The sequence below is a fragment of the Marmota monax genome, unplaced genomic scaffold (genome assembly GCF_021218885.2).
Source record: "Marmota monax isolate L192 unplaced genomic scaffold, Marmota_monax_Labrador192_F-V1.1 WCK01_AAM20220418_F8-fsc00006, whole genome shotgun sequence".
Classification (NCBI taxonomy): Eukaryota; Metazoa; Chordata; class Mammalia; order Rodentia; family Sciuridae; genus Marmota; species Marmota monax.
Genome location: NW_026693712.1, coordinates 5144466 through 5276942, shown reverse-complemented (window position 1 = coordinate 5276942; position 132477 = coordinate 5144466). Strand labels below are relative to the sequence as shown.

The following is a 132477-nucleotide window of genomic DNA, read 5'->3' as shown; positions in this document are numbered from 1 at the left end:
CTACTGCTGACAGTTTCTACCTGAGGTTTCTGCCTCCTCCTCCTCCTCCTCCTCCTCCTCCTCCTCCTCTTCTCTTTCTCCTTCTCCTTCCTCTTCTCCTTCTAGAAAACAGAAACCATTATATTCTGACTTCAGAACTGAACACTACAGAAAATTGATTTTATTTATCACACCTCAGGCTTATGAGTATTAATTGCATAACCAACTGTGTTACTTTTAATTTCATTCACAACATATGATTTCAAAGTTAATATTCAGACACGAGGAATACAAAATTATACTAAAATTACTGAGATGCATATAAAGTAGGAATTTTGCTGCATGAATGTAAAACAGATTGCATTAACAACTCTTATGCCTTTAAAATCAAAGTTAGATATATATTTTATTTTAAATGCTCATAAAAGTTCCTGTCTGATAATATTAGAATAGTCTTGTCCAAATTGTTTATTTCCAAGCAAATATAAGGATTAGGAAAAAAATGTTTTCTAGACAAACCAAATAGACTACAGAATTGCCCATAACAAATAATATTTTCTTTAGGATAAGCTACAAAAGATACCAGCTAAGAAATAGATCTTTCAAATCTGATATTAGGATTTGGGACATAAAGATAAAACAGGAATTACTTTGTCATAGGGGAAATGCAAGTTCTCTACAAAGGCAATTAATTCAGGTAGAATAAATACTTCTGATCTTTCCTAGTCACGTGAAAATAAAACATAAAATAATTTTCCCCTAAACAAACAAAAAATGACTTTGAAATTCATTAGTAACTTGTGTAAACAGAAGTAAAGGAAATTATTTTCATTTCAGTAATTTCCATTAGTTATCATTATTTTATCCGTCAAATCCCAATACAAAAACTAAGAAGGGAAAACTTTAATAAATTGTAAAGTCTACCCTTGACCATAGTGTTCAAATTGTCTTAAGGGAGACTGTGTATCAAAATTAACTGAGAAGAAAATATGCCCCTGCTGGACAGGGTGGGGCCACATTCTACTTACTAAGAGTCACTATCCCTATTGAGACCACCAGATGTCCTTCTGATGTGCTGAGGCAGAAAAAGTAATGTATCTCAGCAATGACATTCTCAGAGACAATTCTCAACACTGGTATTATTCTAAATACATATTCTAAACAACTGACCATAGTTAATATATAAACTTACATTATGTATGTAAAATGCTTAATATATATTATGTATATATGTAATACATGTAATATAAATAGTATATATTAATATACATAATATTAACATGTATTTTGTATATTGCATATATACAAAAACATATTTTATATACATACATATATGTATGTGTGTATATATTTATACACACATATATATATTTTTAATATATTATATATTTATATATTATATATTTATATATATTAAATATATTTATATATTAAATATATTTATATATTATATATTTATATATATAATATATTTATATATTAAATATATTTATATATTATATATTTATATATATAATATATTTATATATTAAATATATTTATATATTATATATTTATATATATATTAAATATATTTATATATATTATATACATATATATTGCCTCTGATGCACTCCCCACTTCCATGATGCATAATTATCGTGACTTCTTAAAGTGGTAGCTAATACATTGCCAGGAGGACATCCAATCCCCAGTAATAGAAATATCAAATGGAGTCTGAATGATTGTATATGCAGGAGGTTTACTCTTACTCAGGAAGAATTGTGGTCTTTTCTTCATTCTTGCCTATTTGAACCAGAGGATCTTACCAAGATTTTGATTAAAAGACAGACACCACTCTTTCATATAGCCTCATTTTTTAAAATATCTCCCTTTTAAAATGTCTCCTTATTTATTCTCAGTCATACACCGTCAAGTTAATCTCATCAACAATGCAATGGTTTCAGGGACTTCACAAAGCCTCTTCTTCACCCTGGAGGAAGGCTGGCAACAGAGAAAGGGCCATGCCCTCTCCTTGGCCACAAATTTTCCAGCACACACTGTGGACTATTTTTCCTACCTGATCCATGCAGAGCAGTCTTTGGGGAGTCTGTCCCAGAGATTCTTTTGCCTCTCCTTTGTGTTGGACTGCTTCTTTCCTGGGTCCTATGTGTTTGTCTTCCTTGATTTGGTCCCTCAGTTTGGTGGATCATGTCTTCCAGTGGTGTTCTGAGAAAGAACATCCTGTGTGTTTACTGAGACCTGCCTTCTATCCTCCCCTTGATTGACAGTTTAGCTCTGTATTGAATTTTACATAGGAAATAATACTTTTTCTAACTTTTAGAACTCTCCATTCCTCTAGTTCACAGAGTTAATTTGATTTTTAATTCTTTGTATGTGACTTGTTCTTCCATCTGGAAGCTTTGAGAATCTTCCCTTTGTGCCTGGTTTTGAAATTTCATGATGAGGTGCCGTCCGCCAGTCTATTTTTATTCATTGTTTAGGCATTCTGTGGGCCCTTTCAATCTAGAAATTCATGACCTTCACTCTTGGGGAAATGTCTTCAATTATTTTCTTGATGATTTCTTATCCTCTATTTTCTCTGTTCTTTTTCTTTTTGACTTCAATTATTGTATATTAGATTTTCTGGACTGTTTTGTAAGTTTCTTCTCTGACCTATTTTCATTCTTTTTGATCTACTTTCATCCTTTTTGTTTTCTAAATGTCTTTTTTGTAGCCTCTTGGTCTCAGTATGGATACAGCATCTCCTTAAACTCTCTACAATATTCATACTAGGCTTTGGAAGACTTCTTCTATGATCATTTCTTTTTCTGACGAGTTGATGTTTTTCTTGTCTGTTCTGGTTTTTCTCTTGCATCTTGAAGGTTTTTCCCGGATACAAGCTCTGAACCTGTGTATGAGGCTGGTTAACTTTGAAGTTCTCATAGTGTGGCATGGGGTGGGCCATTTGTTGGGTATCAGTGAGTGTGGGTCTTTTCCCTTAGGCTGCTCAGATTCCCCAGAGGAGAATCTTATCATCTCCTACATGAGCAATGTTATTTTATTGGGACATCCAAATACTCGGTATTCAACAAGCATAAATCCTGAATCTGTTGTTAGTATGTTAGCATAATCTTTTTTAAGGCTTTTATGACTGCATTATAGTTATACATAATAGTTGGGTTCATACATGCATAGAATTTAATTTGCTCCATTTCTGTCCCTGGTGCCTCCTCTTTCCCTTCCATCTCCTTCCCCCAGTTCCCCTTCCTCAACTCTACTGATCTTCCTTCTATTTCTTTTTTAAAATGGTGCTTTATAGATATAATGATGGAATTCACTATAGGATATTTATACGTGTATAGAGTATAATCTTGTGAAATTCATTTCTTTCCTTCCCTTTCCAATCCCTCCTCCCTCTCCCTCAGTCTTCTCCTTGTACTTCACTGACCTTCCCTATATATTTATGAAATCCACACTACCTTTTTCCCCCTTACATTTCTCTAGCTTCCACATATGAGAGAAAACATTTGACCCTTGGTTTTCTGAGCCTGGCTTATTTTACTTAGCATGATGTTCTCCATTTCCATCCAATTACCAGCAAATGCCATAATTTCATTCTTCTTTATGGCTGAGTAATACTCCATTGTGTACATATACCACATTTTCTTAATCCTTTCATCTGTTGACTAAAACCTCAGCTGGTTCCATAATTTGCTATCGTAAATTGTGCTGCTCTAAACATTAATGTGGCTGTATCACTACAGTTTGTTGGTTTTAGTTCTTTTGTATAAATACCAAGGAGTAGTATAATTGGGTCATGTGGTAATTCTATTTCTAGTCTTTTGAGGAATCTCCATACTACTTTACAAAGTAGTTGTATTAATTTGCAGTTCTACCAACAATGTATGAGTGTGCCTCCTTCCCCCACGTTCTAACCAGCATTTATTACTTTTGTATTCAGGATGGCTGCCATTCTAAATGCAATGAGATGAAATCTTAGTGTAGCTTTGATTTGCATTTTCCTGATTGCCAGGGATATTGAACATTTTTTTCATATTTGTTTTTCTTCTTTTGATAAATGTCTGTTCAGCTCTTTAGCTAATTTATTGATTGGGTTATTTGCTTTTTTTTGGTGTTAAGCTTTTTGAGTTTTTCATATTCTGAATATTAATCCCCTATCAGAGGGGTAGAAGGCAAAGTTTTCTTTCATTCTATAGACTCTCTCTTCACCCTCTTTGTCCTTTGCTGTGCAGAAGTTTTTTTTCATTTGATGCCATCCCACTTATTAAATCTTGGTTTTATTTTTTCAGCTTTAGGGGTCTTATTAAGGAAGTCAATGCCTACATCAATATGGTGGAGGTTGACCTCATGTTTTCTTCTAGCAGTTGCAAAGTTTCTGGTCTAATTCCTAAATCTTTGAACTGCTTTGATTTGATTTTTGTGCAGTGTGAGTTTCATTCTTCTACATATGGATATCCAGCTTCCCCAGTACCACTTTTTAACAAATATATTTTGACATATATGTACATGGCACCTTTGTCAAGTATCAGATGACTGTATGTGGGTCTGTCTCTGTATTCTGTCCCACTGGTTGTCACGTCTGTTTTAATGGCAATACCATGCTGTTTTGCTACTGTAGCTCTGTAGTATTGTGATCTCTCCAGGATCATTCTTTTTGCTCAGGATTGCTTTGGCTATTCTGGGGCTTTTATTCTTCCAAAGGAATTTTACAACAGTTTTTTTCTAGTGCTGTGAAGAATGTCAATGATATTTTGATGGGAACTGCATTTCTGTGTAATTGTTAGAAAAATCTTCTTCTGGGTTTGAACTCTCATCTCTTCCCCTTTCTGGCTTCTTCCCTGTACCATGAAATCCATTTGAAACTTGCTGCCTTAAAGTATTAAGTATGAGGGGGTAATTTTGATCTCATGGCCAGATGCAGTCATGGACTCATTGCTAAGATGTGATGGAAGGACTCATGTTATTTCTACACACAGATGAAAATTCAGAGTCTCATGAATGGAACAATATACATGGGGACCCTGATTATCAACTTACTGCTCAGTGTGCTACCCCCTTTCAAGTTTTCAAGTTCCAATGTGCAGGAAGTGAAACGAGGAAACTGAAATTAAGACTGTGTTTATAAATAGTAAGCACGTAGCAAAATCCTGACTCAATAGAAAACCAAAGGTCTAGGGAGATGTAGCTCAATGATAAACACTCCTGGGTATAAGCCCCAGTGATAGTGTGTGTGTGTGTGTGTGTGTGTGTGAGAGAGAGAGAGAGAGAGAGAGAGAGAGAGAGAGAGAGAGAAATAATAAGCATACAGGTTTATGATTAAAAGTTTAAGATACTCACAAGTTAAACACTCTAAACATTCATTTCCTTTTAGTATTGTTAATTAACAATAGCTTTCTTTTCCTTAAAGAAATTAGCTGAGAGAAACAGGATGAAATCTAAGTACTGGTGGGAGTCATTAGAAAGTCTCATGAGGCTTTGCCCTTGATGCATTTATGTGCTCATTTTTCACAGCAAACAAATGCTCATTTTCCTTATGGATTGCCCTATTCTCCATATTTTCATTTATTATGATTTTTCTCTTCTATTTATTATTTTCTGTTAAGTGTTTTTCACTTTCCTTTTGCCTTCTTTTTCAACTCATTTTTTACAAGTTTCTATCCCCATCTACACAGTAAGTTCTGATCAAAAACATCCAGCCAACTAAACTTTATAGTTACCAATGACACAACCAAAAAATGATTTTTTAGGTAGTGTGTGTATGTTGAAAGGATGGATAAATCCAGGAACTAAAGCTTGAGAAATATAAAAAGCCACCTTCATGAATATTCTACAGTTGCCATATTTTCCCATGCAAAGTGCTCATGCTAAATGTGCATAAAATGTAACATAAAATGTGAAATATGCATCCTTGATTAAATTCCCTCCATCTGGTGATTTGCCCCAGTATTAACATTGTTAGGGATGATTAGCTTCCCATGACACCCAAGTCCACAGTGTCATTTGGTTGTCTGAGTGCTTGTCTGGCTAAAAGAACATCATTTTAATCCTATTAATATCATTAACAGATAACATGCTGGATAGATTTGGGTTTGAACTTCTGCCTTTTATCTGTCAGATTTCCATTTTAAGTGTAATCAGAATAGATGGACTTTTAATACTGAAAGCAGCTCAGCAATAGTTGACATTTATTGAGCATTCACTACAAGCCATGCAATGTACAGAGGACATCCATTATCATATTTCATCCCTTCAAATCTCTGTGAGATACTAGTGATTACTCTGCATATTTTACAAAAGGGAAAACTGGATCTTCGATTAATAATGTGCCCAAGGTCACATAGCTGAAAAATTACAGAATCTAGGTTTCATAGTTTCAATGTCCACTCTCTTAACTATGATATTTTGGATTGAAAATACTAATCCATTATAAATGTAAGGTAATAGTTATCTGAGATCCTCAATGTTATTTTATTAGCAAAAGGTGATAGAAAATGAGAAGTAGAGAAGTAATTCAATGTTACGGATCCTGAAGTATTATTAACACCACAAAACTGAGTAAGCATTATAATCACTACCTCAGTTAAGAACATGTTAGTTATATATTGTTGCATAACAAATTACCTCAAAACTCAATGACTTATACCAATAATAGTCATATTTTCTCATAGGTCCAGTGAATTGGGAGTTCAGTAGTGATGACTGAGTGGTGTGGCTCTGGGTTTCTAATGAGTTACTGTCCAATGTCAGTCAAGACAACAGTCATCTGAAGCTTAACTTGGACTGCAGGATCTGCTTCAAGATAGCTCAGTCACATAACCAGTGGTGTGGGCACCAGCAATAGGCAGGAGACCTCAGTTCCTCTCAGAGCTACTAGAGTATCCTCTCTGGCATGGCTTTCCCTAAATTGATTAATCCAAGGACCAAGGTAGAATCTGAAAGGCTTCTCATGACCTATTTTTGAATGTCACTCACTGTCCCTCCACCATATTCTCTTGGTCACACAGGTTAGTTATGACTCATTGTCCGTAGAGATTCCACAAGTGTGAATACCAATTTCCAAGAATCATTGGACTCAATCCTGAGTCTGGTTTTTATAAAGAAAAAAAATTTTTTTAGTGACTACATGGAAAGTCCTGATTTGTAGGAAGTGAACCATGTCCCTCCACCTCAAGGTGTCTTCCAGGTCATAGTCATCAGAGGCAGAATTGACAAGAAGGGATGCTTCCCATGGGAGGTGGAGTCCCCTGTCATAGACCTGTTTTGTTTTGTTCTTTTTTTCCCCTGGGATTGGAATAAGCTAGCTCAGAGTGAGAACAACATTAATCCAGAAAGTGGAAGGGATTGAGAAGAGAGGAGGGAATGAAGAGTGGAAAGATGAGGCAAATAGGGAAAAGCCATTAAATCTGAAGTATTTAATGGGGAGCTTTATGAATTCTGGGATTTTTTTAAGTGAATGATATTAATTCATTTCCCCCATTCCCATTAGTTTTTGTTAATACCTATAATAAGCATAATGTGCTGTAGAATTGCATTTGTTCTTTGGTATGCAAAAAATGCTGAATTATGTTTCAAAGTCCACTTAGACTGAAAAACAAAGCAAAACAAAAAAAAAAAAAAAAAAAAAAAAAAAAACCCTATCCAGGTCCTGCAGCATCTGGGGAGTACAACTCCATCTTCCCTCTAACACTGGAGAGTACCTCTCCTTGGAGAAAATATCTTACAATTTTTTTTCAATCATGCACTTGTTGTATTCACAATGTAATCAAAGAGATTTAAATAAAGCATTAATTTAAAAACTTAGGTCATGAGATAGTTGAATGGCTGATTTTGAAGGTCATGGAATCTCATTGGAATTTTTTTTGCAATTAGCTGTGAAAACAATATAAGCCGGTGTTCATTTCATCATCCTTTGCTCCCATTACCACCTCTCTCTGTTCAACTGTAACTTAAATTCCCACTCTTCACTCTGAGAGGAGTTGGATCAGGTCACCCTGAGTCTCCATCAGTTTTTCATTCCTACACTTTTCTAGGTGATAGCAGATAGGGAAATATATAAAGCAGTGTGAAGAGGCAAATCATGAGTATAATAAAAATTTGTCTGCCAGGGAGTGATATATGCAAGAAAAATTAATTATATGTAGATACTGACTGAAACTGGACGCTTTTCTTCTTTTACTGTCTTGTTTCACGTTTCTCCACGATTTAGGTCTTCCATCATATTCAAAAAGTATTTTTCAATGAAGCTTTTATTTTTTAAAACTAAGAACATTGTCTTTCTGAAGCTGTACATTCACCATGCTCAATTATTTTCCTTCGGGTTTGAAAATCACAGGTAGAGTCCTATTCCTCCATCACAGCAGTCTTGACAATGAATTTTTTGGAGATTCTCAAGTACATTTACCTCCAATTTGCTACAGATTCTTGGCAAGTTTTCCAGATTGACTTTGCATCTTTATGTTAACCAACCAGCCATTACAAATTGTGATTACAAACATGACTCTGCAGCATAATATATTAGTGTGGAAATTAACAAAAATCATCTCCTGAAATGGATCTGGGGACTAAAAAATAAAGGAAAGGAGAAGAAAACAAAAGAAAGAAAAAAGCTGTAAGCTTAATGCATGGTATAGGTATCATCCTTCTTTCTTGTATACTTATCTAAGACCCTACTCCAGGGAAATAGAGTCTCAAGATTTCTCCACCAGAAGTTTCTTGAAGCAGGGACAAATATTGCAGTTAACCCTGTATGCAAAAATAAATGATTATTTAGTTACCCAAACAAAGTTCTGGCCAAGCACCTATTTGCCAGTTCTCCCACTCACTTTTCTCTCACACAGGACTTCTAGAAAGAAAATTAAATAAAACATTTATCAAGGAAAAATCTAGCTTATTAGAAAGGATATGAAATTATATATGAACAAAATTTGGGATAAAGGATATGGTTTCCAGATAAAATGCAAGATATTCTACTTGATTTAAATTTTAGATAAATAAAGAAACATTTTTAGCACAAATATGTCCTAAATATTTACTGAATATTCTGTATTTTTTGTTTGTTTGTTTATGAAAACTGGCAACCTTGCAAAGGAATTTTGAGGACCCTTTATTTTCCTCCTCCTGGTTCTAATGATCATGCACTGACCTAAATAAGAGTCACAAGGGCTTTTGGTCTGGAGGACAACCTATGTTTTTCAGAAGAGAGAAAATGTCTACCTTCTAACTATTAATATGGGAAAGGGTAGGGGGGTATGGCAGAATAGATAGGACCAGGAATGCTAATAGCATGGGTGAAGTCTTACACAAAGGTATGATAATGATCTTGAAAGACCACAACTCTAACTTAGAACAAAACCCTACCTGCTTCTGAGCTTGGTAACTGCAGACATGAAATGATCTAAGTTTCAGTTTTGTCATCTGTAAAATGGGAGCCCTGACACTTACTTGCAGGTTTGTATTGAAGATAAAGTAAAATGGCATGTATTTATTAAGTCCCTTGGCAGATGGCAGTCACCCAGAGAGCATAGACTTTCTTTCTCTTCCATGTAAATGGAAGAGGCTGAGCATCCAAGAACTGGGGGAAGGAGTGTTACTTGTTTTCAAGCACCTTAAATCACCTGACCTGCTCTAGTTTGCAGGCATAGGAGGGAGGTCTTGCTGGTAAAGCTATGTCTGCAGTAATCACTGTTTCTAAATAAAAAAGATGAAATTTCTCTCTGCTCCCCGAATGCACAGACAATGTTGTTTTGATTATCAGCTGATTCTACATGTATTTTATTATTTTCGGTTGGCCTTTAATATTTTCTTCCTAAGACAATAGTTGATTCTTTGAAGGAATATTCTTCAGGATCTTGTATTTTCCACCACGTACAGTTACCAATTAAACAAAAAACCAGGACACTCAGCCTTACAAAGAGTGTTTAGAATTTATTAATTTATATCAGAAGCATGGTCACATTATACTAAGTTAATTGCATTTATTATATTTTAATTGATTGACTTCATTTTTTAAAAACAAAATCTGTACAAACTAGACTGTCCCACATATGTCCCACATAATGAGTGGTGGTGGCATTTCTAACTTCCTATGGTCCTGAGCATGCTGTGCCTCTTGCTTTTACCCAGATAACATTGCATGTGAAGCTAAGAGGGGATTTCTAGGCTTGGTACCTATAAAATACGTGATGGAAAACATTGATTTTCACCACATGCTTAATTTCAACTCAAAGAGTAATCTAATAGCAATTGCATGTCTCCTCTTTTTTTCTAACCCCAACACTCTCATCTGAAGATGAGCACTGCAGAGCAAAAAGATGCTCAGAACTGTGAGAGGCTGTCCTCCACTGTCAATACCTCATCGTCAGAGCACCAGAGGAAGACCCTCGCCATGACAGAAAGCCCAATAAGCTTGATGGTTTTCCAGTGAATGGACTTAAATGTCTCAAACTTGATAAGCAAGGAGCAATGGACTACAAGGAACAAGAAGCACTGGGGAGAGAGTCACATATTGACTGTATTGGTTCAGAACTATCCAAGGAAGAGGACTCCCAGGAGCAAAAAGGACTGCATCACTAGAGCCATTTTCCTGAGAAGACTCTGAATCCAGTTATGTTGAGGCAGGAAAAAAAAAAAAGGTAAATCTTCTGTTTTGATTTCCATCTACCCCCCAATTACAGATTTGACTTCATAGAGAATATTATCTATAACATCCACCAAGACATAATTTTCCTATGTACATATATGAATACACCACAGTGAATCTCACCATTGGGTCCATCCACAATAAATTAATTAAAAAAAATAACTCTGGTAAATGGCAGAAAGATCAATGAAGGGAAGAGAGCCGGGAGTGGGGAAAGGGAAGGGGGGGAAATGCAGCAATGTATTTTAGAATTATAATAATAACAATAATAATAATAATAAATACTTCAACAACCAAAAGCAAAATCAGACCACATTATGGTACTATGATGAAATAATTGCATAAAATAATTTATAAAAAGTAAAAAAAAAATGAAATTAAAAGAAAAACTCGCTGGGCACAGTGGTGCACTCCTGTAATCCCAGCATCTCAGGAGGCTGAGACAAGAGGATATTGATTTCAAAGACAGCTCAGGAGAAAGTGAGGCACCAAGCAACTCAGTGAGACCCTGTCTCTAAATAAAATACAAAATATGGCTGGGGATGTGGCTCAGTGATTGAGTGCCCCTGAATTTAATATCCGGTACAAATAAAAAGAAAAAGAAAAACTTTTCTCAATGATTCAAAGAAAGAAAGAAAAATTGGAATTAAGAGAATATTGCTTTCAAAATTTCAAGATGTTCTAGTAGTTCAAGTAGAAAAATTAATAGAGCAGAGACCAGAAGCAAAAACAGGTATACATTAGAATTCAGTAATTGTTAAAGATGACTTTTTGGCAGCTTTGGCACCTTTTCAAGGCCCTGAGCAACTTAGCAAGACCCTTTCTCAAAATGAAAAATAAAAAGGGCTGGGGATGTGGCTCAGTGGTTAAGCACCCCTGGATTCAATCACCAGTACACTCCCCACCCACCCCCCAAAACAGATGGGCATTTGAGTCAATGGGAAGGAATACATAATTCCATATGATTAACCACTTGGAACAAAAAACGAAACTATAGTTCCTTTTCATTCTATATGCAGAAATAAAATTTATTTGGATTAAAAAATCTTATTTTTAACTATAACATTGAAAAGAAATTAAGGAGACATATTTTATAATATTATGAAGGAGATAGCTTTTTTAAGGAAAGCTACAAATTCCTGAAGTCATAAAGAAAAAGTTTGACTATATAAAAATGTTAAACTCCAACATGAGTAATAGGAGTCAGCGAGAAACTACTGTTTTCAATATATAACAGAAAATAGGATCCTATTTAGGTCATGCAGAGTCCCTATAAATAAATAATTACCTGTGGTGAGAGCCTGAATGTATAGCCTAAATGATTAGACCATATATAAAAATAGAACCCTGACCCATAACCCATAGCAACCGGCCCAAGAAGCCAACAACCCTCCTATAGGAATTGTCCCCAAACAGCCATTACTTGATTTTTAACTGACAGCCACTTTAAGTTTTGCCCCCAATGGCAACTTAGGGCCAACATGAACCTCCAGTCAATCACAAAGGATGCCCTGATTCTTGTCAGCCCATCCACACTTACTCCAACAGTGCCAATCAGCCACAGCTGAAGCCTCCTTTTTACCCACTATACAGCTTTCCCACAATCTACCTTCAAGTCTCTGCCAAAACTAAATGGTGCTGACTTCCTCACTATACCAAGCTCTGGATAAATAGCCTTTGCTGGTTATTGTTTGAGTGGTCTTTTGTTTCCATAATGGTAACTCTATTCACTAGTTTTCTATGTATGCGAATTTATAGAGCAAAGATTAAAAAGGCTTATTCCTGATTGCATACCCCAATTAGGTTTGGGAAGGAGGTAGTCACAGAGATCAAGAGGGTTTTCCTTTTCTTTCTTAAACACATGCATATTATTTGAAAAATCGTACCAGTCCTTGTGTTGTGTCCCACTTTTCCCATTTCCTTTGATACTAATAGTGGAGTTCTAGTGACATTCCAAAGAATCCTTTCAGGAATATTATGAAAGTTAAAATCATCTGTGTTAGTCCATTCTGCATTACTAAAATGAAATACATGAGGCAGGCAACTTTATAAAAAACAAATGTTTATTTTAGCTCATGGTTTTTGAGGTGCATGGCTAAGGGTCCACATCTGGTGATGGCCATCTTGCTGGCAGATTCCTGAAGGGCATCACAAGGTTAAAAAAGGGAGTACATGTGGGTATGCTGGGGATTGAACCCAGGGCCTTGTGCATGTGAGGCAAGCACTCTACCAAGTGAGCTATATCCCCAGCCCTGGCCTCTCTGTCTTAAGAAAACATCAATCAATGATGGGGGGGGGGGGTCTATCCTGATGAGTTTATCTAATCCTAATCAATTTTCAAAGGCCCCACCTTTTTTTTATTAGTAGTTGTTCAAAACATTACAAAGCTCTTGACATATCATATTTCATACATTTGATTCAAATGGGTTATGAACTCCCATTTTTACCCCGAATACAGATTGCAGAATCATATCGGTTACACATCCACGTTTTTACATACTGTCATACTAGTGTCTGTTGTATTCTGCTACCTTTCCTATCCTCTACTATCCCCCCTCCCCTCCCCTCCCCTCCCATCTTCTCTCCCTACCCCATCTACTGTAATTCATTTCTCTCTCTTGTTTTTTTTTCCCCTTTCCTCTCACTTCCTCTTATATGTAATTTTGTATAACAGTGAGGGTCTCCTTCCATTTCCATGCAATTTCCCTTCTCTCTCCCTTTCCCTCCCACCTCTCATCCCTGTTTAATGTTAATCTTCTTCTCATGCTCTTCCTCCCTGCTCTGTTCTTAGTTGCTCTCCTTATATCAAAGAAGACATTTGGCATTTGTTTTTTAGGGATTGGCTAGCTTCACTTAGCATAATCTAAAGGCCCCACTTTTAACTGCCATTGTCAGAGTAAGATTCTACCCTCAAAATATACAATGTGGATTAAATTTCAACATATAAACCTTTGAAGGACAGACATACTCAAATCAAATCCAAAGCATAGCATAATCCAAAAATGGTTTAGGCCCTATGACAAGATCTGAGTTTCTCTCTCTGTTATCCAGGAGCAGAAGCCCACCAGACAGCATTTGTGTGGTCCAGGGCACTCCCTTTGCCTTATTACATTGGCTAAAAGAAGCATTCCTCTGAAACAGCCTGCTGCCAACACAAGGTAGCTGAGGAAGAGCTGATGGCAGTGGAGCCACAGGGTTGTATTGAACCTATGGTTCTGTTTTGTTTTTGTTTTTGTGTGTTTTCAAAAAGTACAGGTTACAGCCCTCACTGGTTGGAGCATCCCAGGTACACTAAAACCATCTGGAGACAGAAATCCTGAATGATTCTCCCTTTCCGGTGACTGAGGACAAAGAAGCCTAGTCAGGGCCATAGGAGAGACAGAAATCAGCCCAGAGGAAGCTCCATTCTTCCTGAACCATTCTTTGGGGAATGCCATGCATACCTGTACAGTGATTCCACAACACAGGAGGATGACATTTCAATGGGGATGTTTTAAGTCCTCTGAATCTGCAAGGATGCTTAGAGGTCTAGAGAGACACAGGCCACTGGCCACTCTGTTTGTCAAAAAAGGAAGAAATGCCAAATAAAATCCTGCCTGTGTACTTCTGCAAGTGTCTGAATATCCTTTTTGGAGGTAATATTTGTGAAAGAAGGTGAGTCCAAGCAGAGAATAGAGGCAAAGCCTCTTAATTGGTCCATCCAATTAAGAACAGGGCATGGCATTTGCCTATATGTATGAGTTATTCCTTTTTAACATTTTGTTCTAACGGGGACAGATTTTCTTATTATTAAGGGTGATTAACCTTACTTCCCTGGTGAGGTTCAAGTGAAATCAGCACTGACATTTTGTATAATTTTTGTTTCATTATGCAGTACCTATGATTTTTTAGTCCATTATCCTCAAATGATATCACCTTCTAGTCTACCCTTATCTAAACACCCTGGTGTCATTCTCCTAAGCAACCCAGGGCAACTAGAATGTTCCATCCAACTCCCCCTCCAATCTCAAACTTTAACATTTCTTTTAAAGCAAGTTGCTTCAACTTCTATTCCAGACTAACATCTTTAAGAAAATATTACTTGGTTCAGCTCATTTATTCTGAGAAGTAGAAATGTTAATGTATTGTAATTCCAAAAAATTATCACAGATGTCAGTGACAGAAATTACTAAGAAATGACTATAAATTCTTGGAAGGCAAACTCAAGAATAATTTGTTTCCCGGTAGAATCTCTGTGAGTTTCACTTAGTAATTTATGAAGATGCTTTCCTGCACCAGGACACTGTACTTTGGTGAATAATAACCAAGTAGCAAAAATATTGAAAACCAGATTACAAAATTGTGCAGAGAAAACCTTCTAGGGTCTTTTCAAGTAAAAGTGACTTGGGGAAGGTAAGGAATCATCCCATGAAACCCAGAAAATTTATTTTTCTCTTTTTAATGTAGTTAGGACTGTATATTTAATGAATTAATTGCAATAATTTATAAGTCTTGACTCATATTTTAATATATAATTAACAGCTATATTGAAAAAAAGAAATTTCTTTGGCATTCTCTAACTGAAAGGATATTGATAGAGTTTGAGGTATGTTTTCCCCTGGTAGATCTTGCTAGGTTTGCTTTAATCCACTCTTATTAGTTGTCAGAGAATGGCTTCTCTGAGGCAAATTGATGCTAATTTTAAAACACAATCTGCCCTATTTTCCTCTTGCCCTGAGAAAGCCCAAATTATTGCTACAAACTCATATTCAGGAGCCCCCCCATCTTCCAAGCTTCCCAAAGAAGACAAGGCTTTTTTTCCTAGGAACAGATCCAAGGACTGTGGTCTCTTATTAAATATCATTCCATTTAAATCATCCACATAAATATTCTCCGAATAAAGGAGAAATAGTAACTACTGGGTATCATCATCACATCATTTCTTTATGAAGCCATGAGTTCTCTCAGACTGTAAATGCTTCCTCTCAAACACGGAGTAAGTTGATACCATGAAAAGAGGTCACTGAGATGAATTTTGTTTTCCCCAAATTCATGTTTTAAGGCCTAATCCTACTACTGGAGAGTGGATTTAGGAAAAAGCTCTTTAGAGTTCATTCAGTTAAAATGAGGTCATTAGGGTGGATCCTAATCCAAAATGACCAGTGAAACATGGAGAAGAGGGAAAGCTCTGCAGACGCAGGGAGATGACAGCCATCCTCAAGCCCGGGAGAGAGGCCTCTGAGGAAACCAGCACCGCCAACACCTTGATCTTGAACTTGTAGTCCCCAGAGCTGTAAGAAAGTACACTTCGTTCTTTCAGTCACCCCGTGGTACTTATGGCATCTGTAGAAAACTAACATACAGAATAGGGCCTAGATTCATGGCCCAGCTCTGAAATTTGCTGGTCACTTCTCAGTGACTTGAGCCCTCAGAATTTCAGGTTGTATACCTCCAAGGTGGAGCTGATGCTTTCACTGAAAACCCTTTTCAGTCTAACAGTTTTAAATCCTGTGCGGTGGCCAGCTCTTAGTATCTGACTCCTATCCTTTGCCTGAACTCTACATTCTTGACCAGCTACCTACCCCTTCACATCTCTACCAAGAGGTCTAAAGCTCCTCTCATATTTAATAAGGCCAAACCAGAACACCTAGAATTTCGTAACACTCAGTTCTCATCAGTAAATAACATTCTCACGACTAGGGTGAAAATTCTTAGAATTGTCCTCATGCCTCCCATTATGTTAATCACCAACACTTGTCAACACTCCCTTCCAAAAATATCCAGATTCACTGGTAGATACAGCAATGCCATTGGATAGAAAGTATTGAAACTGACCCGCTTTGTATAAAAGTACTCAACAAAGGTGTTATCTTGGGGCTGGGGCTGGGCTCAGTGGCAGAGTGCCCACCTCGCACATGTGAGGCCCTGGGTTCAATCCTCAGTGCCACATAAAAATAAATAAACAAAATAAAGATATTGTGTTCATCTATAATTTTAAAAAAAAATTTTTTTAAAAAAAGGTTGTATCTCAAGCCACTGAGGCAAAGATTAAAATAAATAAATAAATAATAAATGCCGTTAGTACATTTGAAGAGCCATTTGGGGAAAAAAATAAGTAAATCAGAAGTCCTAAGTCTAAGTGGAAAAAAATGAAGCAATGAAGTACTAGAAGAAAACATGGGTGCCTCTTTTCACATTAGTATGGGGAAGGCCTTCTAACCATGACTCAAAATCCAGAACAATAAAGGAAATGATAATTATGACTACATGAAAAGAAATATTTTGCACAGTAAAAAAGCATTATCAACAAAAAGAAAGGAAAATTGACAAACTTTGAGATGATTTCTGCAACATATATTTCACATGAGTGGTTAATATCCCTAACATACAATGAACTTTTTTAATTGAAAGGAAAAAATCCTATTGAAAAACAAGCAAGAGACATGAACTCATGATTCACAAGAAAAGGATAAAAATATCTAAACATATGAAAAGATCCCATCTCATAGTAAACAGAATGCAAATTGAAACTATACTGAAGCACCTTTTTCATCCCTTAAATTGGAAAAAATTCAAAAGCCTGACAATATAATCCCTTGGTGTGGCACTGGGAATACAGGCAAGCTCACATATTTCTGATATCACTTCTTTGGTAGTATAATTTGTTAATATTTAACAAAATTATATACAAATTAACTATTGGCCCAGCAGTCCTACTTCTAGGAAATTATCCTAAAATATCAATTAATGCAGAAATACACATGCAAAAAGTTATTCTTTTGTAGCATTAATTGTAAGTGGGCAACACTGGAAACTTCCTACATGTTCAAGCACAGAAGATTAATTTGGTAAACTATTGTGCTGTGGAATATGATATAGCTTTTAAAAAGAGTGAGAAAGATTGCTAAGTACTCCAACTGATGTGGAGTAAATAACAGGAGATATTTTAAAGTGAAAAAAAGAATAGTATAAAAGAACATACTTTAAATATCAAAACTGCACGGTAAAAAAGAGAAAAATTTAAAATATGCATGTTTTATTATAATTACAAAAGAAAAAAAACAAAGTAAAACACAGAAGAACCACAGACCCAGATAATGATGAAGCTAGACAATGAGTTCAGTGGTATAGAAAGGGACACAGGAGGGAGTGACACTCCCTGTATCATTTTTGTATGGTTTTGACTTTTAAAAACATGATGATATCCTACATATCAAAAAATTAACTTAGTAAGAATAAGAGAGAAAAGCTAAAACTAAAACCAAGCTGAAACAAATGAATCTAATTGTCAAATGAATACAACCACACAGAAGGAGGGGAAGAGAGGAATTGAAAGAAGAAAGAAATCAAGTTACCAGATACAGTAAAAACAAAAAGGGCATCAATAAAACTTTAATTTCAAATGAACAACAAAATTTTTGAACTATATCCCATGCAAAACTTCCCCGCCCACAACACATCTCCTTGCATCTTCCTGGTCTCATCTTGCAGGACCCTCACTCAGCTCCAGGCACATGGACCTTCCTGCAGTTCCTTAGAGGTGCCAAGATGCTCCCACCTCACATGCTCCAGGGCTCTTCCCCCAGCTTCTTTAGGAATCTGTTCAGAAGTCACCACACTTGAGAGGTCTTGCCCATCACATTCGTTTTTCCTTTAAGGCTGATGTATCGTTGGCCCTCCAACTCTGTGGGTTCCATGTGGGTGGATTCAATTAACCTCAGATAGAAAATATTCTAAAAAAAAAAAAATTGTGTCTCTACTGAATGTGTACAAATATTTTTCTGTTCATGACTTCCTAAACAATACACTATAACACCTATTTACAAAGCTTTTGAATTATATTGGGTATTCTAATTAACAAAAGATGGTTTAAAGTATACGAGAGGATGTATGTAAGTTACATGCAAATATTTAGGCATTTTATGTGAGGGATTTTGTTATCCGTGATTGGGGGGCTGGGGCTGGAGCCAATCCACCATGGACACTGGAGGTCAACCATAAACACATACATATAAAATATATTGTTATTATATGTGTGTGTGATTGGGTACATGTGGGAGCATGTCACAGTAAATATTCAATAACTATTTGGTGAATGAAAGAATGGTATTGGTTGTACCAGTCAAATGAGCACAGATACAAAGCCACTGGCACCCAGTAAATGTCATTTTCCCATTCTGCACTCACCCTTCTTTGTATAAAGGGACTTCCTTCTTAAAGCCTAGAACCTAAAAACCAGTTAAGAAATTCTGCAAAATCGTGCAGAGAGGTGCTTTGCCTCTAGCTCTTTGTGACTAATCAACTCTGTTTCAAAGTCTTTGAGGAGCTATTTTTCTTCCAGCTACAGCTCTTCCATTTAAAATGGTAATCCCAGGTCTCATTTTGTATTTTCTCCTGTACAAGGACGTGAAGGTCACCCACTTAGCAAACTCTTCAGTTCGTGTGAAATGCATTTAGAAGCAGCGACTAAGGCAATATAAAAGTGAAGATGAATTGAAGTTATATTCAGTAAAAATGTGTTAGAAGAGTAAGGTAAGAAAAATGTATCTCTACAGCAGAAATGCTTTATACATGGTTAAGGAATGCCCACGGGCCACCGTCTGCCAACCAAGATCACAGCCTCGCTTCTCCCCCAAAGCAACTGGATCAGGCAATGTGCAGACCAAGGATGGAAGGATAACAAGGGCATGGCTAGGGCACTGCCAAAACAAAAGCATCAAAGTAGCTGAGGAAAAACTTGAACCCAATGTTCTCTGTACATGATCAATGGAAAATAAGAATTCAGTTAGCTTGTTATGCTCATTTTACAGCCTAGGCTTCCTTAAACTTGGATTATGGAATTAAGGAACATTTGAGTTTAGATTCCTGGCAGTGGCCTCCTGACTCTTTTCTAAATGGCATTCAGCTCATATACAAATGTAAACTTCAACTTTCATGGATCAAAACCTTATCTTGCCTGGTAATGATTTTTATTATGACCCAACAGAGTGAGTACCTTACTTGGTGTTGCTTCCAACCAGCTGGAGATGCTGTTGATATTACTCCAAAATAAAATACTCAAAAGAGTTGCCCTTGCAACTCACCTCCTCCACCCACCCGACAAAGTCACAAGTGACACAGAAAAGTGCTAATGTTCGATTTCCTGGGATGCATGCATTTAGCTTGTGTTTATACCCTTGATGTAAATCTGAACTGCTGAAATTAAACATAGGTATTTCTAGGCAGGGCAACAGATTCCAGGGAAATTGCATCCACAGTGCAGGGTTAAAGCACCTCAGCATCGTTTTTAAAGACATAATTTTTATTGATAGTGTGGGTAAGCCCAAATCTTGAGTTCAAAAGTCATCATAAATCTACCAAAAAAAAACAGTTTAATACAAACTTGAACTCTAATCTTTATGATTGAAGGATTTAACTTTTTAATCTCTTTATAATTGAATATGTTCAGGCAATTAATTTGAATCGCCTACATATTCTCTTTCTGACTTGAAATAAAATAAGTTTTTGTATCATTTAATAGCAATGCTTTTTACACTGCTGGTCATGAAATTAATAAAGTGGGTCATAACAAGCATTTTCTTAATGAACTACAATATAATAGAGAAAAGAGTTTAACTATAGGAGGGAAAAGTATCTTTCATAAAACTTTTGTTTCAAAGTATGTGAATCTGTACCGTGTGTGTGTGTGTGTGTGTGTGTGTGTGTTAGGATGCACTGTAAAATGTACTTCCTAATGTGTTAGTCATCCTTCCATCACTGTGATAAATACCTGAGATACACCAAGTTAAAGGGAGGAAAGATTAACTTTGGCTCATGGTTTCAGAGCTTTCAGACCATGGTTGCTCAACTCCATTGCTTTGGGGCCTGTGACAAGGGAGACAATCATGGTAAGGAGCATGTGACACAGCAAAGATGCTCACTTCACAATGTCCAGGAAGCAAAGATAGAGGAAGGAAGGAGCCAGGATCCCACTCTCTCCTTCAGGGGCAGACCTGTGTGGCCTAACGTCCCTCCACCAGGCCCATATCCTAAAGGTTCCATCACACACTGTGATAACAGCAAACAGTGGGAAAGCCACCCACTGAGTATTTGAATTTTCATAGGTAATTAGCAGATACCCATAAGAACAGATAAAATCCTAGTCTTAGGTTTACTAAAATGGAAACACATCTATCATCTATCCATCTGCACTGATATCAAGGTAGACATTCAAAAATATTAAAGTTTCTCAAGAAAAAAATATGTATTTTACTATAAAGAAAATCTACTTCTGATTTCTTGAAAATCAAATCCCTAGCTTGTTTTATAAGCTGAAGGATAAAAAAAATTTAAAAAAACTTAGTTATGTTAAATAAGCTTTTGAATTAGAATTCAGTATGACTGGGCTTTGTTAACAATTTAATGACTAATTTGAAAATGTTTTATAAGAACAAAATATTGACATATTTATTGGAATTTTAAAATCTTAAAAGAGGCCTTTCCAGGGCTAGAAATGATTCATTGTGATGGCAACCACGATGAACCGTCAGCGGGGAGAATGACTTCTTTGGCATCTTAATGAACCATACTGAAGATAAATACTGGTGAACTCTGTCCTGGTCTCTACCCTTGTTCTGGAAACTTCTGTGGCTGCCTGTGTTATGATTCCTCAAGGACTTAGGCTGTGGTGAGATTGCAGCTCAAATGTCCTATGCAAGTTGATAATGCAGAATGAAATCCAGTCTGGGGGTGCTCTGGGATTGAAGGAGAACCCAGGAAGTTGTACAGGTAGATTCACCCCTGGGTCTTTTGTGGGTAGTGATGGCTGATGGGTCTTGAGACCTTCTGAAAATTATCCCCAGGTATCTAAACAACCTTGTACATTGTGGGGCAGTGGTCTGGGACATAGAGTGATCCCGATGCAGCCATCCAGCCTATTTTGCCCTTTGCTAACTGATGTGCCATTAGTTGCTACTTTTCCCTCCTAGCTCACCTCCAAAGAACCCTTTTATTAAATGCCTCCCTTTTTTGGTATGGAAAATCAGCATAGAAATGTGGCATTTAAGAATTGAACTGTCTTCATCTTGATTTAATGCTTTTGAAAAAGTCTTGTGTAAAAATTAATCCAGTCCATCCATAAGAATATTTGAAAATTCATTGACCAACCCTGAGAAACCTTGACGAGTCATTTTCAAAATGGCACAGACTATAAATGGAAAATGTTGTTTTTTGCTGGGAAGAAGTCCAAAAAAGTAAAACACTCCTAAAATTTATACCAGAGCATCTAGACATTTCTGCCCTCATTTTCTCTTGCAAACAGTGGTATAAGTTTAAAAGCTAAGTTCCCAGGTCCACCCTTCATAAATAAACCTTCACTAGAAAGACCCCTGTGAGACAGGGTGGTATAAATATTAGAATTATACCAGCAGTTCCAACTTAAACTTCTGCACTATCCTCTCATACCTCTTTCCTCAGAGAGAACAGAATCTGCTAATTCTAGGGCATCCTGCTGTTCTGATATTCAAAAGAAAGCCTAGCTAGAAAAAAAAATTTAAGGGGTGTCAATTATTTGTTTACTATGGAATAGAGGACTACTCTCCAAAGATGCCCACATCCTCATCTTCAGAACCTGAGAACATGTAACTTTATATGTGAAAAAGGTCTGCAGATGTGATCTCAAGGACCTGGAGATGGGGAGATTTCACGATGGCCCTTCTAGCAGAGACATAACAGGAATCCAAGTGGGAGAAAGATCTAAAGGCTGAAGCAGGGGTGAGAGAAAAGAGCAGTGGTCTACTACTGGCTCTGACGATGAGCTCTGGAAAAGGCAAGAAAAGGGAGTCTTCCTCAGAGCCTGCAGAAGGAAGCCACTGGGTTCATACCTGACCACTGAATCCTGACCATTTAGAGGTGAGAACTATCTTGTGCTGTTTTAGCCGTGCTTGTGGTGATTTACCACAGCAGCAATAGGGAACTAATATGTTCACCAGACTCTTCCCCTTGGTATCACTTTTTCTTGAGGGTGAATGGTTCTTAGAATAACTTCAGGGTCCCACCCTCATCTCAACCCAAACAGGCCTTAGCTTGAGCACTTAGGTCTCTTCAAATTCATCATTTAGTCTGCATCCATTTGGTTTTACTACCAAATGGATGCAGACTAATTTTATAACTTTCCCATGTAACCTGAAAATTTCCATGATGGAAAAATTTTTGATATAACATTCTCAAAAAAAAAAAAACAAGAAGTAAGAATATTCTTAACTAGTGGGATAAATACAAGTATTATACTTCCTGGAGTACGTGTCAACTACTGAAGTCTTATAAATATGTCAGGCTTCCATGAATACTGTCTTAAATTTCAGGATTCCTCAGACTTAACTTTCGTTTGCCTTAGTTGGTATAGACATTTCTAAAACAGCAAAAGAAGAGAAACAGATTTATTTAGCTCCTGTCTCTTCCTGTTGACACCTCTATTATATTGCCAGATTATTTTTCATGTTGGATATACATTTCTCTATTTACTTTAGACTGAATCGGGTACTCAACTGAAATCCAAAATAGATGGCATGTCAGCAAATAAGTTTATTTATTTTAAATTGAAACTTGATAAAGTTTGGTATTTCTGCAATCATTTCAATGAAGTAGATATATTTCTTCAGGTTGGGTAAAACTGCTTATAAATATAAAGAGAAATCTTAAAAAGTCAAATTTGCGTAAGGCTTGAAATATGAAAATCAGAGTCATAGAATGTAAAAGATTGCAAGAAAACCTGAGAAGTTATTATTTCATCTTATCCTAGCTGTAAGTTTCTCTTTCACCAGCGAGCACTTGGCCCCAGAGTAAAATACTGCCTGAGGTACAGAAAGCTCACACAAGAAAGTACTCACCCTAAAAACTTGCAAATAAAAAAGGGCCACACACTAAGCTGGCAGTGAAATGAGAAACAACCTCTCAGAGAAAGGTCAAGAGATGGTGTGGAGTGAAAAATCTCCAGGGAACTGTCATTGTCGGAAAGAGAAAATGACAAAAGTGACAAATTTCAGAGGAGAACAAAAGAGGGGGGCTGGAAAACAGAATAGAATCACAGCCATCTTCCTTTGAGAACCCATACTCAAGGTCACTTCCCAGGAGTCCCTTAGGCATTGTCTCTGTAAAGGAAAAAGCAGGGAAATTTGGCCCCAGGTCATTGCTAACCAGGGGGAAGTGTCTCTCAGAAGAAGGTGTGAATCTGAAAGGGCAGAGAGCTGGATTCTCTCCGCTGGTGGCTCCTGGTTCCACTCTTATCACCCCTCCTCCTTGAGAATTTTTTTCCTTCAATATTAAAAATAAACATGCATAGAATGTGTTATAACAACCTGCTTCATAATGATCACCTGAGACATAATGACCAAGCTTAAAGTCACACTCCACACAGATACAGATACACTCACATACACCATACAGAGTTACAAAGTCATTCCCGTTTGGTGGCAATTTGCCATGTCCTTAGAGGGACCTCTAGCTCTTCCCTTGCTGGGGATCATGAGAACCATTCCTGTGACACAGTGGTATACAGGATCCCTGCAGGGCTGACACTCCACTTTAACACTCATGAATAGAAAGATGACATAAGGCTTGGAGTTCATTTTAAATTTCCAAACAGCCACATTAAAAAGAAAATAAGTGAATAATACATTTTATTTAACCCAATTTATCCAGAAATATTATCATTTTGACATAATTATCAAAATGTGGTATATGTTTTATTGATATACACACATCTCCATTTGGCTAGCCACATTTATGTGCCCAATAACCTCATGAGGCTAATGTCTCCAGTACTGGATGAAACAGCTCTAAGTGAGGAAGAGGCACTATAGGTTCGGTAGAGACAGTAACAAACTTAAGTTTTACTCCAGATGAATATGCTGATGGCCATGAACAGTGACTGCAGAGCAAGAGTGGATGGAGAAGTCCCAACGAGAAGCAGTTGTAATAGTGCATGTGAGAGATATTGAGGATCTGAGTTATAGCAACGGCCATAAGGACCATCTTGAGAAATGTCCAAAAGATGAAATCAACAGACTGTAGTTAGATGCGGTAAAGTGAAAGGAAACAGTTTAAGATGACTCCCAGATTCCTAGCTAGGATGGCCAAGTAAATAATAGTGCAATTTGTTGAGACCAGGGAACCTGGAAATAAAACTAGTCATGGACAAGATGAGATGGGTATCAGGGATAATCTATTTCTGGACATGCTGAATTTGAGTTGCCCGCAGAGCAGTCACATAGAGATGTCCAGCAAGCTTTCAGCTTGGGAAAAAAGAAGCCCAAACATTGGGGAAAAGTTGGGTTTAGAGATTTGAGTTTGTAGATTTAGAAGTCTTCCATAAACATCATGAGACCCCCAGAAAAGCAATAAACCAAATAATGAATGTAAGAAGAATAGTCTATGAAGAAAACTAAGAAGGAGTAGAAAGGAGGATAAAAGAAAAACCAGGGCATGTATTGTCAGAAAAGTTAGAAGAAAAGAAAGTTTCAAGGAGGAGAAGGTCAACTGTGCCAAATAGAGCCAGAGAATACAGAGTCCCCTGAAATTCATGCCATTGTGACTCTGCAAACATATATTTTTTTTAAATGGCAGAAGTGGAAATCAGAATACCAAAGGTTAAGTCCTAATATGGAATGGGGAATTGGAGACTATTCACTCAAAAGGCATAGTTCAGAGGGGAAGTTGGGGAATCCAGGAGAAGAGGGGATTGGTTTTTAAATAATGAGACAGACCTGACTACACTTACAAGCTAAGACAAAATAGTCAATAGATATAGTGACACTGAGAAAAACAGAGAGAAAAGGAACAGTTTTAGAGAAAAGCCCTGAAGGAGACAAGCAAGAATGGGATTAGAGTCTTAGGAAGGGATCTCCAACTACAGAGGGGCCCTAACATCTTTCAAAAGATAGGAATGGATACAGATGGGGACTTTTTGTAGAAAGAATGGAAATAATAATAATCCTGAAAGGGTGAAGTCAGGGTCCAGTGGACATGAAGAGGGAGCTGACATTTTGAGATCATCATTGAGAAGAATGGGAGAAAAATCAGGTCCAGGACAAATAAAGAGATCATTGAGGAATTTTGAGAATCCACATGGGGGCAACAATATTGTACATTTAGGTGATTTTCTCCAGCTTCCTCAAAGGTGAATGAAAGGAAACAGAGAATATGGAGCTTAATCGATCTACACTTTGGTACTTCTAAGGGACAGGCAAGTACATTAGTTAGCTTCTCGTTACTGTGATAAAAATACCCAACAAAAACAACTTAGAGAAGGAAAAGTTGATTTGGGGCCACAGTTTCAGAGGTTTAGTCTATATGGGTTGACGCCATTGCTCTAGGTCCAAGGTGAGGCAGAACACCATGGCAGAAGGGCTCTGTGGAGGAGCACTGCTCCACCCTACTCATGGCAGCCAGTAAGGGGCCACAAGGAAGACACATCCCCAAGTGACCCACCTCCTCCACCCACACCCCACCTGCCTACAGTTACCACCCAGTCAGTCCATTCAAACTAGGATACACTGGTTAGGTTATAGCTTTCATGATCTAGTCATTTCTCCTCTAAACATTTCTGCATTTACACAGGAGCTTTTGGGTGACACCTCTTATCCAAACCATACTAGCTTGCAAAGTAGGTAATAGCATTTATAAGAGTGACTTTGATGATCCACATGATAGCCAGGGTCCATAAGGAAAGAATAAAGACCAGGAGGAAGCGGACAGCCCCACTGGAAATGGAGGGTACCAACAAGAGGACAGCTCAATAATGATAGAAAATAGATACTAGAATAAGCAAGATAGAGTTGCAGGCTAGAAATTATGTTTAGAAAACCAGACCCTAGAGTTCTGGTTGTGGAGAGTGGTGATTTAAATCCTGGCCTCTGACTCTCTCATGTCTCTGCTGTATTGGGAGCTGCCTGTGCAAAAGTGCAGGTCAACATGGCCCAGTTGCTATGGTGATGATGGCCTATGGAGGCTATGTGCAAAGGCACACAGCAGTCATCATTCAAGGCCTTAATTTCAGACACCAACTCCCAGGGATAGAGGGTTCTGAGCAAAATAAGATGACCTAATATTTTGCCAGTCCTGCATCCTGTAGATTGCCTGTTTTGCTGAAACTTTCCCATAAATAACTTTTTAGTGAAAACCTATATCATAAATGTGCTGAGCTAGCTCTGGATCAGTCAAACTCCATCAGAGCTTGGCTGTCCCACCTGGCCCCACCTTTTTCTCTGTCTGTCTGTTTGTCTGTTCTTCATTTCCCATAACCCCTCATCTGGCATCTCCTTAACAGGTGAGGCTGAGAGCAGAGATGAGAGGGTTACAGCACTGGGTAATTCAAAATCCAAAATTATAGTCATCGGAAGCAGTAACTGATGAGAAGCAGAGGTGAAGGGTCAGTGGGATTGGGAAGGACAAAGAACCAACAGACAGATCTTGACTTTGTTGACCTTATAGCACTCATATCTGCCAGGCCAATGAAGTACATGAGCAAAAGGAAGGCTATGACTCCAATTCTAACTTTTGTTTTTTTAGTCAATATAGAGAATGACAAGATGATATGGGAATGAAAACAAGAAGAGGTAGAACACAGCAGAGCATGGACTTCACACAAGATAGAGAAATAAACATTTAGTAATGGTGACAAAGAGGGGCTGAGTTACTGCCACTCCTTGTCCACCACACAAAAGGCAGGTCAGAGAATCCCCTTTCCTAGAACACAAGCAGTATACAAGGCAAGGAGTCAGCAGAGGCATTCCTGAGGTTGGAGGAAAGTGTGTTTAACATACTGTGGAGCTCCAGATACCATGGGAAATGGGACAGAGAACAGAAAAGGAAGGAAAAATTGATAAGAGGGAGAAAACCCCATAAGTAAAGAGTGGTGGACACAAGACAGAGGCATCGGAAGGACCTGCATTTGGTGATAACAGGGGACGTGTTTTAGTCAGCTTTTTCACTGGTTTGACCCCCTGGAACAACTGTAAAGAAGGAAATGTTTATTTAGGGGCTCACGGTTTCAGAGATCTCGATCCATAAAAGGCTGACCATCATGGTGGAAGAGTGAGGCAGAGGGAAGCAGTTTACATGATGATCAGGAAGGAGAGAGAGAGAGAGGAAAAGAAGGAGAGAGGGAGAGAAGTGGGGAGAGAGGGAGAGAAGTGGGGAGAGAGGGAGAGAGAGACTCCACTTGTCAGATACAAAATCTATACCCTATAGCCACACCCCCAATAAACCACTTCCTCTAGCCACAACCCACCTGCCTCCAGTCACCAACCAGTTAATCCCATCAGGGATTGGTTCAGTGATTAAGTTAAGGTTATAACCCTATCCTTTCTCCTCCAAACCTTCTTGCATTGTCTCACACATGAGCTTTTTGGAGGATATCTCACATCCAAACCATAACAGGACACGAGTAGAGTGTGAGGTTCTAATGGCACTTAGATGTCTCTGGGCATCGCTGGCAGGAATACTTATCTTCTTTCTTTCTTATCCCTTTTTTTTGTCCTTTTGTGTTTTCCTTCCTAATCCAGGCTTTAAAGGTACCATATCGAGCATCAAAATGTGTATTAACGCTACCAATAATATTTAGCTATCTAAAAGGTTCCCAAGGCTTACCCTTATTTTGCTTTTAAACAGTGTAAGAAACAATGTGCCAACTCACCTTTAGTTGGGGTCATAAGGACACTGAACTGAGAATGGTTCTGAAGATGCTCAAATAAATATACAAGCCTCTCTCCCCACCAGTCACTCTAGCCTCAATAAGATAATGAGTTGAAAAGCATCTTCTGAGTGAAAAATATGCAATATTTGTCCAACAATAAAAAATTCTTTGCTTTTAAAATCTTCAAGTCTGGAATACAGTTTAAAATATACAGATATCCATCATTTAACCACTTTAAGATAATGTTGTATCTTTGAGGTTTTAATCACTTCTTTTAAAAGATATTTTTAAAGCCGTTAACTTTTGATGAAAGCATTAGAATACAATGTCACTCTGTAGCAGCAGTTTTCCATCAAATGCTTTTTACTTGAAGTTGTGAAGACAACATTGATTATACTGCCAAGCACTGCTAAAAAGTGTTCTGCATCATAAAAGGATTTGAAGCCGCATTTGTTATCTTCTAAATTGTATACCGTACATTTGATAGGAACATATTGTAAACCAAATAGCATTTCCTATCTAAATCGAAAGATATTATAATAAAACAATTCCGACACTCTTTTGATAAACATGATTTGGTGGATTCCTAATCGAAAACATCTTTTTTGTTCCCCTGGAACAAATGCTGATTGTGGGCTTGCCTGCATGGCTTTGTTCAAGGTGTTTGGTAATCTCCATCACTGAGAATGGCATTGAAAGAGATTAGACCAAATGACAAGATGCTAAAAGTGTCTGAATTTCATCACCACAGAGCAAAACCCCGAGACTTAATGTCTGGTTTTAGTTCCCAACATTTCGTGACATGGAGTTCGTGTTTTCCTCCTGGGAAACATCAAATGAACTTCAGAGACACAAACCTATTAGTCTTGACTGAACTAATCCACGGATCTGTCCTACTCAGAGCTAACATAATTTGCCTCATATCAAAATTAATGCCACTTTTGAAACTGAATTTGAGGCCCAAATTCCCTGGTTGGTGACCACATTTTTTCAGCTGATTAAGAATAGAGAAGCTGGGCTGGGGTTGTAGCTCAGTGGTAGACCACTTGCCTAGCATCTATGAAGTACTGGGTTTGATTCTCAGCACCACATATAAAAAGCTAAATTAATAAATATTCACTGACAACTGAAAAAAAAAAAGAATGGAGAAGCCAACAGAATTCTGTGGCCCAAATTTGAGGTTCAAAATTTTGAAAATAAATGTACTGATTCCATTGCTTCCTAACAATGCTGCAGAACAGGATTGACTTGAGTTCTGTACATTCTGGAATGTATCAGCTGACAATGAACAACACTAATGTAGAATTCATTCATCTGGCTTTTGTATCACAGGAATAACTTGCTTAGCAGTGTCTGCTATACTCTCATATAGGGAACTTAACAGAAGGTCGTAATGCTGGTTTTAATATTTATATTAGCTCCCTAAAACTGATGAAATATTCTGGACCGAACTTATAAACTGGTAAGTGTAGCACTATAAATTGATAGTATTGTTATAGTTTGGATCTTCAATTTCCCCAAAGCCTCATGTGTTAAAGCCTTGGTCCCCAGGCCATAGGAGGTGGTGGAACCTTTAAGAGATGAGGCCTAATGGAGGAAAGTTAGGCCATTGGGGTGTCCCCTTTCAGGGGGTATTGGCACCCTGTCCCCTTCCTGTCTCTGAATAGCCGTCCTCCACCATACACTTCTGTCATGATGTACTGTGCTACCATGGCCCCAAAGCAATAGAACCAAGACACCATGGACTGAAATCATGAGCTAAAACAAACCTTTCCTTTTATTAAGTTGATTTTGTAAGGTGTTTTGTCACAGTAATGGAAACAGACGTGTGTGTCTATGTGTGATGAAAAGAATCAAAGGATTTTAATCATGCCATTATTTTTAACTTTTTCCCCCATTAGATTTAACACCATTGGAAAATATAAGCTTTAGCCTTTGTATTGTTAAAAATATATCATCCTACTTGTTCTTACAGCTTTGTCATTCCTTGTCAAGAGGTAGAATCCGTGTCTCTTTTCTTTGAAACTGAGTGGGTCCTTGATAGAATGTGGGAGGCATGAGGCTACATTATTTCTGAGGCTAGGTTAGAAAATGCCACAATATTTTTCCAGTCTTCCTAGAGCACACACCTGTAGGACCCTGAGCCTCCATGAAGTGCTAGTCCACCAGACTGTGAGGAAAGATCAACAGGAAACACAAAGAGACCACCTGTGGAGACCCCAAGGCAGCATGAAGAGAGTGCCTGGCGAGTCCCATGCTTGAGTCACTGTCCAACTCCACTCACACAGGAGCAAAGCCTTCCATAGCTTATGGACTCTGACCCATAGAAACCAGGAGTAACAATGAATCATTTTCATTGTTTTAAGTCACTAAACTTTGGGGGTGGCATGTAATACAGTGTTAAATAACAGGAGCAAACCTCTACCTTCTGCCTTAATAAGGGCTCTTGTAGTGGATCTGTGGAGTACTGCCTAGGTTCTCCTTCCATCTTAAATGTTGAAAGCCATCCATGGACTGTATGTGGACTACACCAGCATCACAGCCAGTGAATAGGGGAATCTGGTGTCTGCGAACCTCCAGTGGAAATTTCCTCTGGCCAAGACTGCCCAGATACATGTGACCCTATGCAAGCTCTGCCCGAGGTCCCCCACAACACCAGAGATGGGCTGACCTGCTGTAGCCCTGCAGCATCTCAGAGATGGGTGTGACCTGCCAAGGAGAGCCTAATTCAATGACCAATCAACCTGCTGACTGCAAGACATCAGGAAGCAAGCCTCCACTCCTGAAACCTTATCCTTGCCTTTTGTTAGAGTCTGTAAACAAGTCAGGATGGCGCCTGGCATTTTGCAGAGGGAGTGGTTTGTGAAGTAATGCCAGAGAGCCATTAAGTGTGGAGATTCCTGATTGGTTGACTGCTGTATCTAGTTTATGTTAATTAAGATAAGCTGTGTGGAATGTATATATACCCCTCCTGTCCTACAATAAACGGCTCCCACTCCTGCTGTATCAATCTGCACAAGTTGCTTGACACACACACACACACACACACACACACACACACACCGGTTATTTTGCTGCAGCGGGACTGCGGCAGCCTTTGATGTACCCCTTAAATAAACCACAGGAGCCATCTTTTAATTGTCCAGCTCCAGCTCCTGGGTGGGCTGGATCTGTCAGATGCTTTGCTTCAAAACTATCTTTCTGACTCTGAGTCTTTTGTTCTTCACTAATTATATCTGACTTATTTTCTCCAGCAGCTTATACCCTCCTCCAAAGGAAAGAGAGCCCCCTAACGAGGCGCTGTCAGCCTCCTCATTCTTAAAGGAACTCATTCCCCAGGTGAGAAGAATGCAGGCTGTTGAAAGCTCACAGCTGTGTCCCTTCCAGGAACTGTCCTCAGCTTAGAGGCGGTTTCTTGCCCAAGTAACACCCTTCCCCAAGGAGAGCCTAATTCAGTGACTGGTGGACACAGGCCTCTTTGTTCAAATTCAGACTGCACAGAAAGGCCCTCGCTGATCCAGCCTTGGTCATTTCCAAGACAGTTTCCCAATAACCTGAACTAAGACCTGCCTCAATCAAATGCTAATTACCAAAGGAAGAAATGGTAAAGTCAGGCCCAGATATATTATTATATTTCTGTAACAATTAGCATTTGATGATGATGATGATAATAATAATAATAATAATAACAACAACAACTAAAGATATATTGATTCTTGCAATGACATGAACAAAGTGCACCTGATTATCACCTGTAGGCTGAGATGATTTCCCTGTCAGTCTTTTTAAGTTGTTTTGAGACTTGCTGGGTATGATCCAATTTGCCTCACCAAAACTTATTTTGGCCTTGGGCACATTTTGGTTATATAATGTTAAGAAGAGAGTGTTAAAAACTTTTGTTTTACAGATCTTTTATGAATCTGTGTCAGTCATCAAGCACTTGAAACAAGACCCCAGACTACTTCTAAAACTTGGTCTTGGGTATGTGGGCAGAATTCAAGTGAATATCTGTAAAACCATTTCAAGAAGAAGACTTTCATAATAAAGTTTTTGAAGTCAGAAGGTGCTGAGTTCTATTTCTTTTTCCTGGAAGTAACTGCTTCATCCCTCATTTTACTTACCAATCATTTCCCAGAAGTGATTCATTATTTCAGAAGGACGGCGAAAAGAAAGGCAGAGTTCAGAGATCATTGCTAGAGGCTGATAGCATGGGGGCAGCTTGATGACTTAAACCACAGGACATTTTTCTTCTTCAATCCGGGTCCTGTCTTCTACTTCAGGCGTTTTATAATTAATTCATGAAGATGAGCTGCAAGTTCTTTCCCCCCACTTGTCTATTCTGTGTCTGCGGGCTCTTCCATAGCTTCACAGGAGCACAGCTACCAGCTGGGACTACTGATTCCTCAGAATTTTCAAAGTCTTCTTGAGCCTATTACACCAACACTGCAGATGATCAGAAGTGAGTGGGAACAAACATTCATTGGCCCCCCCAAGTAATGTGCTCACTGGAATATAGAATTGTTCCATCCTTCTTTACCAGCTTGAGAAGCAAAATAAGAACCAGTCTTTCCAATATTAATTTACTACAAGCCGTCAACCCACCTGTGAAGGGAAGTATTTCTTGTTCCCAAAAGAAGTCTAAAAACTCAGAGATACTTACTCAGAGGGGTCAGTTTTGATGATGGGCCCTTCCAAGAGAGGAAATAGAGCATCCTCCTGGGTCAGCCCGGCAGCTCATGCTCTTCTGCTCTAGTAGGTGTCACAGCCATGGTGCCAGAATAGCCCTTCCTGTCTGCACAGCAGCTCTGCCATGCTCCCCTGATAGGCATATCCCATTGCCATGCAGGGGAGACCAGCAGCAGTGTGTCATTCAAATAGGATTGCTCTACTGCAAATATGTACATTATTACCCGTTAATCAAAATAAATTTTAAATGCTTGAGATGGAAATGTTCATTACCCTGATTTGTTCATTAGACACTGTATACATGTACCAACTGTCACACTATACCCTACAATTTTGTACAATTAAAATAATAATTTTAAAGATGAATGCATTTAAATTAAAATCTTTATAAAAAGATTGTTCTCTGTCCTCTAGAGACATAACTGCCTAACCTATACACAAATTCAGTCTCCATCCCAAACCACTCATGATGCTAAGGACGTTATGTCAGCCATGTCCGATCATCTAGCTCACGTTCTCTCAGAATTGCATTCCCCTGCCCCAGCCCCATGTACAGTCATGGCTGATTTAGGGAACTCTCCTTGGAAAATGAGTCTCCAGCACTGCTCCTCTAGTGGCACAGGGATAGACTAGAGAATTGGTGGTACAGCTGACAGCCCAGCCAAGGGAAAGTCAAGTCCAGCACTGGCTCACTCCAGCCCTAGGGCCCACCTGTCTCGCTTCTCAGGAGCACTCCAATTGTCTCATTCCAACACACAAAGTCTTGATTTCCCGTAACAGGTCAACTAGAGTAGCAAAAGTCTTAAAATAATGTTAATATGCAGAATTTCTCTGATTTAGCCTCCACCAGGAAGGGGGGACTCTAGCTTCTCCCTTGGAAGTATTGCTTAATAATTCTGGGAATTCTCAAAAAGGTTCTGCCCAGCTCCAGGAAACACTCCTCTCAGTACTCACAGTATTCATAGTTATTAGAACTGCTCATGGTGGAACTGCCTCTTGTCATGGTCACCCCCAAAGCTTCCATTTGTAATCCACAGTCATCCCATCATTGACAAAATGGCATGGTGAACACATATGAGGGTGCTGCCACGGTGGCTCCTAGAGCCCTCCATGTGACAAGGCCATTGGAGGTTACCAACAATGCCACATTAAGCCAACAACTTCCCACACTGAAAAAGCAGTCTCTCATCGATGCACCTCCAGAGGCCTGCATGGCTAGCGCTTCCTGTCCAGGAGCTCTCCACCTTACCCCCATTTCACTTCAACCCCCTCCCTTGGCTGCAGCCCAACAACCTTAGAGGCAATTACAGATCCACACTCGGCTTTCCCAGCGCTCTGTGCAATTTGTGCAGCATGATTCACTTTGTTTTCAGGGCATCTTCTTGCCTAGCAGGTGCCTTAGTCATCCATGGAAACTGAGCCTGGCAGGCCCACCCACTGATCCTCTGGACATGCTGGTACATGCCTGAATCCTGGGGCAAGCACAGCTCAGCCTCCTGCCAATGACCTCTGCTCTCAGCATGAGGCCTCGCTCACCTATGGATTAAGGGATGGCAGATGGCTGTAGGCTCTTTTCCTCTGGTGGAGGTGCTAAGGTTTCTTTAGCAGGATCAAATTATGCTCTGAGGACTGGGGTTGTGGCCCAATGGTAGAGCACTTGCCTAGTATTTGTGAGGCACTGGGTTCGATCCTCAGCTCCACATAAAAATAAATAAACAAAATAAAGGTATAGCATCCATCTACAATGAAAAAAAAAATCACGCATCGAAGTTCAATGTGATGAGATAAAAAGCCACCAGGAAATTTCCTGAAGGAGTCTTTAGGCTGCAACTCAATGGTAATATTTTTATCTATCTCCTGTTTCATCACCAGATAACCCTTGTCTATCCTCTAGGGCCTACATTTTCCTGCAAGAATGAATAACATTGTGTTTGGGTGTGAAGACAGAGGCCTTCCAAGAGAATAAGACATCTATTTTATAATGGCCTGCTTCATAGCCAAGGGATTTAGAGAACTGCAAGGTTCTTGACGGAAAATATTTAAACTTTCTAAAATCCATGGAAAGGAAACTGTCAGCTTTCTTCCTAAGGAGTCAATTAATTAAAGTTAAGTCCCCACAAACACTGCCAAATGCCAACTCCAGATTAAAGGACGTGAATGCACATTTCTCTTTGACCCCTTGTCACCAGTTTTAGTACCTGGAAGATTTGTGGAAAGTAGTCTGTGTGCTGATTGAACAGAAATGGGTATTAACTAGCAAGCCTGGAAGATGAAGGGTTCAAGGACGATCTTGAGCATTTGAAGTTCACGACTTCTCTTTTCATTTTGACTCCCCACAGCTCCACGTGTTCATCTTTTAGTTTCTCATCTTTCCTTTTTATCTTTTACTTTTCACCCACACATGTATTTCTCGAATGGCTTCAATACCTTTTTCTCGTAGGGGTGTGTCTGGGATGAGCAGCTACTTTGAAGCTTGTCTGGTGTGGGTTTGACTGAAGATACCTTCTCTTTCAACATGTTTAAGGAACACTCAGTGTGATTCTGTCTCAAAGTTCCCAGTTTAGGGTCAGGAACAGAGGAGCACAGAGCAGGTGCCATTCAGAATCTGGGCTCACTCCCCTGCTTACTGGCTTCAGAGTCAGATGCCCACACTTAGGGTATTAAGTATGGTCCTTCAGCCCTAAGCCTCTCCCACAGTCTGGCTGGACAGGAGAGGTCATATAGTGGCACCCCCTTTCTCCCCATAAAAGTCTTAACTGGGCTTCTCCAGAAATCTTCACCATGGCTGATTTGGGGACTGTCAGCAAAAGAGTCACTGCAAAAGAGTTCAATGTAGATAAACTTCCTATTTTCATATTGCCCTGTTTTACTTGGCCATTGGCCGGGAAGATATCATCACTCCAGGTGCTGGACACCCCCTTACTAGTTTTTCACAAACGTATCAAGTATAGTAGTTTGTAGAAATGTGCAAACAAGGCCTCTGGCCTTGAGCTGGGCTTCACAGAGATGTCTACATTTTTAAGAGAAGTTACCAATTAGGCTCCATGGTAACAGCAAGGGGAGGAAAGATAGGGGAGAAGAAGCTCTCCCTTTCTCAGGCATTGTCCTTGAAGGGTTAACTTGCCCAAAACAGTGAAAGAAAAAGCTGCTTTTATGTGAACTTCTGCAGACTGTGAACTTCTGAGCCCCTCCCCTTACATTCTGGATATAAAGTTCTGAAACTCCCTGAACTCGGGGTTCAGGGGATTGATTGATTACAGCAAAAGCTGTGCCCTCTGAACCTGGCTGCAGACAAATAAAACTGTTTCCTGCTATCTTCGGTGCCTTGCCTCATCTGTCCCTACAACAGAGTCCTTCTCTGCTTTCTATCTTCCTAATTCCTCTGTTAAAAGGTGATCTCCAGTCTAAGTGAGTTTCATGTATTTCTACCTTATTAGAAATTCATTTATTAAACTACTTTGGCACATAAGTAAAAGAAATAGGGCACAGAGGAGGAAAGTTTAAAAAAAATGCCACACTCTCACACAGGGATTTTAAGAATTGAGAGAAAAATACTGTTAGGTGAGCTGGGAAGAAGGAAACAAATGAATTGAATTTCCATGATGTACCACAGCGATCTAATTAAGTAGGCATTAAACACCCACAATGAGTGCATGGTATTTTTGGATTTTTAAACATGAGAAAAACTGAAGTTCAGAGAGATTAATAATCTGACTCAAGATGGAGTATAGAGTCAAGGTTCTAAGTCAAGACAACAGGATCATTCTGTCATAGCACCTCCTGCAGCCTGACCCATCATGTTCATCAAGTTTTCCCAGGGAAGCCTCAGCTGGTAGAGAACTCTGCCACCTTTTAGCCTGGGAGGGATGATGTCAGAGCTCCCTCTACAGAGGCTGGAACTAGGAAGGAATTGCTAAGAGTCTAATCGTATACATCTGAAAGCAAGAACCTTATACTAATTATTAAAGGAAATTATTATAACAACACTATTATTCGTTGAGGTTTCTTCTGCACCAGACACTATGCTAAGCACTTTGCAGACACGGTCTCAAACAGAATGCAACATAAGCAGGAGCTGCCCCTTGTCATTGCATTCCACCTCTTCCTTAGAATCCCAAAGTCATATAGTCTCACTGTGCATTCAGGTCAGAGAAGGAGCTTATTAACCCACCTAGAAACCAATTTTACTTTGTTTTTCTTTATTAAACTCCTTCACCTTATCTCAGGGAGCTCTATGCTTTCTAATAATAAAATTTTTCTTGTCACCTTCAACCATGATTACATATAATCCAGTAGAATATCACCGTCTGGCCTAGTCAGGAGATTTACAAAACTCCAAACTCAAAATTAAAGCAAGCCTCTTTGTCCCACTCTTTTGCTGGCTTCCAAGGAAACACTCTGCCTTTGCTCTGCCAGCTCCAGGCTGATGAAATCACAGAGGCTAGCTTGACACAGGGTCAGACTGTTCCAGGGGCCCCAGGGTGCTCTTCTCACTTGGCTGAAGGGGCGATACTCTCCCCTCCCCCATAGCAAGTCCTGAGCAGAGAGGAGGAAGAGAAATAACCCCTCTAGGAAAAGAGCATGAACTCTTGAACACTTTCTTGGAGCTTCTGCCATCTTCTGGAGTTAGGGTCAGACATGATTGGCACCTTTTGTCTTATTCTCAGGCAGGGGGCTCAGCAGAGATGGTAGAGAATCTTTTGAAGTCCTGTTACACCCACATTCTCACCTTTTTCCTCCATTCTCAAACCTTCTGAGTAAGTCTGCTTTTCTAGAATCAGAGCCCCTTGTGCCATGAAGTTCCTGAGAGACATATTGCACACCCCCAGTTCTCACGTGTCAGCATGGGGAGCAATTCTGCTTGGGGCGGGGAGATTAGGCCACGTAGATTTTCTCATTTGGGGGCCTGTGAACTCTTCTAGATTTGTTTTATAGTCATTCCATCCCCCACCCCGCACACCACCACCTCAACAATTTCTGGAATGTTGTTCCAGTGGGACTGAGAACCGGTTTGTAATCATTTTAAAGTTCTTTGGAAATGTCTGAAGAATCCAGAATCTCCATTAAACTTTAAGAAAAGTCCTCTGCTACTGTCCAGCCTTGTCTTATGTAGTCAAATATGAGGACATAAGGCTTTCGTTTCCTCTTCTCAAATGTAACACAAAGCCCATTTAATCTGGGAGAAATTTTCACCTAGAATTAGCATAGAAATAATATTGTCAATGAAATGTATTTTCCCATATTGTCAACAATAGATCAGCCTTGAAATAATTAAATGATTATAGCATAAAGAATAATGATCAGCTTTTCGCCCGAATTCTCAGTATTCGATCCCAAGAAACTTAGCTAATATTTCTAAAGAAAAAAACACTTTGCAAGTTGTCAGTTGCTCACTGAGATTTTATTGACTTTTCGTATATTTTCAGAGATTAATACAAGTCTTTGAGTCAATATGGTGCATATACGCACACTGACATTTTTATTGTGCAAGCATAACAATATAATTAAATGCCAGGGTGTATGGCAGATAAGCTATAACGCCAAAGTCCTGGGTATACATGAGATCGTTCTAGAATCCTGTTTAAATCAATCAGCTGCCTCCCCTACTTCCATCTGGTAGATCTCAGAGCAACTGTGAAGTTCAGGAGACAGCCATCAAGAAAAAGAGGCTTATAGTTCACTAAACTATAAGCTCTTCAAAGGCAAGGTGGGATGCTACAGAAAATGTCTTTTTAACAAGCCCTATGATATGTATATTAAAATTTTTGATACATGATGCTTATTTAAGAAAAATTGTTCATATGTGTTCACTACTCCTTCTGAAAACATGCTTAACGATGGTAGGACCTCCATGGAGGTGACGAGGAGGTCATAGGTGTTTTGGAGGGCTCTGGTACTCTCCATACATTCAGATAACTTTGAGTTTATTAGAATAATGTCTGGTACATATATTTAACATATTAATATTGATTATGCTATATTATTTATAATATTTAATTAATATTTATTTAATATCTAGTTAATCACTCCCCATTAGTTGATTCTTGTTTCTTAAATATTATCACAAGTTGCTGAAACACCTTTTTGCTGAGTTTCTCTGGCAGCCTTTATAATCCTTCTTTCCAAGGCAGAATGGTAGTGTTATGTTTTGTGCTCAAGGGATACTTGAAAAACTAAGAGTTCTTGAAAAAGGTCAGGCAAAGCTCAGCAATAGAAGATGGACTAAGCTATCTAGCCAGGATTAAATGCACCTGCTGGAGGGACAGAGAGATGAGGAGGGGTGTAAGAGAGAACATAGCCACACATCTGAGAAACCGCAGGAGAGAGTTCTCTGCAAATGTCTGGACGTTCCACGAAAGACCCACAGGCATTATTAACAGTGAAACCTATACACATTTCATTGTCATAACACAAGCACAGGGACCCAGATACTGCACCTGATAAAATAAGTACTTTGGGACTGATATAATAACCACCAAGAGAATATGAGGCTGTAAAGTCATTTCCTCCTTCAGATACACTTAGAAGATTCTGAAATATTTTATATAAAACAACGGCCATGTGAAGATGGTCCTGCTCTCATTCAGGGCCTTTTTGACATGTCAACAAGTGTGTTCCGACACTAGCTTCCACGAGGTAGAAGACATCAACAAAGGAGCTCAGTAATTTGGAGGAGAGTTTCCTTCAGGCACCCCTGCTAGGGTTTTGAGCCTATCTATTTACTAACAAGAATTAGTTTGCTACTTTCCAGAGACCATTTTTCCTCGAGTTAATCTGCAGATATTCAGGATTAAGGAGTTTCAGCCTCTTAATAATGTGAGTCACCCAACCTGTCTGTGGACAGATACAAAATTTGAAAAACATATCTGCTCTCTTCTACCCTCCATAGCCAAGGAAAATTTCTCTAAGCGGAACTGAACTGTTACAATCCAGCCTTTTTTCATGGATGGGGTAATGGGTAAAGAAGTTGAAAATACATAGAAATACTACTTATATGAGAAAAAGTTTGAGTTCTCTGGCAAGGGAAACTTCCAGAAGACATAGGGAGAAGAGGAAGCAAGCCTAAGAATCAGGAGCAATAAAGAGAAAGCCACTGGGTCCTAGAGACATAGCACCTGGGGAGGATCTGGAGAATTGCCGAGCAGGTGGGCATTGAGGAGCTGATAGGTAAAGAGTTTCAAGGCTGCTCAGTTGGATGCTCTGTGAAATAACTCCTCTTTCAATGATGTCACTAAAGACTGATATTTTGGAACGAAAGCAGAAGTGTTTCCTTTTCCTATTTTTCTTGGCCTGGACCATAAAGCAGGAGTATGATGGTACCAAAGTATTTGAGTAGAATCTGAAAAGGTCACATAAGGAGGTAATGACCTTTGAGGTACCTCCCCTGGAGAATGAAAAGTCATTAGAAACATTACAAAATCTGGCAAGATGTTGGACTCCCACTTGACCTCCAGTGGTACCCTTCTCCTGCTCCTCTCCCCTCAGATGGGCTCCTGTCGGGCATCAGTGACCTCTGAGCACTGCCATCTCTGCAGTCACCCCTACCTCCTTTCACAAACCTTTCCATATTGCTTCTAGAAAGAAATACCTCCCAAATGTAGAACTCTGAAATTGTTCATGATTCATTTTCTTCGTACTGTGATAACTCCTATACATGGTGGTGCTAATAACAAGAAATGTATTTGGTCTTTATCCCAATTCCTGGCAGAGAGCTACTAAAACTTTTGGAATTTTTCAAGTGATAAGACTGCCTTGTTATGCATCATGGGCCCCTTTGATCACACCTGAGTTTATGAAGATGAGGCCATTTAGGTGACTTATGTGACCCCTCCATAACCTGGAGATGGTAATGGTCACCAGAAAGACCAAGTGATATCCAACCAAAGTTTTCAGCCCTAGCCATAAACCTCCAGAAAGGTGGAGAAAACTGTTGGAAATTAAACTCTATGAAAATTCTCAAACAACAAGATTTAATGATGGTAGGCATTGTAGTACCCAGTGACTCAGGAGGCTGAGGCAGGAGGATCATAATTTTGAGACCAATCTGGGTAATGTAGTGACACTGTCTCAAAACTTTTTAAAAAATTAAAAGGGCTAAGGATGTAGCTCAGTGGTAGAATGCCCTTGGGTTCAATTCTCAGTACTAAGAAAAAAAAAAAAGAATTGATGAGCTTCCAAGTTGCTGAATATGTATGTGTTAGTATGAGGAGGATAGTATACTCAGAGAAACGGGGAAGCTCCAAGTTTCCCACCTTTACCCTATACCTCTTTTCCATCTGGTTTTGACTGGGTTGTATCCTAAATTGCTAAGAGCCAAGTATATGATGCATGGCATTTTTGGTCGAAAGGTGATGCCAGCTAGCCATTGAGATGATATGATTATGTTAAGATTTGTATTTATATGGATATTGGACTCCTGCTGTTCACCTAGGCCGGCTACGGGACTCCTGGAGAGTTCCCATTGGTTGGGGAAGTACAGTAGGAGGGAGTTCCGGGGGAGGAGCTCTCTGTGGTCCGAGAGGAGGCCTCGTGGGTGGAAAAAATCTTCCCCGTACGGGCCACCAGTTGCCGCAGTCTGGCTGGACACAAAATCACGAGCCACTCAAGCAGGAACAAACTTTATTATTTTTTGAAACTGCCGCCAATGTCCGGTACGCACCCGGGAAGATTTTTTCCACCCACGCGGCCTCCTCTCGGACCGGCAGAGAGCTCCTCCCCCGGAACTCCCTCCTACTGTACTTCCCCAACCAATGGGAACTCTCCAGGAGTCCCGTAGCCGGCCTAGGTGAACAGCAGGAGTCCAATATCCATATGAATGCAAATCTTAACATAATCATATCATCTCAATGGCAGCTGGCGTCACCTTTCGACCAAAAATGTCATGCATCATATACTTGGCTCTTAGCACTAAATAATTAACTAGTAAACACAGTGTTTCCCCAAGTTCTGTGAGCTAATTCTTGCAAATTAACAATCATGGGAATCCTCAGTTTAGAGGTGGTTGATCAGAAGTACCTGAGCCTTGACTTGTAGTTGGCATCTAAAGTGAGTACAGCCTTGTGGAACTGAGTCCTTTATTTGTGGGATCCATGCTTACTCCAGGCAGTGCCAGAACCGATTTAAATTATAGGATGCCCAGCTGGTGTTTAGAGTTGGAGAACTGTGTAGTGTGGAAAAATCCACACACCTGGTATCAGAAGTGTTGTGTAAGGATACAGAGAAAGAGTCTGTTTTCCCAGTGGTTGCAGTCCCTTGACACACAGGGTTATTTACAAAGCAAGCAAGCAAATCATTTTTTCTGATCATAGTAGTGCTTAAACAAGTGGGACAAGTCACAGAGTTGCTTATAGATATGAATCAATGTCTGTGGATATTTTTGAAAATTAAAAACAATGACTTTAGTAAACTGGAACTCAGTCTTCCCAGAAGCATGACACTAGACTGAACAAAATATAATTGTCTCTTTCTACTCTATTATAAAGGGAATCTACATTTTAGCTCCCCTCCCAATCTACTCTTATACTACAGCCCACTGGATCCATGTCAGACAACACATACTTTGACAATGTTCAGAAAGCTACAATATTTCCTTGTGATCAGCTGACTTAAGTCACACTCCTCCACCAGGTTTCCAAGGTCTTCCATAAAAAAACCCACTTTTCCTCAGACCTACCAATCTCAGCTGACACCTTCTGTCTAATCCAACATGGCCCATGCGCCACCATAGAACCTGCCCTAGTCCTGCTCATTCAGGCCACATCTGCCCTTGCTGTCTGAACCCCATACCCACTTTTCTCCTAGCTCCCCATATCCACAAGCCCTGTGAGGTCCTACTCAGATGTCTCCTTGCACCCTCTCCTATTGGCAAGGCTCACAGGCTGCCAAGTTGCACAGCAGGCCTACTGGTCCCTGCCGAAATGTGGCAGTAGAAGGGTGGAGCCGTGGAGTGGTGGGCAAGGTGGGTTGGAGTGCAGGTGGCAAGCATTGGCCTGAGGTCTGGCAGGCTTGAGGTGGGTGGGTCATTGCCACAAGCGAGCCAAGGTGCACCACCAACCTGTCATTCCACCACAGCTCAGCTGGCCCAGTGCAAACACTGCTTCACACAGTGTGGCAGCTCCAGACCCAACACTGAGCATGCACAGTCCACTAGCCTCAACCTCTGGCTTCCCGAGAATCAAAGAGAATGTGGAAGTAGAGCCAACTTGAATAGGATTCAGAGCTAACCAACAATATCAGTACTTTTCCAAACCCCTATTAACATAATTTTGGACCAATAACACATTAGTACTTTTCCAAACTCTAATTAGCAGAAGTTTGGACAAATAGCATTGACCCAAGTGCTCTATAAGTCCTTAGACTGGCACACATAGACAGCAACCCTTGTTGGGTCCTCTCCAGATGTGCCATTTCTATGCACACTTGAATAAATCGTACTCTTACATTCATTCATCCTGGTCTCTGGATTTCATCCTTCAAATTCACAGAACAAGGACCCAGAAAGAAGAAGAAATTGATGGTGAGCTGCTGGGGTCTGCTGCAACACTGGAGTGCATAGCCCCCATTAAGAGCTGCAATACTCCTCACAACCTTATGCAGACTCCACCAGCCAGCAGAAGTGGAGAAACTCCAGTCTCACCTGCTAGCCAAAGCCAAGAATCAAAACTTCGGTTATCAGCCATGGTCCCTGCCATGCCCATAGCATCAAACTTCAGATTCCTTTATTTTATTACTTATTCAGTCTTCAGTGGTTTTTCTGTGCTCTAATCCCCTTCTTAGTTGTTACACGCAACTCAGCCCTTTTGTATATCAATATACTATGATGCAGGTTGAGCATCCTTATTCAAAATGCTTGGGACCAGAAGTGTCTCTGATTTTTTTTTTCAGATTTTAGAATATTCACATATACATAATGAGATAACTTGAGGATGTGATCCAAGTCTAAATATGACATTCATTTATGTTTCATATATACATCTTTTACATAGCCTGAAGTTAAATTATAGACTTTTTAATAATTTGGGGCATGAAAAAAATTTTCATAGGATCCTCTTGTGGAATCATGCCAGTGTTCAAAAAGTTTGAGTTTGGTGAATTTTGGATTTGGGATGTTCAGATTAGGAATGTACAACCAACACTCTTTTGATGCTGCCATTGTAATAAGTGAACTAATATGGCAGGCCCTCCTGGGAGTGAGTCTGACACAGAGAATCTCACCTGGCTCAAATAATAAGTCCATCTGGCCCCCAAAGATCCATCTGCTTCAGATTCTTATTTTAATTGTCTTGGAAGGGCTCTTACTAAGATTGTAAAATGATGATAAGAAAAGATAACTTAAGACGCAATGATTTCACATTATGGGCTGTGGAATAAATTACATTACTGAACATTTAAATGATGTATTCAAATTATACAACAAAATGCATGGGAAATTTGTTCTCTGGGACATTTATAGACGTCATACACATCCACAAAGAATGTTCAGTGGTCATATAAATTCAGTAAGTACTGGATTAAATAAACAGATTTCCCTCTAGCATTGCTCAGAATCCCCAACATGTGTGCTGGGAATGCCCCTGAGTGGGTTAGTGTACACACTACTTTGCCAACTAAACTGACCACAGGGCTTTTTTTGGTACAATTTCTGTTCCAAGGAAATCGTTTTTGTCCAACACTGGTGTGGTTTGGGTGTTACCTTCCAGCACCCTCCTCTTAGGGATCTTGCTTCAACACTAACTAATGGGCAACTCCTAGAAATGTTTGTTTTCTGATCTTGGGTTCTTGTTGTGTGTAGGCTTTCTGCTCTTTTATTGCATGTATCACATTTCTCCATCTTCAGTATTGAGCCACATCACAACTATGGGTGGTTCTTAGCCTTTTTCTGCATTTTCTCAGTTTGAACTTTAGTTCAGAGAGGCAGACTCAATACTGATTAATACCATGGATTCTGAAATCCCATAGCCCAGCTTTCAATTACAGATTTACAACTTACCAGCTGTGTAAAGTGGAGAAATTTTGTAAACTCTCAGTGCTTCAGTTATAAAGTAGAAATAATTAGAGAACATACCTCATAAGAGTTTTAAAGAGACTAATACATATAAATTACTGTATTAATCTGTTTTCTGTTGCTAATAACACAATGCCACAGACTGGGTACATTATGAAGAGAAGAGGTTTATTTTTGCTTATGGTTCTGGAGTTGTGAGGCCTAGGGGCCTCATTTGCAGATGAATTTCTTACTGGCAGAGTCTCAAAGTGGCCCAGGGCATCAAGAGCCAAAATATAGGGAATGGGCATATGAACATGTCTGTGCATGTTCTCTTCCTCTTCTTATAAAGACCATGATTCAATCTTAGGGGCTCCACTCACTAACTTTATCTAATTCTGACTACTTCCCAAGGGGCCCCATCTCTGAACACTAAAGTTAGATTAACTTTCTACACTTTTAATATCTCACCAATGGGGATCAAATTTCAATACATGGACCCTTGGGGGGCACTCAAACCATAGTCAAACCAAAAAAGTGTTTATACAGAATCTGGCCTCCAGTGTGTGGTGTTAGTATGAATTTACATCATAATCCTCCATTCTATTTCTGTCTATAGCGATACCTGTAACTATTACCTATTTTTGAAGACTCATATAAATCCTAAAATATGAAGAAGTCCAACTCTTAAGTTTTAGGAACTGCTTGCTTTAATTGCTTGAGAAAAGAATCTTTCTGGGCTTTGTTGGAAAAAGAGGAGAAATAGGAAGAATGAATTAACTAGTTTTGTTGAGAAGAGAACTGTTTCTGGGATGAGTGTTACCTTACAGAGTTATTCCCTTTTAATCTACTACAGAGGTCAGCAAACACTTTCTGTTAAGGGCCAGACAGTAAATACTTTAAACTTCGAATGACATAAGGTTTCTGTGTTAGCTACTCAACTCTGTCATTATAGTACAAAATCAGCCATAAGCAGTATGGAAAGAAATGGGCATGACTGTGTGCCAATAAAACTTTATTGTCATAAACAGGATGTTGGCTGAATTTCTCCTGCAGGCCTGGGTTTACAGATGTCTGCTGTACTATTACCAGCTCTGAATTTCCCAACCGTGTGATCAGAATACCAACTCCAATGTGACGCTGTCTTTTCAATGTGAAGAAGTCAATTCCTCTGGGATCCAATAGAGATCAAAGACCTGTCCAAGGAAAAAGCCAACAAACTTTAGAAGGCAGCAGTGAGACCATGGTGCATCCAACTTCTCGAAGCCTGCCCTACCCCAAGCTTTTATGGTTATGGAAGCCAGTAAATTCCCATGATTGCTTAAGCCAGGTAGCGTTGGGGTATCCTGTCACATGCAAACCAAAGACTTCTATTGATATGACATGATTATAGCTATATTAAATACATCAATGAATAGTTTATGGTGGAAGCTCTTGGCATTCAATTTGTGTTTTATATCTAGTTAAAACTTTTGCTGACTTATTCAGAAAAGGAAATTTAACAACCAAAGCCCATTCCAAAATGAATTCAGAGCCATTCATCTAAAAATTTCCAGGACACTTTAGACATTTCTAAATGGCCTGAGGATATTATCTTTTTAAGTATCTATTATTCCTAGTTTACTTATAAAGCTCTCTTGTATTTTGGTTATATTGCTTGTGGTGGTTCTGTTATTTTACGCAATAAAAACAAGCGAGTTCATCCATCAATCTATAACCCTTCAAATGTCTGACTCTGGCTGAGAAGGCATCTAAGTAAAAACAGGAGAGGCACTTGTACCGCCTTCATAAATCAACTTCTTCTTGTAAGATTTCTTTAATATTTCAAGGTCAGTCTTACGTGGAAAACTCCAAGATGTGGTACCTACTGTTGTATCTCCTGTTTAAAACAAATAGGGTACTATGGGGTGCTTAGGTAAAGCATTCAGAAATGCCTTTTAAGTCCACTAAAGAACTTAATCTTGAATACTGGAGATGATGAAGGCCTTGCTCATAGTATTAACTCAGGACAAGGTCATTGCTTGTGAGAGCTCTGAACATACAGCAGGAATGCCTCACACAGCAGACACAGTCCCTCACTCACACTCTCACACACACACCCTGTGTTCACATCTGATATGCTAATCACCACTGGGGAAACTTGTGGTAAAACAGTCCTAGGATGTGAATTTTTTACACCCATCAAGCTTCAGATCCCATGTAGACTCTAGCAATGGGATTTGGTTCATGTTATGAATTAGTTTTCTACTGCTGCTATACCAATGTGGGGCCTAAAACAACATGAATTTATTACATTACAGTTCTATAAAGAACAAATCTGACACAAGTCTCCCTGGGATAAAGCCAAGGTGTCAGCAGGGTTATACTTCTCCTGGAGGCTCTAGGGGAGAACCTGTTCTGTCATCTTTTCCAGTTTCTAGAGCATGCCCACAGTCTGGTTCACAACTCACCCCCATCTCTGAAGCTGGCAATAGCAGATTGAATCATTCTCACATAGAATGACTTCAACTTATGTTCTGCCTCCCTCTTTCATTTTTCAGATTCCCTGTGATTATACGGGGCCCACTGAGATAATTCAGGGTAATCTCCCCCTCTCAAGGTCAGAGGCTTGGCAACCTGAATTCCATCTGCAATTTTAATTCCCCTTTTCTATAGAGAGTCACAGATTCCAGGGATGAAGCCATAGACATCTTTGAGGGCCAATTTTCTGCTTTATACATGGAAACAGAAAAGAAAAAAATTAACTAAATAAAATATATTGAATGACGTGGAGAGCACTCCTTTCTGTGATTCTCAGACTGTGCCCAACCTGAGTTTCTCCATTGTATAGTGCCGCAGTCTGGCTGGGCACAATCAGGAGCCACTTGTCAAAAGAAACGAACTTTATTTTTAGAACCACACATGCCAAACAAAACAGCCTCTCAGGAAAAACCCTCAGAGCCCCAACTGCCACCACCGGCTTTCCACAAGCCTCTCTCTCCCACACAAGCTTCTCTCCACCTCCCCCAATCCTCCTGCTCTTGAGGCCGATTGGCTGGGTCACGTGGGCAGAGCCAAAAAAGTCCCCCAATGAGCAGCTCCGTGGTCTGAAAGGGCAGGGAAACAGTCCAATGAGCATCACCGCAGAGGAGCCAATCAGCTAGATGTTGCTGGGGCCGAGGAGCCAATCAGCTAGATGTTGCTGGGGCCGCTGTGAGCCAATCATCAGCCGGCAGCTGGAAGTTTGCTGGGGCCCCTTCGGCTGTGGCTCTCAACATCTCCCCCTCTCTGTTTAAACAACAAGCATGTGGCTTAGGGACCGTGTCTGTTAGGCAGTCCAATTCAACATATGGTCCTTACCCGTCATCAGATGAACTGACCTCTAGGCGTCAGCCTCCTGTCTTAGGTTGGTACCACTGCAATTGGATCATACCCGTCACTGACTACCGGTCCAGCATACAGCTATACTTGTGGATAGGCCTTTGCACCAGTGGGGGGGTGAGGTTCTTTGCCTCACCTCTGTTGGCCCCCAAATTTTAGACCATCACTAGTAGAGGAGGATGCAAAATGCCATGACATTAAGCCAATTGAGGGCTCCTTTGAAAAATTGTACCACCAGTGACATCATCAGCAAAAATACCCCAACACTACCACAAGTCGCTGCACCAACAGATAGTTCACAATGCATACAGGTGAGCTCACAATGTGTCCAGGCAAGTTCTGCAAGCAGTTCAGTGATGGCTATTGTAGAAGCTGTAGATTGGTTTTATCTTTGACTTCACCAGCACTGGGATGAAGATAGGAATTCTGGCAATAATGGCTAAAGAAAAAATTATGTAACATTACAGAAGGCACTAAAAGAAAACAATTTTCTTAACAATTTACATTATCTTTAAGAGAATTATTAAATATAATGAAAAGGAAAGGTGAAAGTAAACAAACAGATCTGTTAACCTTCTTTTTTGTTTACATATTAAAACAATCCTCAACAGTTGTTTACCCAATTTAAAATAAACCATATAAATCACGTGAAAAAAAAATATTTGGATCCATTTTATCATGAGCGCTCATCATATATGATATATGGACATACGTACATTCAAACATATAACACAAAACACAAGTGTGCACACATAATATAATACATACAACACATAACATTATAGTAAAGGCCTTATAACTTTTTACAGGTGAAATCTCCATTGCAATGTTTAAAAACTCTATAGTTAAAAAATAGAACTGATCAGCAAAACATTAACCTAGGTCTGTATGAGCTCAAAAAACAAAATAGAACTTCATGATATGGCAAAGGGCAATAATAAAATAGATATTGAAAAAAGCATCCTGGTTCTGTTGCAGATGTAAGAATAGCCAAACTGGAGTTTTGGATATCAGTTGTTATGGATTTGAGCCAAATCATCTTCTTTTTGGTCTGTAGAAATCGCTTTAGTTAATCTTTCTGGAATCCAAATCGGCTGCTGTTCTCCCTGTGGAAACACATAAACAGACCCCCGACTCCAGACAATCACTGGGTCAGGACCTTGGTTAATCTCTCTGGAATCCAAATCGGCTGCTGTTCTCCCTGTGGAAACACACAAACAGACCCTCGACTCCAGACAAGTACTGGGTCAGGACCTTTCCATTGTCCTGTTAGAATATCCTTCCAAAGTACCTTGGGCTTATGTACATTTTTTGGACACATATGCCTTTCCGCAGCACTAAGTCCTGATGAATCCAAATTTAAAAAGTTTAGAGTAAAAAGGGTTATTTTAAGTTTATCTTTGGGGAATATATACCCCTTCCCAATTCCTTCTTTTTGCTTTAATAAGTACATTTTAATAGTTTGATGAGCTCTTTCAACTATGCCTTGTCCCTGTGGATTGTATGGGATTCCTGTTATATGAGTAATGCCAAATGTTGAGCAAAATTGTTTAAAAGAGGTAGAAGTATAACCAGGGGCATTATCTGTTTTTAACTGTTTTGGAACACCCACAGTGGCAAAATTTTGTAAGCAATGAGCTATAACATCTTTAGTTTTTTCTCCGGCATGAAGGGAGCCCATCAAAAATCCAGAAGAAGTATCAACTGTAACATGCAAATATTTTAATTTTCCAAATTCTGGCAAGTGTGTGACGTCCATCTGCCAAATATGGTTAGGTATCAATCCTCTAGGTCCCAACTCTCCTGTTGGTATACCTAAATAAGGCCTTATCCAATTTATGTCTCCTAATAACTTGTGGTAAAAAGGTCACACAATTTTGACATTGTTTTATTATTTGTCTAGCTTGTTCCTTAGTTATTTTAAAACGCTTTTGTAAAGTATTAGCATTGACATGGAACTTTTTATGAAAATTTATAGCTTCTTCTAGTGTAGAGAAAATATGTATGTCATGTGTAGTTTTATCTGCTAAATCATTGCCCAAACTAAGGGCTCCAGGCAATCCTGTATGTGCCCTGATATGTCCTATAAAGAATGGATCTTTTCTGTTCCAGATTAGACTTTGTATAGTGGAAAGCAAAGAGAAAACAGTAGAAGAAGGGGAAATCCTACCAGCATCTTCAAGAGATACTATAGCATTAACTACATACTGACTATCAGAAAATAAATTAAATACAGAATCTTTAAACATCACAAAAGCTTGTAAAACTGCATTAAGCTCTACCTTTTGAGCTGATTGTTTGGGTACTAAAAATGTAAAAGTTTGATCAGGGGTAACTACTGCTGCTGTACCATTATTTGACCCATCAGTGAATATATTTGGAGCATTCATGATAGGTGTTTTTCTTGTCATTTTTGGAAAAATTACAGGATGCAATGACCAAAAAGACAATAAAGGATTAGATGGTAAGTGGTTATCAAATGAAACATTAGATTTGCACATGATTATTGCCCAAGTATTTAACTCATTAGCTAACTCATCAATTTGATTCATAGTATATGGAGTAATAATTTTATTGGGAGAAATTCCAAACACTCCCTTTGCTGCTTTTATTCCTTTGAGTATTAATTGTCCTACAGCCTCAGGATACCTAGTAAGAATAGTGTTAGGAGAATAAGATAAATGTATCCATAATAATGGACCTTCTTGCCAAAATACTCCTGTAGGAATATTTTTTGTTGGTAGTACAATAAATAATAAAGGCAAACTTATATCAATTCTATCCAAATGCATATTTTCCATATGATTTTTAATGCCTTTCTTGCTTCAGGCGTTAACATTCGGGGTGAATTTGGATCTGATGGACCTTTTAGGATATCAAATAAAGGTCCCAACTCTCCTGTTGGTATACCTAAATAAGGCCTTATCCAATTTATGTCTCCTAATAACTTTTGAAAGTCATTAAGCGATTTGAGTTGATCTACTCGCATTTGAATTTTTGGTGGACGGACCATGGTTGAGGATAATAGAACTCCTAAATAATTAATTGCAAAATTTAATTGTACTTTATCTATTGCTATCTCTAGATTATAATTTTTAATAAGTTTGTAAGTGTGGCATAATATTCTAGCAATGTGTTTTTATCTTTGTGTGCTAATAATACATCATCCATATAGTGAAATATTTGTAGTTCAGGATTTTGATTTCTCAGTGGCTGGATTACTTTGTTAACATAAATTTGACACATAGTTGGGCTGTTAGCCATCCCTTGAGGGAGTACTTTCCATTCATATCTCTGATCAGGACCTTCATGATTCAGTGCAGGGATAGTAAATGCAAAACGTGGACTATCCTCAGGATGAATTGGAATTGAAAAAAAACAATCTTTAATATCTATAACTAAAACATACCAGGTTTTTGGCAAAGCAGACAATTGAGGAATCCCTGATTGAGCAGGTCCCATAATAACCATCTCATTATTAATGGCTCTTAAATCTTGCAATAATCTCCATTTACCAGATTTCTTTTTGATGACAAAAATGGGAGTATTATGGGTATTATATTATATTATATTATATTATGGAGTATTATGGGAGTATTATGGGAGTATTATAGTATGATGGTATAGAGTAGTAGTTTGCCACTAGTTATTCCATTTTGAGGAAAAGTGCTGAGGTAGAATGACTCTATACCTTCTTTGTACAAGTAAATAATTACCATTTGACTAACACAACCATAAGGCACAAACTTATAAATAAATTATTTATGCCAATAAAACAACCAACTGTGAGCTTATCAAATTAATCAAAAGCAGGTGGATGCAACAGTGATCACCCCCTGTCAGAAAAACCAGGCCCATGAGCTCATTGAACACACCAGGCCACCAAATGTATCAATCCCCTCACCAGAGACCCATAAATGGAAGAGCACCCCAAGAGTAGACAGAGCAGTACAGTGACCGCAACACCTGGTCACTTGTCATGAACCTGGTCCGGGAAAATTGCCACAGTGATGAACCTCCATTTCTGTCCCCAGGCATAAGCTCAGCACAGTTTCTCCCGCCCATAATGACAATACCTGGCTCACTCCAAGCTGACACCCTGAAATTGATTGATGTCCATCCAGACCATGGCCCAGAATAAGTCTGGTGTTTTGACAGCTCTGCGCCCTGAGCAAGTTCTTCAGCTGGTTTAGCTGGTTCCTGGTTAGTAGTAATCTTATCTGACCATCTGCCATGACTCTTGCATTTGTTTCTGCTCTGTCTTTGCTCTTAGTTCAGCCTCCTGAACAGGTCGGGCTGCCTTGACCCTTTCATAGCCTTTCTGTAATACACACACATTTTCATCTCCACTGATGTCTTTCTCTGTCTCAGGATTAGTCCTCATGCCTCCTTAGTTTCCTCCAATCTGTGACCATTTCATATTCTTTTCTTCTTTCTTGACCTTGACTCTTTTGAAGAATAGGGCATTTGTAAAATGCTCCTGAATGTGGGTTTGCCTGATGTATTCTCACAACTTCACTGGGGTAATTAATGGGTGGTGGAATATCCTCCTCACCTTATATCACAGGGTATGAGGCATTGGTGTGGCTTACTACTGTGACTAGGGTCACATGGTTAAAATGGTATCTGCTGGTTTTCTCTACTACAGAGTTACCATTTTTGCCCTTGAAAACTCTCTTCATTGAAGAGAGTTATAAATCCAGGCCAGACTCAAGGGAAGTATTAAGTTCCATATTTTGGTACGAGGAATATCATTGGATTTGTGGACATGAGTAAAAACCACGACAGTGATTAACAAGAATTTTGGAGGAAGTACCTTGAGACAATGAAAATATCCCTGTTTTCCTTGAAGGGATGCTCACTAATGGTAGCACATCTCAATGGACCCTGACAACGGCCAGTGGTGTTCTAATGGCAACTTTCTATTTCCTTCATTGCACCTCTGTTTAAAATACTTGAAATTATTCTGTAAGGAAGATTTTTCCCTTTGTTTTTCTTCAATAAATTTTATAGTTTCAGATCTTTTTTTTTTTTGAGACAGAGAGAGAGAATTTTTTAATATTTATTTTTTAGTCTTCGGCAGACACAACAAACTTACTTGTATGTGGTGCTGAGGATCAAACCCAGCACCATGCGCACGCCAGGCGAGTGCACTACCGCTTGAGCCCCATCCCCAGCCCTAGTTTCAGATCTTACATTTAATTCTTCATGAGTTGATAACTGTGGTGTAAGATTAGGATCTAGTTCATTCCCTTGCATGTGGCTATCCAGTTTCCTAACCCTGTTTGCTAAACAGGCCATCCTTTCCCCCGTTGGGTATTCCTGGCATCCTTGTTCAGGATCAGTTGACTGTAGGTGCATGTATTTATTTTGGTGCTCTCTCTTCTGTTGGTTTATATGTCTATTTTTATGACAGTATCATACTCTTTTGATAACTGTAGTTTTATAATATATTTTGAAACAAGGAAATGGGATGCTTCCAGTTTGTTCTTTCTCAGGTTTGCTCATACATTATAGAAATGTTTTTCAATTTCTATACAAAAGGCCATTGGGATTTTGCTAAAGATTCATGTTGAATCTGTAGATCACTGTGGTTAGTATTTTAACAATATTAAGTATTCCAATTCATGACATAAAATGTCCTTCTATTTGCTTATGTCTTCATTAATTCCTTTATCAATGTTTTATGGGTGTGTAGTTTTCAGTATATAAGTTTTACACATCCTCAGTTTATTCTAAGTTGTTTTATTCTTTGGGGTACTATTGTAGATGAGAATGTTTTCCTAATTTGCTTTTCATATAGTTCATTGTTAGTGTATAGAAACGCAACAAAATTTTGTATGTTGATTTTTATATCCTGAAATTTAACTAAATTCATTTATTCTAGAAATTATTTTATGAGGTATTTAGGATTTGATATTTATGTCAGATTTGTTTCTTTCTAACTTGGATGCCATTCATTTCTTTTCCTTGCTTAATTGTTCTGATTAGGACTTCTAGTACTATTTTGAGTATAAAGGGATGATAGTGGACAACCTTTCCTTGTTCTTGAGCTTAGGGAAAAGTTTTGTTCTTTACCATTGTGTATGATGTTGGCTATGGGTTTTTCATATATGGCTTTCATTATATTGGGGTACTTTCTATTAATAGTATATTGAGAGTTTTTGTCTTGAAAAGGTGTTGAATTTTGTCAAGTGTTTTTTCTACATCTATTGAGAGGACTATGTGATTTTTACCTTTTATTTTGTTCATGTGGTATATCACATTAATTCATTTTTGTATTTTGAATGAGCTTTTCATCACAGGATAAATCTCACTTGGTCATGATATGTGATATATTCCATCATGCATTGTTGGAATTTTACATAATATTTGGATAAGTTTGTTTGTTTGTTTATTGTGGTACTGGATATTGAACCCAGGGATACTCTACTACTAGTATTATTTTGAGACAGTCACTACATCTTACCTCAAACTTGCAATCCTCCTGCCTCAGGCTCCAAAATTTCTGGGATAACAGGCATGCAACCCTGTGTCTGACCAAGGTGTTTTGTAATCTACTCTTTTTAGGAATAATGGTCTATAGTTTTGGGGATCCCCTCCCATATAATCTATCTGGCTTTGGTATCAGGTCTCACAAAATGAGTTTGGAACTGTTCCCTCCTCCTCAATTTTGTAGAAGAATTTGAGAAAGATCATTATCAATTCTTCATTAAGTGCTTAATAAAATTTACCAGTGAGGACATCAGATCCTGGAATCTTCTTTGATAGATTTTTGATTCAATCTCTTTAGTTTTTATTGGGTGTTCAGATTTTCTGTTTCTCCATGATCCAGAGTTCGTAGCTTGCAAGTTTCTACAAATTTATCAATTTTTTCCAGGTGACCCAACTTACTAGCATGTAATTGTTTAATCTAGCTAAATGTTAAAAACAAAACAACAACCAAAAACCCCAACTCTTAGTTTCATTGGTGTTTGCTGTTACTTTTCTAGTTTCCATTTCCTTTTAAAATTTTTAAATTTGTTTTAATTAGTTATACATGACAGAATGCATTTATGCACTTTGATACAATCATATGTAGATGGGATATAATTTCTCATTTTCTGAGTGTTCATATTGTAGAATCACATTGGTCATGTGGTCACGTATATCCATAAAGTGATAATGCCTGTTTCATTCTACTATCTTTCCTATCCCCACATCTCCTCCTCTCCCCTCCCTTCACTTTCCTCAACCTAATGTAAGGTAATTCTAATCTTCTCTAGCCCCTTCCCCGCTCTGTTGTGAATTAGCATCTGCATATTAGAGAAAGCTTTCTGCCTTTGGTTTTGGGGATTAGCTTATTTCACTTAGCGTGATATTCTCCAACTCCATCCATTTACTGGCAAATGCCATACTATTCTTCTTTAAAGCTGAGTAATATCCATTGTGTATATATACCACATTTTCTTTATCCATTCATCTATTGAAGGACACCTAGGTTGGTTCCATAATTCAACTATTGTGAATCGAGCTGCTATAAACATATCACTGTAATATGCTGACTTTAAGTCCTTTGGGTATAAACTGAGGAGTGGGATAGCTGGGTCAGAGCTTATTTTGTTCTTCTTCTGTAGTTCCTCCATGTATAACATGTTGTTTATTTGAGAGCATTCTTTATTTTTCATGCAGGCATTTTCACTGCAAACTTCCCTCTATGAACTGCTTTTGCTGAATTCCATAATTTCTGATATCTTATGTTGCCATTTTCGTTTGTGTCAAGATGTTTTTAAATTTTCCTTTTGAGCCTGGCAGAGTGGTGCACAACTGTAATTCCAGTGGCTCAGGAGGCTGAGGAAGAAAGATCTCAAAATCAAAGCCAGCCTCAGCAAAAAACAAGGTACTAAGCAGCTCACTAAGACCCTGTCTCTACAAAAAATACAAAATAAGGCTGGGGATGTGGCTCAGGGGTTGAGTGCCCCTGAGTTCAATCTCCAGTACCCTTACCCCCAAAAAATTTCCTTTTGATTTCTTCTTGGCCCTCTTGGTTGTTTGGGAGCATGTTTAATTTCCAAGTATTTGTGAATTTCCAGTATTATTCTGATTGATTTCTAATTTTATATCATTGTAACAGAAAATGTGCTTGATACGATTTCAATCTTAAATTTGTTAAGATTATTTTGTGGGCTGGTGCATAATTCATCCCGGAAAATGTCTGTGTGCAGTTGAGAAGCCTGTGCATTCTGCTGAGGTTGGGTGGAAAGTCCTGGATGCAGCTGTTCTGTCCACTTGGTCTATAGTATAGTTCAAATGTAATGTCTCCTCATTGATTTTCTGTCTGGATGATCCATCCATTGTTGAAAGCTGGATCTTCAAGTCCCCTGCTATTATTGTATTATTGTCTATTTCTCCTTTCATTTCTTTTAATATTTGCTTTACATATATAGATGGTATGATGGTGGAATGCATACACATTTATAATTATTATACCCTCTTAATGAATTGGCTCTTGTATCACTATGTAATGACCTTGTTAGTTTCTTGTTGCAGTTTTTGACTTACAGTCTATTTTGTCTGATATAAGTAAAGCAATCCTGCTCTCTTTTGTTTTATGTTTGCCTGGACCATCTTTTCCCATCCCTTTACTTTCGGTCTGCTCTTAAAACTGAATTGAGTGTCTTGTAGTTTGTGTATAGTTGGTTGGTTGGTGCTTTCTCTTCTATTCAGCTAGTCTTTTTTTTATTAAAGAATTTATTCCATTTACAATTAAAGTAATTATTGATAGGTAAGGACTACCTATTTCCATGTTGTTAATTTTGTACTGGATATTTTTTCTGTCCTTTCTCTCTTGCAGACAGCAAATCATCAAATCTTCTGTGATTTGATGATTTTACTATAGTGGTTGTTTTGTTTGCTCTTTCATTATCTTTTGTGTATCTAGTATAGGTTTTTCCTCTGGGGTGGTGATAGGCTTACATAAACACCTTGTAGTTATAATGATCTATTTTAAATTAATGACAACTTCACTTTGATGTTTCACTTTGAAAGAGCATGACCCAACTATGTGCCATGGTAGAACCACTTACTTCAGTTTTAAGAACAAACAGACTGAAGTAAAGTGATAGCATACAAAAACTCTACTCTATGACCCCTCCACATATTTTGTGTTTTCCATGTCACAATTTACACCTTTTTTTATTTTTAAATTGTCATTGTGATAATCAGATTTCCATTGCTATGATAAAATACCTGTACTTCAGAGGTTTTAATCACTTGCTGTGAAGCAATAATTAAAGACCAGGCAGTCAGTGTAGATAGGTAATTAGGTGGGTTCAAGAAAATGAAGGCCAGTTTGGGTCCAGGAAGTTGGAGACTGCTGGGGAATTAAAATGTTAATGCGACCAGAGCCCTTCCTCCACCCTTATCAAGTTAACCTGTCCCTGCTCCAACCTGTTGCTAAGCTAACTTGTTCCAGGAATTGTCCCTCCCTATAAGGAGCTGTAAAAGTTGTTAATGCTTGCTTCCTGGATCACCCCATTTGGCCCTTCCCCTTGCCCATCTGCTTCTCACCTTTTGGCCATCCCACCTGCATCTCCTGAGCCCAATCACAGTATACAGGAGGGAGAGCTGTAAGCGGGGAAAGAGCAGGAAAACAAAGAAAGTCTAAAATATATAAAAGGGGCAAGAGACCCTCACTTCTTGGGATACCAGGATACCAGCTATGGCCCCCATCTCCCTCCCAGGAGAAGTCTGTGTTACTATTTTTTAATAAAACCTGCTTTATACGCTTGCCTGGGCCACTTCTCTTAAGTTCAAACTTCAACGTTTGAGGAAGCAGAACTCGTCACTGATAACCAGTGGGTCTCAGTTGCTTGGTTCCACTGTTTCTGGGCCTGTGGTGTGGCAGAGCATCCTGGCAGGGAGCACATGGTAGAGCAAGGGAGCCAGGAAGCAGAGACAGGGACAGTAAAAGAGACACAGGGGGTTGGGACAAAAAAAATCCCTTTCAAGCCCATGCACCCAGGGACCTACTCTAATTAGACCCCACCTCCAGAAGTTTCCACCACCTCCCAGTAGCCAACCAGACCTTTAACACATAGATTTTGGGTGACATTTCAGATGCAAATTATCACAGTCAGATAATCCAGAGATCTCCAGTTCCTAGGGGTTGATTACTGGAATGTGATTTTATTTCTTTGGTAGTGTTACATTTTATTGATTTTTTTTATGTTCCTTGAAAGTCTTGTATTGGTATATTTGCATCTGAAGAGCCAACTCTTCTATCCTTACTTACTGGCTTCACCAGACAGATCATTGAGGGTTTCCCTGCTCTCTTTTAGACATTTTCTGTGTATGTGCCTGTTCCACCCCTATCATTCCCTCTTAGTGGGTAATTCTTAAAGCAGTATGCCTTATCTTGATTCTACAAAGCCCAGCTGTGTTAGCTTTTTGTCACTGTGACCAAAATACCTGACAGGAACAACTTAGAGAAGGGAAAGTTTATTTTGGTTCAGTTTTAGAGCTTCAGTCCAGCGTGGACTGACTGTATTGCTCTGGGCCCAGAGTGAAACAGAACATCATGGTGGAAGGGCATGGTAGAGAAACTCCAATCCATTTATGGTGGCCAGGAAGCAGAGCAAGCAAAAGCAAGGGCCGGCAGAGAAGATGCACCCTTCCAGGACACACCCCCAGTGATTCCCTGCCTCCAGCCACGCCCCACCTGCCCAGAGTTACCACCTCTTCAAACTAGGATGGACAGATGGATTAGGTTATAGCTCAATCATTTTACCTTCAAACATTCCTGCATTATCACAGGAGTTTTGGGGGACCCCTTATGTCCAAACCATAACACAAGCTGGGTCCTGAGAGCCTCCTGTTTATTTTCTTTATAGTGGTGCCCCAAAAGTCTCAAGTTGGAGTATTCTCATCTTTTGTACTAAAGCCTGCTCTCCATACAAGATGTTTATGCTCTCTGTTGCTGTCTGCAGGTATGTGCTGAGGGAGCTGGTCTGGTAGGGCTGGGGGTGGGGGGGAGTGAGGCCTGAGCATCAGTTAGAGTGCCTGTGGGGCCAGTCGTCGCACAGTTGAGGTGCTCTGAGTGGTTCATGGTGAGCTTCCTGCTGGAGTCTACGGAGCACTTGGTGGAGTCCATGGCTCCTGACCCTGCTCCCAGCCTCTCCTAACTACTCAGCCATTCAGATCATCTGAGTATTCTTGGAGGGATGAGAAATCAGTGGGCCTCCTGCCTGGTATCCCTCACAGCTACACTCTCACGTTCCCTTATGGGGAAATCTCGGGCTGAGGGTGTGTTTCTTGGAACTGAGCTGTGCAAAGAGCGATATATGTGGGTAAGGCGAAATTCTTTTCAATGCATCTGTTCTTGTTTTGTTTTGTTTTGGTTTTCATTCAACAATGTGCTGGAACTTCTCTGCTGGACTCCCAGACTCCCATGGAGGTGATCTCATCTTTGAGTAGCTGTCACAGTGCACAGTCTTCTGCAGGGGGATAGTGATAGAAAGTTATTTTGCTATCTTGCTGATGTCATCTTTTGATTTATGAATTTTAAGGATTTATCTTATTGATTGGTTGAAAGTAGCTATATGGAGATGACTATTGTAATAATCCAAACTCCTTAACTTTAATTTAGGAAAGTTGATCAATAACATACTCACTATGCAGCACCTCAGGGTTTGCTTTTGCAAACCTCTGCACAGACCACAGATATTCTTCATTCATCAAACTTCGATTGAGCATCATTGTGTCCCAGGTATTGTGCCATTTACGGATGATGCAGATAGGAAAAAAACAGTTTTCTTTCTCTCTCAGGCATCCAGGTACAACACATAGAAAAAATTCAGCACTTGTAGTAGACACTGGAGTAAAAATTTATAAAAATGGCCAGTACTGGCACCAAAGAGGGAATGACTATTTCTTTTGAAGCAGAAAAAGCAGAACACAAGGTTAGAGCAAAGTTCTGGAGTCGTATTTATAGAACTGGAATCCCAGCCCTACCACATATAAGCCATTGACACAGAATCTTAGCACCTCAGTTCCCTCACGTGGAGGTGATGACGAGACCTATCTACAGTTAAAACCAGGCAGCATGTGCCACACAGTTTCATTTTCAACCTGGATAAAAGGAAAACTCTATTTCCTGGTTCCCCTGCAGCTAGGAGAGACCATGTGTCAGACTTTGGGCACAGAATGTGGAAGAAGTTGTTGGATACCAGTTGGAGCCTGGGACCCTAAAATATCTATGTGATCCTCCACATGCTCTGTCCTTTCTGTGGAAAGACTGTGGGATGACTGGGCCATGTTATGAAAGAATCTTAAACCCAGCACTCAATGACTTGATGACAGCTGCCTGTTTTAGTCAGTTTTTAGTCACTGTGACCAAAATACCCAACAAGAACAACTCAGAGGAGACAAAGTTTATCTGGAGCTCACAGTTTCAGAGTTCTCAGTCCAGAGAGCCAACTTCATTGTTTTGGTCCCAAGGTGAGGCAGAACATAACAGGGGAAGGGCATGGCAGAGGGCAGAGGTACAGAAAGAACATCTCTTCCAGGGCACCCTTCAGTGACCCACCTCCTCCAGCCATGCCCCACCTGCCTACAGTTACCACCCTGTTATTCCATTCAAACCAGAATGGACTGATTAGGTTACAGCTCTCACAATCCAATCATTTCATCTCTGTATATTCCTGCATGAACAGGAGCTTTGAGGGGACACCTCATATACAAACCACAACATGCCCAAGAGGGCCGCCCAGCCAGGCACATGCACATCAGATTCTGCTTGAGAAGACAGCCCAGTCTCACTGCGATGCTGGAACTGCCTTATTCCAACAACCAGCCTGTCCTTCAATGTTCTACTTCAAAGGTCACTGAACGCTGAATGAGTTAAAAAGCTCATGAAACGCTCTCAGTACCTGCTAGCCACTAAGGCTGTCATCATTGCCAGGATACAAACAAGGAGCCCACTACAGAACTGGGACTTGAGGGAATGGACGGTGAAGGGGTTGTCAAGAGTTTTTGAACAGAAGGGGAAAAAAAAATATGAAAAGTCAAGGAAGGTAGAGAAAAAGTGATAGAGAGAGAGAGAGAAAAAAAAAAAAAAGAATATAAAAACCACTGAAATGGGACAAAGGGAGCAAGAGCAATCCAAACAGTGGCCAGAGCAGCTGCCCTGAAAATATGTCCTTGCCGCCTAGCGTCCAGCCTGTGCTGCTCAAGGCAGCGTGGCCAAGCCCATGGGGCCTGCAGACAGCTGCTCACTGGCGCTCTGAGATTTCTCCCTCATCCGTTCCAGATCCAGATGGAGAGACAGGAGGCCTGGCCTTTTCATTTGTTACCACCGGATGGAAAGCTCTTTCTTGGACACTTGTTTTTACTACTTGAAATGTGTTTCTTTTATCACCTTCCGGTCACAGGCTCAGTCTTAGAAACAGCAGAAAGCTCTGCAAAGGCTAGGCCAGGCGAACAAAGCACAGAGCAGTCTTTGTCTCTGGGCTGTGAGGGAACAAAGGACAAATGTGTAGAATAGCACTAGGAAGCTGCAGAGGGCTGTCTCCAGTGCCCCTCTGAGCGACACAGTTCCCTAGGCCCAGGGGTTTCACCTGCAGCCAGGCAATGATCTTTCTTAGTGCTAAGCTCACCAGGAGGCTGAGGAGCTAAAGCAGCTTTCATCTCCTTATCCCTGACCCACAGACCCACTGAGAAGCATCCTGGAGGGGGACAGCCCTGGAACTTACTTGAGCCGAACTTCCTAAGGTTTGCTTATCCAGAAAGCAGTTGTTCTGGGGTCCCTGTTAAATGTTGTTGAGCTTTGAGGTCAGCCAAGCCGTCACTTCTGCTTGTGAGAAGAAAAGGAACCATCTACACAGTTAGAAAATCGACACCAAACCGACCAGACTGAATCAACCTCTTTAATATGGAAATCTTATGGAACAGAGAGCTACCTGGGCAAAACACAGTAGTTGTCCTTTCCAGGCAAAAAAGGCTACCCGTGCCTGAAAAACAGGAAGAAGCTATAAGGAAAATCAGATCCAGAAAAACAGAATGTGGTTGTATGTGAAATTTATGAAGCCTTTACCTTTCTCTCCAGATTCTTCTTCTGTCCAAGTCTTCCCTGCCAATTTCTGGCCCTGGTGTTTTCCCAGATTTACTTTCCATCAGGAAGCATTTGAGAGCAGTGCTTCTTGCGGATGGACTCCTTCTAACCAAGCCCCTCCTAGGAGCCCTGAGCATATAAATTAAAGTGCATTAGCCCCCTCAGGCCTTTTTCCCGGAGAGGAAATCACGTCTACTTACACATATCTGTAAATCAAGACCTATTTGTCTATGGCGTTTTTGTGGATATGGCAAAACAAAACCCAGGCTGGCTTGGCTTGCATGAGAGCTGAGCACACAAAGAGATCCATTCATGCCTTTGGGCTTCAGAGAATCCTCTGGTCCAACCAAGGTCAATGATATGATCACAGACTGATTTCAGAAGTTAGTTTTTTAAAGGTGCATTTCACTGCTGCTAAAACTATTTTTCCTCTGTATACTCTGGATATTAGGGCTCTATCTGAAGTGTGAGGAGTAAAGATTTGTTCCCAGGATGTAGGCTCCCTATTTACCTCTCTTATTGTTTCTTTTGCTGAGAAAAAACTTTTTAGTTTGAGTAAGTCCCATTTGTTGATTCTAGTTATTAACTTTTGTGCTATGGGTGTCCTATTGAGGAATTTGGAGCCCGACCCCACCGACTGTAGATCGTAGCCAACTTTTTCTTCTATCAGACGGCGTGTCTCTGATTTGATATCAAGCTCCTTGATCCATTTTGAATTCACTTTTGTGCATGGCGAGAGAAAGGGATTCAGTTTCATTTTGTTGCATATGGATTTCCAGTTTTCCCAGCACCATTTGTTGAAGATGCTATCCTTCCTCCAATAAGAGAACAAACAACCCAATCAACAAATGGGCCAAGGACCTGAACAGACACTTCTCAGAGGAGGACATACAGTCAATCAACAAGTACATGAAAAAATGCTCAACATCTCTAGCTGTCAGAGAAATGCAAATCAAAACCACCCTAAGATACCATCTCACTCCAGTAAGATTGGCAGCCATTAGGAAGTCAAACAACAACAAGTGCTGGCGAGGATGTGGGGAAAAGGGTACACTTGTACATTGCTGGTGGGACTGCAGATTGGTGCAGCCAATTTGGAAAGCAGTATGGAGATTTCTTGGAAAGCTGGGAATGGAGCCACCATTTGACCCAGCTATTCCCCTTCTTGGTCTATTCCCTAAAGACCTAAAAAGAGCATGCTACAGGGACACTGCTACATCGATGTTCATAGCAGCACAGTTCACAATAGCAAGACTGTGGAACCAACCTAGATGCCCTTCAATAGACGAATGGATAAAAAAAACGTGGCATTTATACACAATGGAGTATTACTCTGCATTAAAAAATGACAAAATCATAGAATTTACAGGGAAATGGATGGCATTAGAGCAGATTATGCTAAGTGAAGCTAGCCAATCCCTAAAAAACAAATGCCAAATGTCTTCTTTGATATAAGGAAAGTAACTAAGAACAGAGTAGGGACGAAGAACAGGAGAAGAAGATTAACATTTAACAGGGATGAGAGGTGGGAGGGAAAGGGAGAGAGAAGGGAAATTGCACGGTAATGGAAGGAGACCCTCAGGGTTATACAGTGGAGGGGGTAGAGAGAGAGGAGGGGAGGGGAGGGGAGAGGTGGGGAGGGGGGAGGGTGGATGATGGGAAAGGCAGCGGAGCACAACAGACACTAGTATGGCAATTTGTAAATCAATGGATGTGTAACTGATGTGAATCTGCAATCTGTGTATGGGGTGAAGGTGGGAGTTCATAACCCACTTGAATCAAAGTGTGGAATATGATATGTCAAGAAATTTGTAATGTTTTGAACAACCCACAATAAAAAATTAAAAAAAAAACACCTATTTTTCCTCTTTTAAAACAAATGCTCAGAAATAAGAAACAAGCCTAAGAGGGCATATCAAATCTGAATGGTAGTTGTGTCTCTTTAAAATACGCAATGGTGTTATATAGTAGATTAGCTGTAAAGTCTAATCAAAAACACCTCCCGTGCTGCAGAATTTGACTCCCAATATGTAATACAGAAAACTCTCAGAAATGTTCACAATTATTATTATTACTATGTAAATGCACAACTCCTGCATCTTAGCTAGAATGGTCTCCTAGGGTGGGGAGTAGATTTTATTCTTTCTTTGACTCCTTTCCTTTCTACTTTCTTTCCTCCCTTCTCTTATTTTTTCTTTATTATCCTTTTTTTTAAAAAAAATGAAAAAAAGGGAAAGAAAAAGTGACATTTATTGAGCACCCACTCTGTTGACAAGTGCTTTCCAAGTATTTATGCAACCTCACAGCAACCACGATTCCTTCCATCGGTTTAATCTGATAAAAAATCCTGTCACACTTCCAATGAGCCCATTTTTAATAGATTTGATTTCTAAAGTAGCAAAGACAATTTATTAAGTGTATTGCTCTAAGATGTCCAAGACCTTAATATGTCCAATATCTATTTAGATACCTGTGTGATCTGCAAAGCCTACACATTGTCTTTAATTTAATATGCACATCGCACATACTCAAAAATGCACACTCTTCCTCTTTACTCTGTGATGTGTGTGCAAGGTTTCATTTGCTGGTTGTGCTGTGTCCTGGCTCTCTCTCTGCCTCTTCTTCCTCTGCTTCTCAAATGCCTTGATTAGCCTCTGAGTACAAGGCAGATGAACAGTCTTAAGAAGTCCCTCTGCCCTTCCCATCACCGTTCTGACTTTCCTTGACTAATCCCTCCTCTGCAGCCTCCTTGCCCTGCCCTCTGCCCTGGTTGGCTCCTCCAGGATGTTGACCTGCAAGGGGTAGGGAGTTAAGGAAGGGAAGTTGCTCCAAGGGAGTGGGGAAGAGACCTGTCACTGCCCAGTATTTTCCCAAAGGAAAAGTTCTTCAAATCAAATATCTGAAGAATGAGACAATTATTCAAATGGAAAGAAGTTGAATTTATTTAAAAGATTACATGGAATCTTGAGAAATTAGTAGATAATGTCCCTTATTTGACCCATTTCCATCTTGATGCTTGTCTCATACCTGGGGCAGCATATAGCTTCCAACAGATGGGACCCAAAGTTGCCTTCAGACCTGCTCTTCCTTAGTTGGGGGGAGGTCTGTATTTTCCCAGAGATGTATTCACTCTTCTCCATGGTTTCCCACACTTATCAAGCTCCTCCTCTCTTGCTTCATCACTTTCTTCCAGGAAGGATTAACAAAATCAACCTGTAAGTCAGGAATGGTGACTTAAAGTTTGAGGCCAGCCTCAACAAAATCCTGCCCCACAATAAAAAATAAAAAGAACTAGGGATGTAGCTTAATGGTAAAGCGCTCCTGGGCTCAATCCCCAGTACCAAAATAAATAAATAAGTGGAAAGGAAAAAAGAAAATCAACCTTCACATATGCTTTTGGCCAAATAAATTTTACAGCGAAGAAATTTATACTTTTTACCAAAATAGCTTCTAAGAAGCATGTAGGGAAGTTAAATTTTGCTGGGCAGAATTGTGCCCTTGAGTTCTCCCTGGATGTAAGGAAAATAAAAGCTCCTGACTGTTGGGCTCTTTGCTCTTTACAATCATAAAGGAACGTAGCATTATATCTTCTGCTGAGACACAGAGAGGTTGTGTGACTTCTCCAGGTCACAAAACTAATCAATAGTGAAGCTGGAGCGTGGCCCACACCTGTCTGATTGAAAATCCTTATCTTACCACACGTTTCATATGCCAAGGGGACTGTGGGGGCACTGAAAGTCTGTCTGTCCATAAACATCTGTTCATACAGATGTCTACAACTAGCCCCACAAGTACCTTGTAAGGCCTGTAGGTGGTGCTAGTAGTAGCATGAGAGGGACTGCCCATGTAGGGTCTATTAAAAATGCTTTCATCTACATTAACTTGTTTTACATATGGAACTGAGTCACAAATTCACAGTTTCTTCAGTATTCCAGGATTTCTCAGAGCTTTTTTCTATAGTAATGTTAGCTAAGAATCTCAGAGACAAATGGAGCTTTTAAATTTCCTAAATTTTTGACCAAGGGGCCCTTTGTGTAGGCAGAAGCTTGGAGCCATTGTTTTGCCAGGCATTGGCTGGGAGATGCTGGGGTTGGTGGTCTGAGTCTTAACACAACGTTCTCAGGTATGCCAGTGAATTAGTTCATCAGGATCCCCGCCCCCCGCCCATTCCTCTTCTATTCTTTTCTAAAAGGAAGCAGAAGATAGAAGATATGGGGGCAGTAGAAGGGTCATGACAGGACTGACGGGGTGAGGGGGTAGCGTAAAGGTGGGGGTCATTTGGGCAAGTGATTTAACCTTTCCCAGCCTGGGGCTTCTAACTCATAAAATGGGCATGGCAATGTCCCCCTAGCAGTCTTACACAAGAGATGCTGAGTATGGTATGGGGTACACGTATTATCATCAGTGTGGCTGCTATTTATCATCCTATTACCTCTTTCATTGAGCATCGTGACCTGGGGAAAATTTTGAAACCAAGTGAAGCCCATTTCTTCCCCTTTAAAACAAAAACAAAGGTTCTATATCACAAGGCTGTTGAGATGCTGTAAGCCTCTGCCCAGTGACAAGCACATGGTGGCTTCTCACTGTGTGATGTCAGGTTGTTTTCCTCCACCAGCCCTGCCTCTGGGGGGGGGGGGGATGGGGTGGGGTGGAGGGGTGGGGGTGGGGTGGGCACCCTCCAGCTTGCTTGCCTCAGTCCTGGAGAAAACGCACAGGTTGAAGGCTGTTCTAATTCATACTTCTGAGTCCTTCTTTCACCTTCCATTTGGACAAATTTATTTCTCTTGGGATCATGAAGCTCATTCATCATGATAGGCATTTTGGTGTGCAGCTTTTGGGTTCACTTCCATGTTTAGGATGGACATTAATTACAAAGCACACCGACTGCAGATCTGATGTGACGCCTCACAGCAACTGCCACGGCAGAACCCAGTGCTCTTGCTCCCACAGTCTCAATCTTGTGACCTCTCGTCAGGTGCAAATTGTGGCTGACCTGATCCAGGTGTGCCTGGGGTAGGCAGTCTCTGTAATTTTATTCGGTTCCGAATTCTTGTCAGTGTTCAGCAGAATCTAATGGTTCTGTGGTGAATATTCCCCTCCTTTTTTTCCCCTCTGATCAAAGAATAACTATGAATTGGGGAAAACATTACAGATGAGAAACAATGAGCCCAGTTTTTGCTTGTGTAAACTCAAGCAAGGGCTGTCACAGGGATTCAGTTCCCTGAGGCAAACCCAATAGAAAATGCCACAGGCAGCTTCCCCGTGACACTTCATTTCTGCACAGTCCCAGGCAGTGTTACATAAACTGAATGTCCAACCTGCTTTTCTTTCTAAAATTTCAATAGACCTTAACTTGCAGGTCTTACAGAGACATAACTGTACTCCACACGGAGTGGCACACTATAGTTTTGCCAGGTGGAGGAGACTTCCTGTTGATATCAACCATTTTCATTTGTTGCAGGATCAGAAATAAAACCATATGAAAAATTCATATAAGATTCAGACATTAACCAGCACATGGTAAGAGCCAGATAGATAACTGGTAGCAAAGTTCGTGCAGAGTCCTGTAATTTTATGAAGAACCATTTGGTCTTCAATTCTGCAACTTATTAGATTTCTGAACAAAAGAAAAATCCAAGAGCACTATGAAGTCAAATTTAGTATGCTTACTTCACTCCGGAGCAGAAATGGAGTTACTAAAGACCGTTTGACAATTTGTAGTTATTTGAAGAGCATTGCTGGATTTAGACACCTAGGTATTTTATGTGCACCTGGTGCCCTCTAGTGACAGGGTGAGCAGAGTCCAGTAACACTAAAGCCTCCTTGAGGTTGAGAAAGCCTATCCAGACTTACAGGGAGGGAAGAGTCAAGAAGCTCTTGGATCAGGAGGCTGAGGCAGGAGGATTGAGAGTTCAAAACCAGCCTCAGCAACTTAGCAAGGCCCTAAGCATCACAGTGGGACCCTGTATCTAAATATAATATAAACAAAGGACTGCAAATGTGGCTCAGTGGTTAAGTGCCCCTGGGTTCAATCCCTGGTACCATGTTGGAGTCCCTTTATAATTGAGAAAGCACCTACCAACGGGCAACCTTAGGTTTATCAGATAAGAGTTCCTAAATACTTTTGAAGTTTCACTTTTCTTTAAGAGAAAGGACAGTTTCTGCTTCATATCTCTAGGAACTTCACTAGGGTGAGTGCTGAGTTTTTCAAGGTAATTGAGGTATACTCCCCAAATCACACAAGTCTCTCAGCTCCAGGAGACCCATAAAGAATCAGAATTCAAATGTTCTACAAGCCACAGCCAGAGCAGAATACAGGCCCCTCGTGGGCTGAGATCCTTTCAGGTCAGTGGAGGACCTAAGTGCCTCAGTATCTCCCACACACATCTGCTGGGCAAACCTTTTATTCCTCCAAGCAGTTCCTCGGCCCAGAGCACAATCTCTGCCAATGAGACCCACATAGTGCCAGGGAGAGACCATGCTGTCATTCTTATTTCCTTCCCTGTGGTGGCACGGTCATCAAACTATGTGACATCTTCTATACATCTGTTCCAGACACCGCTGCCCTAATTCAGGTCTTAAAACCATTTCCCACTGAGACTATTTTTTTTTTCTCTTCCAAATTGAATTTGCTCACCAGTCATTCATCTTCTACACTGCTACTAGCTCCTTTTCAAAAGAAGCATTTTCTTATCTAGCAATATCATGAAACAGAACAATAATAAGAAATGGCCCCAACCCACTTCTTTGGGCTCTCTTCCCATTTCTTCAGATAGAACATGCTGTCTTTCTCTGAACAAACTAAACCTTCATCTTTTCAGGCTCCCACACACTTTGCTCTCTTTGCGGAGACCTCTGGCCATCCTGAGAGATCTATAAATGCCATCTCCTCCAGGTACCATCCCCCAACATCATGCTGGCTCCCACCCATGACCCCACACTGTGCTCTGACAGCATTGTTGGTCACAAGAGTCTTGTTATCTCATTTATGCCTTTGTTTCCATGTCAACCTGCTCAAGAGCAAAACTCTAGGCTTACTTTTTTCATACGTCCCAGAGTTGCCTGGCTTGCAGTAGTATGCACACACACAGTAATATATAATTATACATGCATGTAATAAAAGATATATATGCAATCTTAAAGGCCAGCTTCATTTGATCTACATCTCATCAGTCAAAATTCATTTTGGAAGCCTTGTGAAAGAGCATGGAATTCAGCATCTGACAGGACAAGGTTTGAGTCCTTTTGCCACCTCTTACTGTGTGAGCTGAGGCCAGTAATAAACCTCTCTGAGCCTCAGTGTTTTCACTTGAAAAATGGAGACAATAATACTTCTCATGCAAAGTGAAGACTAACTAAGTCACTATATGTGATAGTGCCTGGAATGTCATAGGCACTCACTGGTTGGAGTTTCAGCTTGCTAGTTATTCTCTATCTATCTGATATACAACATATATATGCACAGGGTAAAGTAGATTTGCTCTTTCTTCCTTGAGGAACAGTGAAATTCAGAGAATCCAGTTGTCTCTGATTTCATGCTGAATATATCTATCCTTTACATCATGATTCCTTGTACATTTTCACTTGCATTGGGCATAGACTGATTAAAAAAAAAAAAAACTAATGGAAGCTTATTCAAGGGTCAAGTATTACCTCATGGAAATGTTTGTCTGCCATTCCTCAGTTTTATACTGAGAAGTGGGGGAAAGTGTGTTTTTACTAATAGGTGGTTTAATAATCCCCCCCCCCTCACCTCCTATATATGCTCTGGGGTGAAGTCAGCTGAAAAAACAAATCATGTAAGCAAACTGCCACTTCATCTTGTTTCAGAAGCTCCTGCTAGCAGCACAGCGTCACCTACCCAAAATGGGTGATGTGAAAGAGATACGTGGACTCCACTCCCCCCGCACCCCAATTTCCTGCTTTCTCTCTATACCATTGGATTCATAAAACATTGCCTGGGTGGCTAGCTCACTGTCTTGAGGCCAAAGCAAGGCACAGGGGGACCAGGGAGGAGAACTTGGTTGCCAAGTCCCTGCTGATGAGAGTATTTGTCTACACTCTTTCAGAGTACTTAACACAGGCAAGAGTACAGGGGAAAAAGACCTGGCTTGCCAAAAAACCATTAAGCAAATGTAAAACTGTGGTATTAAGGCTTGTCCTTGTAAGTGTTCTTTCCATGACCAGCCCTATTAATTGGTGCTCAGTCTCAAAACTATTTCAGTTTTTATGTTACAGAAGAGACTTAAGAATCCAATTAGCTATATTTATTAGAAACACTTGTATTTTTTATTTTTGTATCGATAATGGGCAAAGTTACAGGAAGAGTTTTAGGCTACTGCATTAGGCTCTAATTTTTCACCAGGTGTTGGGACACATCCTGCATAACTAACTCTACACAGGGGAAACTCACCTTTCCCCGCTTTGGGAGAAAGAACAGATGAAATAGCTGGATTCCAGGAAAATAAACGGGAACACTGGGTAACCTGACTGGTAACTGAATGTAATCTTGATGTTTAGGATACACGTTATGTAGCATCCCAGCAATTTCAGCAATGATCAGATCTTGAGTTCCATTGGTACCAACTCACCAAACCATATGTAACCATCACAAAACTCTCATATTAAAAGCTCTGTTTTATTCCAATAGGTCACAACAGGAAGTCCAAAGATTGACTCCCAACCTTCTATCATAACTATTTTCATCAGTTACAAGAATTGGGCAATTTTATCTAAAAATCCAGACATCTTGATTCTCTTGGGGAAAAAAGAAATAAAGATTTATATATATATAAAAATTAGATATTATATATATAAATTAGATTTTATATATATAAATTAGATGATTTGGCCACAGAGTGCAGTCTCTGAAGCCACAAGTGGCGGACACTGAGTGCGCCTGAGCCTCTGGATGGGTCTTGCTTTCTGCTGCTTGTCACCCATGTCCCCTCCCATCACACTCACTGCTGATTGCCTGACCCCTACAGGTGCTGGCTTTGCCTACAGTAGTTTACGAAGAGCTTTTATGCATATGGTCATTGGTTTCTAATAAACATTAGATGAATGGCAAGTTCAGTCTGTCCTGAAACAGACAGCCCATGTTTCTGCCATAATTAGCTTACTCATAATTGATAGGCAGTGTTGGTTCATGTAACCAAGTAACAGCATCTAACTGCAAAATCACAAATGCAGGGGAACTCCTGCAGATTCCACTGATGACGATTTCAACATGTGTTGACATTGCCTTAGATGAGTTCCCTGCCTTGCCTCATTGCACAGTTCCCTGGAAGTGCTCATTGCACAGTTCTCCCTGAGCCTTCTGTAGTTTATCTTTTTTTTTTCCCCAAAAAATAACTTAGTACACTTGGCCCTTTATGACTGCCCTCCCTTTCCATCAAGCTAGTTTCCTAAGTTTTCCCCCCATTAAGGTAAAGGTCTGTACTGTTGTATTTTTTAGGAATGTAACATTTTAATTTTTTTTTCTTTTTAGATATACAAGAAGTAGACTGCATTTTGACATATTATACATATATGGAGTATGACTTTTTCTAATTAGGATCCCATTCTTGTGGTTGTACATGATGTGGAGTTTCACTGGTTGTGTATTCATACATGAACATAGGAATGTTATGTCCAATTCATTCTTTCCTATTCTGAACATCTCCCCTTCCTTCCCTTCATTCCCCTTTGTCTAAACCAATGAACTTCTACTCTCTCCCCACCTGCTTATTGTGAGTTAGCAATTACATATCAGAGAGAACATTCAGGCTTTGGTTTTTTGGGATTGGCTTATTTCACTTAGCTTGATAGTCTCCAGTTCCACCCATTTATTGGCAAATGCCATAATTCCATTCTTTTTTATGGCTGAGTAATATTCCATTGTGTATATATACATTTTCTTTATCCATTCATCTGTTGAAAGGCACATTGGTTGGTTCCATAGCTTAGCTATTGTGAATTGAGCTGCTATAAATATTGACGTGGCAGCGTCACTATAGTATTTTTTTAAGTATTTTAAGTCCTTTGGGTATATACTGAAGAGTAGGATAACTGGGTCAAATGTTGGTTCCATTAGGAATGTAACTTTAAAAATTTGGGCTATTATAGTAGTGGTTATTACCAGGTTTATTAGGACTCTGGCTTCAAAATTATAAAGGTTTTGATTAATCTGTCCCTAACTTATCTTTTTAGCTTCTGTTAACTTCAAGCACACAATTTTACAAAAAGCAGAGGTTTTCAGGAATACATAAATCAAAGTACAATAGAATATGTAATATAGTCAAAATGACTCCTGAAAAATTGTTTTAGAAGTAATTGACATGTCAAATGGTCAAGTCCAACAGAGTTTATCCCCTTGCCCTATATAGTCTTAAGTAACTGGCCAGCATTTGGGGGCTGTTACTCAGCTTTTCATATCTGCAACTAAAATAACTGATAAGAATAACTTATAGCAGGAAAAGGTATTCTTCTTTCTTCTTTGTATTGGGGGAGGGGAAAAACTGGGGATTGAACACAGGGTCTTGTCTTTAGGACCTCATTAAATTGCTGGCTGTCCTCGAATGCAATCCTTCTGCCTCTGCCTCCCAAGTTGCTGGGATTAGATGTGCAATACCATGCCTAGCAGAAATGGTTCTTTTGACTCACTGACCCAGAGGTTCAGTCCATTGTCAGCTGACTCCTCCATTACCCAGGATCTGAAGTGAGGCAGAAGGGTCTGGTAAAGGAAAGTTCTCTCCTCATGGTAGCCAGAAAGCAGAGGGAGGAGAAGCGCGGGGAGGGGGAGGGATAGAATCACTCAAGGGCACACACCTCCAGTGACCCCACCTCCAGCCATGTCCCACCTGCCAGCAGCTACCACCCAGTATGGTAGTCCTGGTAGGTACCAGCTCTCATAATTTCACCTCTGAATATTCCTGCAACAACACAGGAGCTTTGGGGGGACTCCCATATCTAAACCCCAACAGGGACCTTTCATGAACAGTCCATATACTTAAATGCTTCTGAGTAGAGAGTTGTTCATGAGAGAGACCAGAGCTGAGTACATATCTTGCTTCATTTATATCTCACAATGACCCTGTGCCTTTGGTATCTCCAATTTTATTTTTCTGATGAAGAAAGTGAGGCCCACAGGGATGCAAAATTTGCTCGAAATTTCTGTACTCCCAAGAGGTGAGCACAAGTCTCAGCCTAGGGTTTTAGGCTCAAGTTCTTCCTTCCTCTAACAGCTTCCTTTCAGAAGTCACAGAGCTCCACCGGACCACTCTTACATCCATTCAAACCCCTTTCTACATCATCATGTAAAATTGTCAATGGATTTTTAAGTCTTTTAAAATCTAACTAGCATGTGGCATTTTAAAAAAGCGTTTTTATCGAAAATAAATGAAAACATCAATTAACACACTGTATAATATGGAAAGAAAATAATGGCCTATGGAATCAGACTTGTGCTCCTTTTATCAAATATCTATTCATTTTTATTAATGTGTTAGTATTTATCATTATGTTAGGCACTGAGGCAGAGTGGTACGGATGCCACCAGGGTGCTGGAGCTCAACTTCTAGTCATTTAACTTTATTTTAAAATGTACAGAACAGAAATATCATCTATTTTGCAGAATTTGGAACTATGAATATAGTATATCACACAAAGGAGCTGAAAATGTAGTCCACCCAAAATCCTGCACGTAGAAGTTTAGAACAACTTTACTCATAATTGGCAAAACTTAGGATACAACCAAGACGTCCTTCAGCAGGTCAATGGAAAGCAGTCTGTGATATATCCAGATAATAGACTATAATTCAGCATTAATAAGAAATAAATTGTCAGGCTATGAAAACATGAATCTTAAGTGCCTATTACTAAGTGGAAGAAGCCAATCTGAGAAGGCTACAGAGTATATGAACATTTGACATTCTAGGAAAGAAAAACGAGGGAGACAAAAAACAAATATCAGTGGTTGCCAGGAGTTTGAATAAGTAGAACAAGAAGTTTTAGGAATGAAATCACTCTATGAGATTATAATAATGGATCCACGTTTCTTTTATCCAAACAGTACGCACAACACCAAAACACCATGTAATGTGATCTAATGAAATCACCCCATACATTGGGATGATTATGATGCATCAATGAGATTCTTGATTGCAACAAATGAACCACTTTGGTGGGAAACCTTGATAATGGATGAGGCTATGCATTTGTGAGACAGGGGCATATGGGAAATCCCTGTACCTTTCTCAATTAATTTTTCATGAACCTAAAATTAATATTATAAAATTATTTAAAAACACTTTTGGAGGTCAAGGATAAATTAAACCCAGTACTAAAAAGGTTTCCAGAGAAGCACAAGCCTTAACTTCTTGCCTATTACCTTTATTTCTCATGTATATCTCTCCTAATAGCTCTTTCTCTAACCCTGACCCTACCAACTGTGGTGTATTTGAATGTGACAGTTCCACCAGAAAGATGGTGTTTGAAGTTGCTGTTCTGTAAGAACTCTTGACAATCAGTAATCACTTCAGATAAAAAAGTAATATCTAATGTAGTATCAATATAAGTTAGTATTTTAAAAATCACTATACACCTTTGAGAAATAAGTATTTATTTATGTAATATGTACATACTTACAAAACTGATTTTATCTAACACATGATTCTGCATAATATCACAAAAAGAACACCATGTCCCAGAAGTAAAAATCCACATAATTTATGTTTAACCCAACAACTTTTAAACATAGAATGTTATCAATTTGGCTTCATAAGTCACAAAGTCCTATTTTGAATTTTTTTTCCAGCCAAGGAACAGAATAAATTCAACAGCATGTTAATTTAGTCGACCCTGAGTAATTGCTAATTGCATAATTCGAATAGATATACATTATACAGTTTCATTTATACTCTTAAATGTACTCACACTTACTACCATACTATCTTTTTGCCTTTTTACATCCTAATTTTCTACTTCATTAATCCTCAAAAGACTGAGGAACAAAGAATGAAAAAGCAATAATAACAAAGAATCAGAAGATGAAACTACCAGCATCACCCAAGGCCTTTCCAACTTAAGAAGTACATGGCATAGCCAGGTCCATGGGTGTCTCAAAAACTCAATAGGGGCGTGGGGTTACAGCCCAGTGGTAGAGGGCTCCCATAGTGTTCTTGAGGTACTGGATTCTACCCCCTAGTACAACAAGAAACAAACAAGAAAAAAAATCCAATACAATAAAAAAAAAAATACAAGGAGAAACCTGGAACTGAGCAATAATCTGAGGTTGATGTTAAATTAATCTTCAGCATTTTTCCTATTTTTCTCGCACCAATTTAAATAAGTGTACAAGCTTATAGAATTCAACAACTTGGATTAAAATACATAAAACATGAAACTCAATAATCTGGGGTTCTTCAGAAGAAAAAAAATTTCAAGCTACCACAATAATGATAACAAACTGTGTTAAAGACAGGTTTTTCCTAAAAGCTTGGGAAAGAAAAAAAGCAAATAGCTATCTACTCACAACTTCCCAAAATGTTCTTGTGGAGTTATTAAGGAAATGGACAAGAAGAAAAGGCACAGAGGAGATGGAGGCTCTGGCCTTAAGATTGATGATCACAGCAAGACTGTCTGGCTAAGCTGCCAGGAGAGAGCAAGTTACTTTCCTTGATCATAATGTAAAAGGGAAATTCCAGGAGGTTGGGAAAGCTGAGAATGTGGAGTCAGCCATGCTCTATTGCCTTTCAGAGAACTGGGCCAAGGACACGGAGGCCAGACGAAAGCATGTACTTCTCTCTTCTATCTGCCCTTCTCTCCTCCACCTCTCCCACTCCTACTGTTCAGAAAGCAGCAGAAGGCTCACCAATAACTAGGTACAGGAACACTATCAAGCTCCAACCTAGCCATGGAGCAGCTCTGCTCCAGAAATTTGAGGATTCCAGGAAATGGCAATGTTTGTGATTCTATCAGAACAATCCTCAATGATATCAAATAAGATGTTTTAGACTTGGGAAAACAAAAATGGAAAGAAAAACTCAGATTTTTAGGCTCTATAAAATTTCCCTATAGTAGGAGGGAAAGTAGCAGAAATATTTTAAGTTTGGGCATACTTGTCTTCAGTCTACAGTAGACTGTTTGTGTCATGGGGCCAAAGCCCTGATAAAATACTGTTAGAGAAGGATGGACTTAAAGGAGCGAGGAAAATAGTATAAAAGGCTTCTCTTTTCACTCACAAAGAGGGAAAAATGTATTTTGATCCTATTACCCCAAACAAAAGTGCACCACAGCAACTTGTTATGTCTTGTTTCTGTTTCTCATTACTCTGAATGATATAAAAGTTGGAATTTCACTTTATGGTGCTCAGAAATGAACATACATTATAGTTTCAAAATGAATACTTAATTCTTCTCACTCTCAAGTAAAAAAAGGGGGGAAAATGAAATAATTACTTTAAATAACATTAACACAAAGCAAACCTTACATATGAAGACAGTGCAGGATACAACCTTCATCACCCTTTATAAAACTGCCAGATTGTGCTAATTCTTTTACATCAAAATAACAGTATAGAAGAGTAAATAAAATTACGTTTATATGTGAAACTATTATCAAAGTTATTTGAAGTTGCATAGAGTTCAACTATACAAGAAAAAACATTTACTTAATTTTTATTTATATAAATCCCAACTGTAAAATATATTACTTGAGGGGGGAAAAGCTTTCATTAAATACAAACATAACGAACTAAATAAACCAGATTGAATATAAAATAGTTTATTTGAAAATTTCCATAAAAAATAAAGGCAGAATGGCAGTTAGAAAAGTTGTGCTTAAGGCAAATGAAAGAAGAAGCAACCATACTTAAAATCTGAGGCATACCCTCTCATAGGCAATAAAGTAATCACCTCTCAAAAATGTCTTTTGTAAAAGTTTGGAGAATGGGTGGAAGCACATAAAATGGCCACTGTCAGAATTTATTCTTGGAAGTACTGAAAAGTATTATACAAAAATAATATGAATACTCTGATCTAAAATATACTCAAATTATTCGCCCTTTAGTTGTCATATAGCAATGAAAAAATAAAATGTATTACCCAATGTTCATAGTATAAATCTATAAAATGCCAAAACTTAGTTTTTTAAAAAAAAGGAAACAAGGATGACTTTCCAGATTGTATGTGTACATGATGACTAGACAGAAATGATCAATTCTGTATTTGGCTCACTTTGTATAAAACATGCATAAAAATGTGTGACATCTCTCTAAATACAAGTAGGTGTCCTAAGGTAAATTGTTGAGCAAGCTGCTCTCCATCAGACCTGAGGCCATGTGCACATACAAAAAAACAAAAAGAACAATGTTTTTAAAGAATATTCAATAGACATGTTCCTTAATTAACTATGTCTTCTTTAAAAACAAAACAATCAAGTACACATCTTTAAATTAAATGTCTTTGCACATGAATTTCCACTATATGAATTTGGTATATTAAACTGTGCTATAAATATATTTGTATATTTTTTTCTGAGAACTATATGCATAATTATATGATTATAAAAAGGATCTATTTCTTTTCTTCTATTGGAATGATAACATGCCTCTCTAGAAAAAAAAATTACAGCCTACAGGAAAATTACAAAACTGTTAAATTCATTGAAACTATTCAAGAAGGTATAACGACATCAAGCTAAAAGTGAAGAAAGTCTCAGTATCCTAGACAGGTCTTCCCTCACATGGTCCTAAGGGGCAGGCGCTGTTTATACATGCCTGCAATTGCTTTGGCAGCACTGTAGATCATCTGTCGACGAGACATGCCAGTAAAAGCCATGTGCCAATCAGTCCGGCTGACATTCAGTAAACTCTTTTCCAGAACTTCGCCCACTGTCACCAAAAGGCCTGACCACCTCAGATTATAGTCCTGGGGAGTTAGGCTTTGAGCCTACAGAGAAACAAAATCCATATTACTTATAATGCATTAAAATGTTGGAATTCGATATGTAACATCTCAAAGTAACATCTCTCAGGTTACTTTTAATATAGATTATGACAAATCCTGAGACACAGTTATACAGGCAATGGTATGAAGTTACAAGGCCATGAAAGAATCAAAATAATACAGCATTTATCTACTTTGTTAAAAAATAACACCATTATGCTCTTTGGTTGTTGCTCAAATATAATCTTGTGTGTGTGTGTGTATGCGTGCATGTGCGCATGTGTGTGTGGTGCTGGGAGTTGAACCTAGGGCCTTGAGCATGTATAAGTCTTAAATCTCAGAGCTGCACCTATACAGAGCTCAGAGTCAGACGACTTAAATTCTAGTTCCATATTCAGTGTCACTAGATTATTATCTTTGCTAAAGTTATCATTCTATAACCATAAAATTGCAACCAGAAAAAAAGGAAACTGCAATAATAAAGGCTTCAAAATTGCATGATTAGTCTGTAGAAAGTATCCCCAGAAACATGATTAGCATGTCAAGTAATGTCCACTCTAGGACAGCAACAATCATTATTATATCATTTGTAGCTGGCCCAACCTAGCTATATCTGCTTCCACTCAAAAGCCAGAAATGGTGTGGTTTTTCATTAGATGTGGTCAGAGGAGGTCATCCACACGTAGAATGGATCTACTGTACAGTGATCCCCAAATGTGGTGGGTATTACTATCTGAGGGGCTTCCCTCCACCAAAAAACCTTAGTTTCTCACACCCTAACTAAGAAATCTAATTGGAAACTCCATAGCTGGTTCCAGGAGAAACAAAACATATATAAAACAGCTTTCAAGTAAATTTGACAGAAACAGCACACCATCTGAAAAACCTGCTCCAGTGTTGTTTTCCAAAATATGTATTGCACTGTCAGTATCTGACTGTATGAAAGAGACATGGCAGAAAAATGATTAAGGTCTCTAGAGACACTATAAAACTGTGCCTCTCAAATTGCTATATGAACATAAATCCCAAGAAGTTCTTGTTAAAATGCATATCCTTATTTAGTAGCTCTGGGTAGGGCCTGAGAGGCAACATTTTTATCAAGTTCGCAGGCAATATTTAAGATGTTAGGCCAAGGATCACACTTCTGAGGAACAATATATTTGATATTATCTGCAAAAATCCAGAATAGCAGGCTTGTAAAGTGGGAGAAGGAAGAATCGTTCGCATTTAAGTTTATCAAGCATAAATTACATAAAACTTTTTCCACATTTTCACTACTATATCTACTGATGGTAACAGTTATTCCTTTAAAGGCTGATTTCTATTCCCTTAAATTAAAAAATTCCAATAATTCAGTAGCACAAACTTAACATATTGCGGGATGGATAAAAAGAAATATAAAGAGCTGAATAGCTAGAAATAAAAGGAAGGCATTTCAACGCACACACTACTGTATCTTCTGAATGTTAAAACCATGTGGCAAAAAAAAAAAGACAATAGAATGAAAAGTAAATGCCACCCTTTGAATATCACTCTTCAGTTAACCACATTAACAGCCTGCTGTGCACCTTTCCATGCCTTTTCCCTCTATTCATTTATATATACTTTAAAGGGTATATATGTACCTGTTAATAGGTAGGATCATACTAGCTGTGTTGGCTTTGACATTTACTTAGCAATATGTCATAGGTATCTTTAGATACTAGTATATGTAGGTCCACTTTGTTCTTTGAGTATCATGTCTATTTTTTTCCAATCTATAATCCTAAAAGTGAAACAAAAATTGTCTTTTTAAAATGGTCAGACATCTATCACAGGGGTCAGCAAACTTTTTCTAGAAAGAGCCCGAGAGTAAATATTTTAGGTTTGGGAACCAAAAAGTCTTTATGACAACTACTCAATTCTGCTGTTGCAGTACAAATGCAGCTATAAACAACATGTAAGCAGACTGCAGGGTGTGTTCCAATAAAACTCACTCACAAAAACAGGGAGCAGGCCAGATTTGACTGTGGGCCACTGTGTGTTGACCTCGATCTACAGCAACGTTAACAATGGCTGTGATAGGAACACCCTTGTAATTATCAGGTTTCTATGTTTTATCATTAGATCTGAAGTGTACTTTGATTTTCTGGTACACTTATATCCTTCTAATCTTAATTAACAAAGGTTATTTAATAGTACACTTAATATTTCTAGCAAATACCTTCAATTCTACTGAAATCCTTTTTATTCTTTACTCTGTTCATATGTTGAACTACTAAACTAATTTGCTATTGGCAAATGGTTCTTTGACTCTTGGAATCAATTCTTTATGGTCAGGGTATATGTTTTTCCAATGTATTTCTAAATTTTATTTATTAATTTTACCAATAATTCTGACCTTTAATTCTTAAGTGATAGGACTAAAATTTTCTATGGCGTTAACAGAGATGCTCTATCACCACGAGCATCACCTGTGAATATTCTGTAGGAGGGTTTCTGATTAGATGGAATTCTTTCACTATACTGCTTCGCTGAGGTAATTAGGTTGAATCATATGGAAGTGACAACATTTGACTGTTTTTGACTATGAATGACAGCAACTTTGTATGGTTCAACCTAATACTCTTGAAGCAACAAGTAAAATTTATATTTTTCTAGAAAAATCTATCATTTTATTTAATTTTTAAAAGTTAATGGAACAACAGTAATCTATTATTCATTTACAATCTTTTAATCACCTTCTCATTGGAGTGAATTTAGTTAACATCTATAAAATGGTTTTCTTAACCCTCTGAAAAGAAATTATGGTATAAATAAGTTTCAGCAAAATTTCAAAATTCCAAGCATTAATTCTTGGTCCCTTTTCGAAACCATAAACCTATAAAAGGCCAGTGATTGCTTTTAGCAATTTGATAAACTCACATGCCAAATTAATATGTAACTGTATACATGCATATTCTTGGGAGAAAACCCAGTAATTTCAAATGCCAATAGTTTCAGATTCTCAAATGCCGACATGTGCCAAATAATTGTAAGAGGGGAAAAAAGTTTAAATGCCATTTAACAGTACAGAAATTTCAGTATAGATATATGTTCCATTTTGTCCATTAGAGAATTAGAAAAAATTTATACAAAAATATAGAAGGATCATTACTTATGCTTACAATCTTATGGAAACTACACAGATAGGTACATGGTTAAATCTATTTTCAGTCAACAACCTTAAAGACATACCTGTCACCTAAAGTTTCTAATACTGACTTGTTACTAAAGATGAGTAACTAGAAAGGAAGATCAGATGAAAGAAAAAGGAAATAGAGATAACAGTGAAAGTAAAGATGTGAAATAAAGAGGAAAGTAAATGAAATGTGGACATAAGCAGAAAAGCAAACATTCTGATCTCAGAGTATGAAACATAATCATAAAAAAAAAGAAGCAAATGACAATTGGCCATTGAATGTATACCTCTCAAAAACAGGTAGAAAACAAAAACAGGGAAATAGTAAGACATGGAATGACCAGAGATCTGCACAAAGAAACAGACTAAAAGAGAAATAAAACAAACAAAATTAAAACATTTTAAACAAAAAATAAATTTAAAATTTGAAGGATAATATTGCAAGTTTCTCTGGAGCATAATGAAAAAGCCAAGAAAACCAACCTGTTGTACAAATTCCAAAGGCACCGGTGTGGCTTGCGTGAAAGCTTCTAGGTGAATGCCATGGACAGGGTCTTCAACTATCAAACAACCAATGTCAAACCACCTGCAACAGAACATGAGTTTCATACTGATTACCTGCTAAATACGTTACAGTGAACAAACAAAAAGGAAAAACAAACTAATTAAAAGAAAAATTAACCTGTAAGAAGACAATCCATAAAAACAACATAAAAAATTTCTTGGCTGGCTAAATTCCAAGAAGAGAAAAACAATCTAGAACAACAGCAAAGGAAAAGTTTAAAGGTCCCCTTGCTAAGACAGGGAAACAATGGAAACTGGGAGCTTAAATATGCAACAGATAAACTTATATTCATTCAAACATGAGTATAACAGCTTCTCATGAGTGATATTTTTAAAAATATTACTAGGCTCAACATGAGAAAGTTAATATATTACCAATTTCATTAATATTCAACCAATTAGTAAAGTTATTAGCAATTTTTAAAAAGTTCCTCCAGAGGGAAAGATACTTATAGGGGCTGGAGTTACAGCTCAGCAGTAGAGCACTTGCCTGGCATGTGTGAGGCATGGGGTTCCATCCTCAGCACCACATATAAAAACAATAAAGGCCCATCAACAACTAACTAACTAAATAAATAAATAAAGTCTATTAAAAAAATACTTATAAAAAAGCACAAGTTTCAAGTTATCACCTAAAGTTTCTAATACTGAGTTGTTAAGACAATTACAGCAACACCAGAATCTCTATTACATGAATTATGAAACAACCAGACACCGTGAAATCATGAATTTAAACAACAAAAGCATAGGAGCAGGAAAATAATCTCTATTCTTAAAAATATGCACATTTAATAAAGTGCAGTGTGTCGGGAGACTATTTACATATTCAGGGAAAAAAAACAAGTAAAATATGGAGTAATATAAGCAACTCCGCTGAATATTAAAATAGCAATCTGTAATGCCTATAGTATTCATATCCTAAAACTGCTACAAATTGAGAACACTATTACAAATATTTTATAATGTTCTAATATCCATAAATAAAATTTTTCAATCATCTAATTTATCCTAAAATGTAATTCCATAAAAGGTTAACCCACTAGTTTGGCATGGTAGATCACTCCTCTAATCTCAGCTACTTGGGATGGCAAGTTCCAGGATCAACTGGATGAGACTCTGTCTCAAAATAAACACTACAAAGGGCCAGGCATAGTGGCCCAGTGACTCTGGAGGCTGAGGCAGGAGGATTCCAAGTTCAAAGCCAACCTCAGCAATTTAGCAAGGTCCTAAGAAACTTAGCAAGACCCTATCCCCAAAAATATATAAAAAAGGACTGGGGATGTGGCTCAGTGGTTGAACACCCCTGGGTTCAATCCCCAGTGCCTAAATAAATAACTAAATAGTGACTTATTTTATATGGTATACTAATCAATATTTCATATTTTGTTACAATAATTTTTCTTACTCAAGAAAATGTATTTATGAAATATCCACAAAGCCAAGCTTAGCTGAATTTTATTTTGCATTATTTTGCATGATTTGTGTACAGTAATGTCTATCATGAATAGTATACTGACTAAACTGTTAAGCATGAGAAGCAGAGTCACTGAAGCATAATAGAATTTCTCTTGTCATGCAAGTGAATGCACATCAGAACTTCAGGGTCCCTTATTCTTTAAAATACTACCATGCTAGAGATTGGCTTCCCCCTTCTCTTCAAATCAGTCAACATGAAACTGCAATCACCATTATCCCTCCCCACAACTCCTCCACTTCTGTTCCCAGTGCTTCTTTCTAAGGAAACTTTCAGTTTCTCTCCCCGTCCTAAACAAGCTCTATTCCTTTTTAGGGGCCAAACACCTTGTATTTCTTCTTCAACTGCCTTGCTTTTCCTGAATTTGTCTTTTCTAGACTCAGTTCTAAGCATGCATTTTCTTGAATTTATTTTCTGTGCATTTATTTCCAGGAACTCTGAAAGTAGCAACAGTATGAAAGATCAAGTGTTGGGGATTCTAGCTTTTACTCTGTTGTCTTCTCTTCCCTCTCTCAGCACTCTGTGTACTTTACTGTCACAAACCCTCTGTCCTCTTTCCTCCTTAATCCATACTAGCAACCATCACCAGACTTCCTGATATTATTTAGTATTTAGCATTCTTGGTCTTTGTAGTATTCTACTATTTTGCTTAAAAGGTATTTGAGGGGGGAAATATCACATTAAGGTGTGATGGAGGAATTTATGGCAGGTCAGTGCTCCCGGTGAAAAGCTACATGAGTTACATCATATACTGAGAAAAACTGAAGAGCTGCAGAAATAAGGACAAAACACGAGGACAAAAAACCTTCCTTTCCCAGCTTAAAGCCTTAAGCTGACAAAGCTGAGACTGTGACTAAAACACACACTGCCAGCTTCCTCATACAGCTCTGCTTATAGGAGAAAGGTATGTACTTCTCAACATCACCTGAGGACTCTGGAGTGTTTTCTAAACAACATCTGGTTTTTGAAGATTAGTAGGCCTTCAGGGACAGCACCATATTCAGGGACAGACTAGAAGGAAAAGGAGACTAAAGTCCCAAATATTAGGATTCACAGACAAGGAGTTAAAATAACTGATGCAAAATAACTGAACGAAGAAGAAAGATAGTCAAAAGAGATGAATATATGTAGATACTCAGCAAATACATTTATTTTTTTAAAAAAGAATTTAACATATGAGCTGCCCAACAGGCTGGACACAGTAGGCAGGATCAGTGGACTAGAGAAGGAAGAAATTAATGAGGAAATAGAAAAAGCAGAGTTTGGAATAAAAACCTGACAATGTGGAAAGTGTGTGACTCTGTCAAAAGGTGAACAAGTTGTAATATGAGTCCTAGACAAAGCAGCAAGTCTTAAAGAGTGATTTAGAATCCCAAACTGATGAAGGACATCAATCTACAGAATCAATAAGCTTAGTAAGCTCCCTGTTCCTCCAGAAAAAAGAATTATAAAAGGAGGCCAGCGAACAAGACAAACATACCTAGGCATACCGCAGAAAAACTGCAAAAACAAAATGACAATGTCCTAAAAGCAGCCAGAACAAACAACAAATTATCTTTACACAAATGAAATAATATGATGATGGCTGACTTCTTTTTTTTTTTTTTTGGTATCAGGAATTGAACTAAGGGGCACTTAACCACTGAGCCACATCCCCAGCCCTATTTTGTATTTTATTTAGAGACAGGGTCTCACTGAGTTGTTTAACACCTCGCCACTGCTGAGGCTGAGGCTGCCTTTGAATTCACGATCCTCCTGTCTCAGCCTCCTGAGCTGCTGGGATTACAGTCATGTGCCACCGTGCCCACCATGGCTGACTTCTTAATTGAAAGTGTTGAAAGAATTACCAAGCTAGATTTCTACATCCAACAAAAATTAAGATGAATTAAAGCAATTTCAAGTAAGTAAAAGCGAAGAAAATTCACAGTGGGTAATCCTATATTATAATGTAGTATCAAAGGAAGTTCTTTAGGCAGAGGGAAGATTACTGACAGAAAAACAAAAATGTAGGAAGAACTTCAGAATCATAATAAATGAATACTGACTGCACAAAACAATACTAGTGATGTCTTAGGAGTTTAAAACATATGCAGAATTAAGATACTTGACAAGAATACTGCAAAAAGTAAAAAAAAAAAAAAGAGAGATGAACAGCTTTAAAAGTGATTCTAGGATTATCATAGCTTTTATTATAATGTAATACACCAAAAAGGCACACTGTAATTTCTGAGGTAATCATTAAATAAATAGTAAAAGGTTACTAGAGAGGGAAAACAAAATAATCATCATTGTGCTCACAAAGTTCAAACTTTTCAACCTAGAATGCAAAGCTCTTCACAAACTGTCCCCACTTCTTGAAATCCTATTCAAGAAACCTCTGCTAACCCTAGAATACCTTTTAATTACCTTCAAACATTTCCTCCACCCAGAATGTCCTACCTACTTCTTTCTACTTATCCAAATTTTACCTCCTTTTCAAATTCCAGTTCCAGTCTTAACCATTCCTGAATTTCATGTGACGTTATTTCCATACTGAGTTACCTCCACTGAAACTTCATATAATATTATATTAGTAAAAATTAGATAATTTTTATATAATCATATAAAGCAGTTCACTTGTACATAACTCTTCTCTCAACTGGCTATCTAATATGCCCTCAAAATCAGAGGAGTTTTCATTTCTTTTCTTTTTTCCATATTAGCCACAAAGTACTAGGCACATTGTTATTCTATACCAAACATACCAAAAAAAAAAAAAATTAACAAAACCACAATGCAATTAAAAAGAAAGATTTTTTAACAAAGGGTAGTTATTACAACAAAATGTAACTTAGCATATCCACAAAGGTTTTCCCATTGGGGGAAAAAAAAGAGCCCTCAAAAACAATGATCAATTATGCTATTTGGAAGTTTTCTAAACTAAATACATGAGAGAGTTCACTCAGTAGAAACTCAAACTCAGTGACTGCCATCAAGCGGTCTTGCTTGTGCCTTCCATTATTTTGAATTCATCATGTTGAAGGACTGTGTTTTCTACCCAAGGTCATTATAACCAACACTGTATCATCTTATATTTAGTACTATCTAGCAATCATCAGCACAATCTTAGAAAGCAGGCGTTATTATCTCTGTTTATAATTAAAAAAAAAAAAAACAGAAGCAAAGATAGAAGTTTCAGCTAAGCTACACAGGACACAGCTGGGTAAGGGATGGAGCCAGCATCAGAACACACTTTTCCTTCTGATTCTACAATAGGAGATAATACTTTTTGCTTGGCATTCCGTATGAACTCCCAGACCCAACTTTATTTTGCTTCTAAGAGAAATAAGTCTCTTACTTGTCAGGCAGCAATTCTGCAATGAAGTGTTCTATAGACACAGCAGTCTGCTTTTCATGGATCACTCCAGTTCGTCGCAAACTGTCTATACGTTCCTGGGCACCCTAAAAAACAACAGCATAGACTGGAAACCATTTTTCTAAAATATACTATTTTATGATTACACACATAATATTTGCAAGCATTTATAAACAAACACAGATATACTCACTATAAATGTTCAAACAATACATAAATATAGAGTGAAAACTGAAAAAGTCCAATCAAATTCGCTTAGTATTGAGTTTGGGGAACACATCCTAAATTATTCCCTTCTGTACTATTATGCTGGCTACCACTGTTAAATTGATTATTTTAAATTACATTTTCTAACTGAACACTAATATAAGAAAATTGCATTTTTTAGTGTTTATCTGGCAAGAGACCATCTTACTAAATAAAATTTTATCAATCCCAGTAGTTTCTTAGCCAATTCTCTTGACTTTTTATGTAGGCAAATGCTTTCTCTCTCTCTCTTTTTTTAATAATTTCATTTAAATATACATGCATCAAAATGACTATTTTATTTACAATAAAAACATGAAAATATGTTTATACCAAAGCTTATTCATGAAATAATTACCATTAATGAAGCAAAACTGAGTGGTTGGGAACACTGCACAGATAACTCAAAATCATGCACTAAACATATATCACACAATAAGAATTTAAAATTTGGATTAGTGAGGAATGGTTCATGTTTACTACTTTTATCTGAATCAGTTCATGAATGAAGTGATAAAAATGTTCATAAGGCAATGTGTTTAAAATCATCCCATTTCTGAACAAAATTAGTGATGATAATATACCAATTTTAAGGAAAGAAGAGCTAAACAAAGAGAACAAGAAAAAATGATCAATCTCATTCAAATGAAAATTAAGAAGGCTAGAACATTTTTAGGGACAAATAAATTTTTTTAAGACAAATGAAGAGAACATGACCACTCTAGGAGAACAGGTACAACATTTTAAGACACTACCTTGGAAAACTGAAATTATTTAAACTACAATAAAATCAAGACCAGATATTTTTGCTTGCTCTAGCACAGAGCCTAACCTAACAGGCATTCAAGTAAGAACTTGCTACGTGAAAAACTAAAGGAAAAGAAAATAAAGGCTTCCCAAGGCCTAGGTGGCAAATGTTCATTATATAAATAGTATAAATACAATGCCATTAAATCTAATGACACTGAAATAAGGAGGCAACTGCTGACTCTGAAAAAAAAACATAATAGGTAAGGTGAACTTATTTCTTTATAGTAGATATTATAAATTTCCCTAATTCACTCATCTCAGGAAGGAGTTATGGCTAAATTCTTCATTGATAAAAAACTTAAGGGCAGGGGACATAGCTCAGTTGGTAGAAAAGTGCTTGCCTTGCATGCACAATGCCCTGGGTTCAATTTCCAGCAACACACACACATACACACACAAAAAAAAAAAAGAAAGAAAGAAAAGAAATGAAACTCAAATACATGTTAATTTAAAAAAAAACAACAAATAGATTAGTGGGATTTTGCATCATCAAACCTAGATATCATGCTTCCAGGGAATAGAGACTGTCTCTTCACTTTTTACTATCCCACAGTGCAGAATTTATATTTAATATGATTCACAAAATATTCACCAAATTAACTGGTACCTGCAAGCTACAAGATGATAAACTAAGCAGAAAAATTTAATTCTTTTTTTGTTTGTGGAGTCCAAAAGAGAAAATGAAAATGAAGTCATATCTGGCCTTTTTTTTTCCCTCTGACTACTACATTAATTAAATGTGGCCTCTTTCATTGGAATTACAAGATACTTTAACATCAATCATTCTTCACAAATGTTCTAAGAATGAAATTTTATACTGTAGGAGGGATCAATAATTAGGTAAGTTAGAGCTCACAATGAAATAATCATCAAACTGAGCTACGAAACAGAAGGGTCCTAGAGCTTACATTGTACTCTGAGAATTTATACTAGGCAACTTGGTTCAGATAAGTAACTATACTTTTACACATCTTGAAATGGCTTCTAGGTATTATCTATATCTTTATTTGTTGAAAATAAGCTATGAAACACTGATCATAGCTATGATTTGCTTTTTGATAAAACTAATACCTGGCATAGAAGTTTCAGAAACTTCCTAACTTTAATTTTGGCTGAATTGATTCATTTCCTTAAATTATTTCATATATTTAAAGGGGCAAATTAAGTTTAGTTCAGAAAAACCACTCACTTCAAATAAAATCTGATAGGATGAAAAAACAAACTGGTTAAGTTTTGTATTTTAAGATTCTACATTAATTTTTTTTCTCATTAGCTCCCTCTGTTTCTCACACACACACACAACAACAACAATAAAAAAACCTGACAAATTAATAAAAATATTAGTTTTGATATTTTTAAAATATGTATATATTTTTAAATATCTTTATTTATCTACTTTTATGTGGTGCTGAGGATTGAACCCAGTGCCTCACATATACAAGGCAAGTGCTCTACCACTGAGCCACAGCCACAACTGTAGTTTTTATTTATTTAAAAGATTGTGAAAAAAAAAAACCATATCTAAATTTTAAAGGCAAAAACTTTAGAGCAGAAGTAAATCTGTCAAATATGAATAAAATCATGAAACAAACCAAACTACCAATAATACTCTCAAATAAGGTTTTTCTTGAGGAAAAACTCCCTATCAGCCTTTCAAGTTCAGTGTCGCTTTAAAGTATCTTGTGTGTAATAATATCTAATGAAACAAAATACTTAAGACCCATTAAAAATCATAATGAAAAAGCAGGCTTTCTACATGATCAATTTTTCTAAATTTATATTCTTTTGTGCTGCTAAAATTTTGTAAACTGTCCCCGTCTCCATCTTTAATACATTTTATCTTCTTAAATATGTATATTTGCACCCTTTCTTTTTCCCAATGACAAGCTCATACTTCAGTACCCAATCATCTTTCTGAATGCCTGCAATCTCAGCATCTATTCTTACTCTAACCCCTACAGTCTTCACCATCTTTGCTTTGAAACCCAAAGCCATACATTGTCACTGCTTAATACAACAATGGCAAGTTCTAATCTCCCAGATTCAAATAACCACTACTAGAGAATTAAATGAATAAATTTTTTTTGCCACCCCACCTATGTAATACCAATACTGTCCTCCATATTTATATAGTACTTCACAATACACAAAGCCCTTGCTTTAGTCTCTAAGTTCAAAGAAATGTACTTACCATTTTCTTTGTTCAATAACCTGTTTCTATTTTAGGATTTTATCCAGGTTATCCTCTCTAAAAGTAAATCTGGAAAAGTCTTCTTTCTCAGATCATTAATACTTTCTAATTTGCAAAAGCACTCTTGAAATTTGGAAAGTACAAACTCAGTCTTAGGTATGTGACTTGCATCTTTAAAGTAAATATAATCTTTTATAATGTTAATATTTACCTGTGCACAACTGATCAAATGTACAATTATTATGTATACAAATTTAACTTACCATACTTTTTTCAAAATTAGATTGAAGACAAACCCCACAGTCCACAGTTAGCTTTGCTATATTTTATAAAGAGTAAACCATAGAAATTCTAACTGAAAATGTGTAGTGAAAGCCAAGTTCAAGGGAAATCCCCCAGAAAGTAGAAACATTTCAAAGTGCATGTATTCTTCACAGCATTCTTCTATAAGAACAGATAATTATGAAAAGTAATCTGATTTGTATTGTATATAATGCACTATATTTAGATATAATGTAACCATTTTACCTGACAGCCTCAAATTCAGAAAAGTGATTTTGGGTGGTGGGGGGCATGTAAAGGGCTTCATATTCTATTCAAATAAAGTACTAAACATGAAAAAGTACCTCAAATTCATAAAGCACTATCCAGTACAATTTAAAATAACCTAGTATCAATGTGGGATAATTATATTTAATAGCTAATTATAATCAAAACTTGATATATGCTATGCTAGTTACCTCATTCTGTTATGAAGAGAGTGAATAAGGTAAAGTGGCTTTCAGATGGTCTCAGTAATGTACACTATTATACATTCCTTATGGCCAGCATGTCATACCAGAACGTATTTCTCCTTAACTGCAAATACAGTTATCCTCATTATTTGTGAATCCTGTATCGGTGAATTTTACTCATCACTAGAATGTATTTGCTATCTCAAAATCAGACATACACAGAAGCACAAGAAATTTGAATTGTCTGATATGCACATTTCCCAATATGCACATTTTCAATTACATGAATAAAGAATACTATCTGTGCCTTCTTGTTTCAGTTTGTGTACTGGAAACAAGTGTCTTTTTCTCTATCAGTGCCTTGGTTTGGCATTTTTGTGCTTGTTGTTGATCTCTCTGTTTCAAATGGCCTCCAAGTGTAGTGCTATATGCTGCCTAGTGTTCCTTAGCACAAGGAGGCTGTGATATACCCCATGGAGAAAATGTGTGTATTAAATAAATCTCATTCAAGCATGAGCTACAGTATTGTTGCCTATAACATTTCAATATAATGAAGCAAAACAAAACAAAACAAAAAACACCAAAAACATGTATATAAAGATGTATTTAAACAGAGCACAAAAAATATAGGCTGGCAAAAATGTAATCCTGTATTTCCCTTGCAAACAATGGTTCAGTATGCCCTAATTCAGTGTCTGAGGCAACCTCCTAAGACATAACCAGAACAAAAGCCAAGAACTATCTGTCTCACAAACAAGATTTCTTAATGAATTATAAATGAGAAGTACGAGAAGCTAAGAATGATTCCAAGGTTTCTTGCCTAAGAAAATGGAAGGATAGAAATGCCATCTATTGAGACAGAGACAAGTGGGAAAGCAAGTCTAGGGGACAGAAAAAGTTTAATTGTAGGCATTAAATTTAAGATATTCAAGAAAGTCATCCAAAGGGCAAGTTTTATATAAATTAGGACTTAGGTCTCAGTGGAGACAGAAACAGAACTACTGGTACACCTAAGAGGCTTAAGACCAAGAAAGGTAGGAGATCACTAAGGGAGTAGACAGAGAAGAGGACCAAGAAGAGGCCGAGAAGAGGCACAGAAACATCAGGGAAACAGTGAACCAGGAAGCCAAAGTGTGGTATCAGGAAGACAAGTGAAAAAAAAAAATTAAGAAAGAGATGGAGACAACTGTCTAGAAAGCCACTGGTAAGTCAAATAGCACGGAGAACCCTGAACTGTCAGGGGAGTGATGCAGGCAAACACCTGCTCGGGGCAGGTTTAAGAGACTGCAAGAGAAGAATTAGAGAAAAGTGTTGGCAACTCTCAAAGAAAGCAAATTTAAGTAGTAGGGTATAGGGCAAATGAGGTCAAAGAATTTGGTGGTGCTTCCTTTGGCTTATTTCTTTTTTAAGTTGGGAGAGACGCTTGTATGCCACTATTTATCTGTAACAGTACAATAGAGACCAAAGAAAAAAGAACTTAAAGAGGAGAGTGCAGAATTCCTGGAACGTTAACATTTTCAGGATTATTAATACTAATAATAACAAATTTGTGAGATTCAATATATATTATAATTCTAGGTGCTGATCTGAATGTTGTTACTAAGTTTTAAAGATTTCTTTTGGGACTCTCTTTTTGTGCTGAGTATATTTCAATCCTTCCACCAATAATTACAACCTATCTTAGATTTCTTTAAATTAAAACTCCACTATATCTTCAATATACCTAAGAATTTTCTAACTAAAAGTAATCATTAATTCAACATCATTATAAAAACACAATTAGCTCCATATAAACCACAACATCATTATCACAATGATGAAAAATTAATTGAAAGGGAAAAAGGTGTTTTTACTCACTTTTAATCCAGCTGCATAGCCCACTGGTTGTGGGGCAATATTAGATTGTCCAGCTTCCCCTATAACCACAGCTAAGCCAAAGACTTCCTGAAAGGCATCTCGGACAGCAGCCACTTTTACTTCTTTATTTGAAGTCACCACAATATCCAGCTCACCTCCAGATTCTACAAAAAAAATTACAATTCCAAATTAAAATAATGAAATTCTCATAATTACTACCATACCATATGCTAATATTTACATAATTACTCCAACTTCATAAAACCAGGCAAGATAAAAATCATTACCATTTTTGTATGGCTAAGGAAACTGAAGCTGACAAAGTCTTGCCTTAGGCAACACTGCTGTTTAGTGCTCATGTCAGGACCTGAACCCTCTTTTTACCACACCATTTGATATAATCAGATACATTTTTCACCCTTTAATCAAGTATAAGAGCATCTCATTCCAACATGTGATTAGCCCCAAACTGCTAATTTTTTCTAAGTTTTAAAAATAGGAATTTAATACAGTATATGAAGGAGTCTTAAATGGTACATACCTTCTAATAATTCTGAGTATCATATCTGCCATAACTAGGATATTTTTTGGTAGTCTATGAAATGTTACTGAATACAACAGTAGTTTGCCTGAAAACAGTATTCTGTAGTCAAACACTGTGGGAGATACTGCACACTGCATCCCCTTCTGTGAAATTCACAACATACACTGACAGAGCAGAGATTCTGAGAAATCTCACAAATCATGAGTTTAGCCAAGTTCTTCCCACATTTAATCTGTTCATTGAATACTTTTACAGCATCTAATAATGGTTCCTAAAAGTACTCCACAGATTATTTATTTGGGAATTGATGACACAACAGATATGAAAACAGCTTATTTGTCTACCACACTAATTTAGCTAAGCTTCTTCTAATTAAAATTTGGGTGGAGACATTAATTGCATTTTTAAGATTATAAATACAAATAATTATTCTGTTATTAGTTAATAAAAACAGATACTTATTATATGAAACTTCTAATACCATGTGCTTGCCAGTTTGCAGTCCTTCAACTACACAGCAATCCTAGACTTAAACTTCCAACTTGTGAAGTATAAGTTATATATTTGTGATATTCCAGAAAATGAAAATAAAAACTATTACTAATGGCAAGTGGTGCATCAAAGAGTTTCATAAAAACTATGAACTAAAAACAAGAACTCTCATAACATAAGCTTTTTATCAAAGAAATGTTTCAGTATGGGGATCATCAAATTTTTTATTCTACATCTTCATCATTTTTAAAAAAAGCATTTATCACACATTTATTTGTAAATTACACATGCACTACTGTCCTAATAAAAATATTTAAGCATATCTGAAAACCGAAATAATTTATGAAATTTGAAATTTTAAAAAGGTGAGTATACCACATTTTATTCATCAGTTCAAATACTTTAACTTTCAATTATACTAAAAACCTGTGTTTTTGTCAGAGTACTAATCTCCAGGATATATAAAGAACTCAAAAAACTTAATACCAACTAAACAAACAACCCCATCAATAAATGGGCTAAGGATCTGAACAAATACTTCTCAGAAGAAGATACACAATCAATCAACAAATATATGAAAAAAGGTTCAGCATCTCTAGCAATTAGAGAAATGCAAATCAAAATTACTCTTAAGATTTCATTTCATTCAGAATGGCAGTTGTCAAGAATACAAACAACAATAAGTGTTGGAGAGGATTTGTGGGGAAAGACATACTTTTACATTGCTGGTGGGACCACAAATTGCTGCAATCAATCTGTAAAGCACTATGGAAATTCCTTGGAAAACCTGGAATATAACCACCATTTGACCCAGCTATCCCACTCCTCAGTCTATACCCAAAGGACTTAAAATCAGAATACTATAGTAATGCAGCCACATCAATGTTTACAGCAGCTCAATTCACAATAGCTAAACTATGGAACCAACCTAGATGCCCTTCAATAGATGAATGAATAAAGAAACTGTGCTATATATACACAATGAATATTACTCAGCATTAAAAGAGAATAAAATTATGGCATTTGCTGGTAAATGGATGGAGTTGGAGAATATGCTAAGTGAAGTAAGCCAATCCCAAAAATGTTCTAATAAGTGGATGCTGATACATAAGGGGGGTGGGTAGGATATGTGAAAAATGGAGGAACTGTAATTGGGCAAAGTGGAGGGGAGAGGATATGAGGGCAGGGATGATGGTAAAATGAGCTGGACACTCTCACACTAGGTACATGTACGACTGCACATGTGGTGTGATACTATATCATGTACAACCAGAGAAATGAAAAGTTGTGCTGCAATTGTGTACAATGAATCAAAATGCATTCTGCTGTCATATATACCTAATTAGAATAAATAAATTAATTTTTAAAACCCTGTACTTTATTTCTAAATATAACTATTTGACCAAGTATGTTTCATTATTTTAAAAAATCTTAATCTAATATTTTGCGATACAAGTTGAGTATTATCCCTTATCCAAAATGTTGGAGATTAGAAGTGTTTTGGATTTCCGAATTTTTCAGATTTTGTAGTATTTACCTATATATACCTAATGAGATATTCTGAAGACAGATCCATGTCTAAACGTTAAATTCATGTCTATTCCATACACACCTATACACATAGCTGGAAGGCATACTATTTTTAGTGAGTCTGCATTTTGACTGTGACCTATCACAGGTCAGGTGTGGAATCTTCCACATGTGCCATCACAACAGTACTCAAAAACTGTCAGATTGAGCATTTTGACTTCAGATTTCAAGATTAGTGATGATCAACCAGCATGGTAAATTCAAAGGCCTGGTTCTAAGCACAGTATATTCTGATATTTAATAGCCATTAATGGCTATCCTTGGTAAAAGAGATATCTCATGAAAGATGTTTGTAAGTAAAACATCTGCCTCAAAAGCAAGGCTATTTTTTCCAACTAAATATCTGTGGAACAACTGAAGGTTATTTTTTATCAAAGACTCCTTCTCCTTGATTATGTAATATTCCACAGATCACTTCTCAACTGGGAATTTCAGCAGTTATCAGAACCTACAAGCAAAGGGTCACATAGCAAAGAGAAGAATAAACACTCCTTTCTCACTTTTTCTTCCACGTGGGACATGTCATTTTTTTAAATTGATGAGTATAATTATACATAATAGTGAAATTCATTATTATATATTCGCACATGTACACAGTAGATCAATATAATTGACATAGCTTGACTATCACTAAATACTGATCCATTCAGCTGCAGCTCAAAGGCTTTTCAGTTTGTGATGAGTGGCCCTGTCTTTAATGATAATAAAGAGAACTAGTTAAAAGAATTTAGAAAGATCCAATTTGGAGGCAATTAAAATCTGTTTCTCACAGTTCTTATGATTTCTTTGATATATTTGAAATTTTATATCAAGTGATTTCTAACATATTTGTGTAAAAATGCCATAAGTTTTATTGTTTTGTTAGATCAGAATGGTATTGCTTTTGCTGTCAGTAAAGTGTCAGCTTTTACACACTGTTGTATCACATATTAAAGGTAACTAATTATATGTTGTCATAATAACAGAAATTTCATTTCTATATCTTTCTTCACCACCCCCGCCTTTGATTTTATGCCTTTTTCTTGATGTTGTGCAGATTACTGGTTTGAGAAATTATCTTGGGTTGGAGTCCTGGCTTTATCATTTATCAGCTTTGTTACTTTGGGGAAGTCACTGAGCTTGTTTCTTTGTAGAAAACTACCTGCCACCACCTGCCGTAAGGATTAAATAATTGCTTTTACAGTCTAACACAGACTACATCCATTAAAATAGCAAAACCTCCAAAAATATACATTTCTTTCCTTCATTCAAAATACATACTTCTGAAGAAAAGAATATATATAATGCATTAAGTATGTCAAACTGGTTATTACGAATATACAAAACCAAATATATAGAGAGTCAAACTTCTCAATTCTTAGACTGTTATAAACATAAAGAACAACTGAATTGGTCTAAATTTTTTTTAAGTTTCATAGGCACTTTTTATTTGATATAATTTAATTCAGAGAATTATCACAAGACTACTTTTTTCATTCCACAATGAGTCAGCTTATTTTAGAAAGGGACATACAAAATTAGCTATGTTGTCATGGTTTCTTGGCTTCTAGGAGTTCTTGTGAGATGCCTTTGTATTTTCACTTGATATATCTCAGCACTATTTTATTTTTATTTATGTATTTTTCTTATATATGCCATTCTTTTATTTTTTTAATTTGTTTTAATTAGTTACACATGACAGTACAATGATCTTGACATATCATACATTTGAATCAGATGGGGTATAATTTCTCATTTTTCTTGGTCTAATTTTTGATTGAATTTTCTACTTCAAGGGAAGCAAAGTGGCTAAAATGTAAAAAATTAAACTTGGATTCAATCTAGCTTCACCAAGCTATGTGTATGTGACCCAAAATAATTACTAACACATCTTTGAATTCAATTTCCTGACCTAAAATTTGAGAAAAATACCTACCTTCCAGAACTCTTATGAGAATTAGTACCTGGCAGAATAAGTATTCAATAAATGGTACTTAATCATTGCTAGGTCTTGTCCACTGACATGTACTAGACAGTGAACTAACAACAGAGTTAAGACCAGTGAATGCTCTTGATTTTATACTAACACTAAAAATAATTTTCCTATGTACCTATATGAATACAGCATAGTGAATCTTACCATGATGTACATCAACAAGATTGGAGCCCTAATTAGAATAAGATATATTCTGTGATTGTATATCAAAAATAGATTCTACTGTCACATATAACTATTAAAAATAATAAAAAATATAAACAAACAAATTTCTGTTTGAGTACCTGTAATAAAGCTCTGGTTTACAAAAGATTTTCTATAGGATTACTAATAATGGTTACTGACCTAGATAAGAGATATTACTTTACATACTGAATATGTATACAAAAGCTAAATAATAGAGAGTATCTCTATGCCAACTGTCTGAAGGATTCTTGGTGACAGGAGCTTAAAGGCATTTAAAATAGTTCTCCCAACAAATCCAGTAAACATTTATTATTAATAACTAGATTAGCATCCTTAAAAATATTAATCTTGACTTAAGCATACATACATTATCTAAAACAACTAGAAAAAATCCCAAACCAAGTATGAACAAAAGCATCACTTCAAATGTCAACAGTGAATAAAATAAAACAAATTAATACAAAGCAGTACTAATTTATATTTTTAAGAAAATAAGTAATGACACTAAAAATTCATATTGTTTTTACAGTCTATTCTGTGGAGTTTTCAAAACTTATTTAATGGTGACTAAGCAAAGGGTGAATTAATAGCACCAAAGCTAAGATGGACAGCTTAATACAAGAATATAAGAGGAATGTCCACTGATTACATGACCAATGGAAATGAACTGAGAATTACAATTAGTGGCTGACATTTATGCACACTTTAAAACATGGCAGATACGTTTAACTTATATACATACTAATATATGGAGCCATGCCAGGGTCCAGCGTTGTAATCATGCTTTCTACTGAATGTTTTGTCTTATCAAGCACAGACTTCACCATAGGATTTCCAGCCACACCCTGCATGAAACAAATTAGTACATAAATTCATAGATACTCATTCAAAACAAAGAATATCATGAACTTTTTGACTGTGAGGAAAATTTTTAAGTTTACAATGCATCCCAGACCAGAACTTTTTAAAAATATTTATATATAAAAAAATGAGGTTGGAGCAATGTAAATTGTTATTATTAATATTTCTAAATGGTCCTCTCAAGTTCTCTTCCCGTTGGCATCACAGATCCATAGCTGTGTGTAAACTAGCAGCAATCTTCAGACCACATTTTGAATAGCCCTGGCCTGGAATGTATAATATTCTATGTACATTTTATTTATAAATATATTTTTATACTTCATCTCTACTTATTTACCTAAAATATTAGATGAAACATCCCTCAGGTTCTCAAATACAGACTGGAATCTGATGTCTATACATATCCATACTCTGTTCCCTAATACACAAAAATAGTAAAAAAAAAAAACAAAAACAAAACAAAAAAAACACTTTTCATTTGCATCCCCCTGAATGGTTCCCTATTACTTTAACATATAACATTTAGCTATCTTCTTTTAAAGTTTCCTTTCTTCCTACTTCCAGTTTCTCATTTTGTTCATTCCCATTCTCTTCTCGGCCAGACCTCTTCCTCTGGAGTCTTAGAACCACACTGTTAGGCTTAGGAACCACATCTCAGGGCCCATTCTTTCCTTCTGCTTCTCCCAGAGTGAAAGCATCCGAGGAAGCAGTGCCTCCTGAGATGGCATCTGAGTAATAAGTCAGATGCCCTCTCTCCTAACTTACCATTAAACTAAGGCAACTCAGAACAAGATGAGTTCCTGAGACTGAAATTTAAGACTACCTACCAACTGCATGCTAGGAACCATGAGCTATTACTATTCCAAGCCCTGGAGAGCTAAGCTGGGGATGACGAGTGGAAAGAGAGACGTTCTTGGCAAGGGATAAAATAGTTATAGTCTCTATGCAAAGAAAAGTTTAAAAAAATTGTTTTGTAGTTGTAGATGAACAGAATGCCTTTTGTTTATTTTTTATGTGGTGCTGAGGATTGAACCCAGTGCCTCATACATATACTAGTCAAGTGCTCTGCCACTGAGCTACAGCCCCAGCCCACAAAGAAAACTTTTAAATTACAAAATATTTTTTTAAAAAGGAAGCTCTGAACAACGCCAGTCATAAAACATGAAGCTTAAATAATGTAAAATTTCACTGAATCACTTACCAATGTAAAAAATATTTAACATATGTAAAAAAAAAAAAAAAAAAAAAAACCATTCAGAATATTGGGAGTAATTTGGCAGAATGATTCCAAAATTCATTGATAAAAATAAGTGGGAAAGACCAACAATTAATGTTTTGTCTCAATAAGCACAGATAAGACACAACATTTGAAGACAAATCAGCGAGCTTATGCAACTGAATACTGACATATTTTTGAATGGAGAGACTTCAACTGCCCTCTCTATCGTATGCATCACTGAATGCCCCCCATACCCATCTCAGCACACAGCAGGCTTTCAATATATACTAGTATAATAAATGAGCCTAGAGTTAAATTAACCCAGGATGTTATTTATCACTGTGCTAGATCTTTTCCCATATAACGTCTTCTTGGGACCCCTGTCCCTACCCTATCCTTTGTCAAACACTGTATTAATTTCTTTCTGTTGTTTTGCCTTATTTAGGGTGTCATATATGAAATAAAATATGGCTTAATTTTCACTTAATATAATGCTTTTGAAATTCATCTGTTATTGGAAGAATCCAATTGCTGAGGAGTATTCCATTGTATGGGTATATAATTTTTCAATCCATTCAGCAGTTGGTAGATGCTATGATTTGGATGTGTTTTGTCTTCTAAAGGCTCATGTGCTAGAAACTTGGTTCCCAATGCAGTGGAGCTGAGGTTGTAAAACTTCTAGAAGTGAGGCCTAGTACAGGGTGATTAGGTCAGAGCAGCACTGCCCTCAGAAGAGATTAATACTGGTTTCATGAAGTGAGTTAGTTCTTGTAAGAACAAGTCGTTATAAAGCAAGGCCATCCCACAGGCTCAGCCCCTTCTACGTGTACTTCTCTGCCATGTTATGATGCAGCCAGGAAGGCCTTCACCAGAGACCAAACAGATAGAACCACTGGATCTCGGACTTTCAGCTTCCAAAACTTCAAGCTACCTAAACCTATTTTCCTTGTAAAGTACACAGCATTAGATATTTTGTTAAAACAATATACAACAGATAAATGCAGTAGATGTTTAAGATGGCTACTATTAATATTCATGTACAAAATAAAATAAACAGTATGCTAATACTGAAAAGAAAGGCAGAGGGAGTAGAATAGAGTTTAGAAGCTGACATTAACATACAATTTAGTAACTAAAATAAAGGTGACATATCAAGTCATTGGTGACATGAGGTTCAACAGTCCATTAAGCAGCTGAAAAATAATTGTTTGAGCTCTACCTCATATAGTAAAGTCTTTCGGCTATATTAAATAGATGTAAAAAATGAAATGATAAAAACCTTAGAAGATACCAAAGAAAAACATTCATCAAATATTATGGCTAAGAAAAGGTCTTTTTTTCTTTGTAGCATAAAAACGTAAAATTGAAAAGAGATTTACAGAAATGACTCCTAAAATTTTAAGAACTTTGTGTCAAAAAGGATAATAAAATTAAAATAAAGAAAACTGCAACATATGATTTGGGCTAGGGAAGTGGCTCAGTGGTAGAGTGCTTGCCTGGCATGTATGAAGTCCTGGGTTGGATCCCCAGTACCAAAAACAAAACAACAACAACAACAACAAACCTTAGGAATTCTTACAAATTCAACAAGAGAAAAGAAAGTTATCACAAATTAAAAATAAAAAAAAAAAAGAACAGAATTCGCCAAAAAAAAAGTGGCAAAAAAATCTCAAGAAAATATGTTCAAATTCAGTACCTAGCAAAGAAATACAAATTAAAATGAGGTTTTGAAATTTTTTGCCTATTAAATCATAAAATACTCTATTTCAAATTAACAACTAGTGCTGCCAAATGAAAAATGCTGAACAATGTATGTTGGCATAATACATGATTTTTAAAATGTCTACTTGAACATTGACCAGAAATTGAATCAGAGATAACCATAAAGATTTACATACAAGAATGCTCATCATAATTTTATCGATAAGAATAATGCTCATCATAGTTTTATCGATAAGAATTACAATTAGGAGAAATTATACAACATGGTGACTTATACTTAACAGCAATGGGTTGATTCTTGAAAAATCACTGAGAATAGATTTCAAGTTTTCTCACGATAAAATTATATGTGAAGTAATGCATATGTTAATTGACTCAATTCTGTTATTCTACAATGCCTACATATTTTAAAACATCATACTGTATATGATAAATCTGTATAATTTATTTCTGAATTAAAATTAACTCACTAATTTTCAAAAATTACAATTAGAGAATGTCAGTATTAGATCTGTAAAATAACAAATGGGAAGTAAATGCAATAGAATGCATATAAAGTAGCCATTAAAAATGCACTCTGAAAAATATTTTATGGATGGGAAAATGTTCATGATAATTACTAGGTAAAGACAAACAAAAAAACACAAAATAATACCCACATCACTATCTATTTGAATTTAATTAACAGAATACACAAATATCCATAAATATGCACAAACAACAGATTACAGCAACCACAGAAAACTCATAAGAAAAAGGACTTTTATTCTTTCCTTATGAATTCTGTACTTTAAAAATTTCTCTAATGAACACATATCAGTTTTATAATTAGAAAATTAAATATAATTTTAAAGTAAATATTCCTTACCTTAATAAAACCCCAGATTCCACCAGCAGATGCTTCATCCTGACCTCTATTAATCCTAGGATCTTCTTGTTCCTCTGGGAAAGTGATGGCTGATGTGGTTCCAGTTCCCGGTGCCAGAGATGTCAGACTAGCTTGCTGAGTAATAGGAGTTGGCAAAATACCTATTCAATGGAAAAAATTTTAATATGTTAATTTATTCCACAAACTTTGTTCCTGTAACAAGACAAAGCAAATAAGTAGCTTAAAACAATTTTAATAATGTAACCACACAGTTAAGCATTTCAAGATTAAGTTATACAATTGCAAAAAATTTCTTTCCCTTTACATAGGCTTACACCAAGTGTCCTAAAAAAGGACAAATACACACGCATGTGCATACATATATATATAAAAAAGTTTTGCATGCTTGTCCCATTTAGCACTTGGATACAGACAGCTGTAGTTCTAATCTCCTTAATCCACAAAAATAATTGGGCAACAAGCCCATCAATAAAAAAACAATCAGTACATATACTTCAATTTAACACAAAAATAAAATTCATATAAACAGACAAGGGTATAATACCTGTACTCTGTAATAAATTTTGTTTGTAAAGGCAGATAGGCAAAGTTGAATAACAAAAAAATTACAGCAATGTTGTTTATTTTCCCTAAAATGAGAAACAACAGGCAGAATATGACAAGGATCATGTCCCCACAAAAACTTGAACACAAACTTCATAGCAGCATTATCTAAATAACCAAAACATGGAAGCAACCTAACATCAACTGATGAACTGCATAGCTAAATACACTAGATCTATTATTCAGCCATGAGAGGAATGAAGTACAGACACATGCTATAAAATGCACGAATCTTGAAACTATTTTCAGCTAAACTGATGCTAGTCAGAAAGACCAGTTATTACACGATTCCATTTATATGAAATGCCCAGAATACACAAACCCATTAAAAAAAAAAATCACTGGTAACAGATATGAAATTTCTTTTTCTGTTGATAAAAGATTATGAAATGGATTATGGCAATGTATGCAAAATTTTGTAAATAAACAAAAATTAGTGATTATATGAACTGTATTTCAATAAGGCTGGAAATTTAAAAAGAATAAAACATTTACTATAGCCATATATTTCAAAGCATTAATAAGAGAAAACTACCTGTTACTGGAGGTGCAGAAAATGAGGGCATCAGAGGTGTCTGGGGAGCTCTTCCTGCATGTCCCCTTGTAATATCATAAGTTGTACCAACAGAAAATCCTGATATAGGAGGACCGGAAGTGGGTGCAGGTAAGAGAGCACTCGGGGCAGAAGTTGAAGGTGGAAAGTGGGATAAAGGAGGACTGGTGAAGGCAGCAGCAGTTGATGGAGAAACAGCAGGTGGCCCAGAAGTACCAAGTGGTGGAACCGAAGGAGCTGGTACAGGAGGCACAAAAGGTAGTGGTGCTGTAGGCTGCACTGGAGGATGGGCTGGTGAAGGAGTAGGATAGACTTGTGGTGGCAAGGAGTCCACCATAGACACATTAGGAGAAGAAAAAGAACTGGATGCAGCTGGAAAAAAAGTGGAGAGGATAAAAATCACAAAACTGAAAATACTTTTTATGTAATCATCAAACTCTCATTAGTGCCTTGCAAAATTTTTTAATTTAACAGACCATATCCCAAGAATTAAAATATGTAATTTAAGATATACAACAAATATGATTGAGCGCAAATGATTATCAACTCCCCTAACTAAAAGCAGCAGGCAATACTGAAATGCATTATGGCATTGTTAACAAGTAGATCTGTCTTTTTTGGTGTATTTGAATAAAATAAAACTATTTTTCACCCCTGGTTTGTAGATAAAAACCTATACACAGAAAACTCAAAAAATCACCACAAAATCATTGAACACCAGACAAAGAAAATACATGCTTTTTAGGACATTTCTATCATAGTAAAAAAGATGACTTGTAGTCAATATAAATATAAAAAGAACAAAATCAACCTAATATAAAATATTGGTATTTTCTAAAATAGCAATAAAGTAAGACTATTTCTTTCCATTCTTTAAATTTAAAAAAGGCTATTTTCTTTCATCCTGACAAATATTACAGAAAGTTTAATATATTCTTCTTTTAATTGATTCAGAAAAGATAACAGTGTCTTCATTTTCCTCAAAACACACTAGGTAAGGGCTGGAGATATAATTCAGTTGGTAGAGTGCCTCACATGCACAAGGCCCTGAGTTCAGTCCTCAGCACCAAAACAAACAAACAAACAAACAAACAACAACCACACTAAGTATGAGACAACACATGTACCTATAGGAACAGGGGTAGAAGACATGGTGGCAGCAGCCAGCCCTGCAGGATTCGGTGGAGGAGTCCCAGGTGGTGTTGTCTCTATTCCACTTTCTTCCATCATTTTTCTTCAACAATGGTATGCTGCAAAAATGTAATAAATTTCACACAGTAACCAAAATTATACTTTTAAAGCTTACATAGTTAGAGAAAGAGTAATCATTAAAAGACAAATGTCTGCCTTTACTATTTATAATATAACTTATTTACAGATGACGGACTTATCAAAATTCCTAAGAACAAGGTCTACGAAATTATCTATGCAAACAATCTGTGATATTTCCACACATACTCTATAGTTAGAAAATAATTTTATGTTAACTATATAACCAACATTTCAAGTAGCAAATTGCCACCATTGTCTTATTTTCTGCCATATGAATACATATTAAAGTTATGCCTAGATTCTGGTCACTATTTTATTTAAAATAAAAATAAAACACTTGAAATCCATCTTCTTCCTTCATAAAGCAGTCTATTTAGGTTGCATCAATTAACATTACAAAAATTTCTAAATATGCTTGACTTGATAAAGTATTAATCTCTTCCCACAACTCTTAACATTTTATGTTAACAATGTGCTCAACTTGGTAAGTGCATTCATTTATCATTTCCCTAGTTCACATTGTAAAGGACACTTAGTAACAGCTAAATGATATGTCTCAGGTTTTAGAAATGTTAACTACCAAAAAAATGCCACTAGAGAGTAAACTCCCAACAGATGATAATAGATTATAAAACATAGGAAAACTTCCTTCACAAATATTAAAGTTCACCTCAAGTATAAACCAACCTCTAAACATGCCTAATTTGTTTTTAATGTTTTTATTAATGTAACAGACATTCAACAAAGGTCGACTGCTTCCTAAGCACTATATTGGTATCTCTACACAATCAAACAATAACACCAATATACAATGACACCTATACAATACAATAATACCAATGTACCGATGTAGTCTGAATTATGTACCATGAGGGTAGGAAGAGCTGTTTGACAGAAATATGATTTTGACTTGGAAGCCAGGAAAAGGGTCCCCCAAAGAAGTCACAGAACTGAGATCTGACTACAACAGGGCAGAACTACAAAAATGGCAAGGAAGGGGACAGAGAAGCCAGTTAACAGTGAACATAGGTCTAAATACAAGGTAAGGTAAAGTGGGCAAGACACATTCAAGAATACTTGTGTGGGCTGGGGATGTGGCTCAAGCAGTAGCGCGCTCGCCTGGCATGTGTGCGGCCCGGATTCGATCCTCAGCACCACATACAAACAAAGATGTTGTGTCTGCCAAGAACTAAAAATTAAATATTAAAAAACTCTCTCTCTCTCTAAAAAAAATAAATAAATAAAAAATACCTGTGTGGTAAAGGTGAAAAAAAAAAGAATGAGGACTGGAGAGAAGCAGGAGTCAAGACTGTGTCGGGTCCTATCAGCCAGGTTAAGAAGATGAACTTTATTTTGTTTAAAGAACAGAATGTCACTATAAAGCATTCAAGCTGGATGTAGCATATTTGTCTTTTAACTTCCTTGAAATTTTAAATTCCTAGGAAGATGCAAAACTAGTAGAGTTTTTCAGTATCCCAAAGCCAGTTTCTCTCAATAACAGCAAAACGTTACTAAATAACCACGTTACTTAAATACATTATCAAACCAGGAAATTGGCATTGGTACAGACTATTTACTAACCTACAGGCCTTATTTCAATTTCACCTGTTTTTATATTCACTTGCATAATGCCTCTGAGATTCATCCAAGTTGTTGTATGTAACATGAACTACTTTTCATTACTGAATAGTATTCTATTGCATATGTGTCATTGTGTATCCATTTACCTGATGAAGGACATTTACACTGATTCCGGTTACTAAAAATTCATTATTTGTGTACTGAAAAGTACGCAGACTAGGCCATCTCACAGACAAAGCAGAGACTACTCAGAGAGTAGTTCAAATAGGAGGTGCCAATAACTCAGAATACTGATTCTCATAACAAGGAGGGGGTGATTATGCACTACCCAGTAGGGTTGTGTTGGCAACATCTGCAGATATTTTTTGATTATCATCACCAGAGGGGTACTGCTGGTATCTAGTTTGTAAAGGCTACAGATACTGTGAAAAAACCCTCAATATACAACTCATCCATAAGAATTATCTGGTCCCAAATGTTAGTAGTGGCAGGTTGAGAAACTCTAGCCTAGACAAAGGGGATGATGATGGAGATAAATTAGATGGATTTAAGAAATGTATAGGTGGTAGGGCTAGGGTTGTGGCTCAGTGGTAGAGCGCTCGCCTAGCATACAAGAGGCACTGGGTTTGAACCTCAGCACCACATAAATGTAAAATAAAGATATTGTATCCACATAAAACTAAAAAATAAATATTAAAAAAAAGCAATGTATAGGTGATAAAACTCAGTGACTGGTGAGGTAGATGGGGAAGAGGCATGGTTTGCAAAATTGGATGAGGAACACTATAAGAAGTCAATGCTGATGTTGTCTTTGGAGGAAGAGGGTTGGGATCACAAGGTGTTTTGTCTTTGACATGCTAATAAGTTCAAACTCCTTGATACATCCACGCAGGGACATGGAGTTGGTCTGGAGTGCAGAGACCACACAAGTCTGGGTGTCACCAATGTACTGATCTAAAATCATGTTCTGAGATGAGATTATCTAGGAGACTGTGACTTTATATTTAATTTTATTTAGTTAGGTAGTAAATCAATATGCAGAAAATGAGATGGTCAGAAAAACAAGAATATAAGGAGACTGTGGTGTCCAAATGACAAAAGAGTGTTTCAAGGCACAATAACAGTATTAAATACTGCGCAGAAGCCAAAAAGAACACTATCTGAAAGGTTCATGATTTGCAAATTAGCCATGAACTTGATGAGAGCTGTTTTCAAAGAAAGAGTAGAGATAGAAACTAGTTTGAATTGGATTGAAGATTGGAGGGGTGGGGTGAGACAAATAACAAAACTTTAACTAAAAGTTTGGCTGTGGCAGGGCACAGGCATGTAATCCCAGTGGCTCAGGAGGCTGAGACAGGAGGATTGCATGTTCAAAGCCAGCCTAAACAACAAGCAACTCATCCGTGGCTCTAAAAAAAGTACAAAATAGGACTGGGGATGTGGTTCAATGGTTGAGTGCCCCTAAATTCAATCCTGGTAAAAAGTTTGGCTGTGAACAGAGAGGAAAGATCTATGGCACTAACATAAGACAGGGAGGTAAATTCTTTCATTCCATACCTATATCCAGAGGTAAGTAACCTGAGACAGAAATGCCCCTCCGGGGGTCTTATCACTTCCCATAATTCTTCATCATTTTTTTCATCAGTCATTCCTCTTCCTACAACATAAGTGAATTCTTACAATGAGTAGTGGAGGTTGTATTTTAACACAATGCTGATCCCAAACATTAGCAAATGCATTGGCAAAAGAACTTGTACAATGAACACAAAGTCATTGCATTAAAAAGCTTTACTAGTTGAGAAAAGGTTTAATGGGAATACTGGTGTAAATTTTTAATATCATAACTTCTACTAAAAAAAACTATCATGATAAAATAACATTGAGACATCAGTTGGTAAAGCTTTTAAGGGAAAAAAGTAATAGTATTAATATATAGAGATGCAAGACAATATAATGAGAATGGTTTCGACAACTGCATCCTCAGTCTCTTCCCAAATTCTGCTATTCTAATTTCCTTGGGCCTTGTTTGTTTTTTGTTTTTTAAAGTGGATAACTACCTGTAAGAAAATAAATGGAATAACAGAGCTTTGATGAACTTTAAAGTCTTAAAAAACATTATTACTTTTGAGGTACTGAGAGCCACATGATTGCCTCTACTACCAGTGAGCACTAGAGCACTGTGTTTTCTCCACATTCTAAACTCAGTTCCTAAAATTAACTCCCCTAAATGTTCACTGACTGAAATAATGTCTGCACAGGGCTGGAATGCCAAAATGTGTCACAATCGCAGAAATGTACATGTTGTCTCTCAAAACAACTACTTTTGACCAAAAAAGAACAACAACAACAAAAAAAAAAAAAACCCTCTCCTGGGCATATATTCTGCCAATCTAGGAAACTGGCTATTCTACAAATTTGACTGAAAAGGGTCCCAAAATCAAACAAAGGGAGAGTGCAAAAGCCCTCTGGAGCAGCGGTAGATACCTAGGAGAGAACATCGGGGGAAAATAAGCTTTCTCCCAATGCCAGTCCCGGTTGGTTAATGCTCAAACTCTCCAGGGCCACAGAGACCGAAATCCTATTGCACGAGACGGCGGCCATCCTCCAGGTTCTGCCACGTCCCCAGGCCGGGCAGGGCCGGGCTAAGGTCCGTAGGCGCCAGCCGCCGGTCTCTTCCTGTGGCCAGCGCGCTGGAAGGTGGTGTCAGCTGTCCAGAGGCTGCAACCTCGGCCCAGGACAGAAGCAATGTCCGAGAAGAGACCCCTCACCCCCACCCCCCCGAACCGCAAGCACCGTGCAATCCGCGGTGGGGACTCACCCCTTGTGATGCGTGCCCCTGCCGGCTACACACCGCAAGCTCCCACCGCGGCGCTGGGCCTGCGCTGCCGGGGGGCCTGGGAAACGACCCCCGCATCCCGCGGCGCCGGCGGCCCGCCCACCTCCCCGGGGCGCGACCCGAGTCCGGCTTTGGCGCCAGCATCCCACACCACCGTCCTCGTGCACGCGCGTAGCTGCAGGGGTGACACTCACCTGGGGTCCCGAGCGAGCGCGTGTGTGACAGGCGCAAAGTGGGGAATAGGGAGGTCACGGTGTAGAACTATGGCTGGAGAACACAAGGAAGATGCACTCCAAAGCTCACCTCTGCGCGTCCCCGCCTCCAAGATGGCCCCCGGCTGCGCGCGCCCCTGCGGCTGCCACGTCGTCGCGCGTCGCCCCGCCCCGCGCCTGGCGCCCCGCCCCGCGCTCCAGGCTGACTGGAGCCCCGGCTCTTCCTCTCCGTCCGAAGATCATCTGGACCGCTGAGTTTTGGCTGTTCCTGCCCACTGTAGGACGGTCCCCCATAAATTTCCCCTCCGCAGCCCCCACACTGCGAACAGCAGCCTTGCTATCATGGGTAGCTCGACCTGTGCCACAATCGCCCACAGAATGGAGATAAAGTCAGCCAGCGCCGTCAAGTCCAGTCCCCACCTTCAGGAAGGACCTTGCTCCAGATAGAGGGAACTTATCCGTAGCAGCGATGGGGAAAAGGGACTTGGGAATGGAGCAGGGGGAGGGGGAGAAGGGTGTCATTTACTGTACTGGTTTTTCCCCCAAGTACATATATTGCACTTTTTTTCCAGTTGAAAAACCGAAGACATTTTTTTTTTCCTTAGCTGCACAAGTTAGTTATTTTGATTATAAATTAACGGAAGTCTACATTAAATGCACATCTTATAAAATGATCACTTTGAGAATATATAAAAACTGCTGGAACAAACTTTGTTATTTCTGATACTCTTGTAGCTTCAACTAGACAATTCCCTTCCCAACCATAAATGCAAGACGTCAAGCCATTTAAAAAGACTCATAACTGTGCCAGCAGGTGGAAATTATGAACATCCCCCTCTTCAATTCAATTGCCTTTTTTATCCTAGTATAACACTCTCCCAGTGCCATTTCAATGCCTTTATGGTGGTTATTCAAGACAGTTTTCAAGTTTAGAAATATTTCCTGGGACTTCAGTTTCTCCCTTCCAGTGACATCTGTTAGTTGCCGAATTCCAAATTTAATTTTTTCGATTTCGTGATTGTGGCTACTTGCTCAAGATAGCACTTTTTTTTCTTGAATTGTATTGTAATCTTCAATTACTGTTTGCTCATACTACCAGAAGACAAAGATTATTGACTTTTTTTGTATGTTTGTCTGTTTGGTTGGTTTTGGTACCAAGGATTGAACCACTGAGCAATATCCCCAACAACATCATCATCATCATCATCATCATCATCATCATCATCATTATTTTACTTAGAGACAGGGTTTCATTGAGTTGCTTAGGGTCTCACTAAATTGATGAAGCTGGATTTGAACTCCTGACCCTCCTGCCTTAGCCTCCCCAGCCACTGGGATTACAGGCCTGCACCACCATGCCCAGCTTGACATTTTTATCCTTATATGCTGCACCTAAAGGAGTTCCTGAAACAGTTGTTCAATGATAAACTTTAAGTAAATCAATGAATGTAAGGAAATAAGAATTTGAAACCTGAAGTCGTGATTTGGGTCTGCGACTGCCCATAGGCCAATTGTATAGTTGTGAATACTCATACAGGTCATTTGGTCTCCTTATTTTCATCTGTAAAATGGGAGTAATATTATCTGCCATCACTAACTCAGGCGAGTAACAAAATCAAATAATTTAGTACTGGGGATTAAACCCAGGGATGCTTAAACCATTGAGCCACATCCCCAGGGCCTTTTTAGTCATTCATTTATTTATTTATTCAATTTTGAGACAGGATCTCACGAAATTGTAAGGCCTCACTAAGTTGCTGAGGCTGTCCTTGAACTTTCAATCCTTCTGCCTCACCCTCCCAAGTTTCGGTAATAATAAGCATGCACCACCACACCTAGCTGAAAGCACTGTTTAAACTACTTAGCATTCAACATGTGAAAAACTGTATCTTCTTATAGTCCTCAAATTTTCTTCAGGAATCAATTCTTAGATAGCTCCTGGACGTGACAGCCATAAATATTATAAAATACCCTACTGAAAACTAATACTGCTTAACAATGCTCTCACTCTATATCTGGCTTTGTAACTACAATGGGTTGGTCCCTTTGGTGGTGCCTCTTATCCTGTTCACTGAGAATGTGTGTAGGTGGCCTTCTAGATTACTTTCTAGAAAGTGCTGTTTGGAGTAATGCTGAAAGTAGATACCATCTCCATCCTCTTTGGCCCACACCCTTTATAACAAGGTACGTTGGTTCCTTCATTCCTTCAACAAATATTTATTAGTGGCTGCAATTGCTGAGCATTGGTACTGGAAACACTGCAATGAGCAAGATGAGCAAGTCTTGACACTTAGTTAGCTGTCCTAGTAAGAAAGAGAGACTATAAACAGGAACATAAACAAGAAAAGACAGTAGAATGTTGGCTATAGTAATTGGAGTAAGCCATTTAGGACAGGACAAACAGGCAAGACTTGTCTCAAGAAGAGAGTTTTGAGCAGGGACCTGCCATGAAATAGGCTGTGGTTATTTGGCAGAAGGGAGATCATGCAAATACTTGAGGTCGAGTGTGCTTGGCACTAGTGATAAACAGCAAGAAAGTGCAGGAAGTGGAGTGATAAGAGGACAGAGAGAGCACGGGTGAGATCATATCCAGTCTTCTAGACACAATAAAGCCATTTGGGTTAGATTCTGGAAGAAATGGGAAGTACATGGAGTGTTTTCAGACGAGAACAACAAGATTTGATTTCAGTTTTTAATCACATTCCAATTGCTGTGACTTGGGTTTTTCAGGGACTAAGGAAGGTCTCCAGTAACGAGACCATGGTGGCTTAGAGTAATTAATGGCGTAGAGGCAGTGTATGGTCCAGGCATATTTGAAGATTGAATTGCCATAATTTGTTGGTGGACTAGATGTGGATTTTATTGGTTTCCTTAGACCACCACAAAAAATTATTACAGCCAATCGGTTATAAGAATAGAAATATATTCTTCCCCAGTTCTGGAGGCCAGATGTCTAAAATCAGCAAGACCTCTCCAGAAGCTCTAGGGAAAAATACTTTTGTGTTTCTTCTAGATCCTGGTCACTCTCAATGTTTCTTAGCTGGTGCCAAAATAACTCCAGTCTCTGCCTCTGTGTTCACATGGCCTTCTCTCCATGCCCCTGTGTCTTGAGTCTCCCTCTGCCCTTCCCTTTCAGATATATCCATCATTGCACTTACGACCCAATCTAGATCCAGAATGATCTCATTTCAAGATAATTGAGAGTCTTACAAAGATTATTTCTAAATAAATTCATGTTCAGAAGTTCCAATTGAATATATCTTTTGGAGGTCACTATTCAGTCCACTAAATGGATAGAGACAGAAGTCAACTAAAGTTAAGATTATAAAATGGCCTTTGGAATGGTTAAACTTGAATTACATTTATAGTTATTCTATGTTTTACTTACCACTTTTCATTTGAATTTCAAAAGAACTTTGTGCAACTGAAAGATTCCTGAAGAAAATCTGAGAACTATAAGATACTGTTTTTCACATGTTGAATGCTAAGTAGTTTAAAAAGTGCTTTCAGCTGGGTGTCCAGTATTAGAAATATGGAAACTAAATCTCTGATAATTACATGCAGATGGAGTTGGAACCCAGAATTTATAGATGGTACTCCAACTGCTTTCCTGCTTTTCAAGTTGTAAGGTATGTTCTTAGATGTCAACCAATGAGGACAATTATAACTTAATGGAAGAACAAAGACTGCTCAGCATTTTAAGTGTTGCTAAAAACTCGCCAAGATTTTCTTTATAGGAATTCTAATACATACTAGAGATCATTTGTGACTTGTGATGAAACAACATGACAGTAGAATTTTGCCTTTCTTGCTCAAAAATATAGGCAAACAAAACTTTTTTTTTTTTCATTTGAATTAAGGGTTTTTTTCTAGGTCAATTCAGTTAATGTTTTATTCTTAAATATTCTTAAGGCAGTTCTTGATGTTTGTAATGCTCATATAAATATTCAAATATGTATTTCCAGGTGGGAAAAGGATGAGGCTGAGACTCAGCATCTGCTGCATAACCAGCAGTGTAGTCAGAACTGATTCTGGTTTAAGATGATGAGCCCTGCTGAGAGCACAGCCCTCAGTTTTGCAGCCCATAGAGCACTTCAGCAGGTGCTCTGGGGTACTGGCCCACACGTAGACATCAGGGGACTCCGATCATGCCATGCTAAGAGGATATGGCAAAGGTTGTCTCAAACATTGCATGGGATTCACTTGTACTAAAAAAGTTATCCATCATTAATCTGAAATTCAAATGTAAAAGGCAAGCAAGCCAGGACTTAAGAGTGTAAAAGGCAATAGAGTGTATATTGGGACATTAACTATGGTAACAAAAACCTAGATCAGAGTTCTCACTCTAGCACCAGCATAATCAACAACTAACTTTGAGAGTGTCGCTTTAACATATTCTATATTCCTTCACTATAAAGTGGGACAAATATTCCTATTAATACCTACTTCATAATTTCTTAATTGAAGATTAAATTACTTAATGTGTGTGAAATATTTAGAACAGTGGCCTAGCTCTCAGTGTTAGCTCTTATTCTTAGAGCTTATAATTGCTTAAATATTCATCTGACAATTACTTTTAAACCAACAAGACTTAATTAATTGAGCCTGAGGTATAATTTCCAAATTGTTTTCTTGTTTGTTTTCAACCAAAGAAAATTTAGTTATGTAAGAGGTGACTATACTTCTCAGTTTATCTAGGACACTTCCACTTGATAGTCATCCAAGAGTAATTATTAAAACTACCGATAACCTTTGCCAGAATTTTATTGAAATTTTTGCGTCTATATTCATTAGATATATTGGTCTGAAGTTTTCTTTCTTTGATGTGTCTTTGTCTGATTTTGGAGTCAGGGTAATATTGGCCTCACAGAATGTGTTTGGAAGTGTTCCCTCTTTTTCTATTTCATGAAATAGTTTGAGAAGTATTGATATTAATTGTTCTTTAAAGGTCTTGTAGAATTGAGTTGTGTATCCATCTGGTCCTAGGCTTTTCTTGGTTGGTAGGCTTCTATTGCCTTGCTTGAAATTGATCTGTTTAAATTGTTTATATCATCCTGATTTAGTTTGGGCATATCATATGCCTCTAGAAATTTGTCGATGTTTTTGATATTTTCTATTTTATTGGTGTACAAATTTCCAAAATAACTTATAATTATCTTCTTATTTCTATAGTGTCCATCATAATATTTTCTTTTTCACCACGGATGTTAGTAATTTGAGTTTTCTCTTTCTTTCTCTTCATTAGCATGGCTAATGGTTTATCAATTTTATTTATTTTTTCAAAGAACCAACTTTTTGTTTTCTCAATTTTTTCAATTGTTTTTTTTGTTTCAATTTCATTGATTTCAGCTCTGATTTTTATTATTTCCTGTCTCTTCCTGCTTTTGGGGTTGATTTGTTCTTCTTTTTCTAGGACTTTGAGATGTAACATTAGGTCATTTATTTGTTGACTTTTTCTTCTTTGAAGGAATGAACTCCATGCAATGAACTTTCCTCTTAGAACTGCCTTCATATTGTCCCAGAGATTTTGATATGTTGTATCGGTATTCTCATTGACCTCTGAGAATTTTTTAATCTCCTCCTTGCTAATTCAGTAGCATATTATTTCGTCTCCAGGTGTTGGAGTAGCTTTTGTTTCTTATTTATCATTGATTTCTAATTTCATTCCATTGTGGTCTAATAGAATGCAGGTTAGTATCTCTACTTTTTTGTATTTACTATGATTTGCTGTGTGGCATAATATATGATCTATTTTAGAGCAGGATCAATGTGCTGCTGAGAAGAAAGTGTATTCGCTCATTGATGGATAATATACTCTCTCTATACATATATATATCAGTTAAGTCTAAGTTATTGATTGTATTATTGAGTTCTATAGTTTCATTGTTGAGCTTTTGTTTGGAAGATCTATCCAGTGGTGAAAGAGGTGTGTTAAAGTCACCCAGAATTATTGTGTTGTGGTCTATTTGACACTTGAACTTGAAAAGAGTTTGACTGATGAACATAGATGCTCCATTGTTTGGGGCATATATATTTATAAATGTAATGTCTTGTTGATGTATGATTCCCTTAAGCAGTATGAAATGTCCATATTTATGCCTTTTGATTAACTTTGGCTTGAAGTCTACTTCACTTGATATGAGGATGAAAACCCCTGCTTGCTTATGTAGACCATGTGAAAGGTATATTTTATCCCAACCTTTCACCTTTAGCCTGTGGACATCTTTTCCTATGAGATGAGTCTTGAAAGCAGAATATTATTGGGTCTTTTTTTTTAAATCCAATCCACCAGCCTATGTCTTTTGATTGGTGAGTTTAGGCCATTAACATTTAGGGTTAATATTGAGACATGATTTGTATTACCGGTTATTTTTGTTTATTTTAGGTATTTAGCTTGACTTGGCTTCTTCTTTGGGTGTCTTTTCCTTTATTGTAGTTCTTCCCTTTGCATATTTTCATTGTTGTTTTTCATTTTCTCCTCGTGGAATATTTTGCCAAGAATGTTCTGTAGTGCAGATTTTCTTGCTGTAAATTCTTTTAGCTTTTGCTTATCATGGGAGGTTTTTATTTCATCATCAATTTTGAATTAATTAATTTTTCTGGATAAAAGATTCTTGGTTGGCATCCATTATCTTTTAGAAAATGGTATATGTTGTTCCAGGATCTCCTGGCTTTGAGGGTCTGGGTTGAAAAATCTGCTGATTTGAATTGGCCTCCCCCTCTATGTAATCTAATTTCTCTCTCTCTCAGCCTTAAAGATTCTATCCTTATTCTATATGCTAGTCATTTTCATTATAATGTGCCTTGGTGTAGATCTGTTGTAATTTTGTACATTTGGTGTCTTATAGGACTCTTGTATTTGATTTTCCAATTCATTCTTCATGCTTGGGAAATTTTCTGATATTATTTCATTGAAGAGATTGTGCATTCCTTTCCTTTGGTTTGAATCTCTGAACCCTCCTCTATTCTAATATCAAAAAGATAGTGCACCATGATCAAGTAGGGTTTATCCTGGGGATCCAAGGTTGGTTCAACATATAGAAATCAATAAATGTAACTCATCACATCAGTAGACTCAAAGATAAAAATCATATGATCATCTTAATAGATGCTAAGAAAGCATTTGATTAAATACAGCATCCCTTCATGTTAAAAATGTTAGAAAACCTGGGGATAACAGGAATATACCTCAGCATTGTAAAGGCTATCTATGCTAAGCCCCAGGCCAACATCATTATAAATGGAGAAAAATTGAAAGCATTCCCTCTAAAAACTGGAAAAAGACAGGGATACTTCTTTCACCACTTCTATTCAACATAGCTCTTGAAACACTGGCCAGAGCAATTAGTCAGATGAAAGAAATTAAAGGGATACGTATAGGAAAAGAAGAACTCAAATTATCACTATTTGCAGATGATATGATTCTATACCTAGAAGACCCAAAACATTCCACCAGAAATCTCCTAGAACTAATAAATGAATCCAACAAAGTAGCAGGATATAAAATAAACGCTCATAAATCATAGGCATTTCTGTACATCATTGACAAATCTGCTGAAAGAGAAACTAGGAAAACCATCCCATTTACAATAACCACCAAAAAAAAAAAATACTGGGGAATCAACTTAATGAAAGAGGTGAAAGACCTCTACAACAAAAACTACAACACATTAAAGAAAGAAATTAAAGAACGCCTTAGAAGATGGAAAGATCCGCTTTGTTCTTTTTTTTTCCTTTTCTTTTTTTTTCCTTTTCCACTTTGTTCTTGAATAGGCAGAATTAATATTGTCAAAATGACCATATTACCAAAAGTACTCTACGGATTCAATGCAATCCCAATCAAAATTCCAATGACATTCCTCATCGAAATAGAAAAGGCAATCATGAAATTCATCTGGAAAAATAAGACACCCAGAATAGCTAAAGCAATCCTTAGCAAAAAGAGTGAAGCTGGTGGTATTACTATACCAGACCTTAAGCTATACTACAGAGCAATAGTAACAAAAACAGCATGATGTTGGCACTAAAACAGACTGGTTGGGTTCAATCCCCAGCACTAAAACAAACAAATAAACAAACCTTAAACAGACTGGTAGACCAATTGTACAGAATAGAGGACACAGAGACTAACCCACATAACTACAGCTTTTTTTAATATTAGACAAAGTTTCCAAAAACATACATTGGAGAAAAGATAGCCTCTTTAACAAATGGTGCTGGGAAAACTGGAAATCTACATGTAACAAAGTGGAATTAAACTCTTATCTCTCACCATGTACAAAACTCAAAACAAAGTGGATCAAGACTTAGGAATTAAACCAGAGATCTAGTACCTAATGGAAGAAAAAGTAGGCTCAAATCTCCATCAGGTCAGATTAGGCCCCAACTTTCTTAATAAGACTCCTATAGTGCAAGAATTAAAACCAAGAATCAATAAATGAGATGGATTCAAACTAAAAAGATTTTTCTCAGAAAAAGAAACAATAAGTGAGAGAATAGAGAGCCCACATAATAAGAGCAAATCTTTACCATTGCACATCAGATAGAGCACTAATCTCTAGAATATATAAAGCACTCAAAAACCTTCAAACCAAAAAAAAAACAGATAACCCAATCAATAAATGTGCCAAGGAACTGAACAGACACTTCTCAGAAGAGGATATACAATCAATCAACAAACATATGAAAAAATGTTCAACATCTCTAGCAATTAGAGAAATGCAAATCAAAACTTCTCTAAGATTTCATCTCACTCCAGTCATATGGCAATTATTAAGAATATAAGCAACAATAAGCATTGGTGAGGATGTAGGGGAAAGGCACACTCATAGATTGCTGATAGAACTGCAAATTGGTGCAGCCAATCTGGAAGCAGTATGGAGATTCCTTGGAAAACTTGGAATCGAACCACCATATGACCAAGCTCTCCCACTCCTCAGTTTATACCCAAAGGACTTAAAAACAGCATACTATAGGAACACAGCCATATCAATATTTATAGCAGCACAATTCACAGTAGCTAAATTGTGGAACCAACCCAGATGTCCTTTAGTAGATGAATGGATAGGGAAACTTTGGTGTGTGTGTGTATATATATATATATATATATATATATATATATATATATATATATACAATGGAAGATTACTCAGCATTACAAGAGAATAAAATTATGGTATTTTCAGGTAAATGGATGGAGTTGGAAGATATAATGCTAAGTGAAGCAAGCCAATCCCCAAAAAACAAAGGCTGATATATATATATATATATATATATATATATATATATATATATATATATATATATGGATGCTGGCTCATAATGGTGATGGTGGGGGGAGCATGGGAGGAATGGAGTAACTTTAGATAGGGTAAAGAGGAGGGAGGGGAAGGTAGGGGGAAAGAGGGTTGGAATGATAGTGGAATGAGTTAGACGTCATTACACTAAGAACATGTATGAAGACACTAATGGTGTGAAAATACTTTGTGTACAATCAGTGACTTGAAAAATTGTGCTTTATATGTGTAATATACAATGAATTGCATTCTGCCATCATATACAACAAATTAGAATAAATAAATAATTTAAAAAACTACCCACCTTTTATTCTTAAAGTGTTTCAATTTGACAATCAGTCTTATGGTTATCCTACTAGAAGAGATATTAAGGAGTTACCCTTTTTGCACATCTGAGTTATAGTATGACAATTTCAAAACCTGCCCATTCCCCCACATTCCTCGCTATCTTCAAGGGGGTGGTTTACTAGAATCCATTTTAATTTTTTGTTTTGGGGGGGCACCAGGGGTTGAATTCAGGTGCTCTCAGCCACTGTGCCACATCCCCAGCCCTATTTTGTAATTTATTTAGAGATAGGATCTCACTGAGTTGCTTAGCATCTCGCTTTTGCTGAGGCTGGCTTTGAACTTACAATCCTCCTTTCTCAGCTTCCCTAGTCACTGGAATTACAGTTGTGCACCACCTTGCATGGCTTAATTTGTTTTTAAAAAATAACTAACATCTTTTTTCCCCTTTTTAAAATAACACATAACTTTATTTCAGATATAAAAGCAATGTTAAATTACAAGTGTAATTTTTTAAAAATTAATTTATTTGTTCTAATTTGTCATACATGACAGCACATCAAATAGAGAGCTAATCTCCCTAGGATATATAAAGAACCCATAAAAGTTAACACCAAAAAAAACGAATAACCCAGTCAAAAAATGTGCTAAGGAACTGAACAAACATTTCTCAGAAGAGATATACAATCGATCAACAAATATATGAAAAAATGTTCAACATCTCTAGCAATTAGAGAAATGCAAATCAAAACTACTCTAAGATTTCATCTCACCCCAGTCAGAATGGCAGTTATAAAGAATATAAGCAACAGTAAGTATTGGTGAGGATGCGGGGAAAAAGGCACACTCTTACATTGCTGGTGGGACTGCAAATTGCTGCAATCAATCTGGAAAGCACTATGGAAATTCCTCAGAAAACTTGGAATGGAACTACCATTTGACTCAGGTATCCCACTCCTCAGTCTATACCCAAAGGACTTAAAAATCAGAATACTATAGTAATGCAGCTATATCAATGTTTATAGCAGCACAATTCACAATAGCTAACTTATCTTTATAAAATATGTATTTAAAAATATTCTGTGATCTTTTGTTTCCCACTTGGTATTTTGTTTTGTTTTGTTTGTACTGGAAATTTAGCCCAAGGTCACTTTACACTGAGCCATATCCTCAACCCTTTTTATTAACTAATTTATTTTTAAGACAGCATCTCATAAAGTTGCTAAGAGCTTCACTATGTTACTGAGGCTGATCTTCAGCTTGTGATCCTTCTGTCTCAGCCTCCTGAGTCTCTGGGATTACAGGCGCACACTACAGTACTCGGCTTAATTTTAAAAACTAAACTTACCCTTGCTTTCTAGACTCTTCTCTTCCTCTTGCAGCCTGCTCCCTGTTTCCCAGGTGCCAGCATAAGAACCTGCCCTGCTCAATCTGAAACCATTTGCCCTTGGTCTTACCAGTCCCTTTACCTGAGATGCATTTTCCTTCTGAACTTCTACTAATAGGTACTCCTCATTTTTCAAGAACCAGCTTAAAGTTTTCTTCTACCATAAAATCTTTTCACATTGTATTATTGTTGGTTTTACATGCTTATATTCCCCCATTTGTTTATGAGCTCCTGATAATAATAACTTTGTGTTTAGAATTCCATTACATTTAAGTTTTTATGTGAGTGTGTGTTCTATGAACATTTTTTTGAGTGGAATTTTCTATTAAGATTTATATGCAGTACACATTGCAAAAGTGTTCATAATTATGCTAATCCCAAAAATATGTGACCACTAAAAATATTCTTAAAGGAAACAGAACAAATACATTTTTGTTAAAAAATCTGAATTTTTTTTTTAACAAGAAACCATGCAACCAAATTAGTTTTCTAGATAAGGAAATACCTCTAATAAGCAATAACGTATTACCAAGTGTGGAAGTTTTTTCCTAGCAGTCATAAAAAAAAGAGAAGTCTGTAAAACTGTCACAGCCAAGAGGACCTAAGGAGACAATTAAATGTAATATGGTATTGAAACAAAGACCACCCAAATGAGAACAGATGAAGGCTATTTATTCTGAACTTGCTATTGTAAGGAACTGGACCACTATCTGTTGGTTTAGCAGAGACTCAAAGACAGTGACTCAGAGGATTGAGAAAGCTTTGTGGTGGAAAATGGGGAAAGCTCCAGGTGTGCCCTGATTGGAGGCTGTCCACATGAGGAGCTTTAGGCCGCTAATCAGAGGTAGGACATCCTGTGGGATTGGTTATGGATGAATATTTGGCTCTCTTCAAATGGTTCTAAGTTGGAAGCTGGGACCAATATTAGGGAATCTATCTATCTATTATTTATCTGTTTGGGGCCAGTTCCAACAGGCTATTGTTTGGCTTCCTGGACTGGCCACTGCAAATTGTGGTCAGGGTTCTATTTATGTATATTCTGACCACTATCCTCTGGTATATGCAGCCTCTCAAGTCCTTGTATAAGACCCTGGCACAGGGAAATGGCATTAGGAAAAAACTAAGGAAACCAAATAAACATATACACTTCAGTTTATAACCATATAGCAATATTGATTCATTACTCATAATGAGTATACCACACTATGTTAGATGTTACTAATAGGGGAAACTGGATGTGTGGTATGTCAGAACTGTCTCTACAATCTTCTCCATTTTAAATCCAAAACTATTTTTAAAATAAGTTTTTGCCCTTGTTGTTTTAAAAAGCCCTTGGAGTAGCTGACCACTAGCCTTCCACTCACAGCTGCCACCTGACCTGGCTCCATGACTCTAACTTACAGATCCTTATTAGCTTTGTCACCTCCCACCTGCTTCCCCTTCTGCCTCTCTACAGTATTTTTTGGTTCGTGTGTGGTACAGGGGATTGAACCCAGGGGTTCTCTTCTACTGAGCTACTCCTCAGCCCTTTTATATTTTTTTATTTTGAGACAGGGTCTCTTTAAGTTTCTTAGGGCCTCACTAAGTTGCTGAGGCTTGCTTCAAACTTGGGCCCTCCTGCTTCAGCCTCCCAAGTCATTGAGATTACAGGTGTGCACCACCATGCTCAGCTCTCTATTGTACTTTTCCACAGATCTTTATGTGGCCCACAAGGCCCACATGGCCCATCCCCTGGAACTTCTCCATCCTCATTCACTCTGTTCCACCATTCTGGCCTCTTGCTGTTTCTCAGATGCATCTGGTCCATACACATCTTGGTCCCTTTGCATTTGCTTCTTCTCACTGAATGTTGGCTGCTTCTTCCTATCATTCAATCCCCAGAGAGGCCTTCCCTGGACACCCCATTTAGTCTTTATAATACTCAGCAATTCCAAACATTACAATATAAATCTATTATTTACTGTCTATCTCCTGAATTATGAATGTAAGTTTCACGAACTCAAGGACAACTTTTTCTGTTTTGTTCCCCACTGTATCCTCAACATTAGTCCCAAGTACTTGGTTGGCACTCAACCAATTTTTGTTAAATGAACAAATAAATCAGAAAACATACTGAGAATCAGAAAGTTTCTCCTGTGTACTACCATGAAAAATGCTGCAGAATGCTCTTATGGATCCTTTCCAGAAGGCTAATTTTGATTTGGTCATTAAAAATATTATTGCAGAGATAATTTCGCACTTCATTTTCTTCATACATACAAAATTCATATTACTTAGTGTGAGTCAATTAAAATTGACCTTAGACTTGTGAGGGATATTGGAGTTAACACAAACTAATTCCTTTCCTAAAGGAGAAAATACACAGTAAGAAAGATACGTTCCCAAAGCACAAAAATGAGAATGAAAACTCCTCTGCTATCACTAAAGTACACTAAATGATAGGGGAGAACATTGACTCTTTGGTGTAACTACACAGTATTGTGTGCAAACACTCTTTCTTTCAAGTACAGCTTTTGGGAGAAGAGTGAGTGCTGCAAGCAGTCAGGGAATGGATCTGTGGCTATTCCCTATATTTGTTTATGCACTATTAACTTTTTATGGCACAGATTTTCTGAGGAACACCAGGAAGGAAGCACAACTACAGCTAAAGCTAAACTTTAGGGCCTAAAGCAATAATTCCTACTCCTTTGCTTATTTCAAAAAATACACACAATTAAAATTGACTCCAGAAGATACAGCTAACACAATACATTTCACTCATGGTAAAGTGTACAATTCAATATCTTTGGTATGTTCCGAATTGTGTATCCTTCAACAAAAACAATTTTAGAACATTTTCATTACCTCAGAAAAGAATCCCTACACCATTAAGTCATCACTCAACCCTAACCCTGCCTCACCCTGCCAGTTCGAGGCAACAATTCATCTACCTTCTGTCTCTACAGATTTGCCTTGCCTGTTTGCCTACTAAGAATGAATGGAATCATACAAATGCAGGTCCTTTATCACTAGCCTCTTTCACTTGACATGTTTTCACGATTTAGCCCTGTTGCAACATGAATCATTACTTGGTTTCTTTTTATTGATGAAAATATTCTATTGCATAGATATACCCATTTTGTTTATCCATTCATTCATCAGTTGATGGGTATTTAAGTTTTTCCACTTTTTGGCTATTAGAAATAATGCTGTTATGAACATTCATGTAGTAGTTTTGTGCACATATGTTTTTGTTTCTCTTGTGTGTATACCTAGGTGTAGACTTTGGACAGTGGAGCATAGTGATCTGGATCAGAATCTTTGATTGTCTCATGGCTGTGGTGTGCCTGCAAACGCTGGGAACTTCGGTGCAAAAAGTAGGGGTCAAGATTGCCCAGTTGCTATGGTGATGCCCTGTCTATGAAGGCTCTGTGCAGAGCACAGAAGCTGTGTCAGTCTTGGCCTAGATTTCAGACACCAGCTTCCAAGGATAGAGGATTCTGAGCAGAGCAAGATAACTTCAATATTTCACCAGTGCTGTAACCTCCAAGCCTGCCTGCTTAGTAGATAATTTGGACAGTGGGCTTCTTGGGTGCTACAGGAATCTCCTAGTATTGCAACGTGGAGTAGCTACAAAAATGTTTCTAGTCCTGTAACTTTCTAGTGCACAAAGAACATTGCCTCTATAGTCTTTAACTTCCTGATTGTGAGACCCTATATAATAAACATGCAGAGCCAGCTCTGGGTCACTGTTTCTTTTTCAGAAATCAGAGTCTCACCTGATCCCAGCTCTTTCTCTAAATGTGTGTGTATTTTTCTTAGTCCTCCATTGTCCATCACTGATTTTCTGAATTAATAGCCATGCAGGTCGCAGCACTGGATCAAAGAGTAACTCAGTGCTTAACCTTTTAAATCGTTATTAAAACTATTTTCTTACCTGGCTACACCATTTTAGAGTCCTCGCAACAGTATGAGAGTTCTAGTCACCACACATCTTTGATATATATATATATATATTGTTATCTGTTCATAATATGTCCTCATAATCCTTTTTACTTCTATAAGGTCAGTAGTAATGCCTCCTCTTTTATTACTGATATTTGTTTTAAGCCTCCCCAACTCCATCCCCCTTTTTTTCCTGATCAGTTTAGCTGAAGGTTGGTTAATATCAATTGTCCTTTCAAAGAACAAGCTTCTGGTTTTGTTGATTTCAAAAAATTGTTCTTCTACTCCCTTTTTTATTTTTTTCTGATCTAAGCATTATTATGTTCTTCTTTGTTTGCTTTGTACTCAGTTTGTTCTTCTTTTCTACTGTATGAAGGTGGAATATTAAGTTGTGACTTGAGAACTTTCTTCTTTCTTGATATAGGCATTTGTAGCTATAAATGTCTAAGTATGCTTTAGCTACATCCCATAAGTTCTGTTGTGTCTTTATGTTCATTCTCCTCAAAATTATTTTTAATATCTATTGTGATTTTTTTTTATTCAGCCCAGTTTTTTGTCTTTCTGTAGAACACTGCACTTTTCAATTTGGTAGCAACCAGCCACATGTGACTACTTGAATTTAAATTAAAATATAACAAAATTAAAAAATATTTTCCTCAAACTAGGAAAATTTCAAGTGCTAATCAACCACAATTGGCTAACACCTACCTTATTAAGACAAAAACATTTCCATTTTACAATATTCTTTTGGCGAGCATTATGTAATACACACTAAGAGGAGGAAGAATTCAAGAATATAGTGTCAGCTCACAATACACCTTACTGTTCATTTCTAAGTACCATTTAATTTATAAGTGTCAGTCTGGGTTGATGCTTCCTTTGCTTAATGTATTCTAATTATTAACTAATGACAGCTTTCTTACAAGGAAGTCATTTATGTTAGGTATTGCTGAAGTTACATCTTTTTGTTAGATCATGCCCTCCATCTTCAACTATACTTTTGCTTCTGCTACTGCATTTAGCAATTTCTTGCCCTATTTTTTTCTACAATATCTGTAATTATCAAGTACTTATATTCAAAAGTATGAAATGAAAGCAAAAAGTGTTATAAACCTGAATTCCTAGTGTGTAGTAACTCTCTCTATACCTTTTCATGTGTTAGCTCTTTCAGACACGCCAAAATTCTAGAGCCCAGATCTACAAAAATTATAAATGTAAGGACCAGAATTTGAATCTCTCAAATTGCCAATCTTACAAAATTTTTTAGAGAGTCTCTCTCCCTCTCCTCCTCTTTCCTCCCCCCTTCTTCTATTAAATAACACATTTTATTTTTAGAATCATTTTAGGTTTATAGAAAAATTGAGCAGACAGTAGAGTTCCCACATACTGCCCACTAACCACAGTTTTAACATCTTGTGTAGTGCATTTGTTACAATAAAGAAGCCAAAATAGATGCACTGTTATTAACTGAAGTCCATAGTTTAAACTAAGGTTCACTCTTGGTTTGTATAGTTCTATGGGGTTTTATGAATGGATGATGTTTTAATATTTATTTATTTATTTATTTTTAGTTTTCGGTGGGCACAACATCTTTGTTTGTATGTGGTGCTGGGGATCGAACCCGGGCCGCGCACATGCCAGGTGAGCGCACTACCGCTTGAGCCACATCCCCAGCCCGAGAGAAAGAGATTTATATATATATATATATATATATATATATATATATATATATATATATATATATATATATTTTTTTTTTTTTTAGAACGAATGGATGATGTTATGTACCCACCATAGTATTGTACAGAGTAGTCTCACTACCACCAGATTATACTGTACTCCACCTATTTATCCTTACCTCTCACAACCAAATACCCTGGCAACCCACTGATATTTTTGTTGTCTACAAGTTTTGCCTTTTTCAAAAAGCCAGATAGCTAGAGTCGCATACTATTATTCTTTTTAAACTTGTTTCTTTCATTTAGAAAATATATTTCAGATTTTTCCATGTTGTTTGAAGCTTGATGGCTCACTTCATCACTGATAAATAGTCCATTGTAGATGTACCACAGTTTGTTTATTCATTCACCTATTGAAGGATACCTTGGTTGCTTCAAGTTTTGGCAATCACGCATAGAGCTGCTAACCATTCATCTACATGATTTTGTGTAGAAATAAGTTTTTTCATATAGGTAAATACCAAAGAAGGTGATTGCTTTATGAGAAACTACCAAACCATCTTCCAAAGTGGCTGAGCCATTTTACATTTCCAATAGACATGAATGAGGGTTTATGTTGCTCTCCACCCTCATCATCATTTAAAGTTGTCACTATTGTGGATTCTCATTTTTCTAAGAGGTATGTAGTGATATTTTATCATTGTTTTAATTTACATATACCGATGAACATGTTATCATATGTGTATTTGCCATATGTACATCTTCTCTGGTAATGTAGCTATTCAAATCTTTTGTTCATGTTCCAATAAGGTTGCTTATTTTCTCACTATTGATTTCTTTTTTCTTTCTTTGTACCAGGGATTAAACTCAGGGGTGCATTACTACTGAGCCACATTCCCAGCCCTTCTTTATATTTTATTTAAAGACATGGTCTCACTGAGTTGTTTAGGCCTAGCTAATTTGCTGAAACTGGCTTTAAACTCACGAGATTCCTGCCTCAGCCTCAGAGCCACTGGCATTACAGGCAAGCATCACTGGGGCTAGCCTCACTGTTGATTGTTGAGACTTAGATTTTTAAGACATAGATTGTGTTTTTCAAAATATTGTTTCATGTCATCTAGATTAACAAATTTTGGGGTGAAGAGTTGATGCTGATATTCCTTTATTATCCTTTTAGTCTCCATGGAATCATTAGTGATGGCCCCTCTTTCATTTCTTATATTAATCTTTATATTATTTCTTTTATTATTTGTTATTCTGGCTAGAAATTTGTCATTTTATTGCTCTTTTTAAAGAATCAGCTTTTGTGTTTATTGGTTTTCTCAACTGATATCTTAAGTTTCATTGATTTCTGTATGGTTTTTATCATTTATTTTCTTTGAATTTAATTTGTTATTCTTTTTTAATATATACAATTAAAGCTGTAAATTTCCCTGTGAGCACTGCCTTTGCTGATTCCCACAAATTTTGATAAGTTGCATTTAATTTTCATTTAAATATTAAAATATTTTTAATATCCCTTGGGACTTCTTTGAATTTTGTGTTATTTGGAAGTATATTGTTTCATTGTAAGCATTTGAGATTTTCAAGGTATCCATTGTTGATTTCTTGTTTAATTCCACTGAGGCTTGAGAGTTCATTTTGTATAATTTCCATTATTTTATATTTGCTAAGGTACACTGTATGGCCTAAAATGTGGTCTATCTTGATCATATGTGAGCTTGAGAATTTGTATTCTGCTACTATTGAAGTAAGTATCCTATAAACATCAACTAGATTCCGTTGATTTTTGACTAAGTTCTATGTCCTTAATGATTTTCTGTTTGCTGGATCTGCCAACGACTGATATAGGGATGTTGACTCTCTAATTATAATACAGGACTCATTCATTTCTCCTTGCAGTTCTATCAGTGTTTGGGTCATGTATTTTTCTGTTATTTACAAATTGATGATGTTATGTATTGGTAGTTCCCACACATTAGGGATTGTTATATCATCTTAGATATATGATCCCTTTGTCATATGTAATGTTCCTCTTTATTTCTGATAATATTCTTTCTCTGAATTTTTCTTTGCCTAACATTAATATAAACACTCCAGTTTTCTTCCGATTAGTGTTATAATGGTATATTTTTCTCTATCTCTTTATAGGCATGCCTTAGTGATAGTGCAAGTTCAATTCCAGACCACTTCAATAAAATGAATGTTACAATAGAACAAGTCACATAAAATGTTTGGTTTCCCAGTACACGTAAAATTTATGTCAGCACTATGTAATAGCATTCTGTCTAAAAATGGTGCATATATCTTAATTAAAAATACTTTATTGCCCCCAAATGCAAAAAAATCATTCGAGTTTTCAGAGAATTACAACCTTGATATTATTGGCTGGTGACTGATGAGGGAGATGGCTGCTAAAGGTTGGGGTGACTGAACCCAGGGCTTTGTACATGATAGGCAGGTGCTTTACCACTGAGATACACTCCCCAGCCCTTTTTAAAATTTGAAACAAGTTCTCACTGGGTTCCTCCTCAGACTCCTGAGTATCTGGAATTAAAGGTGTGTAACACTGTGTCTAGCTTGACCATTCCTTAAAATAAGACACAATTGAAATTTGCCACATCAACTGATTCTTCCTTTTATAAAAGTTTCTCTGTAACGCATAATGCTGTTGAATATCATTTTACCCACAGAAAAAAATTTCTTCAAAATTAGAATTGATCCTCTCAAACCCTGATGCTGCTTTATCAACTAAGTTTATAAAATATTCTAAATCCCTGGTTAATTTCAACAATATTCACAGCATTTTTTCAAAAAGTAGACTCTATTTTAAGAAACTACTTTTATTCCTCATCCATAACAAGCAACTCCTCACCGGTTTAAGTTTTACAATGAAGTTACAACAATTCAGTTACATCTTCAGTCTTCACTAATAACTCTTATCCTCTTGCTATTTCTACCACCACATCTGCACTTATTTCTTCCACTGAAGTCTTGAAACCCTCAAAGTCATCCGTGAAGATTAGAATCAATTACATCCAAACTCTTACTAAGGTTGATGTTTTGATCTTTTCCCATGAATCACAAATGTTCTTAAAGGCAATTAGAATGGCAAATACTTTCAAGAAGTCTTTCAAGTTACTTTTCCTAGATCTATCAGAAGAATTTCTATGTATAGCAGCCATAGCCTTATAAAATGTATTTCTTAAATAATAAGACTTGAACATCAAAATTTCAGGCAGGAGATGTAGCTCAGTAGTAGAGTGCTTGCCTAGTATATGTAAGGCCCTGAGTTCAATCCTCAGTAAAAAATAGGGAAAGAGAGAAATTCTATCCTTATTCTATATTCTATATCTTTATTCTATATGTTAAGCATTTTCATAGTGCCTTTGTGTGGATCTGTTGTAATTTTGCATATTTCAGGTCCTGTAAGTATCCTGCATCTGATTTTCCGTTTAATTATTTAGGTTTGGGGACTTTTATGATATTATTTCATTGAAAGTTTGTGTATTCCTTTGGTTTGTATCTGAGCCTTTATCTATCACAATAAATCTTAAATTTGGTCTTTTCAGATTATTCCACATTTCTTGGAAGTTCTGTTCATGTTCTCTTAACATCTTTTTCCATGGTTAACTTTATTTTCAAAATTATATATTTTGTCTTCTTGCCTGAAACTCTGTCTTCCAAGTGATGTAGTCTGTTGATAATGCTTTCCATTGAATTTTTTAAAAATATTTTTACTAGTTGTTGATGAACCTTTATTTTATTTATTTATATGTGGTGTTGAGAATCAAACCCAGTGCCTCACACATGCTAGGCAAGCACTCTACCATGGAGCTACAACCCCAACCCCTGAATTTTTAATTTAGTTTATTGATTCCTTCATTTTGAGGTTTTCTACTTGATTTTTTTTTCAGAATCTCTATCTCTTTATTTTTTAAATGTTCATTTTTTAGTTTTAGGTGGAAGCAATATCTTTATTTTATTTTTATGTGGTGCTGAGGATCGAACCCGGTGCCTCACATATGCCAGGTGAACGTGCTACCACTTGAGCCATATCCCAAGACCTATCTCTTTATTAAAGGTGTCTTTCACTTCCTATATTTTCTCTATTGATTTCACTCCTTATATCGTCCTTTACTTCACAAATCGGTTCAACAATGTACATTCTAAATTCCTTCTCTGATATTTCTTCCACAGTTGTGTCAATGGACTCTGTTATTGAAGCATCTTGGTTCATTTGGGGCAATTTGTTCCCTTGCTTTTTCATATTTGTGCATCTACCCATCTAACAGTATGGATCTGAGGCACAGAGTTTCTATACTCTGGACTTATAGTGTCCCTGAAGGTTTCCAGTACCTCACCAATTTGGGGAAGACAAATAATAACAACAATCAATGCAAACAATATACAGTATTAAACCAAAGAATTCCTGCTGTGACATCTACAATGTTAACTGTTGCAATAAACAGAAATGATGTGATCAGTTATTGTCCACAGTAAAAACAGTAAGTTTGCAAAGGCTTTATAATTTTGAATGGTGGACAGGGAGAGAATGGAAGTGATATAGGATTTGATGATTATGAGGGAGGAGGATGAAGATAGAAATAAAATATTAAGGGAAGAGTGAAAAAGAGAACAACTGAGATGGCTGTTAGCAGAAGAAAAGAAAGAAAGGGAAACAGTTAAGTGAGAGAAAAATAAAGTAAAAATTTAAAAATAAAACAAAACTGAAATAGATTAATCAAACATCCTAATTCTCAAAATACCAATCCATTTTGAAACAGGTTTCAAAATGCTAGAAATGAGGGAGACAAACAAATATGAATATGTATAAATGTTCATGAACCATTAATGTCATAATTAAACAAAGAAAAAGAAAAGATCTCAATGAAAATTTAAAATTAAATCAAAAGATTCTCAGCTTCCTTTCTCAGCAGTGTTAGGTGGGGTTGCTGGGGTAAGAGAAGTAATCCCATAGGCAGAACTCCTGGAGGAGCTGTTAGGCTTAGGTGTGCTCCAGTCTCTTTGCTGGGTGCCAACTGGTCTGGAGATTTTAAATCAGCACACCCCCAGGGCCCAGCAATTGCCAGTTCATGCTGAAAGACTGCACCCCACAGATCTCCCCTGGGTTCCACTTGTGTGGTTGAGAAGCCAATTATTAGTTCCCTCTGTCATCTGTAGACCCACATTTCCTGGTTTCAGGTTTAGCCTCCAACTCCATCTCTCCTGCCCCAACCCTTTCAAATTCCTGGCCAGGCACATCTGTCCCAATAGGTCCTGCAAGCAGCCGGATTAGAGGGGGAGGAGGAGAGCTAGATGGGTTTCCATGACCAATTGTCCCTATGTAAATCTCTCTCCACATTTGATTTTCTCCTGGTTGCTGAGGCATACTATGTCATGCAGTGTGGATCTGCGAGGCTTGTGTTTCAAATCAGGTTTGCCAGGAATTGGCTCCCTCAGCTGCCAGCCCCTGCCCCATGGCTGCAAAATAGTCCCTTCCTCTATCCTCTGCATGCAGGCTGGCAAGATGGTGGTTTCTTTCCTACAGAAGGTCATTGTGCAGCATGAATGCTTTTCAGTTTAGTCAGGCAGTGTCTTTGATCTCTAAACTCTGTATCCAGACAGGCCTCAGGCCTCCGAAAAATTGAGGTTCCTTTAATTCCCTTGTCCCTCTACTTTGCTCATGGAGAGACCACTCTGGCTGGTGCCTCTGGCTGTGGCAGTAGCTGTGGCCTTAGGGATTTCTTCCCTATTTTATTATATCCAAATTCCTGAGTCCCTGATCTGCTGTCAATATCCAATAAAGCTCCACCCACCTTTTCTTTGTTCACCCACCTTGCTGAGAAGATGCTTATCTGCTTTTTTGGTTTCATGAAAGCCAGGAAAAGCAACCTTCTCTATTCTGCCATCTTGAAATTCTCCTATAACTTTATTATTCCAAAAGACAATTTTGCAATTGCCCTAGAATTAGCAATTTACACATATAGATAATCCAAGTACACTGTCACATAACATTACACTGCTTCACAAGTAATACCAATTCTTCATAATGAAGTATTCCCAGTTCCTCCTTCCCATCCCTTATGACACTGCTGTTTTTCATTTTACCTATCCCCCAGTTATAATCACAGAATATATTCTTGCTATTGTTCTTTTGGACAGACCATTATCTGTTAGATCAATTAAGAAAAATAAAATAAAAGATTTGACTTAAATTTATTCCTTCTGTAGGGCTCTTCCTTTTTAATGTTATTCAGAATTACTGATCTATGTTATTTTCTTTCTGAAGAAATTTTAATATTTCTTGCTAGAAGGTCGACTGAATACAAATTCCCTCAATTTTTGTTGGTGGAGGAAGTATTTCTTTATTAATTTTTTGAGGTACTGAGGATTGAAGCCAGAGGTGCACTATCACTAAGCTATACCCCCAGGCCTTTTTACTTTTTTATTTTGAGACAGTCTTGCTAAGTATCCCAGGTTGATCTTGAACTTGCGGTCCTCCTGTCTTAGCCTCCCAAGTAGCTGGGATTACAGGTACCACCTGTTATCCACCACCTGCGCCACCACTCCTGGTTCTTCTTTGTTTTTGAAAGACAATTTTCCTGTGTAACATTTCCAGTGTAAAACTTCACATTGGTTGAAGGGTTTCTTTGTTTCAGGGC

The 132477-nt window shown here is 37.6% G+C and overlaps 1 protein-coding gene and 1 long non-coding RNA gene across 4 annotated transcripts; both read right to left on the bottom strand.

Annotated features, from left to right (window-relative positions):
* Positions 1-61232: 61232 nt before the first annotated feature.
* Positions 61233-63203, bottom strand: LOC131424779 (uncharacterized). Its single transcript, XR_009228316.1, has 3 exons — positions 62372-63203; positions 62238-62288; positions 61233-62128 (listed from the first exon to the last, which is right to left on the bottom strand). It is a non-coding gene; the product is annotated as an uncharacterized LOC131424779 (long non-coding RNA).
* Positions 63204-65389: 2186 nt separating this feature from the next.
* Positions 65390-109362, bottom strand: Prrc1 (proline rich coiled-coil 1). Of its 3 annotated transcripts, XM_058584210.1 has the most exons (10): positions 107751-107866; positions 104468-104590; positions 103323-103712; positions 102164-102324; positions 98236-98338; positions 92707-92870; positions 86851-86954; positions 81959-82061; positions 78147-78318; positions 65390-65602 (listed from the first exon to the last, which is right to left on the bottom strand). In XM_058584210.1, exons 2-10 carry the CDS (start codon positions 104568-104570, stop codon positions 65598-65600), a joined length of 1305 nt encoding a protein of 434 aa, XP_058440193.1. In that variant the 5' UTR covers positions 104571-104590; positions 107751-107866; the 3' UTR covers positions 65390-65597. The 3 variants fall into 3 exon arrangements, with proteins under 3 accessions (XP_058440193.1, XP_046316295.1, XP_046316296.1); XM_046460339.2 differs by lacking the exons at positions 65390-65602; positions 107751-107866 and adding an exon at positions 109224-109362 and having other exon boundaries at positions 74974-78318; XM_046460340.2 differs by lacking the exon at positions 65390-65602 and having other exon boundaries at positions 74974-78318; positions 107751-107865.
* Positions 109363-132477: the final 23115 nt, after the last annotated feature.

Bases quoted from the DNA above. Each gene is read 5' to 3' on its own strand.
- Prrc1 (XM_046460339.2), bottom strand. From the start codon at position 104,570: ATGATGGAAGAAAGTGGAATAGAGACAACACCACCTGGGACTCCTCCA. The intron at 102,325-103,322 runs GTAGTTTTCTCT...TCCATTGAATAG, and splicing joins TTCTGCACCTCCAGTAACAG to GTATTTTGCCAACTCCTATT. The intron at 98,339-102,163 runs GTAAGGAATATT...TGTTTCATGCAG, and splicing joins GAATCTGGGGTTTTATTAAG to GGTGTGGCTGGAAATCCTAT.